At 38.8% G+C, this 121,896-nt stretch overlaps 6 protein-coding genes across 11 annotated transcripts; 3 read left to right on the top strand and 3 right to left on the bottom strand.

Annotated features, from left to right (window-relative positions):
• The first annotated feature begins 200 nt into the window (after window positions 1-200).
• ppl (periplakin) lies at window positions 201-19,891 on the top strand. Its single transcript, XM_088936490.1, has 22 exons — window positions 201-427; window positions 7,100-7,199; window positions 7,474-7,628; window positions 7,767-7,887; window positions 8,832-8,957; window positions 9,219-9,260; window positions 9,547-9,708; window positions 10,137-10,244; window positions 10,375-10,470; window positions 11,135-11,257; window positions 11,407-11,553; window positions 12,353-12,504; window positions 12,610-12,713; window positions 13,088-13,245; window positions 13,498-13,676; window positions 13,775-13,913; window positions 14,196-14,389; window positions 14,636-14,786; window positions 15,361-15,444; window positions 15,640-15,756; window positions 16,024-16,116; window positions 16,459-19,891. Exons 1-22 carry the CDS (start codon window positions 378-380, stop codon window positions 19,126-19,128), a joined length of 5,271 nt encoding a protein of 1,756 aa, XP_088792616.1. The 5' UTR covers window positions 201-377; the 3' UTR covers window positions 19,129-19,891.
• A 3,163-nt stretch (window positions 19,892-23,054) lies between these two features.
• Window positions 23,055-37,229, bottom strand: LOC148818755 (ubinuclein-1-like). Of its 3 annotated transcripts, none has more exons than XM_088936457.1 (17): window positions 36,316-37,229; window positions 35,625-35,726; window positions 35,450-35,545; window positions 34,763-34,906; window positions 34,404-34,489; window positions 33,683-34,097; window positions 32,658-32,728; window positions 30,971-31,100; window positions 30,526-30,644; window positions 29,304-29,426; window positions 28,343-28,486; window positions 27,838-27,888; window positions 27,035-27,077; window positions 25,638-26,891; window positions 25,183-25,432; window positions 24,739-24,828; window positions 23,055-23,953 (listed from the first exon to the last, which is right to left on the bottom strand). In XM_088936457.1, exons 1-17 carry the CDS (start codon window positions 36,532-36,534, stop codon window positions 23,901-23,903), a joined length of 3,390 nt encoding a protein of 1,129 aa, XP_088792583.1. In that variant the 5' UTR covers window positions 36,535-37,229; the 3' UTR covers window positions 23,055-23,900. The 3 variants fall into 3 exon arrangements, with proteins under 3 accessions (XP_088792583.1, XP_088792584.1, XP_088792585.1); XM_088936458.1 differs by having other exon boundaries at window positions 30,971-31,019; XM_088936459.1 differs by lacking the exon at window positions 24,739-24,828.
• An 82-nt stretch (window positions 37,230-37,311) lies between these two features.
• On the top strand, window positions 37,312-52,175 carry glyr1 (glyoxylate reductase 1 homolog (Arabidopsis)). 2 transcript variants are annotated; one of them, XM_088936345.1, is made up of 17 exons: window positions 37,312-37,441; window positions 39,628-39,818; window positions 40,561-40,597; window positions 40,962-41,041; window positions 41,152-41,290; window positions 41,620-41,775; window positions 43,117-43,194; window positions 43,565-43,618; window positions 44,001-44,051; window positions 44,506-44,579; window positions 45,546-45,645; window positions 46,405-46,515; window positions 47,589-47,690; window positions 48,596-48,758; window positions 48,908-49,087; window positions 49,470-49,594; window positions 50,224-52,175. In XM_088936345.1, the coding sequence occupies exons 2-17, from the start codon at window positions 39,781-39,783 to the stop codon at window positions 50,296-50,298; spliced, it is 1,563 nt and encodes a 520-aa protein (XP_088792471.1). In that variant the 5' UTR covers window positions 37,312-37,441; window positions 39,628-39,780; the 3' UTR covers window positions 50,299-52,175. The 2 variants fall into 2 exon arrangements, with proteins under 2 accessions (XP_088792471.1, XP_088792472.1); XM_088936346.1 differs by lacking the exons at window positions 37,312-37,441; window positions 47,589-47,690 and having other exon boundaries at window positions 39,722-39,818.
• A 736-nt stretch (window positions 52,176-52,911) lies between these two features.
• On the top strand, window positions 52,912-61,733 carry rogdi (rogdi atypical leucine zipper). The gene is made up of 11 exons (XM_088936456.1): window positions 52,912-53,101; window positions 56,135-56,206; window positions 56,573-56,652; window positions 57,064-57,118; window positions 57,283-57,363; window positions 58,274-58,369; window positions 59,249-59,347; window positions 59,435-59,548; window positions 59,834-59,883; window positions 60,108-60,234; window positions 60,636-61,733. The coding sequence occupies exons 1-11, from the start codon at window positions 53,018-53,020 to the stop codon at window positions 60,675-60,677; spliced, it is 900 nt and encodes a 299-aa protein (XP_088792582.1). The 5' UTR covers window positions 52,912-53,017; the 3' UTR covers window positions 60,678-61,733.
• Window positions 61,734-63,757: 2,024 nt separating this feature from the next.
• On the bottom strand, window positions 63,758-68,666 carry smim22 (small integral membrane protein 22). 3 transcript variants are annotated; one of them, XM_088936648.1, is made up of 4 exons: window positions 68,575-68,666; window positions 66,298-66,467; window positions 65,310-65,380; window positions 63,758-64,939 (listed from the first exon to the last, which is right to left on the bottom strand). In XM_088936648.1, the coding sequence occupies exons 2-4, from the start codon at window positions 66,431-66,433 to the stop codon at window positions 64,892-64,894; spliced, it is 255 nt and encodes an 84-aa protein (XP_088792774.1). In that variant the 5' UTR covers window positions 66,434-66,467; window positions 68,575-68,666; the 3' UTR covers window positions 63,758-64,891. The 3 variants fall into 3 exon arrangements, with proteins under 3 accessions (XP_088792774.1, XP_088792773.1, XP_088792775.1); XM_088936647.1 differs by having other exon boundaries at window positions 66,298-66,513; window positions 68,575-68,607; XM_088936649.1 differs by having other exon boundaries at window positions 68,571-68,591.
• Window positions 68,667-107,774: 39,108 nt separating this feature from the next.
• On the bottom strand, window positions 107,775-115,296 carry galr2b (galanin receptor 2b). The gene is made up of 2 exons (XM_088936574.1): window positions 114,923-115,296; window positions 107,775-109,191 (listed from the first exon to the last, which is right to left on the bottom strand). The coding sequence occupies exons 1-2, from the start codon at window positions 115,294-115,296 to the stop codon at window positions 108,426-108,428; spliced, it is 1,140 nt and encodes a 379-aa protein (XP_088792700.1). The 3' UTR covers window positions 107,775-108,425.
• Window positions 115,297-121,896: the final 6,600 nt, after the last annotated feature.

The following is a 121,896-nucleotide window of genomic DNA, read 5'->3' as shown; positions in this document are numbered from 1 at the left end:
GTAGTTTGCAAAGTTTTTTTGTGTTATTGTTATTAACATATTAATACGTGGAACTGAAATTTGCACTCCCCGTGCTCACAGGCTGCAGGTACGCACGACATTCCTGGGAGACGGATCCAGTCCGGGTTTTAGCAGGATCCGGGGTATGAAGTACAGTATTGTATTCTGACTTGTGTGACAACTGCTGAATGAGTTGCATTAGGAGGAGCAGGCTGAAGCTTAAAAGGGTTTGACACTGTTTTCCGAGCGTCTATAGAGCTGCCTGCTTGGGACAGAGCGCAATACCTAGCTGAACGGCCAAAACCGGGTGCCCCGCGACTGGACTGGGTTGATCTTATTTCTGAGTTTTAAACTGGGAAAGCAGTGGATCCAGCGAGATGTTCAAGAAAAAGTCCTCGAAGAACAGCGTTACGATTACGCAAAAAAAGTGAGTATCAATACTATGCAATTTTATGCCTTCTTGCTGTAGGAATTGTAGGCAAAAAATAAGATTTATATACAGTATTAATATATAATCCTCTGTTTGAGAAGAACAAACATAGCTAATGTTCTGTAATGTGAAGTGCTCACTCTCCAATCGATTCTGTGCACTTGTCTATCTCGACAGCAAGCAGTAATGACAGAAGGAAATTAAATACATTTTGAGCTGTTTCCATATCTTTGAATAGGAAAGATCTTGACACCACAGGTGCTCTGCTCAGTGTGGAGAAGGGTGTGGCAGAGCAGGTAACATGCTATAACAGGTTATTGTACTGCTTTTACGTTGATTAAAGCAACAACCCCCTGCCCCTTTATATATATACAGTATATACTTGGCAGCTTGGTATTTGAGTTTCGGGATGGAACTGAAGTAGATATAAAACTTTTATTGCGTGTATTTAAAAAGCCGGAGAAAAGCCTGCCCCTTCTGTGGGCTTGAAATAATTACTAACATTACTTCTACTACTGTTTTTATTATCACTGCTAAAGCAACTGTTCATGTAACAGTTGCAGTAGCAAAAAAAAAGAAGAAATACCAGACCACCTGTTGAAAGAATAATTTTAGAAATATATTAATTTAAATACTACAGAATATGGGGGAAGCCAGCATAAGGGAAAGCACACCAGTATCTATTTCTTTTTCTAAATTATTTAATAACATTTTTGTTCTGTTTTTATTTTGGAATGCAAATCATGATAAACATGATTTATATAAACATGATCTATAATGTCTCGGGTATAGATTGATGGCCACCCTTCTTAAACAGCTTTTATCCACCTTTTTCCAGATCAGGGAAACCTCACCCTTTATTTGAATAGTGTAAAAACACACCTTCCAGGTCCGGTGGCCCAATGTTTAGTTTTGCCTTTTACTGAAGACCTTCTAATTATCATTAAACACAACGAATACTAAAAATAGGCCAAGTTTGAAAAAAAAAAGTAACTGGTCACTTTCTAATAAATTTCTAGAAGACGTTGCTAAAACAGTGTGTAAATGTCAACTATTACTGTATCTATGAAAGTTATACTGAGCTTTTACAGTATATTGTCTTCTAGGCCTGAGGTCTGAATTGAAATATTACTTTTAGTTGAATAAATGTGCCTTTTATTCAATCAAAACAACAACAACATTTTTTTCTGGAATATAATTCCTTTGATGGAGAAGGTTATAAGATTTGTATATATTTTTACCTAGAGAATACATGATCATTGTCCATAACCCATGTAAAAGTTTGCAAAGAGATTCAGGACACACCTTTGATTCAAGAACACAGTGTCATTTACCTACTGTACGCATACTTTTATAATCGTGTTGCATCACTATAAAGATCAAGATTACTGTATAATGGCTGTTTCATCTGATTAGTTTACATTCACTATCATATAATTGCTACGTTTGGTATTTATAGCTCTGTAGAGATCAGACTATGGGGAACATTTCGTGGAATTTTAACAATGTGAATGTGCTCCACCCTGATGATTGTATTGTACCTTTGGTTTTCATGTACAGTATGTGTGGTTGAATGTGGATAATTGTGAAAAATATATCCAACTAATTACCAATTATCTTCCACTGCAGTTGTTTTTGCTGAAATACGAAATGGTTTTTAAGTGTAGTTCTTTCTTTGTATTGGTGCAGTGCTTCCAAGTAAGTTTTTTATGAAAAACTGTGTTACATTAGCTGTAAAATAGAATTCCCAGTCTCCATTAACATACATGCGTGTCTAAACTATTCCATTTACTGACTGGGGCGGGTCTGTAATTCAGGATTAGCAGCACTCACCCAGTTGCCATTGGTTAGATGTCAAGATAAAAACTGCTTTTGACTTGGGTCTCCACAGATTAAACCTACTAAATAAAACCTGCTGAGCATAAATATGCTCAGTGACATGTTCATGGCAATTCCTTTATGTGGTACCCTATTGAAAAAGTGCCCATTTCCAGTGCCTTAAAAAAGTTTTCTGACTCATTCATAGTTTTCACATTTTTTTACTCACAACTCACAACTTCAACTTTCAAAGCATCAATTAATATATGTTATGTACACAATCTATGCCACACATTCAATGCAAAAAAAGAAAAATGGAAAAGTCATGACTGTGCATGTATTCAGACCCTTTAGTGTGTGCAACCTAAATTAATTTAACTAAATTAACTGGACACCCGATTACTTGAGTGACCTCTATGTGCAATAATGCTGGCAGAGCTTGACTGAACTGGCTTCAGAATGTCCTTGAGTAAGTCAAAGGCCTGACTGAATCCTACTGAGAATCTGTGCAGACTTGAAACTCTTGCTGGGTGACCAGGGGACCGAAGAGGTTGGTCTTTTACATGAGGTTTGGATTTCTGGGTGAGTCCAGAGGAGGGTGGAAGAAGAGACAAATGGATGATCTGTTTCACCTCTGTTGCCACTCGTCGCCTTTCCTAGCTTTCCGAATGCAGGTTGGTTTGGTCTGGTTTGACAGTAAAGCTGACGGTGAGGGATATTCACTCCCTGAATCAACAAGGGTTTGAGCATTGAGTAAAAGTAGCTCCCTGAAGGAGCTGAGCTTTGACTGGAGACACCTGAAGGAACAGAATACCTTCTTGGAGGAGTAGAGACCAGCCGTTAGGACTAAATAACAGTTGAGAAAAAAATCCAGGCAGATGCTGGTTTGTGAAGAGAGTTGGGTTGTTGCAACAGTAGCGCCATACAAGGGTTGTCTCCTTCCTTCGAGAGAAAACCTAAGGGCCATTCTCAAAGTCCTTCCTCAGAGTTAAATGAACTCCCCAGCCCCTGATACTGCTTTGTCTCTTCATTGGTCTCAGGAGAGCAGTTGTCAGCAGGGAGGTGCCCTTCAAGGAAGAGAATACATTTGTTGAGGTCATGTACTAGGTGCTCCAGGAATGTACGAGCAGTTTTATTTTTATGGTTCCAGTCACTTTTCAGCTCACAGGATGGAGCCCTATCCTTCTGCTATTCCCTCTCCTGCTGGGATATGTGCAGGCCTTCTTTTGGGAAAGAATGGCAGGATCACGGCTGTAGCAGACTTCTTGTGCTTCTCTCGCCAGAAAAGGAGTTGGGCTGGGGTCCCAGGAGAGTTGTCCAGATGTGCCCTCAGAGCCACTTAGGCAAACCTCAACATCAGGATGGAAAGTGCATTTTGAAGTTCAGGGGAAGGTTTCACTTCCAACTGGAGACTTCACATAGTGACTTGCTCAGTAAGCAGTGGCAGAGGGCTTGTGTGGCTTGGGGTTATGAAGTCTATTTGCATCGGCTCTCCTTCCCATGGTTCCAGTGTTCCTGCAGCAGAGCTGGTTTCTCTTTCTCTCTTGCTTTCATGCAGATCTGCTGTAGGATATGGTGACTTTTGCTGCTGTGAGTCTGTTCTTTTAAGTGCTGTTTTTATGAGAGACACCTCAGAGCTGGAGTGGAGTCTCCACGTGTGGAATTTTGCAAATGCATTTCCCCTTGAAGCTTGTAGGGAGTTTGACTGACTTGTTGCCTGGTGACGGACAGAGGCATTTTTTGCATTGTCCTGTCACAGTGCATATAAAAGTTAAAAGAGCACATGTAAGACCTCAGCTCTGTTTTTACTTGTTCTTCTTGTTTCTTTCATGATTAGACTGAATGTAAACCAGACTAAATGTCATGAAGCTCTTGAAAGTCACAGTATAATACACTGTACATTACCAAGCAGAATACAATGCAGAATGAAATTTTAATTCCACTGAGAAGTCTCTTCTGAAATTGTGGTTCCCTAAGGCATGGTCACTCTCTGCATCTTAGGAATTAAAACTTCTTCTTGTAAGTATGGAATAACATAAAAAGTCTCACCTCAGTGATCTGTATTCTGAGGTGCTGTACAATAGCTTTCAGCTGCCCAGATGAATAAACCTTGTTTCCATAAAATTAAAACCGATAAAAATGAAACAAAGCAATGATACCATGAAGGAATGTAAAAGAAAATTGAAATAAACAGTGGAGAAAACTAAAAAAGCTCTGTAAGGTCTGGAACTTATTAAAAACTTTAAAAAATAGCATCTACCACAGTATCATTAAAACAAGCTACAACTACAAGTTTTTTCATTGTTGCATAAGATTTCCAGCTGAGCATCAGAAATCTACCGGTTTAGATTTATTGTTATTTAGGAACGAATGTCAATTTTAGTCATATAAATTCCATGTGACTCTAACACAGTTTTGAAAAATATGTGAGATTTAATATGTAAGAATATTGTAATGTTTAAAAATGCTACTTCACAACTCTTGGAATGCCAGTTTTGCATAATAGTGGGTGTTCCTTGTTTGCCAGAAACAAACCCTTGGAATTTGCACCAGTACACATGAGCAGGAAAGTGATCATGTAACTTGAATTTTTTATTGCAAAGTTGAATTATCATTTTTTATTATAAAGATGAGATTTTAGGAAAAGGAGGAGAGTTTGTGTGAGGTACTTAACAATTTAGCTACAGTATATGCTAACTGAAAGAACAGCATTTATTTATTTTCAGGTTTGGGAATAATTTAGTACTGTAGGTGGTGTTGACGTATTTACTTACAGTAGTTCAGTTCAGATAGTTTTAGTGTGTATCAATTTCACATATCAGCTTTAGCAATTTTATGCTGAAATGTGATTTTGGTACTTTGTAATTTGTAGTGTTGTCTCTTGTCTGAGTGTTGCTCTACTAAGATTACAATGACAGCATTTTGGCCAGTCCACATACCTACATACCTTTTCAGTTTGTACCAAGTTTGGCTGCTTGTAGTTAATATGTACCAGGATTCATTGAAAGAAACAGTTTATTTAAGACCAGCTTATTGAAAATGCCTCTTAAAGAAACACCAGCTTTATTCTGCAAATGACAATTGATAAAAAAAATGAGGAAAGGTAACTGAAACTAGATAAACCAGTTCATGTTCAGAATCACACCCTCTAATTAAATCATAGAAGTCACCCCCCTTGAAAAAAAAAAACAGCTTTCCTGAGTTAAAAGCTGTTGCACCAGCCCCTCAGGAACTATTTGATCTGAAGCAAACCCTTCACAGCAGTATCTTTGTATATTCATGTGTTACACTTGAAAATGGTGAAATGTGTGAATGTTTCAGTGAGGAGGAATATTTATTCTATATGAATACATATTAAAACAATAGTGAAACACAGACCATTGCCTTTGTATGAGTTTTAGGTTTCTGGTATTTTCATTAAGGCAGTAAAAATAAAACTTTACTTTTCTTAAAAAACGTTTTACCTGAGAAATCACTGATGTGCAGCTGTTTTTTTAAAGGAATGCATCTTGTATTTTTTTCTATTCATTATGTTTAATTTATTGTATTTTGCACTGCTAAACATCTCGTGTTTCATCTGTCATAATATAGTGAAAGCAGGTCTGCAGTCATTTTAAAATTTTAAGAAATTATAGTGTTGGTCACATCATATGAAATGAAAGCAATTAGAAGTCAAACTAATGAGTCATCCTAAACAAACGGTTCTGTCTTTGTCATTCAGCTCATGCCGAGTCTTGTGTGTAATTCAAAAACAGTAAAAGTAACCTCGGCAAAAATCAACTCTGATATACAGTATGAGTTACATGTCATAGAGACCTGTTTCACAGTATCATGCTTTAAGCACACATTTAATCCTTGCATCCTTACACTGCAGTTTTTACAAATATACATCATTTGAAAGGTTTTTTTTGTGCAGTGTAAACTTTAGAACGTAAATGCAATTGTGGGCTCATTCATGTAATGTGTACTTATAATTCAAAATACTCAGAGCAAACAGAGTCTATGTGAAGAGTTAATATTTGTAATATAACCATTGAAACTGCACTCATTGAAATGTGAGTTTTTTTGTGTGTGTTGTGCACAGCTAAAAATGTAAGTATACTAATTTATAATAAGAATAAAATTCACTGAAGGCATTTTTACGATGCAGTCTGTTACCTGAAATATGGAAAAGTGGTCCGACTGAGTTACAGAAATATGCAGCTGATTGGCTTTTCTCCAGACACGCACACAATGATCAGATATATTTCAGGTAGAGAAGCTGTGTGCCGGTGGATGACAGATGGTTTTTGACTTTTTTAGCTTTGCTGGTAATCTGTCAATCCTGTGTTTTTAAAATGAGCAGCGCCTGCTGCACAATCCCCTTTCTGTTCCCTGGCCACTTATTTTTCACTTTATTGCAAAAAACTATTTCAAATTAAAAAAAATCCGACACTGTCTTATGCACTTGTTTACTCCACAAAAAACCAAAACCTTCTTTTGTGAAAATGGGTGAAAGCAATAACTATCATTAATAAATATCACTAATGTTTTTCTAGATACCTGTAAATATTTTTCGGACTGTCAATTCAGATTACCACCTGCAAGCTGCATGCTTAGTGCACATGACCATCTTCCCTCTCAAGTAGGAGTTGATATTTGTATCTGAACCAATGAGTCACCACTCCAGGCTTGTTCACATTCTGGTGTTTTGAAAATACTTATGTTTGATGTATTTCCAAAGGCACTCTGTTGCTGGTTGTGTAAGACGGGAATTATACCTCACAGACCTGCTTTGTTGCTGTTAGTAAAGACATTATCCTGAACATTGAATCATCACTGAAACGTGGTTTAATCTTTTTTTGTAAACAGAGTACAAAACACAGAGCTGACAGCACTGATTGAGAAGCTACAGAAAAATGCTGACAAGGTGGAGAGAAACATCATTGATACGGAGCAAAATCTGATGAAAGTACGTACAGTATTTTATGTCAATAGCTGCTGAAACTATCAGAGGAACTATTTATAACGACAACATATTAAGGGGTGTAATATTATAAACTATACTTTACATATTATATCAAAGTTCTTCAATGTTCAATGAGGCAGTAGGGGTGCTTTTACATATACAGGCTATAGTATGCATGTATATACAGTACAGTATAAAGATTAACATTTATCTAGGGCTTCATTCATAATCAGTAACAATGCACATTACTAATCTTTGAAATTGGCCTCATGTGCAGGATGTAAATAAAATCAATGAAGGAAAGCCTCCTCTGTACCAAGATGACACCAACAAGAAGATCCTCAATTCGCTGGAGCTGCTCGACAGCCTTGATCAGGACTCTGCAAGCGCCGTTCGTCTCAAACATCCACAGGCGGAAATGATCGAGCAAGAGTGAGGACGCTTTCCTGATTGTGGCCCTAAAATGAAAACATTCTGGTTTTTAAAATGTTAATTTTTTTTATGATTCTAGTTCAAGTGTGGCTGTAAGAAGTCCTAGGTTTTCATCTAGTAGCTTCTGCTTTATTTCAGCATCAAGCAGCTCAGAGAAAGGGTGAAAAAACTGCGCTTCGACCACAACCGGATTTACAGCCTGAAACGTCCCGAAAGCCTGCCGAACATGGACTGGGGAAACATGATCGACGAGAAGCAGGTAGGAGGGACTTCTGCCTTCTTACCTTGTGTTCTAACGATCAGAAATTTGAACCTCAACCAAATCGTTTATTCAAGATCAAAGCTAGATTTGATTATTTTAACCAAACCTTATTTTGTCATCCCTGTGTTCCAGAATGTTTAGCTGTTAAAAAACAACGTTCAAAGGAACAATTTGCCAACCATCTGTGATGTTTCAACACAATCTTCATTTAGACTGAACATCAAAATAAGCTTACCTCTCTGTGCATTTCTGTTATAAAAATAAAATGTACGGATTATGAATCTTGACTGAATGCTTTTGGCATTATGTTGAATTGCTCATTAATACCTGGATTGACTTGACTCTTCCCTGTGTACTAAATTACCTTTAATGAAAGAGCTGAATAGCACTGGTGCTGAGAATTTAACCAGCTGAATATTGAGCCTCATGGAGTCGATAAATCATGACTCAGAAAGGGACCAAGCTTCGTGTACAAAGACAGCCACACCGTTGTGCCAGTGGTATGCTGGGGTCTCGAGTCTGTGCTCTGTCATTCACCATCAGGGGTGCCAAATCTGACATTTCTAACTTGATAGGGTGCAAAACCTGTTAGCTTATCCCAGTATTTTCCTGATACCTTTTTTGTAATTTGTCGTCATTACATGTGATTAGCTTCTGGAGCTCAGTATACTAAGTTGCTCTGGATAAATGAATCTATTAAGCAAATAAAAGCCCTGTATAGATGCAAACAATTATTATTGCTGTTGTCATTTAGTAAAATGATTATTTTTGAAGAAAATGGTCTTTGATAAGTCAAACTTAACAGATTATAGATTCCCCTATAATACATCTATTGGCACGATCTTCTGAGAATACAGAGCAGTTTATTAAATGTGTAAGCATTAAAATTCACACATTTAAAGCTAGTGTTTAAATCATTTCTCTGTGTTTTATTTTCTTAGGCAAGTCTCAATAGCAAGAGCTTTGGTAATGACCTGCCCACAGTTGACAATCAAGTGGAAGAACACAACATTTTCCACAGTGAAATCGAGGCCATAGGCCCTCATATAACTGACAATGAAGACAAGGTGAGCACAAGCCTTCTCTTGGCCTAAAGCATGCACTACAGTACTGGAATAAAAATGCCTGTCCTATTTAACCATAGGAAGAACATAAAATAGCCTGTCTAAAGTTTAATTTATTTAAGGACTTTAATGTTGCTTAACAAGCATAAAAACATTATCACATACAGTACACTGCTAGAGTAAATAACTGGAATTGTGGTTTGTAACGGCATACACATTTTTCATGATGGCAATGTTCTCTTTGTATTCTCATGTTTGTTGCAGACGTACGTCAGCAGCCTTCAGGTGAAATACAACAAACTCCTGGTAAGTAATGTGTGTCTTGGCAGGACCTCCACACTGTTTTAATATCTACAGCTCAAACTGGGTTGTGTGTAACCTATATCCATCCTCTAGGTGAGACAGATCAGGAAAGTTGTGATGAAAAATAGGACCAATCGGACTTTGTGGGTGAAAAACTACGCTCATGCAAAACGTTTACAAATTTATACAAACTCACACAGTTCCTTAGACAAGCAGGAGACCAGTATCTGCTCTCCTACACCGAAAGCCGTAGGAGAGGAGAACAACTCCTTGTCGCATCTGTGCCCAGAGTGCGTCTGCGGAGCGCCAGCGGGACCTGCACACCCTGAGGGATTACATGCAGCGCTGCACCAACGAGCTGTACTGGATGGACCAGCAGGCGGAGGAGCGCTTCAACTACGACTGGAGCGACGCCAACCTGGATTACCCCTCCCGGCAGAAACAATACGAGGCAAGATCCAAGGCATTTCTGACATACTTGCTCTGCTTTTTAAAATAATGATCCCTTTCATTCAAACAAAACGATTGCATCACTTTAGTGTTCTATACCTTGAAAGGTATAGTCTTCAAAGATCTCGGCTACCGGCTGTGGTGTGCTGTTAAGGTTCTGTACATGCTGTTTGGCTTTCAGTGCCACTGAAGAGCGACTTTCTGCTGAGCTGGAGATGCATCCTCCCACTACCTGCTATAAAAATCAAGGCACAGCCGCAATTTCACTTTTCTATCTTTGCTTTCTCACGCGTATTTGCCAACTGGGGCCGTTGATGGTTCCTCGTGCGCCAAAAGCGATGCACGCACACAGTGACGAGAACATTATAATCAATCAAGATGAGCTCGAAAATGTGTATTTAATGTTCACCTACATTTTTTTTCTTATAGAACTTTATCAGCAAAAGTCTGGAGGCCAAAGAGGCCACTGTTGCCATGCTGCATGAAGATGGTGAAAAACTTTTGGCTTCAGGTCATCCCGGAAGTAATGCGATAGAGGTGAGTTACACTTAATGCATAGCCACGGCAGGCTGAACGAAGCCTTTGAATAGGATTCTGGGTGACAGGGGTCTCTGGGTAGGCTCCACTATCAGTCCTATGTGGTATTGACTGCATTCCCACCTTTCAGGCACACATGGAAGCAGTGCATGCAGACTGGAAGGAGTACCTCAACTTGCTTATCTGTGAGGAAAACCATCTCAAACACATGGAAGAGTATCACAAAGTGAGTGATTATGAAACTGTCCTGGCCATGAAAATATTTTTGTTTTATTATCACCCTTTATGTGAACCTCTGCTGTATTTCAATTTATAGAACGGAATGTCTGACTTTCAGCTCTAAAATATGGAAATTGTGTGTTAAATTCAAAACACGGTAACAGACCTGTGCATTTTCACAGACTGAACTCTTTCAAATGGCTTCTTAATTCAGGTTTTCTTCCTGCAGCAGATTTGAAGAGAAACTGACAATTGTAATTTCAACAAGTCTTGTCATGTGCATTTTGCCTAAAGGAGAATAAGCCTTTCTCATCCCAGGTTCACAATAAATATGGGTGGTTAGCCAAGTTCAAAATGCTGTGTATTAAAATTCATTGCACACAATTTCAACAGCCATAATTTCATTTTTACACTTCCACATGTGCATTTATCTATTCTCTCACTTTAGATGTTAATTAGGAGTTTCTTTGTCCCTATACTTTCTCTTTTTAGGATGTGCACCTTAAAACGTTTACTACTACTTTCAGACAATCAAAAACTGCAATGAAAAGGCTTTGCTATCCTCCTGGATTTTTTCTGAAGACGTGCTTTTGCTTTTCCAAATATAGTAAAAGGTTTGGAAGGAGACCTGACACACTGTATTCAGATGGCGGCATTGTTTCTCTTCTCAGTATCATAAAGAGGCGAGAGACACCCAGGACTTGATGAAGAGACTAGACACTGAACTGAACCAAAAATACAGCCCCGAGTTTAAAGATGTGTACCAGACCGAGGCCCTGATTTGTGATCTCGATGTAAGTGAAACTCTTTTAAGCGTCAAGCCAATAGAAATAAAGAAATAGAGCTGCTGCTGCTCTGAGTCTCTCAGAATAGTGAGCAGGAAGTTTTGACCTGCGAGCCGGCGTTGAGCGTGCCGGATAATTGCTGCCTTTGGCCCCGGCAGGACCAGCTGAAGGCACTGGACCGTTTCGATGAGAAGGTGAGAGCCCTGCAGAAGCGCAGCCAGCAGGTGCTTCCCCTGAAATACCGCAGAGAGACTCCAGCCAAAGCCCTCCCTGTGGAAGCCCTCTGCGAGTACGAGGCCAACGAGGTAACAACATCCATCCCTCCGGATACCGCCTGTCCAGGGCAATTTCTTTCTACATTGACTTTCCATCATTAGCTTTATTTTTCATTTCATCTTTCAGAACATGAAGGAATTTTCAGGAGCTTGCCAGTGTACATGTTATGTTTTTACTGCCAAAATATCATTAAACATTTGGGTGATTTAAATATAAAAATAAATATAAATTATACCTTCAGGCACAACATTGTCAGGGAACCGATGGGTAGAAGGGGAGGATCCTTATGCGTAGCCATGAATCCTGCGGAATGCGGAGTAGCACAGGGACAATCCCAAACACATAATCCAGGGGCTCGGTCGATTGGAGAAGCAATGAGTCCAGTAACCAGAGAAATCCCAGAAAGACAATCCAAAAAAATAAAATTCAAAGAGCGTGGTCAAAAAGGCAGGAGCAAAGATTAGGAAGCAGGAGATCAGTCAAAAGGGTTGAACCACACACAAGAGAATACTACAGGAGGCTTCTCAATAGCAAGCCTGGGTTGGTGTGTGAGGGAACTTTAAATACTGCGGGGAAAGGGACGTGGTTGGATAATTGGTCCAGGAGTGAGAATCTGTGGAATCTGGTGCATGTGGGAATGTGACAGGCTCAGTTAGGAATGAGACTGTGAAACAGTGGGTTTGGGAATGTAATGGCGTTTATGAGGGAGAGTGTGGGGCGTTGACAAACATGGGTTCACCTCATATGCAATTAATGTTTGTCATCCCTTTGGTTGATTTGTAACCAGAGATTAAGATACACGAAGTTTTTATATTTCTTCTGCAACAGGGACAGATCACCCGTGGGGAGAAATACACCCTCCTGAAGAACAGTGGGACCCAATGGGAGGTCAAAGACTCCACTGGGCACAAAATAACTGCCCCTGCTGTATGCTTCATGATTCCCCCTACTGACCCTGAGGCCACTGGTATTGCTGAAAAGTAAGAATCTTACCACGAACCGACCTGAAAATGGGCAAAAAAAAGTCTGAAAAACTGAAAGTTTCCGAGTCTTGAAAACTAATTGGCACCTCTTTTTGTGTTTAGCCTCGCTAACCAGCAAAAAGCCCTCAAGCAAAAGGTTTCCAGCAGCAAAGGTATACTTATGAAACGCTTCGAGGAGCTCAAGAAGGAAAACGTGGGTGCAAGTGGTATGTATATACAGTACAATTCTGTGCTAATAATGATTACATCTGTCTGCCTTGTCTTACGTTTCTTTTCTGACATAACACACTTGTACATCTTTTCTTGAAATTTTAGCGTAGGATGTTTTTTGTTGTAGGCATTTCTCCACTAGTTATTTTTCTGGATTTGATAAGATGACTGAATTGTTATTTGTGTTCCACCCTGAACTGTCCTCGGTACACATCTTTATGTATCCCACTCCTCGAGCAACAGACTAAGACATCTCCCAGGATGACAGCATTCTCAGAAACAACGTAGTGTCTGTGCAGTCGCATGCGTGCAGCATGAAGAGGTACTGTACTCGTTCTAACCCCCTGCCCCAATATGCCCTGAATTCCAGACAAGCAGGAGCAGCAGTGTCGCCAGCTAATGGCCGGGTTGGACAAAGTGATCAGTGACCTTGACAAACAGGAGAAGAGTATCTACTCTCGTCTCCGTCCGCCCCTGGAGCAGAACCGCCCTGTTCAGGACAGTGCAGAACGGCAGCAAGCCCTGAAGGTAGGTTAGAAAGCAGAATATCGAACTGCTGGGATTCCTGGTGACACTCAGTTTCACGCTGAGACATTTACCTTGGTGCCTGTGCCACAGAAGTCCAGAAAGGATTCAATATTCTCATTTCAACATATTCAAATATGTGCATATGGAAGTATGCTATTACGCTGAGATTAAAACTAATGATGTTATTGTAAACTTAACAATAGTCAGCTGTGAATGCTCCATCTTACCAAGTGCTGATTTCTTTTTTTGTAGGACATAGGAGTCGCTGTTCAACGTATTGAGCCGGAGAAGTCCTCGAAGGTACTAGAAGCAGAGAAATTCCTTGCCTCCAAACCGAAGTGTGCCAGCACCTCACAGCTGTACGGCAAGATGGACGAGGCCAACAACAAATACGATAAAGTCAGCCTTCTGCTCAAGTGTGCAGAGGACAAGTACGTGGCCGCTTTTCTGTTTCAGCGTTTAGCAAAGTCATCATGGCTCATCCAGTGAAAGAAAGGGAATCGAATAAGTTCCATTCTGTGTTTTGTAGATTTCAAAACTCAAACCGGCTCGAGAATTCTCTTCAGACTGGGAAGAGTTTGCTGTCCACCTATGAGAATAAACTGGCCAGAGAGGACGTTGCTCCCGCAGACTTGAGCTCCCTTGAAAGAAGTCAACAAGACTTGCAAGTAAGTTATGTTTTATTATCCATGCAATGAGAGGCATGTTTATGTACAGTGGACCCAAAACCACCCTCACCATGGGATTCCCTCATGCGTTGAAATTTGTTGCATGAAACGTGGCCTTTTAGTTATCGTTTGTGTTGTGTTTAAAGGCAGTATTAATGGTGCTATTTATATTTGTGTCATGTGGAATGTCTTAAATAATAATAATAAATAAATATTTGAATAAGAATATAATAAATAGTCTGCGCAAACATAACTTTGCTAACGTGGGTTTCCTGTTCGAAGGTGATGTCCTCTGAGCTGAGATCGAAGAGATCTGCGATTACCGAAGCAGAGGTGAATCTGAAAGCTGCCAAGAGCAGCTGTGAGAACTTGTCCAACAAGCTGCAGGAGCACTGCCCCGACATCGAGCGACAGGAGTCCGAGGTCCGCAAGCTCAGCAAGCGCTTCGACAACCTTAACAGGCAAATTGATACCAGGTACGGCTCTCCTCTTCATCCATGGGCTTCCTCAGCGTGAAACATTAGACTGCGTTTCAGATTGAAATTTAATTTACACAGCATATTTTCCATATCATTTTTACATCAAAAAGAATCGGATTACTCACAGGACTACAGTATAGTGAACCAATGCATACATTTAATTTTTATGTTTATTTTTTGGTTTGGATTTTATATTATTCTAATTCTCATGGTAACATTCTTATCCACCGGCTTCTTTTATAGGTCACAGAATCTACAAAAAGCCAAGGCATCATACAACAGCTATCGGACTGATTACGAAAGCCTCAACAGCTGGCTGGCCAGGGTACCAAACTATGAACCCAGGGAACATGATGACATTAGACAAATTGATGCTAAACTGAAGAACCAAAGAGTAAGTATCTAGGATTTGATAAGGAATTTGACTACTGAATAACTGTTTTATGTTATATACCACACTGTAGAAATAATTCAGGGGTGCTGTCTGTGTGGAGTCTGTATGTTCTCCCTGTGTTTGTGTGGGTTTCCTCCTGAAGTCCAGAGACATACTGGTAGGTTAATTGGCTACTGGAAAACCTGGCCCTGGTGTGAGTGTGTCTGGACTGGCTATACATCCAGAGTGTATCCTGCTTTGTGCCTCTTACTGGCTGGGGTAGTCCCCCACAGCCCTGTACTGGATAAAGCAGCTGGTAACCTTTTGAAACTTACTAATATGATGATTGTACTGTATATACTGTAGGTGGCTAGATAGTGTATCAATAGCTTGATAGAGAATCATGCAATAGAGTAAAGTCCAGGGCTCTCTTCCCCAGCCTGGCAAATGGTTGGCCATTTATTTTCTGTACCATACATCAGATTTATATTTTCAACCTAATTACATTTTTAAATGGAAAAATGTGGTTCTAAGTCTTGTGTGGGTATACGTGGAATTCCAGACAGTACTAAAAGATTGTTTTTTTGTTCTCCAGAATCTACTTTCTGAGATTGCAAGAAAGGAGTCAGAACTGAACAGCATGTCCAAAAATGCTCAACAGTATCAACAAGCAGTTAAGGTGAGATAAGTGTTTACAAGTATCATCACCAAAGGAGGAATTTGCACAATTAAGCAGTCAGCAGCTGTGTCCCTGTTTACATACTATTTTCCAGATGTATGCTATTTATTAAATGTATAATGATACTGAATGGGTGTTAAGAAAGTGTTCTAGATGACTATTTCAATGCCCTGTTTTTATCTTCTTCATTTGCAGGACTATGAAACTGAAGCTGAGAAATTTAAGTCTATTCTTGACCTTGAAGATGGCCTCGTCCCGCAGGCTTACAAACGAACAAGGCTTGAGTCCCCAGCCCTTAAAGTCAAAAATGAGGTGATAAGACTTTTCTCAATAGAGGATGAGCAATAAAAGACACATAGATCAGTTTTTAGAAAATACATGTATATATTCAAATGAAAATTTCATTATTTCATTATATGGATTTTTTTATATATATGTTTTTTTATAGTGTAAAATGTAATGAGCTGTGTGCATGATTCTGAGTGGGGCTTTTAAATGCACTTATTTAAATACAATTATTTAAGTGCAGTTAAAACAAGACTGTCCTGCCATGGAAAATTAAGATTTTTGTTTCAACAGGAATCTGCCATGGAAAGTAAATTCACTGAAGTCAGTGCTGTGAATAAGCAAAGACTGCAAAATCTGGAGTATGCCCAAAGTCTTCTGAATCAGGTAAATGAAAAAGCAGCAGGCCATCACGAACTGATTAAGAAGGCTTATCTACAGTTTGAAACAGTATATAATGTAAACATGCCTTAGTTATTCTTATTCATTTTCTTGACGGAAGAGATTTTTTTCCCATACAGAGGGTACAAAGATGATAAAAGGAATTGTATACATTTCAAATAGCATGAAGGGTATACATTATAGTTTCATAAATTAGTGGTCAGATTATTCATGTTTGTGTATAGTGATATACTAGATCGTAGCCTGCAAACCTTGAAATGGTAAAGATAGACAACATTTGGTCGATGTTCTACCAAAAAAATAAACTCTCATGAAACTTTGTTCTAGCAACCAGAGGTACCTGTCCTGCAGCAGCATGTCCAGTCTCAGAAATCAGCGGTATCTGGAGAGGAACCTTGGAGGATAAAGAAACAGCTTGAGGATGAGATTCAGAGGAGAGAACAGCTGGAAAAAGAGATCCAATCCATCCAGAGTGATATTTATGTGCTGGAGGCCCAAAAACCACAAGACACAATTGTAAAGAAGGAGCTGATCAAGAAAGTTCCCGATCCACAGCTGGACGAGGAGCTCCACAAAGTGCAACAAAAACTCTCGGAGGAACAGAGAATCAGCCAGGTCCTGGAGAATGAACTGGAGTTACTCCGTATCAAGCTGCGCGGGTTCGAAACAGAGAAGCGCGAAGGTGCACAGGAATACATGGTGAAGGAGGTTCTCCGCATCGAAAAGGACAGAGACCAAGAAGAGGAGGTGAGAAAACTGAAGGAAGAGCTGGAAGAACTCCGAAGACAGAAGACAATCAAGGAGACCGAAATCACACAGCTGCGGAAACAATTCGTCTTCCTGACCGAGGAGAAGTCCAAAGAGCAAGAGAAAATTACGGAAGAGGAAGTAATTAAAATTCAGAATGACCCCCAGCTTGAGAGTGAGTACAGGATATTACTAGAAAGTAAACAAAAAGAAATAGATTCAAGAAAGCAGCTTGAAGATGAGCTTCAATTTCTGCAGGCTAAACTCAGGAAACTGGAGAAAGAAAAGGCCATGGCTGAGGAAAAGATCTCGATCAAAGAAGTTTTGAAGGTAGAAAAAGACATTGCTTTTGAAAGAGAGGTGGAAAACCTCCGGCGTCAATATGAAGACGAGAAAGCCAAAAACAGGTCTTCTCAAAGGGAGCAAGCAGATCTCCTGAGGAAGATCGCCAGTCTTGAGGAAGACAAATCAAAAGTTATCATTCAGGAAAAAATGCGAGAGATCGTGAGACCCGATCCAAAGGCTGAGAATGAAGTGTCTAACCTTCGCCTTGAACTGGTTGAACACCAGAGGAGATACAGAGATGCAGAGCAACAGCTGAAAGCTCTCCAGGATGAACTGCAAATGCTCAGGAACAGGGGCCCGCAGATCGAATACAAGGAAATCATCAAAGAAGTCATCAAGTACAAGATGGATCCAGACACTGAGAGGGAGCTAGAAAAACTGAGGAATGAAATTGTTGACAAAACACACCAAAATGAAAAGTCCAAAGTGGAAATTCAACAGCTGAAGGAGGAAATCCAGAGGTGGAAGGATACTAAACCCCAGGTGCAGATAAAAGAGGTTTTCAATGAGGTTCTTCAGTACCGCGAAGATCCCAAAACCAAAGAGGAGATAGAAGCCCTTAGGAGAAAACTTGCAGATGAACAAAAGAAGCGTATGGACCTGGAGAGAGAGAAGGCTGCCAATGAAGAAAAGATCCGGTTGAGAAAGATTGACCTTTCTCAAGTGAGGGAGAAGGTGGTGCAGCAAGAGGTAGTGAAAATGGAGGAAGACCGGCAACTTACATCTGAGTGCGAGACGTTTTCCAGGAATATCAGCAGTGAGCAAAAGCAGAAGGAGGCCCTGAGAGACGAGCTGTACAAGCTTCAGTGCCAGAAAGCGGATCTGGAGCTTCAGCTGGAAGAGCTTGATCGGGAGCGCAGAGCCCGGCGGGAGGCCGAGCTGGAAATCCAGAGACTCAGACTCCGACTCAACGAACTGGAAATGAGGGACAAAGAAACCAGGGAAAAGGTCACGGTGAAGCAAAAGGTAGTTCTTCAACAGGATCCCCAGCAAGAAAAGGAGTATTCTCTTCTCAAGCTGCAAGTGGAGGAGGAAAGGCACAAGCGAGTTCTGCTCGAAAAGGAGTTCAACGTCTTGGTACAACAGCAGCAAACCCTGGAGAGAACAGAAGTGCGGGAGAAAGTGGTGCACTCTGAAAAAGTGCAGGTTGAGAAAGATCCCGAAACACAATTTGAGATCGAGAGGCTCAAGAAAACCTTGGAGGAGGAGTCACAGCGCCGCCGGGAGCTGGAACAGGAGCTAAGTAACCTCAGCTCCAGGTTATCTGAAATGGAATTCTCCAACACAAAGTCATCCAAAGAGCTTGACTACATAAGAGATGAAAACAGCAACTTGCAGCAGGAGAATCAGCGACTGCAAAACGAAATTAGGAAGCTGCAGGCAGAAATTGAAATCACCGTCAAAGAAACTAAACACATCACAGAGTCCTCTCCATCGGACAATGGCAGGAATCTTGAACTGAGACTGGCTTCCCTGCAGAAAGAACTTTCCGAGCTGAAGAGCATCACCAATCAAAAAGATCAGGAGATAGAAAAACTGCAAAAGAACTTGTCTACGATGAGAATCAAAAAAGAGCAAAGGGAGAGTCATCTTCGACGTTCTATCGTAGTCATTGACCCAGACACGGGCAAAGAGATGAGACCAGAAGAGGCCTACAAAATGGGTCTCATCGACTGGAAAATGTTCGTCAACCTTCAGAGCCAGGAGTGTGACTGGGAGGAGATCTCTGTCAAAGGCCCAAAAGGAGAGTCGTCGGTTCTCCATGACAGAAAATCGGGAAAGAAGTTCTCCATCGATGACGCGTTAAGGAATGGCCTCATAACAAATCGCCAGCTCCAGCAGTACCATAACAAGGAAATAAGTATTCAAGAGTTCGGGATCATGGTGTCTGGCAGAAGCAAATAATTTTTTAACATTCTTTTTGGACTTGTTGGAAGATTTACAGAATATTATTTTACCTCCAGTGATCTTTAGTCTTCACCTAAAAAAAAACCCTAACATCTTCTAATAATAGAGAAGATGAAAACCAAACTCATGTAAAGAAGATATTATAACACCGAATAATGTGTTCAAACAGGCTGTGGTATCATGAAAGGTTTTTATATAGTTCTGACATGGAAAAACAAATGGTTTTAATCTTGTTAAAGCACTGCAAAATGACAACAAAATACACCTGTGTTCTACCTGTATTATGTATTTTGATTAATAAGTGTGATATGGTCTCATATACTCGAATATTTAATGAAATCAGACTTTTATGCTGCATTTACGAAAAGTGTTTTAAAAGATTTAAAAGAAAAAATCACAATAGCAGCAGAATCACTGAGTGAAATGTAACTGTTTTCCTTTACATTTTTTGAAAGGTACCGAAAGCACTGAGCTGTGATACATAAAACGCTATTTAAAAAAAACACTCAAGTGGGTTTTATTTGCCAAGTTTTTAGAACTTTCTTTCATACATTGTAAAGCTGGGGTTCTGGTTAACACGCTGCAAGTACTTTGGGTTACTTTGGGCAATAAAGAAAAATATTTATGCATGCATTGCTGTTAATGCAACATTACACTGATGCTTATATAACGTACCTTTATTAATACTCTTAATAGCATGTGTGTGTTGAAGGGGGGTTTAAATTGTGTTCAAACATAAATAAACAGTAATAAAACCGTTCTAAGGAGTCCTGCATTCTTCATTTACTGTACTGGGCTTCTGCCGAGTCCTGGTTTACATTTCCCTGGATTCCCTGGACAAGCTCCTCCTCCAATTACAAAATACTGCTTTCAAGTTTCAAAAGAAAAGGGAATTCCATTCTAATGATTTGAAATTACAATAAGCAGTCAATTTTTTTTGCATTTAGACTGCTGAAACCAGTATCTCAAGAGGTTTTATGTAACTTATACTTTAATTTAATCATAACACTTGTAATGAAGTCCACTGTTAAATACACACACACACACACTCTACAACTCACAAACTGAGTTTATTTTATCCAGCGTGAGCGCAAGAGGCTGTTCCTCTGTGTATACTGGAAATTCAATATATAAAACAAACAACCAAGATCGCTGTAGCCTGCAGAGCAGCGATTCTCATTTCTTCACTTCTGGTCCTGGAGACAAACCTCTGGTTGGACTTGGTCTTCCTAAAGACATACCTGAATCAATTATTCAATCAACTGACCTTAAACACCAAGAAAGTCTTACGTCAGTGTGCCGTTCGAGTCGGAGCCTTTGCCAGCAAGCACCGGGCACGAGGCAGGACAAAGCCCGGATGGGACGCCAGCCCATCGGAGGACACGCACACACATTCACACCAGGGCCAATTTGCCCTGGATCCCATAAACCCACAGTACATCTTTGGACTGTGGGAGGAAACCGGAGCACCCATAGGAGACGCACGCAAATGAAGAGAACAGGGAGACTCCATGCAGACCGCACCCCATTTCCGGAGTTGAACCGAGAACCCCAGTGCTGCGCACTGCACTGTGCTGCCCCTAATCAATACCTGAAATCTCCGTTATTTTCTACAGTCGCTGTTTATGCATAAGCTAGTTTTGATGCCCAGTATAAAATATATGCAGAGAAATTAAAAACAGGCCACTTCCACCTGCACAGAAGTATAAATGCCTAAGAAAGCTAATTCAACATCTTGGAAAGTCTGACTTTTGAAAAACAAACTTTATTAAAGTCCAGTTCGTGCAGCTTATCAATTAAATACATTTCTGAAATACAAAACATGAAACACTTTATACAGGTTTAACAAACATTACAGGTACAATGAAGCATTTTAAAAGTTGAATGCTATTTTACATTGACAATCTACAGCGCATCACATCAGAATATACAAATCTCAAATAAATGGCTCAAAATGGTCAACAATTAGTCCTGAGCTTATACAACAGCATAAACACTTCATTATACAGTGTTGCAGTACAATTTTCATCTATTGAATAAATGATGATTTCAACCTTAAACAGGGCTAGGAGGAATAAAAAAAAAATGCAGTTGGGCCTCCATCTTAAAGACTAGAATAAATCTCTTGAAACAAACTTTGTATTCAGAAATATGCCCGTTACAAAAATAACCCAATTCTCTGCTGTGCACATGCTCTACTTGAGAAATCTATATAAATTAGACCCCAACAAGGAAGAAGGTGGGGAGAAATTAAGACAAATCATGATGTCACAGGAGGTATGAAAGTCTTTTCCAGTTACATTTTTAGAAAAAATATAGAAAACACAATATAAAGAAAGGAACGTCTCTGTAGGTCAACAGTGGCACAGGAAGGGCATAATTTTAAATGCAAATCACATAAGGCCTCAAAAAACCTAATTTTTTTTACAACTCAAGTTAATCTTTCAAAAGCAGTAAAAATAAATAGCACTCTCTATATGAGAGAAAAAAAGTTAAAAAGCTTTTTGAAAGTTTCAGGAACTATATAGCAATTTTTTTTCATATTCCAATGTTTCTCTGTGCACTTTATATTACAAGAAAAAATATTTTTGCATATTTGAGCTTACATTTGAGAAAATACCACGTTCAGCTCCTATAGTCCTGGATGTGTTTAAACACCACTGTTACCTACGGTCTATGTTAAGTGCTTTCTGTTTTTTTTCCCCCCAAGGGTTAGGTCTTTGAATGTGGTCCTACCACATTCAATGTTGGGATGACTAATCACCTTTTTTTTTTTTTACAAGCCCTTTAAAATCACTTTAGTTTTATGTGGAAGGTTGGCAGAACTCTTAGGTTTACAGATCAGAGAATCTTTTCATTCTAAGGGTTTTAGATTTTCTTCCCTAATTTTAGCACACAGGTTCTACCTTATATTTAAATAAACCTTTAATACCTTATCTGAAATACACTTTTTGTACACAGCCATCCCGATCACAGGAAAGGTTACCCATACTTAATGCTTTGGTGTATCAGGCAAAAAACTGCAGATGCCCAGCAGAGAAGCTGCCCTTAAGAGCAGAATTCAATGCAAGGTTTTGACTGCAATAGTACAACTCACTGTGCATCATTCTGTTACACGTTTACAAACATACGACTTTTAGAGGTCTTATAACCACTTTTCCTCAAAAGGGCTGGAAATATTTCTGAAGTACACACTTTCACAGGTTAAAACCATTCCAGTTTTTACTCTGCAAATGTGTACATTTCAATCCCGGCGGCCAGCCTGAGCGAGCGGTCCCAGTTCACCAGAAGACCGACGCCAGTCTCTGCCAGGAATTAACCCCCTAAATTAACACAGAGCCTCTCCAGACACTGTTTATGACATCACCCATCACTATCAGAAGGCCGCTTGCTGCCGTCAACGATCGCGGCGGTTTCCGAAGCACAGAGAGCAAGGTGGGACGGCTCCCTGACTGGTTGTATGAGTTCATCGCAGGGCACATGTACAAGCAAAACAGGGCAATTTACAGAAATCAGTTTAACACGGTCAGCACGTCTTTGAGAGGTGGGAGGAACATCAAAGGCCAAAATCAAACTCCACACAGAATCGCCCCAGTCCAGAATCAAGATCTGACCAGAAGGCCGAAGCAGCAGTACAGGCCACCGCTGTGCCACTCCTGTCATTATATTTCATCTCGTTGAAAACTACCTGAGCTTGCACAAACTCAAGGTCTTCAAATGAGCTTACTTACAGGGATAGGAGCAAATTACTATATGGGTTTGAGGCAAAGGATAAAAAAAACGGGGCTTGAGGTAAGGATCTGGGGATAAGGATTTCTTGCACTTGGCTTCACTACTGCTGAACTGAACAATGCGTCATATCTGCATAGTCCACATAAGTGTAGATTTCATAGATGAGTAAATTTAATCAAAAACAAAACAAGTTTTCTGGATTTATTCTTCAAGGACATGGGGTTTAGTACTAACAACTAACAATACAGTGGAGCTCTAACAGAGAGCAGTTACAGACTGTAAAACAGAAGTTCTTGGGCTGATAATATCTAAAACAGACTTAGAACAGGGAAGAGTACGGAGTTATGTAGAACCTTATTTTAGATTTCATGGCCACAAGAAGCTTCAGAGTAGCTGTACTCAACAACATTCAGACTTACTGTTGCAGTTCCTGTTCAACGATGTGAACATGATTAGAGATTGTCAAGTCGTAGATCATGGTGGATGTGTGTGGCACACTTGATATTGTAGCCGAGTGAACTTTTCCTCCTCTGATAAGCTTTTCCGACGATCAGTTTTCTAACAACGTTGTCATTTAGTTTTTAGCACAATGCATATTTGAGAGGGTACTTCCATAAAATATTCCAAAGTTCTATGTGGATAGCTCCATGATTACATAAATCTCTTTGGGAAACCAACCTTTGCAAAAAAAGATCCAGGATCTCCAAGTTCATACTAAACATTATGCAAATTAAGCAAGAAGCAAACAAAAGATCCATTCTTTATCCATGTAGGACACATCATGATAGAGGAATCACTTGCATTACCAATCTCATATTTCACATTGTAATTAAAAGGATACAACGAATCATGCCAGGTAATTTAAACTGAAATTCTGTGATCTCTCCATTCCAAAACACTGGCCTTTACTGAAAGAGACATTTTTTTTGTTAACCAGATCATTTTCAATTTAAACAAGTGCTTTGTTGACCAATGTTGATCCTTGTTAATCTGCAGCACGTGAAGGAAAACAGTCATGTTTCATCTTAAGAGCCGTATCAGGGCAGCTTTCTCTGCACATTTGAGTTTTCTCCATGGATTTGGCTGCCATCTGAAACATTTAAAAATGATCAGTATTAGCTCAACACATGTGATGGTGCAATCTGTAGACTTCTTTCTCTACAGCAGAAGAACATTATACAGGGAAGAACATATTAATTTTGTGCATTTATACAGCACTTGACACTTTTCTAATAGGGCTTCCACCCACCACTGCACCTGGGTTGACACAGCAACCATTTTGCACGAGCAGACCTACTACACAGAAGATCAGATGAAGAAATTAAGAGTTTGAATAAAGGGGAACTTTCCACACTGCTAATTTAATTGTTGTTTTGGAGCCCCATATAGAACTGGACATTTAACCGAGTCTGAGTGAAGTACCCCTGAGGAAGACGCAACATAACTTGAGCTTCAATCTCACAGCCTTCCGGTTAGGAAGTCAAGATCTCGAATCACTGCTTAACACTGCTGCTGCTGCTAGGCGAGATCATGCCAGGCCAGGCTGGAGCTGAGCCAGGACACTGTCTACTATTACAAGCAAGGTCATGTTATCTCTGTAAATCGAAGGACTGCAACTGCTGCATCTTCAAACTAACATCCCGAGTTTACATGGAGAAGCTCAGGAGGGGTTAAAATGCAGCTTCTATTTAATAGATTGAAAACGGTTTTGAAAAGTTAAAAAAAATCCACTGGAATGCTTTATATCAAACCTTTCCTGCTCAAGAGTGCTTTCCCAAAGACAAAACGCAGAACAATGGACAACAAGTCTGTTGGCACAGTTAAACAGCTCTGGCCAAGGGATGGCAAGACAGAAGACACGTTCATGCAGATTACCTTGCAGACTTGGCTGTAAATGGGAGGACAGAGTGCATTGTGGGAGCTGTGGTGGGTGGAGGGGGCTAGAATGCAAACCAGCAAAAATACCTAGAGGAAGAGGAGAGAAAACAAGTGCTGACAAGTGAAAAGCAGACAGCCTGTGTACGCATGCACTAAGCTGAAGTGGCTGTGCTTGCTTGGTGACCAAAGTGCAGCCCCACATCTACCTCCACGAGTTTTTAAACATTAAGGTCAGGTGAAGGAGTGGAAAACAAGCGTGCACAACATGAAACCAAACACAGAAGAGTCCACAAGACAGAACAATGACGAAACACGCCTATAAGACACTTAAGTGTAACAGGAACATGCGAGACTTAACATCCAGAAGTAATGCGAGTTTATGGGAATTAAGGCGTGGAGAATGAACATCCATTCCATCTAGACCAGATCAAAACCACTTACTGTGCGTGAGCCCGTGGTGGAATGTCCCTGGTGCCGGGCCGGTCACAATAGCGTCTTTGGATCCGCTGGACTTCGAGTCGGAGCCAAACGTGATGACGGGGAAGCTAAACGTGTGCATAGGGACAATTCCCGGCAATATCCCCAGCGTTCCCGGTGCTAGCTTCTGGCCGGATGTGGCAAACGACGGCGAGAGAAGGTTTATAGACGGAGAACTTGACTGCACAGATGTGCCCGTGGTGCTCTTCGTGGGCTTTTAATAAAAAAAAAGAAGAGAGAAGATTCTCCATAAAATCACTGTGGGTTTTGAAAACATTTTCATTTCGATGTAGAATAATAGTTTTACACCTTAATGAGCACATCCCAAACACTTATGTAACCCAAGAGTCTACAAACTGGGTCACATGTGCACGCAGTGAAAAGGCGATGTAACCGAGCACGAGGTTAGCTCCACTTACCGACGCTGCCGGAGCTGCTGCAGCTGCTGGCGTTGCTGCCGCTGGCTTTAGGGAGGAAGTCAGAAGCCTTGCAACGCCCTGCATTCCCATGGTGGAGTCTCCATTAGACCCACCAGGGGGCGCCACTAGGGTCAGCTTCTGAGAAGACAAGGCCTTCTTTGCCGCCGAGTTAGGGGACTGTGGGACGGGGGCCTGACTCGTAGAGGGCGACTTGTGGGGCGAGGCCATAGCGCCGGTGCCGGAGCTCAGCGGAGTCGCGCCGCTCTGCGCGGAGCCGCCCGGGGGAATGCTGGACTTGGCCACCGCGGGCAGCGGAAACGAGGGCTTGAACGGATGGCTTGCAGCGCTGGAGGTGGGGTTGTGCTTGGGTACGTAACCGACAGCGGCCCCTGGCGGGGGGAGGATCTTGGACATGCTGGCGGAGGAACCTTGACCGCTGCTTGGCAGAGCAGAGGGGAGGGGATGGAAAGCTGGGGACTTTGTAGCTCCTTTCGATGGCAGCAGCCCTGCGCCCTGCTGAAAGTACTTGGATGCTTTAGTCTGGGAGGGACTCTGCAACTTGTTTGGGTTAAACTGCACTGGTGAAGGAAAGTTTTTTGGAAGCTGATGGGACTGGTGAAAAGGCTTCATAGTCCGGGAGAGCAAAGAGCTTGGAGCTGGGGACTGATGGGAGCGTGTGGCTCCAAAGTTCTTCTGCTTGGCGTGCATGTTTTCCGGAAGAGTTTTGTTATTTGGAGAAGTCTGGGAAAGAAGGCCTTTGTAGCCGGGTAAAGGCAAAGTCTGAGAGTTTTCCGTTTTCTTGTCTTGGGAAAGCTGCCCCAGTGCCAGTGCCTGCTCTGCTAAAAGGTTGAGTGGCGACTGCGATGAGGACACAGATGGTTTTGGCAAAGTTTTCATCTCTTCAGACGATATTAATACTGCGATGTTGTCAGTCGCTGGTTTAATGACGGTATGAAAACTGAAATCAGGGCTGCCTCTTGTAGCATTATTCAGTGCTGCCAACTCCTCAGAAACGGCTTCTAGCGAGGGAGGGTTATGGATTAAGTCTTCATCAAGCGAGTCATCCATATTATAGGACTGAGGCGTGGCTGTGCTATTGGAGCTGTGCGTACCTGCACAAGATGGAATAAAGGAATTTACAGGTGTCGATGGGCTGCTAACCGAGCAAGGTACCAGGACACTTGAATTTCCAGAACGTGTAGGTGTGACGCTTAATGAAGTTATTATTTTTCTTTCAAGCTTCACAAATGGTTCCTGAAGTGGGGGGAAAAACAAACACTAAAATTCAGATTGAAACATAGCACATCATAAGGATTTTAATTCTAGCCACACAATATAAACATGGCTTCAAAATGATCAGTGATAGTTTAAGTTACTTAATATTATGATTAACATACCTTCATTTTTATTTTGGGAGCCGCAATAACTTTCTTTTTGGTCCTGAGGAGAAGAAAAAAAAACAGTTTAAAAAGTTGCCTTTTCTTGAACACCAAGTATATAGCACAACATTCAGAAGGTACAGGACCGTTTTCTCTGCAAATGAGAGGAGGTTCTTTGTGCGATCTAGCTCATTTCATTTTTGGCAGAAAACCAAGCTGAGGATTGCATCCAGCTGTTTCTTGAGAGATGGGATTGACCTCAGCGATATCCCTGCGTAACTTTGCTCCAGACAGCTTATGTTTCCAGTTTGAAATGTACTTCCCCTAAGCTTCCCTTTGTCTCCTCCGGTTTGTATTTCACCATTTTCTCTTGAGAATTTCTTTGTCGTTACTTGCTTGCTTTTCTGTTTGCCTCACACATTGTTTAGAAGATGAAATGATATACCAACAGAAACACCTACTGTAAGGCTTGTTCGTGGGTGGCCTCTTCAGACAAGCCCATATAATCTCCCGCTTGCCCAGCCTTAAACTGTTACATTTTCCTTTGCTGCTTCTACAGCTGTTAACTTGACTAGAAACTACACCGGCAACAACATCCTAATGTCGCATGCTTTAAAATAAACCTCAGCAGATGCTCGGAGAAACTGAGTAAGGATGCACAATATTAGACCTCCTTATATTTTAAAATGTATATAAACCTACAAAAAAAGTATCCCGATAAGATGAAGACAAAGGAATTTCCCAATAACTAGAGTGATTTCTTTTCTCAAACGCTCACTCTACATGGTACATGTGTTAACATCAGTGGTAACAGTACTTACGGTATAGAAGTGACATGGCTATGCACTCTCTTGCTTTCCTTAAAAAGCATCCTGTTGAAAGAAATGAAGAACTTAATATCTGAAACAGACCCCAGTTTAAGGAAATGTCACAGGGAGGGCAGGACGGGTGCCAAGTGAGTTCTTTCAAAATAGAATAACGGCTCAGCCGCAACAGCACTCAGGTGCGAAGGTGGTGGTTTATTTGGACAGTGCGCCCCACAAACCAACAAAGCAATTATATATGATATAGTGCAAAACACAACAAAACAGAACAAAACTAGACCCAAAAATGTCCTCCGAGAATTAGCCGACAGGTGTTGGGACTCCAGCCCTCCCTGTGACAACAGATTAAAATGAAAAAAAAATCAATACAGACATCAGAATTAAAGGGACCAAAACAATCGAGGTGAGCGGTTTCAGAGACACACTGCACTTTAACAGTACAGGCGTTTCCGGAACCTCGTTGGTTAGTGCAGGTTCACATGCTCGTGTAGAAGCGATTCACCTTGACTGCATCCATCCCTTCGGCCACAGCGGTTTAACTTCAGCTTCCAGAAATGCCTTCAGATACTCTTCTGCAGTCTGAGACTTGTTCCTTTCCAGTTCATAGCTGCCTATCTTTATATGGACAACATTACAGAGGAGATTCCTGTTTGAAGAGAGAAATTTAGCTTATTATAAGAGTTTTCTCACACAATTTAAACAGTACTTCTAAGGCTGGACAGAATGCCAAGCCTTGGTACATACAGAACATGACATATTGATATATACATTTGAACATTAAAATTATGAAAAACAATTAAACACAACAAATGTCTGAAAACGGCAAATCATGTCTAGACAAGATTACATGTTCCTTTTTCACGCTAGCAGGTTTTGCATTTAACCATAATGAGAGGTCATAAAAATTTTGTGGGGGGGGGAACGAACTGAAGAAAAAAAACCATGGTTACTTACATAGGTAAGTGGCTAAGTAGGCCAGTAAGAGGCTTGGGCACCTAAATCTTGAAAAATGTTAGCAAGGAAATGAAAATATTTGGTAATGCCTTGATGTATTACAGATAACTATTATCATGCAGCCCCACCTAATCATGAACTCATGATCACAGGCTGAACCCGTTTGTGCTGCCAAACCCTTAAACAACTTACAATGGCTGTGTATTCTCTGAGCTACACACTACTAGTGATGACTTGTGTGTATGGGGAGACCGCAGAGGGCTTGTTTCTTTTAGGCTTATTTTCCATCTTTGAAATTGAGGACACTGAAATCACACTTTTGACCACTCCCAAACTCCTGCTCCACCTGTTGTTTTAATGACGGGCATCATTGCATAGGATTCGATTGTTAGTTTGAACAGTTTTAACAACTACCTGCAAAGCATTCTTTACAAAAAGATCTGCAAATTGTTGATCGACACATTATAAATCGATATGTCAAACATAAGCAGGGCTTATCCTTAGCGCACCTGATTTCATCGTTCCACTGGAATTTTTTTCTGGGTCCCATAACCCGTTTTCCACTTCTCTCTTCATCATCATCCTCATCTGAGCAGGCTTTCTCCTTTTGTTCTTTCCCTTCTTCCAACATCCTGTCAAACAAAATACACAGTTAACTGGGCTCTGCTCGTGTGGGCTTACGATGCTACAAAAAAACCACAAGACAATCCAGAAGTTCAAATCCGAGCAGGACAGTGATCCACAGCTACACTGGAGTGGCTTGAGAATAAGAAACGAGTGCCCTTTGTGTCACTCAAAGCCCTAACTTGAATCCCTCTGAGGATCAATGGAAAGATTCAGAGTGCTGTCCCAAGGCCCCCCAGCAATGACAGAAAGCAAGAGAAGCCTTAAAGGAAAGGGGCAGAAACTGCACTACATGCACAGCGTACAAACTCAGCACAAACTCATGTAAAAAATACTGCTGCCAAAAGGTGCTTGCACCAGAAATTGCACTTATGGGTGTGAATACTTATGCCATCAACATACTGTATAGTCAAAGTTTCACAATCAAGCATCCATGGTGAATAAGGGACATCAGATACCCAAATATCACATAATGCTAAAGCTTACAGAATAAGGAAAATTAAACAGTACCCAACATTATGTTGCTACTACAGCGGGCATTACAGTGATGTACAGTACTGCCTTTACGACTTAAAGCACTTACAGTACACCTCATAATCGTCAATACTGTTTCACGACACCTAACTAACAGCTCAATTTCATGGTTTTGCACCACTGCTTTACCAGTTGTGTCACTTGCACATATTTTAAAGAAGCAGTTATTGCTGGCATTTTCCTGGTTTCCTTCGTCAGAAATTTGAAGAAAATACAAGAGGTCTGCTTTTCATATTGCTATTTATCATGCTTACTATAACAGCAAAAAAATCTTAAAAACATTTTGCATGAAAATACAAATTGCTGTCAGTAAACCTATATTTTTGATCGTCATCACTGTTCCCAAATCAGGAAACAAGGGTAAATTTACCACCTTAGAGTAGATCGACCTCACATCCATCTTCGGGACAATCTTTAATTTTAATCAGTACCGTATATAACCTGGGCAGAAACCACCACTGACTTTCACCTACAATCCACTGGGGATGACATAAGTAATGCTTCCTTAAATAAAGTGAATTCTGCATTTTCTCAACAGCACTCTACTGATTTAGAAACTCAAACAAAACCTACTTAGCAAACTTTGCCTGGGTGTGAGCTTGACATTCATCCTGGTACTTGGTTATCTGGCCAGGCATTGATCTGCCAATCGCTTCCTTTAATCTCTGAAGTGGTTCTTTCAGACGGCCATCCTAAACACAAAGACATGTCATGTGTGATTTAAAAAAATTCAATCCAACGTGTAATTAGTCAAATTAGTCATCTTAGTCCTAAAAAAACTGAATTTATATAGGACAATACTTTTGTGGAATTATAGGATTTTTCAATAGACATAGCCGATAGCTATAACAACTCCATTTGGTAAGGGAAAATATGACCCTTGTTCAAATCCCCTGATTGAAATTTAATGTCAAACCAGAGTTGACTTATAAAAAGGCCATGCAGATTAAAAAAAAGTGTGCAAGTTTTCACACGGAAAAGGTAAAAGGCTGTCTATACAGAAATTAATACCGCTTACCTGTTCATGCAAGTGCAGCTTTTTTGCCCTTTTTACTAAAGTGTCTTTGCTGCAGGGAAGGAAAGAGGCCAGGTGAGCGTAGACACCAGAGCGTGCCTGGCCGTTGAGCTCTCGGGACTGAAGCTCAATGCTAAAGGCACAAAATGAGACGACACCGAATCACACGTCGAGAGAGGAACAGACACGTGACGGTAAACCACAAACGTATAAAAATAGTCTCTTATTTGTTCAAGCCTTTTAAATCTGGATCAAGATCCGCAACGATTGATGTCTTTCTCCCAGCATCATCAGTCCAAACTGGCACCTCTTTCAGCACCACTGTACGAGCAAGCTGGCAGGCTGTCCTGCGGAGGACTGCTTACTGTACATCCTCACACAGAGCTTTATTTTTTCCACATAATGGACTCTCTTAATGCTCTGAAACCTGAATTAAAGTGTGTGTTGTGGATCATCAGCATTTGTTTGAATGCTTGGCCACTCCATGTGTAAATGCCCAAGGAGCAACTTCAATTCTGGGATTAGTTTTGAGTACTTTCAATGTCTTGAGTTTATTTCGCCACCGCTGCATTTTAAAAGGGGGAAACAAAACAGTGTGTCCATGCTCAAACATTTTTATTAGATTTTTCCAGGATACTGTGTTCCGGGATTCTGTTCCCTGGCCAAACACCAGCCAGTTCCCTTGTATTTCTGCCCTAAATATCACACATTGACCAACATCCCACAAATACTCAAAGGGACACATGTTTGATAAGTAGGGCACCCACAGCACAACATTTTCATCACGCGAGAAAATCTTTGTTTGGTGAACAGCATGAGAGTCTGTATTGCCCTGGAGGAGCTGTGAGCAGAGACTGTTAATGGGATGATTTAAAGAGGCTGCTAATTAGCAACAGCTCTGTTACATGCACTTAACGTGTGGGTGAATGCCGGCACCAGTCTCTTTAAATAAACCTTACAGCCTAGGGCGTAATGATTTCAATCCTTCCCCAGGCACCGAGATAATAAAACCCTTAAGAGCAGTTGTTTTGCTACACTGAAGTCACTCTAATTTTTGCTTAAGTGCATCACGTCTAAAAACAATTAATCCAAAAAAAAAACTGCCCAAAAGTTTTAAGCAATATCCAAAAACAAGTCTAAAAACAGTCACGTGTTGTCCAACATGCTCTCTGTTGATGTCCAGAATTGATCATAAACACACCTTGCATTAACTATTCCTTTTACTTGAGGTTCAACAAAACAAATGAATCAAATGGGAAGCTGGAAGTACAATATACATACTGCTGCAGGTAAAGAAAACATGGGGACTTAAACCATGCATTAACAGAGCAGACACAAATCAATAGTGAAAGCAGCCCGATGGCGGATTTGCCATTTTCACGGGCTATGCAATATGCTTATTGCACGTACTCAATAGTGGGGAGTTAAGAACAAGGGAGCTGTGTCAGCCTGCAAAAGAACTCAACTGGAATTCCGCTCCAGAAAGCAGAATGAAAAACATCTGAGCTGTTAAAGCCTTCTTCCAGCGCGAGCACCTGGAGAGGGATTAACACACCAAGGAACTTTTCTACTTATCAGTGCGGAATTTACCTTTAATTGTTACTTTGCAGCAAGTGTTTGTAAACTTCAGGTATGACCAACTGCACTCTTGCTGGATTAGAAGAGGATTCATACCACGAGTGATACTTACTCAAGCAACATGCTGTTAACATCTTGGGTAAAGAACTTCTGCTTTCCCTCACCTTCTGAAGCTTTAGCAGCCTAGTATGTAAAAAAAAAAAAGTACTTTAATAATATTTATGGCTCTATATGGCCTGTGCTATGTAAAAAATACTAACCATATTTTACATTATGATGTTACAAACCTAAACGCATTAAGACTGAAAGAAAAAGACAAACTTCTTTACAACATTACACTGCAGACTGGCCACAGCAGAAAAGATCTCAATGGCTAGAGTGCGAGATCAGGAATTTAAACGTATACAGACATGTTCCCGAATTTCGCCTGCACAAAAGGAAGGAATCACATTAAAAAATGTTCCTAAGCCCCCAAAGTACTCTAAGGAGCTGGTTCTAATATAAAATATTGGAAAAGTGTACCAACAACTACTCTTTAAAGCATCATTAACATTGATTAAAGAGCTGGATCACTTCTACAGAAAAAAACATGTCGCCAAATTTCTGCAGCTGTAAAGCCTGCTCTCCCTCTGCACTTTTAATTCTGTATGAAAGGAATTTGCCTCACACTGAATTCCACTTTGCTTCTGTCCCAGTGAGCTGGATTTCTACAATATTCTCCACTATGTGGCTCCCTCCCCATTTATTCCTATTAACATTGACCCTTACTCAAGCAAGACAGCGTATTATTGATGGGGTACAGAGTACAGGAGTAACAAGAACCTGTTCCATTAAGATAACTAACAGCACCTGCTGAAACAAAATCCCAATACACAAGGCAGCAGAACATGACTTCCTACGTGCTGTCCTGCCAATGTGCCTTTTCTTTTCCAGAACTGAGGATATGAATTCATGTTACATTCCCCCCCTAATGACAACCACTCAAACATTTCTCTTCTAAACTTCAAAATAAAACAAAAACCTGCAACCGTTCCCTGTGGGTGTTTTCGTAATTCCTTTTAACTGCACCTCCGTGTGGACAAGGCCGCCAACTGACCAGAGCTTCCTATCCGATAGCTCACAAACAGCATGCCTCACCTGCGTCAGCTCATTTATGCGCTTCTCTAAAGCCGTCGGCAGTCCTTCAGGCAGTGTGGGGGGCTGTTTCTGAGCTTGTCCCCCCGACAGGGGGTCGCTGTTTTCATCCAAGGCTAGCGGGCTAGTGACGGGCGAGTCATAGAGGAGCTTGTCCAGATCGATATCCCCTAGGTCTATAGAGCTAGCAGCCTGAAACAAATCACTCTCGTTCGCAGAGCCAATGAGAGAAAGCAGAGGGTCAGATGCATTTAAGGTGCAATCATTCTCTCGAATCGAGGGGGCCGCAGCCTGAGGGCCGTGGCTCTGCTCAGGCTCTTCTTTTTCAAGGGATTCCTTCAGCATGTCATCCACACTCAAGGCTCCAGTCTGTTTTTTCTTTTTCTTCTTCTCCCCGTTGGCATTAAGTGGCATGATGCTGGTGCACGAAAACAAAAAATATCTTGATGCGAATATCACGTATAGTTTACAACAATAAGTGGCTCTTTGTTTTGCTGTTGTGCTTGTGCTTAATTTTTAACATTAGTTCAGATAAATGGACAACAATTTACACATATGAAAAGTTCAAATGAAAGACCATAGAAATATGCAATTTCAATATATACTTATAAATCAGGAAAACAAGTATAATGCACTTAAAACAGAAATGTAAAAGATAAGACTTAAACCTAATGTTTTACTAACAAAAACCTAAGACATTAAGGGATGTCTTGGAGTTTCTCACCCAGCGTTGGAACTCTTGGGTTTTTTATGTTGACCCTCTTCTTTCTTCTTCTTTTTTATTTTATCACTTCCATCCTTTAATTTTTTCTGTATACAAGTGGCAGTGAACAAAAAGGCAAAAAAAATACTTCGCGTTACTTTAGTTCAAACACATCCCTCTCTGTTTAGCACTTATATGAATATATAGCTCTTGAATAGTTTTGTCCTTCATACATTTCACAAAATATCACTAGTACACTCATGTCCCGACTATTTTTACTAAGTTGTTTAATGTGCTGTATATTATAAGACCCTTACAGTTCACCATGGGACTAATAAAGACATTATAGGACTAAATCTTAAAACAGCAAGTCCTCTTACCTTCGGAGACTTCAGTCTCTTCTTCTCTTGAGTAAAATCATCTTCAGGTTCAGATTCTGATGCCTGCCTGAACTGCAGAGTCCCAGAATTGATGTAAAATCCTCCGTATTTTGTTGTTAGTGAAGCCGGCACCAATTCATCATACTGCATCAATAAAGACAAATCCTTAAGTTTCCAGTGCATTTTTTACACAAAAGGCATCTTTAAGACAAAAACTATTTTTTGCTGTGGGAGTCTGTGGAAATGACTCAGAGCCCAGACATTTATTTATTTTCTTTTCAGCATCGAATGAACCCTCTACATGTTCCTAAGCAGCTTGCAAGCTCCACTCTCACACCTTAATGACAACAGGAATACTCCTAACGCACACCGTGCATCACTACTGTGTGGGGGCCTCGAAAGCACCACTCAGTCTCATAAATCACTCCTACGAGGGTTTATAGGAGGTAAATACCGTTCAGAAAGTCAGAGGTTTCAATTAACATGCACACAGGACGTGAACACCGGGCATCTCTAGAGAAGGTTTTGGAGAGCACTGCGGACAGCAGACCAGCGGGTAGAAGAGCTGACCTCTATCAGCTCTCCCTGGTCTTCCCCGTGGTTGTCATTTTCACATAAAGTCTGTCTGAAGAAAACAAAAGTGCTGGTAGATGAAAAACTTAAAAACTTGCAAGGTAGACAACTTACAGCCTCGGAGTTGTCGATAAACGGGTCCGTTTCGTCGTACCCGTAACCCATATCAATCAAGTCCTGCACGCGATCCTTCTTGCGCTTCTTTGGACCCTGACATTGAAAATAAACAAGACATTCACCAAGACGCCCTTTATAATCTTTCCTGGGGTTCATAAAGGACAATACTAACGTATTTTTCTTCAAACTTCTTAGCAAGAGCTTCGGCCTCTTGTCTCTGTGCCGCACTCTCTTCCTCCTCAAATGTTTCTGCTGTTCCCTTGAAGGTATTATTCTGGGGGGAAAAAGCGAAGCGTTTAAACTGGGGCTGTTGGATAAGGCAAGTTAATATCAAAACATCCCCATGCAACAATGTTTTCAGTACAGTGTTCCACTTCAATTGTAATTTTAAAAGTTTGTTTTAAAGTTAGTCGAATGTACAGCGAGTACAAATAATTTTAAATATTGGGCTCTACAACAAAGTTTTTCGCCCAAGTTCTTCTTCTTGATGCTGATAGACTTCTTAGTTAGACGTTCTTGCACATGTTCAGGTTAATGGTCGTATCCATGGACGACTTGCCGCCCTTCACAGCTTACTTAAGAACGGTGAGATGTTAAAATGTTTAAGACCCCAAATCTTTTTTTTTTTGGTAGAGCAGGTCAGAGATGCTTCACATGCAAACAAAAAGGCAATAGATCTATCCATTCAGGAATTCATACCGACTTGATTAAAACATACAATCAAAAACAAACGCTAAGCGTTAACAGCAGGTTCACAATGCGCTTCCCCCCCCCATCACACGCTTTAACAACTTCAGGCTTGTCAGACATTCATTTCTGCGTGAATGACTGGAAAAGCAGCCAAATACAGAACAGGTCTTTACCTTTTTCTTCACGAGTTCAGGGTAATAAAACTCTGGACAGCGCCGCTGATCGGGCTCAAAGAGGGCGAGCACCAGGCGTGCAGTTGCCGGAGACGTCTCCTTCTCCAAGGGGCTGCACACAGCGGATATGTCCTCCTTTGGGGGAATCTTTAGCAAACTTGAAGGAAGGGGGACATTGCTGCAAAGAGTGGTCAGCTGTACCCTGCGTGGCTCAGCCATGAGTAACTACGCGTTTCCAACCCCCAGCACAGCGTAATCAAACTCCTGGAAGCACTTGTTTGAGTCTGTGCGTTTATATCTTTACCAGGCTTACATTTCTGATGTGTACTGTTGCCAACAGTTATCGTTTAGACTCTACAAAGCCACATGACGTGCAGGTAAATAACCCTTTTGATCCCGAAGGGTGTCCTTTATCTCGTATTAGGTCGAACTTTTGAGTGACAAATCTATTAATTGCACACAACATTTTTGACCTAATTCATGTCTCTTAGTCCTGCCATCATTTATGATGGCGAAATTGTAAATACAAAGCATGCAAAAGCAGCAGACCACTAACAAGGCGAATGTGGCACAGCACAAAATTGTATATCTCCCAATCTCGGCTAACAAAAAACACGGGAAAAACATAAATGTTTTGCCCTGCGAGACGACAGGAAAAAAAAAAGATGGGGAACAGTTATCCACGTTCTGAGTAGTTTTCACGTCATAAACATTTCAGCACCCAACAGAAACCAGCCACACTACTTCGGCGTTAAGGTATGCAAATATATTTTAGAAAACATTACGTAATTTAGTCACGCAAATTAAGCAATTCATACTAATTTTAAATTCATTTAACCCCCAGGATCTCCCTCTGCTTTCGCTCTGGACTTTATATAGGACCTTAGATAGAACCGGCGGCGTCGTCATCACCCTGCGCCGCAGCGTCGCACGATTAATACCTCATAATATTTACATTCTGGTAAAAAAACGCCGAGAATTTAGTTCTCGTGTCTCGGGAGGAATGTGAAGCGGGGGGCCATGTTGGTGGAGTTAATCCAGCTACCAAAGCCACAGTAAACCACAAACGGGACGTCGTGGGCAGAATGCATTGAAAGTATGCATGACATAAGGGAGGTGTAGAGAGGTATTGCAAAAAGATGTGGAGCTAAATAAAATGTTTACGTGTGCTTGCGTTTTACTTGGTTGAAAGCAGGTTGTAGCACCGAGCGAGAGCAATAATGCGATTATTAGTATAATAATAGGCAATCGGTAAATTGCATTGTTAATGTTCTGAGAATCTCCGTGATGAGCGCAAGACGGTTTTAAAATGAAAGAGAACACAATTTATCTTGCAATTATTTGTTAAAGTGCTCTTCCAACGTTAATGGTTTAAAACTGTTTCGTTACAGTTAACGGGTGCAGGAAACCTGTTGTGATGGAAGTTGCACTACAGTGTACAAATTTATGTTGTACACATCAGTTCATTTCTAACTAACTGAAATATTTTTTTTTCTCCGAATGTCTTAAAGCAAGTTTTTTTTAAATCATTTAAACTTTGTAAACATTGAAACGTTTGTTTTCATAGTGCCACAGACAGTAAATTAAAAACAGTCATATCAGGAACATTTATATAATGCATCAATAGAATAGTGGTGTGAGAAGAATGGATACTGTAACACAATTAAGATTAAGTAGCATATACAGTATAAATATATAAAAATTGGAAGAGAAAAAGAAAAAGCAGATACTGAAGAGTGTGTACTTGTCAGTTAAATTAAAAAAAGCAGAAAGCGTTCAATGCCTTTATATTTTGCTGCTCGATATAATAGTCATCTGGTTTACCAATCTAATGAAACAAATCTAGTCCCGTTTCCATAATGCAATTCTAATTTATTAGACACACCTGTTTTCTATTTCCGTTGCAGGTCTTACAAGAACTCCCTGTCACCAGTGTGGTTCAGATTTTTGTTTACGCTTTTATTCGATTGTGCCAATTTATTGTTTTGCATCAATTATTTCATAACGAGTTGTTAATTGTATACTTAATCTCAGTTATGCTGATGACTTAATGATTTCCGAGATGAGCGGCAACAGGGACGCCTAAAGGACGACGGTTGAACACCGGGTTCTGACGCCCCCCAGGAGGTTGAGTGGCTAAGAGCTTCTACCCGGAAATTTTCCTGTATCCCGACATCACCTTGATGTGCACATTTTTTAAAGCTCACAAAAATGTTTCTGTAATGCAGTTTTATACGATATAATCACGTATAGGCACCAAAACGAAAGAGGTACTTTGTATTAAATCAAAATGTTTAAAGAAAATCAAACTGAAAAGCTTTAAACAATACTTGTTTTCAGTAGAAAGCTAAAAACATGACAGTGCCCCAATAGAAGAGATCTATACTACACTTAAAGAGAGAAAATGGCGTCTGTTGATTTATTCCAAGTGCATATGTCGTTTGTAGTTCTGCACAAGTTTTGGTCGCGCATTCTCCCAATATATATACTGCTATTCTGGGCATTTGTACCGAATTGTCTCCTTTGCTAAACAGCAATGTGCACGTTTTTTTTTTTCACTTTTCCGCTTCGCATATCCGGTTTTAAAGACAAATGTGTTCAGTGGTGAATATCGAAACACCTAAACAACATGAGGCTGATTGGAGGGCGTTTTAAATTTTTTTTTTAATACGTAGACGAACTGCCTCCACTCCCTCTTTAGCAAAATGGCTATCCAACTCGCATGTGAAAATGGCGGGGTCGCTCTTTATAAACGTCTGTGGTTATCGAGTTCTGGACTGACATCCCGTAGCCAAGGGCAGCAGTTTAATTGTTTCCTACGACATTTGTACTTCACCCGTTGCTCCTAAACTCCACAGAAAGCAAAGTGCCCCTGGCGCGTCACCCGCACTGCATTGAGGTGCAGAGGAAACCATAGCGAGACATCAGCAGCCTCGCCTACGGTGCATTTTACTAGCTGGTTGCTGCAGTAAAGCACAGAACGAGATCACTCGCAGCGCTTCACGGCCACTTTGAAAATAGCACAGTTTCGATTCAAATCGGAGATCTAAGCCATGCAATGTGTAGGTGATGGTGTTAAGGATACAGGTCCCCTTTGCTATATTTTTTGTATCAAAGTAAAATTTATTGCACATATATCTCACAAGGAGTTCAGTCTGACATAAATTCTTTACAAACGGTTCTTAAAAAGAGTATCCTTTTTCAATCCGTGCAAGTGGTTTCTGGGGCTGGATTTGCAAAGAACAAACAGGTCCCTCCAAGCCCTGCGCCTTTGCTATGTTACTTTCTTTACTTTTTGGTTCCTTTCCTTAGTTATCTAAAGCCCCCGAACCCCTCCTGCACAGACGCCCTCTCCGGTAGGAGCAGCTGTGCAGAGGCGCCGCGAGGCCGCCCGGGACCACGTGACGCGGGTGGGTGTGTTCTTCTTCCCTGGATGCACTGCGGCGTTTTAACCAACTTTCTAAGATGGCGGCCGTGCATCTAAGGATCGGCGATTTGGTTTGGTGAGATTTTTGTGCTTATTCGTCTAGTTTGAGCTGCATGACGTCTGCTGAGGGTGATTTAAACGGAGTCGCTTGCGCGGTGCCCTTGCTTGGTTGAGCAAATGGCAGGTATTTCTTTGCAGAAATGAGCCTGAAAATAGTGATTTCACCCAGCAAAGAAACAGCGTTTTCGTAAAAAAAAACAGCAATCCGTATATTATTTTAATAGCCGCAGTCTAGAACGAACAGTTCCGTTTTCTACATGTAGCACAACATTTCATATATGCATCTTTATTCATCTTGTGGAAACGTTATTTCCAGATGTTATCGCTTCCTCATTGCTGAAAACATTTTATCCTGCTCCCTTACTGAACCCGAGCGGGAGGAACTTACTTTCCAGTCGTATTTCCTAAACTTTAACATAAACGGAGACTAGATATTATTCGACGATGTGACTTCACATCTTTAACAATCGTGTACCCCTCTCTTCATTTCCACACTGTCGAATATAGGCGATTTCCTATGAATTGCACTTTGTTTACACATCACCAGTTAATTAATTTTACAGTACATTGCAGCACACAGGCAGTCGTTGTTACTACATTAGTACAGTTCTCTCTGTTACCTAATGCTTCGGCCATAGTATGAACTAGTAAGCCTCAGACCGTCTGTGGTACTACATTTCAAACCATTGCATAATTTAAATATCGAGAAGGAAACCGTCGGCTGTGTTGCGTTCATTAAAATGTTTCTTCTTTTTCAGGGGGAAGCTGGGACGGTATCCACCTTGGCCAGGAAAAGTAAATTCATTTCAAATCCGTTTTCTCTCCAAAGTTACCGATCTTTCATTTTTTTTATTACATTTTAAGTAGTGCACCAGTTCATGATGGGTCAGGGGTTGTTTTAAAGATGTTACAGTTGGTAACATTCCTAAATTGTGAACTATTTTTAGTGAAATAATAGGGAGGGTTTTTTTTACATCCGTCATAACATCTGTTTAAAAGATGGGGGGGGATTCTAGTCTGGTTTTGTAAATATTGCAGTTTTCCTGAAAGTGTAATGGATGATTGTGCTTATCTTTTCCCTGCCAGTGAGCCTTCTCTGTCAGGGTCTTCCTGTAAGTTTAATTCCCATTTTTAACACAGTTCTGTTTTTTCTTTTTAGATAGTAAGTCCACCGAAAGACTTGAAGAAACCGAGAGGAAAGAAATGTTTCTTTGTGAAATTCTTTGGCACTGAAGACCAGTAAGGACTTTTCCCCCCCCCACACCGTGTTTTAAAAAGTTGCAAACAGTTGGCGATGGTTGTCTCGCTGCAGCTTTCTCAGAACGGCGATGCCTGTGTTTCTCTTCCAGTGCTTGGATAAAGGTCGAGCAGCTGAAGCCTTACCACCCCCACAAGGAAGAGATGATCAAGATCAACAAAGGCAAGCGTTTCCAACAAGCTGTGGATGCAGTGGAGGAGTTCCTCAAGAAAGCAAAAGGAAAGGAACAGGTAACAGCTTTGGGTCAACTGAACCTGATGCACACACTGCGGTGCCATTTCTTAATTAATTTTTTCCAATTTGCAAAAAATCCTAATCTTATTCCCGTGCCGTTGTAGTGTAACAAAATCAGTTCAATACTTGAGATATAATGAGTGAACATTTTGAAATGTGCCTTTATTGCGTTCTTTAGAATAACTTGAATGTTTCCGTTAATTCTCAAGATTTCATTTAATTACTGTTATTGAATGGTTGTGGTGTTGGGGAATAAGGCTGGTGAGTTTCTGTGCCACTTTCGCTTGTGGTAACCTCAATTTGCCGTCCCCCCCCCCCCATTTAGGCATCCCACAATTCCAGTACTTCAGAAGAAAGACACAAATCAAACGCTGCAGACGTAAAAGGCAGAAAAAATGCTGCAAAAATGGTGAAATTGCCACTTGATGATGATGAGGACCTTGGTTTGCGCCGACGAGGCCGCCCTCCAAAAGAAGACAAGGTTAGAGACGGCAAAGGGCACCTTGTTGAACGGAGCAGATTAATTCATGATACTCAAAATGCAAATACTTATTTAAGCGTTCCAGTTCTGTTCCTACTGATCACAAGAAGAGTCCCTGGAAAGTATGTGGAATTGTGCTGTCCATCACTGTGCTAAAGCCTGCTTTGTTTGTTTGGTTTTAAGCTTGCGAACAAAGTATTAAAAAGATGATGGCTACAGAGTCACTGAACCGGTTCTGTGAGCATTTCTCTAAAGGGGACTCGAGATCTTCATCTCTAAAGGGTGGTTGATGGCTGGATATAAACATATTTGTATCATAAAGTGCAGCCAAAAGATCCCAAATGTGAGCTAATTGTTAAAATTGTAACAATTAAACATCAGTGAAATTACTAGTAATCGTTTGTTTATTCTCTTGGACAAGATATCAGCATTTGTTGTAGTTTGCATTATAATAAAATGGCTGAAATTGTTGTTTGTAAGTCAGAACAATGTAAAATGCTGTTAAGAAATTGTGAATATTTTGTAAAGCAGCTTGTATAAATTACATTTTAAAATACACTTTAGATTATTTTAAATAGTTGGCTTTTAAGTAGTTTTTTAACGAATACTTATGTTATTTAATCAGAGTGGCTAAGTAGAACTTTGTAGAATGCAGTTTGCTCACAACTGCTGCAGAGTTCAGTTAGACTTGTTTAAAATTCAGTCTGTCTTTGTGGCACCTCACGGTGATTTGGTATATAGGTAGTTAACAACATGGTTTTGGATATTTGCGAATATTCATACACCATAACCTAAATGAGACCTTAATTATTAGATTTGGGAATGCATCCATAGAAGATAAGAATGAGATGCCCTACACTTAGAGCACTCAAATTTTGAGTGTTAATATTAACACAGCTGCGTGACATAGGTCAAGTGTGAGTCCAATGTTCACTGCACAATCGCTGCACTTGGAAACGTGATGTGCTTTGGAATTTTACGTCCAGTATTTTGTATGTTTTTTAAGGTCATGGCATATTTAACACATTTACACTTTAGTTTTAATGTTATACTGAAACATATTTATGACTTATGTAAATCGGTGGCTACTGGTAGTTGGTAGTCCTATTACATTTATACCTCTCCTGAAGTCGGTATGATGTTTACAGTTAAGGCCAATTAAATGAAGATAACATTTCTACATTCAACAGTGTATGACATTACACATTGTCACCTCAAAAAATCCCTTGATTTGGAGTTACCTGTTTTTATTCCTTTTTTTTGTCTTCCAGGTCTTTGTTTATCAGCACCTGATCAAGTTGGAATGTGATTGCAATCTAATAATGTACATGTTTTTTTTAGGATTTAACAGATCCTGAACCTTCCTCTGTACAGCGATTGGTGGCTGGAACAGTTTCTGCATTTAAGTGGGAGAGTAATGTAGGTTTCTCAGACTTAAATTTATTTATTAGGTGTTATCCAACTTGTGGTGTCTTATGCATGTCTGTTGATAAAAGATATTTGCTTGAAATGCATTGTCACCCAACAATGTGTGTACAGCAGACAAAACTTATTTTGCTTTGCAAACAAGCAGTTCGTTTTTGTGATCATGTAATATACATAAATTACTCATCATTAACATTTGTTTTACTTTTGGGTAATGGTTATGCTATTTTTATAGTTGTGGTTCTTTATTTTGTTCAAAATGACCTGTGTGCAAATCTCTTTAGTAGCTTTGCTGTTTTACCACTTATCAGTCCAGCAAGTCTGTCTAGAATAAAACTTCTGATAAAACTTTCTTCTTTTGTAGCAAGTAAAGGATGACCCTCACTTCCATCACTTCCTGCTCAGCCAGTCAGAGAAGGTAAGCAGGGGGCAGGCTGGGCAGTGGGTGCTGTCTGGGCGTGGAGTTTAAGAGCACAGGAAATTGTGGAGAACGTCTATGGTTTCCTGTCTGGAATGAACCCGTCTTTATTGGTTGATCTGTTTAATTTAGTGTGATTTGTTTAAATTAGTAGGATTGAAAATATGGTTTTGAATAAAGTTTCTTTTCTGTGTTATCTGTATCAAAAGCAAAACATACTGGATTTGTTCTGTTGCATATTAAGACCGTTTTGGTTTTATTAGAATGGAAATGGCTAGCATTGCGTAGCATTGCCCATTAATCTGATGGGCTTGTTCTTTGTGGGAGTGGGTGTGCAGTGGGAGTGCTTGGTGGTCTCACATTGTGATTTCTTCATGTGCAGCCAGCTTCTTCATTAGAACCCATCAGCAAAAGACTGAAGGTTATTGAGGAGGTAAGACAGTCTACTTTTTGCACATTGCTTGCAAACTGAGATTCATTTGCATTATTAATGCATCTCTTTTATGTATTTTACAATGAAATCCGTAGAGTTTTATTTTTTATACATATTAAATGTTCTACATTTTGTTAGGCTTGTTGGGTCACAGTTTGGTGTTGATTTTTAAGAAAAAATCCACTAGTATAAATTTATACTTATTACTTTACCCTACAAAATTGTGTTTCTGTAATCCCAGCTAGTATTTAACAATGTCTGGTTTGTTTTCATAGGTCTGATAACCCTACCTTGTGCTGTAAAGTCTTGGAATCTGGAAATTTGACAGCAAAGTCTATTCTGAGTTGTATTTCTTTTCCAGCATTGTGCTTTATTCTTTTTTTTTTAATGTGGTATGCATAGGGTTTTCTTAGATTACGTTCTCTGTGAAGTACATGCCTTTATTTTTAAATAGGACACTGGATCTACATCTATTCAAGCAGCTGATAGTACAGCAGTCAATGGCATTATCACCCCTACAGACAAAAGGTATACCTTCTTTCGCTCTGCTGAATCTGGGTTAAATTAAAAACTTTTTAAATCTCTTAAATATGTGTTGCCCTGATATTGCATCTCTTAATCATCGGATGCATCCCATTCTTGTTGTGATTAAAATGTATATTTGCAAAATGTCCCTTCATATTGTAATGGATTGGGGTTCTCGGGCTTGTGCCCTCACTGCTCCCGCCCCAGTTCGCCCCTCACCGCCTGGACTCGAACCCGGGTCTCCGGCGTCGCTCAACAGGGGTCTTGCCGGCTGAGCTAAAGAACACCAAGGCCAAGATCCCCGTTGTGCGCAGGGGCGTTTTCATTACAATATTTTTTCTTAAACACTTCTAGAGTTGCTACTGCTTGTAGCTCTGGGTCCACACAGCATTCCTTGATTTGAACTCATCATTTTGAAGCATCCAAAGATCTTTGGTGACTTGTTTGGACAGTAGCAGATCAACGTGTATACATCCAGGTCGTTTTCACCCATTGTTTCCTGAAGTGCTGCCAGTTTGATGCTGTATTTTCCAGTCCTACAACATACACTTAGTCTTGAATAGGATCCCCTTCTTTAATAGTAGTGATTGCTCATGTCACTTAAAGGCAGCACACATAACTCATCATTTTATTTAATCAGGAGATTAAACCAGTTTATTTTCTTTTGATTAGTGTCTGTCATTAATGTATTGTTTTTCATGCTAGAGTTCATACATATAATATGTTATGAGTAGTCTTTGTGCTTCACACATTAATTCACAAGCCTTTACCTTTAATTACCTTGGATTACTATTGCTGTCAATTCTGGAAATGTAAGAAGATCACACACAATTACTGTCCATTGCTTACTTACAGTAAAAAAAAAAGACAAATGTACATGAACTTTTTTAAACGTATTCCATAGTAGGATAGGTGCCCGATTAATAAGGACATGCATTAACATTTTTTCTTATTTTAATTTATTAATAGGATAGGATTTCTTGGCCTCGGATTGATGGGGAGTGGAATAGTTTCAAACCTCTTAAAGTTGGGACACATTGTCACAGTCTGGAACCGCACAGCAGAAAAGGTAAAATAGTTTTGTTGTAGCTACATTTGTAGACTTCTCCATCAGTTCACATTAGTGAATGTCAGTGGGAAAATTGCTGTTAAATTTAAATGGAAAATTGCTTGCGTGGGTTGTAAGAGTATCCGAAAATTGTGTAAGATGTCACTATTGCATTTTCTAAGAATATGCTATGCGATAGTAACTTCTTTAAGCCATATATTTGATTTTTGTTATACCTTTTAGCAATTGTGCTGCACTCTTAAAACACTTCACAAATAGGTCATAAAAGGTGCCTACTAAAAGCTTTGTAGGTGTTGTGCATAAATTCCTGGTATGACGTTTATGCAAAAGGTGTAAAGACTAGTTTCATAAGTAACCTTCCTTTTTTGATTAATAGTATGCAAAAGTAGCGCAAATCACATACATCCTCACTGAGGGTATACTAGTTTAATGTTTAAACAAGTATCCCTTTTTGTTGTGACTTAGTACAAAACACAGCCTGTATTTTCTTGTTTTTCAGACAATTTATAGATCATCATTTAAGCCAAAAAGGTTTTACAGTTTACAGGTGCCTTCCAAGAGCCAAGACTGTAAAGCTTACTACAGTAATGTCGTTTCTTGAATCACTTGAAGAAATTAAATGATCTTTGCTTGGTCTCAAGATTATTGGTGGGTTTTGTTGAGGATATGTATTTGTGAGTTTATCAAATTGAGCCATTAATAGTTAACTCAAATGTTTTCTTCAAAGTACTTTGAATAAGTAACCTCGCTTCCTTTCAGTGTGACTTGTTTATCCAAGAAGGAGCCAGACTAGGGCGAACTCCAGCAGAGGTTGTGTCTATGTGTGATGTCACTTTTTCCTGCGTTTCAGACCCAAAGGCTGCCAAGGACGTGAGTGGTTTATCTTACGTTCACTAGTAAAGTAGAGAATTGTTGTCGTGGTTAACAGTAAGCAGTAGTTATCAATGGTTAACAATAAGCAATCTTTTATATACTGAGCATGAAAAGAATCCTACCACTTCTGAATTAAATCTTATGAGGAAATGGACTGTTTTGGACGCATGTGAACAGACACTTTGTTGAACAGATGTTTCTTATGATGATTAAGTGTTTATTAGTACCAAGTCTACTTATTTGTACTGTGCACGGTAACACAAGAAGAAGGTTCTACAGCTGAAACATTGTTTATTCTCTTTTCAGCATGGAATAAACCTTCACTTGTTCCTTTAAACCCTTTGTAATAGTACGCAATTGCAGTTTTTGAGGGAAAATCTCATGCATTAGGGTTTTAAGTGCTTGAGTGCTGAGAGCTTAGTAAGACAGAAACAAATGCAGGGTTTCCTTGCAGCTGAATCATTGTGTAACATATAAATACTGTCACTTTGTTGTGTGCTGCTGAAAATCCTCCATGAAAAAGACTGCCTCAATACCAAAGGACATGATGCCTTGGTTTATATGGAAAACAGCAAATAGCAATGTGTTTAAGCACAGAGCTCTTCCTCGGGCATCGTGGATAGCCTACAACTTCTCAATCCTGCGTAATCAAATTACGTCGTATAACGTCTTGTTTGGTATAATAGTTAAGTTACAATAAGATGGCTAGTTAGCTGGTCTGTTTGTAAAGTAATCCAGCTGTAAGATGGCACGAGGGCCGACTGGGGAGGGTGAAGGTTACTGCCTGGCTGAAGCTCTGTCCTGTGGGGAAACCCTGAGGCAGTGTATCTGTGATACATGTCTTGCACCAGGTTGGGAATGCTGTCTTCAGATATGCCTCTTTTCTAAAAGTTTAAAAAAAATGTAGTTTTTTATGTTCAGGATATCTAAAAATGCTATTCTTGTTTATGGTAGAATTCAGTAAATTTGGGTTCTTTGCCCCCCTCTTGTCAGAAGGATTCTAAAAGAGGAATTTGTTCAGCAGGGTGTGAATATCATTACTTACATCACTTACCTGCTTGTCTCTTCAGCTAGTGCTTGGCCCCAGTGGTGTACTGCAGGGAATTAGACCAGGGAAGTGTTACGTTGAAATGTCCACTGTAGATCCAGAGACAGTCGCAGAATTATCACAGGTAAGCACTTTTCAAAGTTTTATAAGAACATTTGAACACTCCATTATTTCAGATTTGTAAATGAAGAGAAAAGACATGGCTTATTACTTGGTATTGTTTCATTGCAGTGGAAAGCTAGGCGTATTCAGTTGTGATCCTGAAACTTGTCCTGAAGGTTGTGCTTATACGTTTGTTTGAAGCAGCAAGGGTTATTTCTCACTGCAGTTTATGTGCACGTATTTTGTAATACACGACTGACTGTCATGATAGCATGTTAAGATTTTCATTCTTTTTCCAAATAAAAGTAATAAAGATGTTCTCTGTGCCCTGAATAGGTGCCTCACTGCTCGGGGGGTTTCAGTCCAGCCTGCTATGCTCTTTTGTGGATTCTGTATTGTATTTTTAGTGCATGGGTGTGTTTAACAAGATACTCTTTAACTAATGCAGGGGTTCCCAGTCCTGTTGACCTTTTACACCTGCTATTTTTTTCCTTACAGTTGTGGTCTTGCTTAAACCCCTTACGCCTCATAAGGGTTAAATTAATTGGGTGCTCAGGCAAAACGACCTGCAGGCGTTTGGGTGCACAAGGACCTATTGCAAGGTTTGCCAGCCCCGGTCCTGGAGAGTCCCTGCTCCAGCAAGGCTGTATAGAAAGCCATTAAATCATTGGTTTCTAAATCCCTGGAACTACTTGTCCACAATCGGTTAAACCAGAGTTATGTTCTATTTAATAATTTAGTGTTCATGTGGAACAAAACTTAACATATCCTTCAGCCTTTCATTGAAACATTACGTGCTTAAACAAGTGTTCCTACTCTTCACATAATGTGATTGATGGTGGCCTGTCAGAAGACCTTTTGCAGTTGTTGAATTTGAAACCTCTGACAGTTTTATTCAGTCGTTCTAACCTGCTATTTTTCTTTAAGGTTATCACTTCCAGAGGGGGCCGCTTCTTGGAGGCTCCGGTGTCTGGGAGCCAGCAGCTGTCCAACGATGGGATGCTCGTGATTTTAGCTGCTGGAGACAGAACGCTCTATGAAGACTGTAGCAGCTGTTTCCAAGCTATGGGAAAGACTTCTTTTTTCTTAGGTATCTAAAGAAAGCAAATGTACTTTAAAGCAGCTGTTGGCATCCTTAGTAAAATAGTCATTATGGGAAGATAATGGTTCTGGCAGTTCAGATCGGTCGAGTTCATTTGTAGTCATTAAAAATCTCCCGTTGTTTGTTCCACTCTGTAGGTGAGGTGGGTAATGCTGCAAAAATGATGCTGATCCTTAATATGGTGCAGGGGAGCTTCATGGCGACGATTGCCGAGGGGCTGACGTTGGCACAAGTCACCGGCCAATCACAGCAGACCTTCTTAGATATTTTGTGTCAAGGGCAGATGGCAAGTTCTTTCCTGGACCAGAAATGCCAAAGTGAGCATTTTATTGATAACTTAATCAAGTTTTAATATACGTTTTTATGCGCGTTTGTGAACTCCAGTACAAACTGGCTTACCCGATTGCAGAATCATTAATGTTGGTGTTCTGGTGTAGGATTCACGCATCGTCTTGACTCATCTTTAAAAATCGCAATTCTGTTGAATTCTTTTTACTGCAGCATTGTCATCTTAAATATCCATACGATGTTACATACAAAGGTAACAGTCTGTTTTCTGTATTATGTGTCCTAAAGTTGGTAAAATATTGGACTGTTAAATTTTGAGGCCTTTTGTGCCTACCCTTTGCCTTAATGTTGTATGAATGTGCCAATTGTTCCCAGTTTGGTTGTTATAAGTTTCCCTCGTATCATTTTCAGATGTGTTGCAGGGTAACTTCAAGCCTGATTATTATCTGAAACATATTCAGAAGGACCTCAGGTTAGCGATCGCAATGGGCGATTCTGTCAATCATCCAACTCCAATGGCAGCAGCAGCCAATGAGGTGAGATGAAGCCTGAGCTCTAAGCTGGGGTTTCACAAGGCTGAAGGATATTACACAAAATAGTGTAGGGTGTGTGATCTTTAGTCTCTTTTGTGCCCCAAACATAAACATTATACATTTTATTAACCAAAATTTCATTTTTCTTGTTAGAGTAGTTCACATTTGTAAATAGCCAGTATTGTTTTTTGAGTTTTCATGAATTGTTATACAGCGCTTTTTGAGGTAATTATTCTTACTATTGTCAGTCAGGTTGGGGGAGTGGGATTCTGATTAACTTTGTTTTTGTTCCATATATTAAATGCTGTCACTGTCACTTTCCTTCCTTTTGCCAAAATGTGAAGCTCTGTGAAATCAGAATATGAAGGAGGGGAATTAAAAACATTTAATTTGAAGTCTTAATCCCAGCATTGCTAGTAGATTTCGTCAGATAGAAGATGCACAAGAGGTTTTAAATTAACAATTTAAGTGAAACCTTAGGGCATCTGCATGCCTTGCCAAAATTGTTGTAAACTGTGGATATGGATCACTATCTTAAATGCAGTTCTGTGTTTTAACTACTTTGTATGTGTATATATATCAAATCTTTCCCTTTCTCTTTCATCTGTGAAAGGTGTTTTTTGTCTTTTCAGGTCTATAAAAGAGCAAAAGCACTGGACCAGTCAGACAATGACATGTCTGCAGTCTACAGAGCCTACATTCACTAAATCCTACAGAAGTAATTCAAACTCTGGACCACACTCTTTGATTTTTCCATTTCCTTTTTTTAAGTAATGTTCTTCTGCCAACCTGGAAAAAGTGATTTTCCCCTGGTGTGAGAGTGGAGCGTTGGTTAAGTAGCCAAACCTGAGTATTGCACTGACTGTGATAGAGCAGCACGTCTGGAGCTCAGAATGCAGTTGGTCAGCTCTGTGCTGATCGCTGAGTTTGACCTCGGTCACGTTTATGAATGGGAAAGTAATGCCGTGTGTAATGTATCAGTTAAACTATACCCTTTGAAGAAAATTTGTTTTCAGGGGATCTAACCTTTTTAGGTTTCATTGGTGATACATTTACCTTATTTCTTTTAAAGTATTTGCAGTTTTATTTAATTTTCAGTGTAACAATTACCTATCAGTGTCTGGAATGGGAAGATATATATTTATGTAATTCTGTTAATATTATGATAAGGCTGGAGAAGCACCAAGAAAATGCCACTGCAATGCCTTAATGTTGTAACCCCAATATAATAGATGTATTTATTTATTTAAGACTCTTAAAACTGAAAATGCAAAAGCAAAGTGACAGGTCTCACGTTTAGGATATTTAAATGCCTTAAAATGCATTGTTACCTACTTCTGTTAGAATGAGACCTTTACTGGGATCAGCCATTAAATTGACTGTTAATATTTAGCATAACCCAAATAGGTCTATGGGATATCTTAAGAAAATGTGAATTGTAACTGTAAGAAAATTTATCTCTGTAAACATTCGTTTCTTATAAACTTTACCTTGTCATGTCCACTTTAGTGTTAAATTCACCACAACGGGCAAAACAACGTGCGTTAAGATAGCTCGCCCTTTTCATTACAACACTTCGCAAGTAGTTATACATATAATAAATTGTCATTTTTAATTATGGATTGCTGTAGATTTTTTGAGGGCCAATATTCATGTGCATATGCAAGCCTTCCTTTTGCCTTAATGCTTAATGAATCTGAGTGACTAAAGTATTGACCACTTAAGGGTCTTTTGAAAATTCAGTTAACTTTAGGCAACACTAAGGCAGTGGGTGACTTAGAATAATAAAACTGCATTACTTTGAGGTACAAAATAAAAACCACAGTTTTTATTAAAAAAATATTTGGATATATTTTAAATGCCTCATGTCCTGGCCAAAAAGTATCAATTACTTTGTTGGTTTATAGCTTCTTTCACTTTAGTAAATATTTACAATAAAAGGCTGTACATTAAATAAACTCTTTCAAACCATGAGCAACCTATGCATACTGCCACAAGTTATTTGTTTTTTTAATTGCTTTTGTTTTGGCACATCTGAAACACAAAATAATCCTAGTTTTGCCTATTTTAAAGAACATGTTCTGTCACCAAATACAGAGTTGAAGTTATTTGCTTATTTACCAAAATAGGATTTAATTGTTAGTCTGAGTGGTGGTGCTTATCTAAGTTTATGGCCATCCCTTTTATGTTCATAATTTAATCCTTTTAACAAGTGTAAATAGTCTGTCTTGAGTTTCAAGGATACATAGAATTACATTGGGGGGTATAAAAAGAATTTAATTACAAGAAATGGCTCTGAACTCCTAAATCATGTGTTGTCTTAATTACTGTAGATGGTTCCGTTGAGTGTTGACCATTTAAATGTTTCTTTCCTCTTATGTTATAATTGATTTCTTAATATGTGACAATGAACAGCTTGTTGAAGAAATATCCAATAATGGATAACTGATTTACTAATAAATCTTTTTTGTAAAGAAGGTTTTGCTGTTTTAAGAGATGTTCATTTGGTATGTAAGTGAAATGTGAATTTTTTGTGCAGTTAACAAGCTTCTCACAAATAAAGAAACATAAGTCTTGGGTGTAATGTGGTTTTATTCTTTTTCCTAATATTTTCTAACGTTAAATGTATTATTGATCCCTTGAAGGAAGCTTCAACAGTTCATAGAGGTTTTTTTTACTTTTTTCAATTTTTTTTACAATAGTTGTTCAGTCACAGCAAGATAAAGCAATGTTAGATTATAAAGGAACAAGTAAAGGTTTGTTCCATGCTGAAAAGAGAAGAAAGGAACGTTTGGGCTGTGGAGCCTTCTTCGTGTGTGAGGGTTAGAGAATATTGGATCATGTGTAGTATTTAGTAGTTGTTTTAATCATAGGAAAGAAAAGCAGCCTATGCTCAGTAATTAGCCTTTTATTCGAAAAGTGGATAAATGTCTTGACGTTTGTGAAGCTCTTGTTTTAAACTTTTATAACTTCTGTATGCCGATTCTTAACTTTTTTTTTAATTTTCAAAGAGCCTTTGAATTTGAAATTTGACGTCTGAGTGATGGGTTATATGAAAACCAAATACTGCAACAAAAATCTCCAAGGTGCTTAAGCAAGTATAAAGCGACAAACGAAACGTCGAAGGCTTATTCACTGCCTTCCTTTTAACCCATGAAAGCTAAATTTTCCCTGGCAAAATATGAGATTTGGTTGGGAATAATAGAACTTTAATTTGAAACGGAGAGAATCGAATGGAAATCTTTCTTCAGCGGAACCAGTATTTAGTTCCGCAGTGCTCTTGTTGTGGTGGGACGTATTAGTGTGTAGTGCAAAGCGGAAGTTTTGGTAGAGCTCGTAGAGGAGGCGGAGTGTAGTAATTAATACAGCAGCAGAAGGGTTTGTGGGAGCTGCACCAAGGACGAAGACGGTAGCGGCGGTCTGTTCATGGCATTGATTGAATCACATCGCTTAGTGATATCTGACGCAGCGAAGATGTCAGCGGCCAGCCAAGCAGAGAGAGCGGTTTTGGTAAGAAGAGCAAATTGAGATCTGGAGGAAGTGTTTTTGTTTACTCTGACGTTAGCGACGGACTTTAGAGTATGTAATTAAATTAAAACACAGCACGGTTCTCCAAATGCTTTTAGCTGAGGTTTAATGAGATTTTGGGGAATTATTTTCATCTTTCTCTTCGGCTGTTTAAGGGTGACATAAAGAGCCTGGGTAGCAGTCTATTCCGCTTAGAAATATCAATGCAATATTAATTTACGGTATGTTAATAACATATCAGTTGGTAAATTTGTATGAGTCTAAATTGTCCTAAGCTGGTGAATGTCATTTAGAGATCGCGCTCATTTATACCGTATTTATGCACTGGTAGCCTAGTGCCTCCGGCTTCATATTTTGGAAGTCCTTATTTGCAAGTCCGTGCTAGTTGGCTGCAGTGCAGGTAGCAGTATCCCTTTTCAAACCGTATTCTCAATCTGCAGTGGGAAGAAAACTTGCTCTTTTGTGCCTAGTCTATGGAGGTTTATAAGGTGTCCCAAATATGTTATTTGCAAATAATGAATTAAAAGTAAAGATAGCTGTAGTTGTTATTGTATCGTTCTCTCAGAAATGTCTAGAGGGCTCAGTGTTAAGCATTGTATTATAATTTATCGTAGCCACAGCTGCGCTTACTTGGAATATGGTTCTGAAAGTTGCAAAAAAAAAGTAGAATTTAGCTGTAGTTACTAAAATTAGAGTAATACCCAATGCACTTTGATCAGAATCGATGTCTCAGGTATTGTTTAATGAAACAGATGTTGGCAGGACCGTTCCTGCACGCCCTTGGAGCTTACTCTGTGTTTATTTAAAATAAAATAGTATATTTATAAATATTTATAACTAATGCTTTTATTTATTGAGTTACTAACACTAAGAATCAGAGTTGAAAGAATATTCGAATATGTTACTTGAGTATTGTACCTTGGGGAAACAATTGTAACTGAATGTCAAATGATCCTTTTAGAAACCTACTTGAGCTAGTGCAGATAGGCTCCTGAAACCATTCAAGTATTAGAGATAGAACTATCTATCCTCCACTACTGTGGTTCTAAGTTAAACACCAGTTGTCTTAGTGGGCGTTTTCATTATCATTATCACATTTCGCACATGTTCAATGTTCCGTTTACAAATGAACACGTTAGATTGATAGGAAATGCAGATCAGGGTTGCATTTTACCCAGGGCCACTCACATTTTGTAAATGATCAAGTCAAATGGAAAATAAAAATTACTGCAGAAGCTTTCAATTATTTCACACTTCTACAAGATTATTGCATTGCAACACTATTAAATTTGTACAGCTTCAGCATTCAGTTAGCAAAATAATTTATTTCAGCTTCATGGGCAATTTTATAATCCTGTTCTGTTCCGAGGTGTTGGGATAAGGGGACCGGGTGAGCACCATACTATTGTTAGCAAACTGCATTAGCAAACTCTATCCAGACTTAGCTAGTTACTGAAATTAAACCAATTACTGTAGCTATAGAAACGCACCAATGTACATACCTACATGTTTAAATTTGACAGTGAATTGTTTATGTTGACAATTCCACTGCCCTTGGTAAGCACAGACGGTATTTAAGGGTTAGGCTTTGCTATGGTTTTGCTGTTGGTTAGTTTGGCTTTTTGGATTTGTTTCAGTGTCACACACTTGCACATTCAGTAAGTCATTTTGTTTTTACTTTATCGAGTCAGAATCCTAGCCAGCACAAATGTCGGTATGAAGAACAAATGAATAACGAGACTAAAAATAAAATATTTTCCAAAAAGAAAGTTCTTAGGTAAAGTACACATTATGAAAAAGTTTTATTCATTTCTTTCTGGTGAGCTTTCTGTAGAACTTTATTACATCTCAGCAGGCATATTAACGCCGAAGATGATACCTTAGAGAACAGTGTCTGAGGTGACATCACAAAGAGTGCAGTGCCTTCAGAAGTATTCAGTGTCCTGCAAATTATCCTCATTTTGTTATGATCTCCACTCTCAATCATGTCACTTTTAAATAGTACTTTAGATTGAGAAACTACACAACACTGTCCAAACTATTTTAGTTATAAAATGTAAAATGTAAAAATCAAGATTCTCAATCACATTCAACCCCTTTTTTTTGTAGAAGCCCTATATCAGTTTGGGTGCAACGGAATTGTTTAAGGTTTACAGTGTAAGTTTGAGTGTTAAAGTGTTAAAGTGCTTTGACTTCAAAGTGAATAGTCTGTCTCTGTATGCTACCCTTAGTTAAATATTAAAATGCGAGCTACAGCTCATGTCCTGATATGGCTAACTTTGGAGCTTTCGAAAACAAGTGAAGATGAAGTAAAGGTTACAAGAAAATGTAACCAATTTACAAGACAAGTTGCTGATGAGCATTAAGAATGCGTCATGCCTCGGAGGCATTGCACAGATCAGGCTTGCCTTTCAAAGAGAGCAGCCGAGCAAGCAGGATAGGGTTAGGGGTGCTCACCTTAACCCTGGGATTCCCTGCCCCTGGCCCTGTCCTCGGCACCTGACTGTGTGGTTTCTGTCAGTTGCTCAAATTAACATTTAATTAAAATAATAACATGGCTGATTAGGCATTTCTGAATGCTTGTGAAAAGTTGCTGTTTCAATGTTACGTAAAATATTTACAGGTAAATTGACAATTTCTCACAGTTACAGAACTGGAAACACAGTTAAAAATACAATATTTATCATTAAAAATCCTAAATCTGTGGATTAATTAAATAATCTGGATTTCACCAATGACAAAAAACAATTAGGCAGTGGAGTCACAAGGGCCTGGATTTTAAAGTCTCATCTTCGGTCCTTTAGATGAGATGAGTTTTGTTCACTCAAATAAAAATCCATTTAAAAAATACTGGGTTTCCACAAGGCTTAACCAGTATTGCACTGACCACGTCCTTGTGCTGCCCAGGTACAAGAGACATACTGATCAGCTGAGTCATATGGTGTTTCTAAATTGGAAGACTAAAAAGAATAAAGTAATTTAAAACTATACATGTCTTCTTGTCTTTTGTTTCAGGAGGAAGAATTTAAATGGCTTCTGAGAGAGGAGGTACATGCTGTCCTGAAGCAGCTGCAGGATATTCTGAAGGTAAAGTCTTAAAGAGCAGCATCATTTTTAATACAACATTAATAGCTTCATGGTATTAGCTTAATAAATCATAATGAGTCTCAATTTCTGAGTAAACACATTACAATTTTTGTGTTCGGGTGGTAAGTTTCTGAAATGACTCCAATCTCAGTTAATGACTCCAGTCTATATTTATAAGAGTGCAGGCCTTTTTTAAGTCGGATAATCATGTAATAAAACACAACTGGGCTCGCTTTTACTACTCCTTTTAAAATGAAACCTAATTTCTCTTACTAGTGATCACTTTTGAGCTGTGAGTTCTGGGTCTCCTTGGGAGGTACTGTTACTTTCTGTTTTCAGCTGTTTATATTTTCTCTTTTCACACAGGAAGCCTCCCGGCGCTTTGCGATGCCAACGGGTCTCGAAAGCCAGCTTAAACAGGAAAATTTCATACTGGGAAACTCAACGTGAGATGAGTTTTACTTACTGTAATCTCTAGTGACTGATTGTACTTGGAAAAATACAAGACAACTTTCATTATTCAATTATTCAATTAGCTGTATTATTATTATTATTATTATTATTCACCGCTCCTGAACTCACTTTTACTTCTGTCTTTACGATTTGGGGATATAACTTTCACTTTTTTTAAAGTGAATAGCACTGCAAATATTATGACAAAAATTGACCAGGATACATGTGGAGACATCTTTTGCATGATGGGCTGTGGGATTCTGATAAATAGCTGGTCAAAATAGTCAGATCAGTTAAATGCTAACAAATACACCCAGTTGGACCAGCGGCCTCGTTTATAACAGGTTTAATGTTAGAGTAGAAACAAATAATGTGATTTTCTTTCATTTTCAATTGATTTTTAGCATGGACCAGGTGAAAGGAGTGCTAACGTTACAAGGTGAAGCGCTGACACAGGCTGTAAGTGTTCACAACAGTTCTGCTTCTCATGTATTTCTGTAAAAGCAATATTTCATCCAAACCATGGAGATGACTCGGATAATGTTCAGTATTTCATTTTACTTCTAAACTCCTCATTATTTTCATGCATCACTTGACTCGTTTTACTCTGTTCATTTCTGTAGGATATTAATCTGAAAATGGCGAAAAGTAACCAAGTCTTACACTTCACATTCAGAGAGGATAAACAGTGGAAAATGCAGCAGGTACTGCAATGAGCATGCCTTTTTATTTTACTTTTCATTATTCTGTCTCTACATGGGCTTTAAATAAGGGGTTTCAGCTGCCAGAGTTACGAAGAACACCATTTCTAGTATGAAATGTATGAGGTGTGTTGTGGTGTTTTTGCATGTATCTTATCTTCATAAGCTATAAGCCTTAGGATCACTGGTCTCCTAGCAACTGCAAGAGACAAGGCAGGGAGCGCACAGAGAGCTCCATGAACCAGACTAGAATCCTGAAGTTTAAATAGTGATGGTAGTAGCCATCTTTGAATACAAGTATCACATTTTGTCATACTAAAGAAGATTGATTTAAAAAATCAGATTAACCAATAATTATACTACATATAATTTAGTAGTTCAGGTGGGTAGCTGCGTCAGCATGCGTAGGCTGCAAAGGAACAAGTAATAGGTTTATTCCATGCTGAAAAGAGAGGAAAGAAAACACACATTTCGGACGTGGAACCTTCTTATGCAATCATTTTTAATCCTTTATATATTAGAGATCTAATTATTTTTATTTAGGTATCTCAAACTATTTATATTTATATATGTAGAAGAATATACATTTTATAGTGTAAAAAATCAACAAATATAAAAGAATTTGGATTGTCTAACATGGCACTCATATCAGGACTGTCCCTAAACATGAACAAGCAAATGACCAAGGTTAAATTTAAGATTTCAGATTCATTTAAACCTTATGTTATTATGGTTTGGAGTGATGATATCTCTTGGTTATGATTCTGAATCCTAGGAGACCATTTTAATGTGATAGAATTGTTCACAATTGTGCATAAACAGTTTTTCGCCAGCTATTGCTTCACATTTGCTCGCATTAACAAATGTTTTAACACGTTTAAAGTTGTTGCTGGGATTACGACTTGTTCCCCAGATTCAGGATGCAAGAAACCATGTGAACCAGGCTCTTCAGCTGCTGAGCAGCCGGGATGAAAGTTATAACTTCCGAACAGGAGCTGAAGTTAATAAGGTTTGTTGCAGTGTAACTGCAATCATTATTGTATGAGAGACAGGGAATGTGATTGGTTAGTTCTTGTCCAGGTTTGCTCAATCATTTATGAGTTGCAGGGTTATTGTACTGTCTAGATTTTATAAAGGGCTCATTCATGGCAATCTTCTCTGACTCATTCTCAGCAATGTATTTCATATGACCAGCATACAGCTTGTAAATGAAATGACCTGTGCAAGCAGTATGTGGCAGAAGATTTAGACCTTGAAGCTGAATCTCAAGACTATTGAAAGGAGTTAAGAGTGTAAACAATTGAATACATGTTATACATGTAAAATAAGAAGATGTATCAGATCAACCAGCTTGCTTATGAAATTATACAATTATACACCTCCTATAGTCAGGAAATACTAAGCGTCACAGGTAGCGTGTATTATTTGTTTAGTAGAACACAGGAACAAACCAAAAACCAAACAATAAACGTAGAAAAAAAACAAACACATTAATTTACAAATATACAGTGCCTAACATTTCGTAGTATTATATACAGGCATTTACAAATCTGTGAGTTTCAGAGTTCTGCCCTCGGACAAGGCAACATTCTCTCTGCTTGGCAAGGAGGCGTGTGACGGTTGGCAGCTCCTCAGGCAGTCAACACCAATGGTTTAGGTTATCCCTCTGAATACTGTTAAACAATAATGGTGTGTTATGTTTGTGTAGTATACTAGACAGTGCAAGATATTGGTAAACATCTTATAAAGTTGTTTCTGCTAAATGTCTGTCAGTTCCTTTGAGATGATATGAGGAAAGTGTCATACACTTACCCATGTGTATATGTGTACTGAAGGGTTTGGCCTAGGAGTAAATAAATAATAAATGTGTCTTGTTTCCCATCCATAGCTAATGGATGCAGTGATGCTTCAGCTAACCAGAGCACGGAATCGTCTCACTACTCCTGCAACGTTGACACTACCAGAACTGGCCTCAAGCAGCCTGATGGTAAGCTGACCACAGCTGGGAACGCCTGTGAATAAACTGCATGGTTATTGTGCTCAAAAACAAATGATTTCCTTCTCTTTATTCTAGAAAATGTTCACACCACCCCTCCCAGGAGATGTGATGGTGAATTTTTACATTAACCTCAGCAAACTCTGTCTGATCGTGTATCAGCTCCATGTCCTCCAGCCCAACACCAACAAGGTAACAATATAGGGCACATCTACTACAAAACAGCACCTGCTGGGAATAAAATAGGTCTGAAAGGTTTAGTCACTGTAGGTGACTAGGTGTGTCTTTAACTGAGGTCTCCAAATTATTATGTTTTGTTTTTGTCCCTGTAGTAAATTAAATTATTCTTAAACTTCTCTGTGCTGCTTCTCCTTCGTCTCTAGACAAAGATTTGTGGTCTTTCAAAAGTGTAAGTACTGCAATAGTTAAATTATTTTTATGCCATTCTTTTTTTGGTTATATTTTCTGTTTCCACAGAACTTCAAACCTTCTGGAAGCTCAGTGTTGCATAACCCTGGCGCAATGTTGTAAGTTGTTGTTAGACATCTTATTGCAACATATAAATAGGAGAATAGAAACTCCTATGTTTACAAAAATGCAATATACGTCTAGAATATTTTTCTGTTGTTGCTGAAAATGGCTCCTGCGGTCTGATATGTGTATGTCCTGCTGTCCATGTGGACTAGTGACTGCTTCATGGAGTCCTGTTTCCGTGAGATTAATCCTGTACGCGTGCTCTTGTCTTTGCCAGTGAACTTGGTAACATGAGGTTTGAAGTAAGTCATGTCCACAAAGTGGAGTGTGTGGTCCCCTGGCTGAATGACACCCTTGTCTTCTTCACTATCTCACTCCAGCTGTGTCAGCAGTTGAAAGATAAGGTAGGTCAGGAGCTGGGACTGCCTAAAGCTTGACATGGCATGTGATTAAAGAGGCGTTCTTGAGTTTCAGTAGTCTCATTGACTAGAGGTCTATTATTTAATACCTACAGGTCACCTGGAATTTAACTATTTTTTAACTTTTTTATTAAACATTTTTAAGAATGTTTCTGCAAATTATGGCATTTTACTTTATTTTACTGTTTTAAAAATTACATTTTGATGTTAGTTCTGAAAGACATTTTCCAAGTAAAACGTTTTGTAGCTGAGCAATACTTGTAAATCGATTTTTATCAATGTTCTAATTCTAATGTTTAAACATTAGATGCAGATAAAACTAATTTGTTTCTTACAGCTTACATGTCATGTTACAGTAACTTATAATACACCATCTTTTTTTGCAGATTTCTGTCTTCTCCAGTTATTGGAACTACAAGCCTTATTAACCTCTAGAACTCTGGAAAATGTTTCTGAGTCAAAGGACATGGATCCATGTACATAATTATTTCTGCTAATATATCTTTTGAGAAACATTTTTCTCTAAGTCAAAACTATACACAATGGAATATGTTTTAAAAATTAATCACATTACCCTGCTGGTGCTGTTCTGAGGCTTGTGTTCTTAACGGACCAACAGGATGACCATACTAATGTTGCACATGTATGCACAGGAAACAGAATTGCGGAGACTCTGTACATACAGCTATATATGCCATGTATGCTATAGATTTTTTAAGTAACAGCAGACTTTATATTTATTTTAGGTAGTATCTGCAATGGAAAGTGTTTTTTCTGTGTTTCAACCCATGTTGTCATGTTAAACTTCTGTATACATTATGGGCAGTTACAATTTTCCTGTCCACCACAGAAGCTGGAGTTGTGATAGTTACACTAACTATTCAGTATTCGTATTGAAAGGAATGATGAGAAACTCTCAAGCTAGCTGTTTGACTCTGGTACGCAATGGTACTCTTACACTAAGATGAGTGGCCATATGTCACTTGTTGATAAGGACGTCAGAAGTTAGCCATGACTGTGAATATATTTTTCTGTTCTCAATTTACCACCATTCCAAGAACAAAAACAAATGTATATTTTATGTGTGAGCCATTTTTCAACTGGGACCATTCTTTTCATGCAGAGAAAACTGAATTTGTTTCACCTTGGTGATGTCTTGAAAGCTATAAATTTGCTTGATTTATATGAACAAATATAATTCAGTGTTGAGATTATTTATCTTATTGTGTTCCCATTTATTTATTGAGTTCAAGTAATTTGACTTTCATTTTTGAATTTGTAAAGCAAATGCACTTTTTTGTCTTTGTTAATTATGAAGTAATGATTCCCTCTAAACCCATGATGCCCATTCCTTCACGCTAATGCTACAAATAGCGTTCCTGATATGTTAGGTTTTTGAGATTAAGCGATTGTGAATGCATTATAAAAAGTATATATGGACCAAACAATCCACTGTGTGTGCAATAAATGTATTTATAAATGTATTTAGAATGTATCTTTTGTTGTTCTTTTCAATACTTCTTTGATAAAAGTAGCATGGGGGTTTACTGTGCTTGTTGTTTGTATTTACAAAGCTGAATACTGAATGTGTTGCACGGATGAATTACTGACCTGTAGAAACAAATTGAGGAAGAGCTTTCCTATAATGTTAAAAAGAATAGGATTTGCAAGCCAGAACTCATTTGGTGTTGTGGCCACTCTTTTGAAAAGCAATACTGGTGTCCTTGAGAGATTAAATAGAAATGCAACAATAGCAAATCAAACCACATTCCCTTCCTTGTCACTCTTGTATTCTCCACTGGATCAGAGTAGCGATCAAGCATGTCCTGCAGAGGAGACAGTGACTTCAGGATTTCACTATAACCCACCCACCGTAAAAAAAATTGATCTAATTTCTTAATTTTACCACAAGCTAGTAAGCTAATTATAGGATTGTATGACCCCTAGGGCTTGGTAGATCACTCGTTTGTCTGATCTGAGCCCAGACAATGCTCTCTCTTCCAAGCAGAGTAACCTCAACCTATTGAAAACATTCCATGCCAGGATTCACTGCTCTGTAGGTCATAAGCCTGGTCTGTTACAAACCTCTTGAGAATAACTTCAGATCAGGGTTGTCTCTATCAAATTAGAGGGCGACAGTATCCATGTATCTCCTGTAAGAACAGAAAAACCTGGTTATCATCAGAACTGTAAAGCTAGCATTAAACTCTTGGTTAGCAGGCACTGATTCAGCTGTTGATGGCAGTATTGTGCTATTCTTGTAAATACAATGTCTGAAAGGGAGGTTTTGTTCATTTGTTTTCAACTCTAAATGTAATGCAAACTAAGAAAATCTAAATCTGAATAGTGGTGGCTGTGGTGAATGTTTCAGTTTTATTATACTATAATTATAGTAAGAAGGGCACAATTTGTAAGTAGGTCCTCTGTACACAGTGACCTACATTGTGTCAAGTAAAAAACCCTTTCTTTCTTCTGTATATTGTAAATCTAGGTGCAATGCTATTGTTTCTAAAGGCCATTAAGCACAATGTGTGTGATGGGTTAATGTGGTAATGGGGAAGATGTGTGCTGTTTGTTTTATTTCTTCAGTGTAGCATTGTGCAAAAAGAGTAATTCTTCAAATATAGCCAAAGAAGCTACACTGGCTAAAGTATCTCCAGTCATACGTGATCTTACATTCTAAAAAAGAGGTAGGTACAGTTTTTTTGCTCATTTGGACAGATATTTGAAAGTACAAAACATACTATTTATTTCAACTAAAAGCCATAATCAGGGGACAGTGAATGTTATCTGCCAACCCCTCCTGACATTTACAGATCTGACAGTCTCCTAATGAAACTTGATAAAGACTGGGGAAAAAATCCTTGTAATCGTAGCCTAGTCATGTTTTTCTGTTTCTTTATCCTGTCTTTTAAAAGGGATTTAGGAGTGACGGGAAGAACATGTTCTAGGATGAGTAAATTACAGGATGTAGAGTAAACTGGGGAAGTACTTCTGTCCCAGCAGAAGATCAGGTCTAAAATGTGAGCAAGACACTCCCAGTCCTCATGGGAGATCACCCCTGCTCTCAGTTTCCTTCCATTCTCTAACCTCCTCTTCCAATTCAGGGTCACGGGGCAGCTGGAGCCTATCCCAGCAAGCAACAGGCCCAAGGCAGGGCACACCTTGGACAGGATGCCAGTCCATTGCAGGACAACAAGGTCAGTTTCCCCAGGAGTCAATTAACCTACCAGTGTATCTTTGGATTGTGGGAGGAAATCCATGCAAACTGAGGGAGAACACACTCCTAACAGACAGCACCCCAGGCCCCAGACTGAACCCAGGTGGTCACTGTGCCTCCACACTGAGACACACATGCTTCGGATTAAGGCTGTGTTCCTGCAAGAACAGTCCTTTAGCCAAGGGAAGGTGACCAAGGACCTGAAGCACATTTCAGACGTATGACTTGGACTCGACATAAGTAAAGCTTGGCTTGGATGGTGGATAGAATTACTATTAACAACAAAAATTAAAAAGTTAATATTTTATTGCTTGATTAAATATACATGTAGTGAGACAATCACAAAATAAAAAAAAAGTGAAGCTGAAAATTTAAAAACGGTTCATTACATTTTTGTGCATTGCAGTTTTCATACAGGACAAGTGAAAATGACCTATTCTTCATATGAAGGTATTATATATATAACAGGGTTATACAGCATTGCTTTGCTGTACAAGAACACTTGTCAAATTATCTCAATATGCAGTGCCTACAGTAATGCTTGTATATTTTCTTATACTCAAGGTGACTTATGTTTACATGTCTGTACCCTGTAGCTTTATTGTGGTGATATACTGACCATGGTGTTAGTGTTTGTTTTCTGCAACACAGATACTATAACAGCCACATCTATTGCAGATCAAGTTTGTCTTCACTGTGTAATGTGATCTGTAGAAATACATAGCCTTAGAAAGGTTTTAAACCTGGTTCAATTTGGTTGTATTAATTAAGGATTTTAAATGCATTTATTTGGGCACCTGAAAAAGCTAATCAACTTTGTAAACAACCTTTGGAAAATGTCAAAGAACAGCTTCACGTCAAACATTTTTTAATGAGAATTCTGCAGTGCTGTTCCACAATGAGATATTTTCACATGGCACATTGTTAAGTCTTGTCTGGTACACACTCTCCAGACACCTCATTTTTAAGATGTTTGTGACTACTGAGATGATAAGAGTATTCAATGTATAAATGCAAAAAATAACCCAGCAAAGGCATTTTTAGAGGTTGTCTGGGAAAACACAACAGCTAAGCTTCATCTTTGTCAAGAAACAAAAATGTAATCATATTTTAATCAATTTTCAAAAAAATAAACTATCTATATGAATCATGTAATTAAACATTTTTACATAATAAGTGGAAAATATAGTTCATACAGTATAATTCATACAGTATAATTCTTTACTGGGAAAGATTTCTGATGTTGCCCAAAAGCATTTTTAAACAGTTGTTAAATCATTTGTCCTAGAAGCCTTTACACAGTTTGGGTTTTATTTTCCATCCATGGTGGATGTTGTAAGAAGGAATATTGGAATTTGCCCATTCTCCTGCATAATTCCTCGACAGGTTTCAGCAGGTGAGTACAAGTGACAGTCCCTGTTTCTACGGCTCCAGCGCATAATTGTCCACTCCCACTTTGGTCCTGGGGGGCTGTGAACAGGAGAAAATGTTAAACAAAGTTACATCTGTCATTACAACATCTATTCCTCATTTACAATACATAATTCCTATGTTCTATCACAGTAATGCAATGTAATTCTGTTATTGTAATTCTCATGCATTCCGTTATTGAAAGTGTAGATATTTATTTTGATAATATATGTCTCTGAAGCATATTTTCACAAAATACCAAGAGAATGTAAGCCTTTCTTTTCAGCATAAATTTTCCATTCAGAGCCCATTCCCAGCCTTAACACAGCTCTAACGAATCCATGCGGAGACTTTCTCAGTTACCTGTTACCTAATTATAGTGCCAAAATACCTAAATACTTCACTGTTGGAACTGAACAGCGGGTCTTACCTTCTCCGAGTCACAGCAACAGCAGCAGAAACAGCGAATAAGGACCAAGGTCAAAAGCAACAGGACTGTGCCTTGAACATAAAACAGTACAGACATATATTTTATATAAATGAAACTCAATAACTTTTTGTGCTTACACTACATTAACCGTACTGGTTTTCTGTATTTTGCTGGCATGACATGATATTTCACAGTAAAAAAAACCCCAATAAAATCGACAAATCTCATCATGTTTGGGAAACCTAAACAATAAGACTCATAGATCATGAATGAGCTCAATGCAGTTACAACAGTTGTCCCTAACTTTGAAAGCCAGCCTCACTTACTTCAATCCCATGTACTCACAGGCGGAGCAGCAGGCTGTAGTTACCAGTGATCCCAAGTGCACAAGCTCACAAGTAACTTTTTTAATATTGGGATGGTCTTCTGATAGTGACCGATATTGTCTTCACTGGGTGAACCTCAACAGTGCTGTTCTTTACTGTATGATTACAACTAAATCCTGTTTCTGCCTAGTACTGGAAAACACCTATAAACCTAACTAGGAAATTCAGTGGTGTGCATCAAGATGATCTTTGTGAGTGGGATTCAGTCAAACGAAAGCCTCAGTTAGTTACTGTAGGTGTCACATCTCTTAAGCATCTTTTTTTCTGTTTTCAAAAATTTGGCATGTCTCTTGTTTGTCAGTGTAGGCTACTACACCAGCACCTATACCAATTACTGTACTTAAAGTCCAAATATTACTGTACATCTTGGTGACAATTCACAAATGGAGCCTAACTTTGTTCACTTTAAATTAGTGGGTGTAACAAGTCAGCGTCTATAGTTTGCTGGGCTTTGCGAAGTGCAACAACATGGCTAGATCAGAAATGTTCTTTTGCCAAATCCTGTGCTTCATTTCCGATATGACAGGTTTATCCCCTAGAATGTCAAAGACACTACAGATACAGTACGTTGCACTTTTTAAATACCAAACACTTTCACTTACCTATAAAGATGAAAAAAATAGCAAAGGAAGCAATGTCCCAGTCTGACTGAAACATCTGTTTTGACTGCAGTCTGCTGACAGCATCATTAAACTGGTTTTGTAGCTCAGTTTGGATGCTATTCTGCTGCATTGTCATACCCAGGCTCGTGAAACAGACAGGAGGAGGGTTGCTTGAAGAAAAGGACCAAAACATACGTTTCTGTTAGATGGCCCATTCTGTGAAATTAAAAAATCATGCATACACATTTTTTAAACTCAGTTTTTAAAAATATAAATGAACTTAATATTTTATTATGTATCAATGTTTATCACAAGACATTCTTAAGGTACTGCTTTTGTACAACACTGATTACTTGGTAGGAAAAAAATAAAAAATCAACTCTGAGGAAGAAATTTTGGCTCAGGTACCGTATGTATTTGGTGTCCATGTGTACGTATGCTTTAAACGTTTTACAGTTTGGAGAAAACACTTTAGTCTACCATGGGGGTGATCACTGGGTTTCTAGAAGATTTTAAGTTAAATCACACACATAAGTAATCAAACCTTGAAACTAAGAATAATATTGTAAAGAGTTAAGATGTTAAGAGTTTAAAATGAACTTAACAGCTGCTCAGTGTCAATTTTACATAGCAGGCAGTACATAATCTAAATTATCACAATCAATTCCAGTTTTTCTTTTCTCTAAATATACAGTATTCCGACTATATTATTTGCTACCCAAATACATTTTTCTCTTGTCAAGGCCTGTGTGCGAGAGGTTTCGCTCATAAAATAAAAGGAACAAATAACTGTATTGTGCTAAAAGGATCAAGCAGGAAAAGGATTAACATAATTATGATACATTAGAGCCGACAGTGAGTAACTGAAGAGCGTATGTATCTGTAATATGTTCCTGACCAGGACTACTAATGCAGTAAATATTCCATCTAATAGTACTATCAGTAGGCACTTCGCCCAATCTTCTCACCTACACAGAAGAGGGAAACAATTCATGAATACAGTGGCTTATCATATTATTATCTGATTTGGTCACTGTTCTGTATATGTGGTACCTTCTGTTTTTCCTCCACAGAATGTATAGATGTATGTGGTGTATTATTAAATGTTATTATTTATGACAAGAGCAGCTTACTTATTTCAAGAGTAGTGGAGTAGTGCTGTGGTGGTTAGTCTTGCTGCCTAACAGTACTACTTGCTGTAATTCCACAATGAGATGCCTTTTGCTGGGAGTCTGCGTGTTTCCCCGTGCGGACATGGGTTGTCACTGCGTGAAGCAGATTCCTCCACCTTCTACAGACATGTGAGCCAGGTTACCTGGCGCCTGTAATTCTCCCCCGTGTGTGTGTGTGAGTGCTCCCTGCAGTGGACAGGCCTCCTGTTTAAGGTGTAGTGGTCGTGTGCCCTGTGTGTTTGCCAGTTACTCCAGCCTGCTCTGACCCTGTGGACTACATTAACATAAATGTAGATCTGCGCTAAAATAGTTTACATAATGAATGGAAATGTACAGTTTTCAGACAGCTTTACACGAAGAGAAATGCTCCATTTTGATATTAAGTTGAATTATATTTGCCTGCTAGTGTCATAAGTGTAGATAAAAGCTTGAAATCTAAAGTTCTACATACTTTATATAGTTATAATGGAAAAGAAGAAGGTTGATCTAAATTAAAGCGTTACATTGAAATCCAAGTATTAGCTTAGTTACATATATTAGCTTCGTTAGCTTTGAGACATATATTTCATATAAAATCTGTCTGAAAAGAATGCATGTGGTCTCCTCTAAGGCATGTTTTTTAAGATGTGTATTGTGTTATTCGTGTAGTTCTTGCTACTGTAAATTTAGGGAAGTAACAAAAATCAGTGTTTTTGACAATGCTCAAACATTTAAGCAACACAATTAAAAAGCTGGCGAAAAAGTCCTTCAACTTTATAGTAACTCAATTCGTTTACGTCGATGAGTTATCCGAGTATACTACATAATTTGTTTTATAGTTGTCAAAGTTTGATATTTAACCTCCCTGCTACCTAAATCCAAATTTCTCTCCAAACATACAAACCGCAAATCTATCGTAAAATTGCAAAAGCACCGATGTCTAAAATGGACGGAGAGAAATTTTGTTTCTCCGATGATAACACCTGACGGCAATACATACAGCCTACCGTAGGCCAGGATTTCTCATTTCCTTCGCCAAAGAAGTAAGTATGTTAACAGTATGTACAGTAATATTATCGTTCATTCCCTGTGTTTTGGGTTTATACAAATAAATCTATTCACCTACCCCTGGAGTACCCCTCAGTATTGCCGAAAAATATCTTCCTTTTTTATTAGTTTGTTTTCCGGGTTAGCACCTGATATACCTCAGCAATAATTTGCATATTGAAAGAGGTGAAAACGGGAGCTATTGTTGGAGTCCACTTCCTGACAGACAGCAAATGGGTGTGGACTGTGGGTGCGCAGGTGTGCATTACTGCTCGTAGACTGCAGACGTAGGCAGTGTACAGCAGGTATAAATGCCAATGCATGATGTATTGGCACTCAAGATATCAAATACGAAATTTGGCATATAAACATTGTATATTTACAATGTGGTCTTACGTTTAATGTATACATTTTTGACTGCGTTTATGATCTGTCTGTTTCTTTTGGGATTTCAGTTTAAACCCGGTCGTGGTGAATGTAACCCTACCTAAGGGGCCATTTGAAATAATTAATCTGAATTTAGAGCAACCGGGAAACGGCAACCCAGACAGCCTGCAATTTAAAAGCATAGCCTTTTGAATTCAATCATGTTTGTGGTGTGTATTCTTCCCCAGACACTATAGTGTTGAATTATTATTAGCAGTTAAAGAAAGACTGTTTAAATCTGCATGGTTTCTCTGTCTCTGAAAATGTGTTGGTCGCCAGTCTTTGTGACAGAGATACTGGCATGAATTAGAAAACTGGAGCTAATGAGAAAGAATACCATTCAAACGGAACAGAAGGCTCCTGGCGGTCTCCTTTGAGACAAATGTCAACAAAGAAAATTCGTGGAATCTGTATCTTTTCAAAATGTTGTCTAACAAAGCACCACTTGTACAAAAACAAATAGTAGCTGGTGGGGATTACATGTTACTTTTCATTACAAAACAAAATCAAACAGATTTGTTATTAAACATCTATGTAGGTACTGAACAGTCCCTACGCAAGGCCAATAAGAACAACAACAATAATTAAAAAAATAATAATAATACAGTAAATCAGTTGATAACATCTTTTTTACTTTGCACTGATAACCCGCCTTCTTATGTGTTACACAGAAGACAAGAAAGAAAAGGATAATCAGTACACAGTAAAAGGTTGAGGCAGTACAAGTGCCAGGCAGAAAATATTTCATCCATCCACCCATTTTCTAACCCTTTTATCCAGTACAGGGTCATGGGGGAGTTTGCACCTATGAAATATTTAATCATACAACTGAAAACAATTTCAGATATGAAGCTGGATCAAGGTCACAGTGATGAGTGGAATGAATTTAAGAGAAGACAGGAACTCAAATCAATTTAATAATTCTGTGTCAGGATAAAAACGATAAGCAAACAAGCTGGGAAAAAAGCTCTGTGTTCCTAGAAAAACTCAGATTGTGTTCAGACGGCTACTGATTTGTATTTGAAATGCTGCAGGGATTGTAGTTATTCATATATATTCAGAAAGCTGTTTTTTAGATATTGAGCAATGTGTTTTAATGATCTCGTAGATCTTATACAAATCATTTGGCTGTGCTTTGAATTTCCAATCAATGAAAATTTAATACAGCAGTAAGGAAATACTGATCGTCGCTTTCAAGAATTCTCTTCACGTTTACAGGATAACTCAAAAAAGGTACAGCGTGTTCCTAATTTATTTTACAGCTTGAATTCTCAATTGTTTTTTTTTTTAATAACCTTGCATGCTTGGAGGAACAATATGATCAGACACTGAGTAGCATTTGTTTACGTGTGTGTTTTTCTCTTCCCAGCATCACTAGTGAAATGTCAGTGCGCACCCAGGAGACCAGATGATGTATTGGTGGGATGAAAGCTGTCAGGTGCATTGACATGGAAGACAACACATCACAGGGAGTGGAAAGAGGAATTAAAACCTGCTGAAAGTCCTTATATGGAGCTGGCCAGTCTTGTCCTAATACGTCTGAGCTGCATTACAGAAATTACTTTATACCATTCATTTCAGCTTCTTTCAGTACATGCAATGAAGGAAATTGAAAATAGAGTCCAAACTTCAAAGGAAAGTTACATTTCCTTGTGATGAGGCACCAGAGTGTAGGGAAATTAGAGGATAATATTTGCAATTCACTCCATAAGTAAGAATTATTAATGCAAGTCCTCAGTCATGTATGGTTTCCAGGTTATCACTGTGTAAACAATGAGTGAAACCCTGTTTCCAGTCTCTATGTGTCCCAATGTGGGGAGAGTACAGGTGCACTATGGCTGCTGTCGCATCATCCAGGTGGGGCAGCACACTGGTCGAGGGGAGTATAGAAGTGTAAGGATTATTATTACCCAATGAAAGCTCTTAGAAAGCTAAGAAAAAATATTAACTTGGTTAATTTATGACATTATTTTTAGCAAGGTTAGCCTGTTGTTTTCACAGGAAAGCTTGCAATCACATTTCTCACACTTCAAGTGTAAAGTCAGATATCGTATGTCCGTGGGAAGGGTTTGGCAAGCTTTTTGGACTTGATGCAATCAATGTGTTTTTGTAAGATTAAAGCCCAAACTACCTTAATCTGCACAAATAAAAATGTTGAATTTTCTCAGATCTCAGTATTTCCAAGGTTTTGGCCTGGTGTTTCCTTTTCTGATTAAATCAGACAGCTTTGATACTAGCGACATGGATTTGTCAGTGTTTCAGTGGGTGGGTGTTGAGGATTTTAAAATACAAAGTTTGATTTTCATTGTTTGGAACTTCAATAGCATCTTAAAGTAACTACCAAAAGATGTCAAACGTCCTGCATTTTGTTGAGGGAAATTTGCAATTTTTTTTTCAAAACTGTCACTTTACCATTCGAAGGCCTGCTCATTGTTGAGGCACATAACTCTGTGAGGAAAATACACAGAGATTCCAAATCACTGATGTTTAAAAGATCATGATTTGTGACTTTGTGACAGTTCTTTGCTCCTCCAGTAGCTGAACACTCAGGGGCTTTTGTGCTGCTTGAAATGTGAGCAAGGGAAAGCAAGGGCAAAGGTCACACAAAACTGTAAGACTTGGGTATTAATTTATTAATTTTAGATATTATTATATTTTAATATTAAATTTCTCAATTTTCTCAAATTTCTCAGCTTAAATCAAAATGTAAGTATTAGAAATGTCCATAATAACAGGGGCATGAGCTCACTCTTGGCACAGCCCTTCTGAAAGGCTGTAGACTCTTTGCTTGTGCCTGAGGCTGACAAAGGTTTTGTGATTTTTTGATTCACCACCTTTTATGTTTGCCATGTCAGCGCCATCTGGATCACTGTTTTCAAAACAGTGAAATATTAATAGTGAATGTTTAAAAGTCTGGGAAGAAATGTTTGATAGGCAACCTGGCAGCCACTATAACTCTGTGACAGATACAGTGGCCCCAGATTGCAGCAATCTTCTTGCTTTGTATCCGACTATGCCACCTAGTTCAAGTATAGCACCTAGACCAGAGCACCATGTTCAAGTATAGCACCTAGACCAGAGCACCTAGTTCAAGTATAGCACCTAGACCAGAGCACCATGTTCAAGTATAGCACCTAGACCAGAGCACCTAGTTCAAGTATAGCACCTAGACCAGAGCACCATGTTCAAGTATAGCACCTAGACCACAGCACCTAGTTCAAGTATAGCACCTAGACCAGAGCACCATGTTCAAGTATAGCACCTAGACCAGAGCACCATGTTCAAGTATAGCACCTAGACCAGAGCACCTAGAAATTGTAAAGTGGCCTTTTTCCACTGCACCAGGTTCTTTATATCTCCCAGAATAACAAATGCACCCAAAGACCAAAAAAGTGTACACAATTGGAGTATTTACTCCACATACAACTACACTCCAAATTAAAATGTGTAATTATTAAAAGAGCACACAGTAAGAAGTATCCACCAGGGGCACACACACTCACAGAAACACAGTGAACCCCAGCAGCCCAGCACTGTCCAACATAATGGTTTTAGGAAAAGGCCAGAATCAAACCATTCAACCATTTAAAGATGTTTCTTCTGTTTCAGTTCCAACAAGACCTTATAATCCGAACCCTCTGAAGCCATACAACCTTGCAAGCATGTAGCAGCATTTACACAATGCTGGTGCTATTTTTGTCAAGTTTTCAAATCTGGAAGCTTTGGAGGGGATTGTCACCTTAGATTGTCATCTTAGATTCATGATACACCCTTGTCAGTTAAAGAAAAAAATCTCCTATCAGGTTGTGTCTCATGCTTTCTACACTGATTTTCCTCCAGGCAGAGTGCATATTCCAAGAAGAATTGTTACAAAATAAAAAGGCAAAATAGATTAAGGCAGAGGGTGATTACGTGTTTGATTGTTTTTGAAACAAGACTCTGGAATGTGTCGATTTCATTTTGTGATTAATGTCCTACTAAAGCATAGTGGAGAAGGGGGCTTATGAAATAGTCTTATTTATAGAACACCACTGAACTGTTCCTTGGAAAAAAAAACCCATTAGATTCTCTCTAATGAATGAAGTGGAGAGTGAACTAAGAGCCACATTTTAAAGTGCGTGTCCATGTCACCAGTATCATGGCTGTTTGCTTCTGGCTTCACCTTGAGTTTGTATTAATTGTGGGCAGACTTAATTTTTACATTTAATGCTTTTCATTTGTATAAACCTTATAGATTGTACTTTATTTTCAGAAAAAAACCCACCTAATTGGGAATCACCAACAGGCCATCAACTTGATGTCTTGGAATGGAACCAGTTTCAAGGAGGTGCCTTACCAAACGCACAGAGCACGGAGACATCATCACCAGCACCCTTTTGCCAGAAACACAAACAACAACAAACAAAAGCAGCAACAACAAAAATGATGATAATAATAAACATTATTGTATATAGCTCCTTTAAAAATTGTCTCTCAAAGTGCTTTACAGTCAGAAAAGAAAAACAAAGATAGGTGATAGAAGAGGACAATAAAAACAAGGGCTTTGAGTGCGACAGAAGATGCAAAGGGGGAGACGCAGACCCCAATCCAGGAAAAGTCTTTCAGAAGAGTCTGGATTTGAAAGGGCTGAGAGAAGGTGACTTTCTGATATCCTCAGAGCTTTGGAGTGCAGCAGGGGAAGGTCCTGTCACCCATGGTATAAACACAAGCCTGGAGAGACCAGAGTCAGACGAACGAAAGTCGCGAGGTGGGGAGTAGGAAGAGGATAAACCAGGAGGTCTTTCTGAATACAGAAGTCCTTCAAAACCTCTTGGCATACTTCTCCTGCTTGCAGTAATCCTCACTAACTGATCCATTGCAAAGACCTTTGACGTTTGGACTGGAGTTCAACATCGGTGTTTCGTTTCCCCATGACTGTTTTCACAATTTCTGAATGCCATACTGCAGTAGATAACAGTCAGCCTCCCTGCTGATTCACCAAATGGACATTTCTGATCTCTGTAGTTAATCTCCACTGGCTCCAGTCCAAAACGAAATCCACCCTGACTTCTGACCATCCTGCAGTATGTGCCTTGACACTAATGGCACTGCCTTAGCAGTAATGCATCTCCAGATAATTGTCAAAATATTCACTGAGGATTATAAGAATATGTGAGCAGACCAACACTCTCCGTCAACAAGCTCCTAATGCCCATGGCTTAGAAGTATCAACTCAGATTCACGATGAGCGTCTGAAGAAAGCAGAGTGGTTTCTACGCCTTGAGTTTATCTTCCACAGTAGGCTGGTATTAACAATGAACTCCTGCAGCGACTGAAATGCCCAGGTGCAGCCTTTGGCCACCTGAGAAAGAAGGTGTTTAAGGATCTCTGTATCAAAATGAAACCAAACGTATCTATTGTGCAGTCACATTTGTTACTTCAATGTAAAGGACAGAAACATGGAGAACATACGGGGCACATGGGAGTGGATTCAGCAAGAAACCCCCCGGAGTGTTTTGTGGTAGATTTTAGAATTCCACATAAGGATATTCCACAACTGCAGCAAGGAGAACCTCGGCCTGTGATAGACAGCTCACTGGTGAAGCTGGTCTCGGGGCGAGAAGTTACACAGGTCAGGCCAAACACCTTGTCTAACCGCACACAGGAAGAATATAAGATAAGATATACATTTATATTCCACCCAAAAGGGTGGACATTTGTCTTTGCCATCACAATACAAAACCACAAAAAACAGATAACACTCAACATAAATACACAAGTACCTGCTCACTGATGTTATCAGGCCCATGACTTTTCCTGAATTTTTTTTCTTGGAATTGTTTGAAATGCACTGTGTATTGAGTTCAACCTTGGTGGAGGTGGTGAGCTTCTTTTTAAGTTCCCTAATTTCTCCATTGTAGTCATTCTTGTCAAATGTAAGGCAAAAACTATTCATTAGCCAGCTCTTTTTTAGTGTTAAAATCATTTGCAGTATATTCAGCATCTACTGTATATGTTGTTGGAGAAATGACCTTTGTCCTGCTTCCACACCAGAGTTTTCATTTAACTCCATGCAGTTCTCCAGGTCTTAGAGCTGAGTTTGCCTTCGATTTTTGTTGTTCTAACTTCAGATCTGATTTCCTTCTTAAGAGACTCATTACTCTGTTGAGAAGCGACAGTATGTACTTGCAGCACAGGAGGACATCTTCAGCACATCTTCAGTGATTTCTTTGCCCAGGGCTTATTGTTTGAATAAACTTGAATGGCTTTCATAGGAATCACTGTTTCTACAAACCATATCTGCGAGGTTGTCTAAACTGTCACAAGATTCAGAGAAGACTTGAAATCCGGGCAGCGCTGCAGACGCAGGGTGCTGTCTTGTTACCAGACCAGACATGCTGCGCTTGCTCTTTGGCCACCTCAGGGCTGTCCTGAAGGCTGGAATAAAGCGCACGGGGCTCGATTCTGACGAGCTGGGCAGCTGACTGATTGGTAGAAATGTTTAAAGACTTACTGTACTTAAGCTGCAGTGGTTGAAATCACCTAGGAACAAATGAGGTGCGTTAGAGGCTGGAGATTGCAGAGAGTGAATGATCATACAAAAGCTGTTGACAGCATCTGTTTCTTGTGTTTTGGGGTTATGAATATATGATGGCAAAGTTGTTTTTTATTACTCAGATGGCCCTTTTCCCAAGATTGCACCCAGAGGAAACCCACACAAAGACGTGGAGAACATGCTAACTCCATGTTGATAGTAACCCAGCACTTGACCCAGGGAGGCAGCGATGCTGCCACTGTGCCACTGTGCCCATTACTTTCTGCAATGTTTGTGAATGCACTCCTGTTTCTTGTATCTCAAGCTCCATACACTGTGTCTGCAGGATAGTCTGTGAAATCTCTAAAATTCTAAATATGGAAACTTAAACTCCAAATGACCCGGCTTTTCACAAGGATTCCTGTTAGTTTCAACTCATTTAGTTTCCCTACTGCTGAGAAAAGACTAGGACCAAATTTGACAGACCTTTGACAGAGATGGCAGGCATCTAATGCAGGCAAACTAGAAGAGTTTTCTTGACTGAAATTATTAAGATCTTTGACAATCTATCAAACACGAACAAGTACAATATTCAATAAATAACAATATATCTGACAGATGGTATTCTTTGAGTGTCCTTTTGTCTTTTCCAGGAATCTTTATTGTCTACATCAACTGGTATTAGTATTGATTTCTAATTTTAGACAAAATATCCTGTGGCCCTCATGTATTGTATTCTGACTAATCCATTTACAATTTACAACCTCAATTAATCCTTTACCCTTTTAGAATGAATTTGTGGATATACTAAGCATTGAATACCAAAAAAGCAAAACAAGTTCAAAGAGCACAGCAAACAAGCAAAAGCAAAACCACAGCATGTAAAAACCAGAAGAGTTTGCATTAGGTCTGCTTAGTGAATTTATATTAGAAATGACTATAATAGAATTACATTTAGAAACCAATTATCAATGACAAAGAAGAGGCACCTTTATAAAGTACTGTTTTCAATGAAGTGTAATTGCAGCGATGCAGCTTAGCAACACTGCAGTCAATGTTCTTTGAATTCATCTTTCTTACTGTATGGCACCTCTTAACCACAGCCGTAAGAATACTCTGCTCTATATTAATTTAGAGTTCACCAAGAACAAAGATCTAGATTAGTGCAGAGAAAATAATATTTGTGAATAAACAAGAATTACATGGGGAATCAATACCAACTGTGTTAAATCCAAAGGAAGGAATCCACAGTAAGTGCTTTTAAAAAATGCCATCCACTACACTCTCCTGACTTGAACCATAAGCACCACATGAAGGAAAGACCCACCGCCAGTTTGCTTACAGATGGAACCGAATCCCAAATGACTTTTCTTGCATTGTTGATCTGTACCTCGGAATTGTGCGGTGCAGATTGTAAAAAATACTTTTACCTATTTCACATGAAAATTATTTAGAGAATTGCATCTAACTAGATCAGCAAGAAAAGTGTGATTGCTGCTTTATACAGGAGAACCCCTGCTAATTATTTCACTTACAAAGCTCCATCAGTGTATACAGAACACACAATGGGTGTATAGTCTGGTTTCTTAGCCTAAAATGTATCTTTATTGTCTTAAGATCAAAGAGACAGGATTCTTGTCTACACTTCACTCTAACCAGTGCTCTGACACTCCAGTAAACCGTTGCTTCATTCTACAACAAGGGAACAGGCTCCTTTCCACGGTTGTCCTGCTTGCCTGTACACCATCAATTAGCACGCAGTGAGCGAGCAGGCTAGGACCAGCGCTGGACCAGAGGAAGGACAGCTCCTGGCGATTGAGGTCATCATAGGAGCACCTGGATGAATTGACCATGTACCATTCAGTTAGCTCAGCTCAGCCAGTGGGGTTACTGGCCTTGTGTGCTCTCTTCTTCACACTGGGAGGCAAGTAGAATGGAGCGGATTGTTTGAGACTGAAGATCCTTTGGGGGTGATTCTGTGCAGTGTGAAGAGTTGTAGCACTTTTCCCTCCTAAGATTGTTAAGTGCCATATTCAGCTGCAGTACCTGCAAACTGTCACTGCTGTTATTTTAACACCAGATATGCTCTTTTCCACCTGTGCACTGCCAGCCGTGTCTGATTCTGACCACCACAGTCTATCTTTGTCTTATATTCCAACCTTCAGCGATTCAGCAACGTGTTCAGAACAGTCAAGATTGTTTGGTTGCATGATGTGACAAAAATGTTTTAATTTTAATACTGTACTAGAAAAATGGAAGACATTTTCTTTGGTGTTAAATGAGATGAATATATTTTCCCAGTCATAATTCATAATGAATACATTAAGGAAGTTACATCCTATACATACTGTATCTGGGAATATACTGTGCATAGATGCTAATCTGTCTTGGAGGGCACATGTTGACTTTATCTGTAGTAAAGTACAAAAGTGAATTGACTTTGCAGGTTATGGGGTGCCAGTAGTCTGATTCTGTCCATGTTTTCATGTCTGTGGTAGTGTCTTGCAGTGTGGAGTACCCTTCTGGTTAACAGTGTTTCTGGGCATCAGAAAGCTAAGACCTGCAGACTCTTGAGTTGTGTTCTATGTTTTTACCGCTTGCGTTAAGAGTAGGTTGAGACTTATTGTTAGTATCTTCTCTCCCTCACAGGCTCTGCATGAAGAAAACACTGATGCCTTCAAACAGATGTTTTAGAGTCCCTCAGTGCAGACTTATCAAAACGAGGAATTCCTTTATCCCACAGTAAAAATATGCAAAAATGAAACGGCACTGTGCGATTACCGGGGCTCGGGGTGACTGTGGTTCTGGTGATCTGTGCGGGTTTCTGTGGAGGCGCTGTGCAATGACCTCGCACGCACAGGTGTGGCTAACAAGCGGCGCATTCGCACGGGGACTCAGCCTGCGTCTGATCCCGTGCACAACCGCCCGGCTCGCGTCTCGCAGCCGCCGCTAATTTATGACTGAGCGTCCACCCATCAGGCATTGAGCTCCCCATTTAAGATCGGGGAACTTTTTTTTTTCTTTCCATGCAAACCTGTTGGGCCGCACTTTCTCTGAGCCTCCCACCCCCAGCAAACCTCCCCCCTCTCTGAGCACCCACAGGTGGAGCTCGCTGTGCCGCTCATCACGGCCCCTAATGTAGCCGGCTTTTCAGCCTTTATTTCGGAGTGTGGGGATACTTTCTCTTTTTGGTGCATTGATTAAAGTTGCTCTGAATGTAGCATTGCTTCAGTTTGGTAGGTAAGTATTTTGCAACCAGTCGTTTGGATACGACCGTTTCAAGTCATTAAATGTGATTTTCATCTTTTCCCGCAGACGGGGGATGATTTTCATCAGCATTTTGGTTTTCCTTGCTGACCTTTTCCTAGTATTATAGCCATCAGGAAACTGCTTGCCGGATGTCTCGCCTAATCATTTACTGATGCATTCTTCTCCCGGGCACTGAAACCGTTCTGTTAGCGAGGCATCTGCACGTGTTTCCTCTCTCCGGTCACCTGGCCTGTTTGAAGGTCACTGCTTCTAGTATGGCACAGCCGAGTGGGTTTCGGCAGACTACTCTTGAGCTGTTGAGCAATCCATGAATTATTTCATAACATGAAGTCAGTGAATTTAGTCCTTCTCTGGGTCTAGAGGCGATATCTCTAAACGATTATGTAATGTATAAAGCTGTCTGGACCATGAGCAGACTGATCACCAGAGAACTCGAGCAGGATCCCACTCCTGACTTCTTTTATTCAAGGCCAGAATAAATCTTTATAAACATTTCAAATGATTACATCGCACTCGCTTGCAGCTCGGTTCAAATGAACCTATTAATTATTCAATAGTATTGTGAATAATTAATATAAGATATGTGCACATTTTGTGTAAAGTCTAAATTCAGGAAGCATGCTTTCTGTTTGATCAATGCCGCATATAGCCATCGGTACCTATCCCGATGTTTGAGTATAACTTATAAATATCTGTTATCTTTACATGCTTTTTAGTTTTTGCTTGGTTCGACTCACCTTTTGAAATATTTCTTTTGATCAAAAAGCTTCTAAAAAAGAATTTTTGCTGCAGGTTAAATGCATTTGAAAATGCATCTGAGCTGAAATTGATTAGAACATATATTGCAAAACATGAAACAAGTCAGAAGTTAAATTTAAAGTCAATCTTACGACATCTACAACCTACCTTTTACATACCTAGTGTGAGAGGTTGCCTTTGTACATCAAAAGGTGTGCTAATATTTTTATCTCAATTATTTAAAAAAATACTTTGCCTTTTCATAATAAAATGGAAAATTAACTTGCGTATTTGAAAATATGTATTGCCCACTGCATTTTTCCATGAAAATGGATACTTCTTGGATGTCAGCTTCCTTATCGGTGAGCTTGCCTTAAGTTGCAGCTCTTAGATGATGTGTATACCCATTCTGGCTCTCATCATATTCACTGCTTTCCATAATATTAGCTTTACACTAATGGAATGAGGGGCACCAAGTGACATGAAATAGTCATGCGACTGGCTTTCAATTCCCAATACAAAGAGTGGGAGGAATGCAGTTATAAATCGCATTTAAATCAACTTGTCATTTTGCCTCTCTTGTACACCGATAATACTGAATGTGATTTTTATTAGTACCATCTTCATGTGATGAAGATAAGTTCCATTTTTCCTTTTCAAGGCATTGCAAAAGTACAGCTTCTCTCAGATTTAGACCATTTGCTTAGCTCACTGCGAATCGTGGTTTAAAGCAAGTCTGTTACCTATGGCTTCTGATGCTAACTGCTGAAAGCCACACCACAGCTGGGGAAATGTGCCCACTGTAAGCAGTGACATCCTCAGAGTTTGCTGTGTCCAGTCGCTTGTGGTTTCACTGAAGCAGTCAGTACTGCAGCACTTCAAGAGTAATAAAAGCAGGAGCTGTTAAAAATCTGCTAGGGAATTAATAATATAAGGTGATAAAGATCTAGAAAGCAGTTTAAGTGTATTAAGTGCAGTTTAAGGATATTTTAAAAATCCTGGGGGGTAAATATGGGGTCAAACCATGGGACTATTTCAAATTCAGTAAAATATATAGACGGGTGTTACAATTTTAAATTAAAGGGTCATTTATTTACAACCGAGAACAGGAAACCATTCCTTTCGACACAGGCTGATGGACAAATTGCCTTTAACTAGCAAATATGTTTTGGATAATAACTTCAAAATTATTTCTGAAGACAATTAAATTGCTGCAATTTTTTTCTTTAATAAAATAACTTACCAGGAGTAAATTTTATTATAATTGAACTTGATACTGAAAAAAAAAATAATCCAAGCACTCTCGCCTTTCAGAGGAAGTGTGAAGGTGTTGATTTTTTTTTTCTTGTATAATTGAATAGTTGTTCAACCATTCAGCACTGGCTTGGAGAAGCATGAAGTGAAAATGGAACCTTGTGGTGTTATGCATTTGTTTTTAGTGGGAGATCTAAAAGTCATACTGCCCCGAACGCAGGGAGTCTGAATTTTTTTTTCTTATGATGACATGTTGCACAAAATAAGTGCTTCTTATGGAGAAAAAAAATGTTCTTTCTGATGAGAGCAGCATTGTCACTTGTACCCCGAATGCGTCAGATCTCAGAAGCTTGAAGACCAGTCTGAGGGCAATGAGTTCTTTCAGGAAAATCAGGTTACAGGTGCTAGAGGGTGGGAGATCTGCCAGCTGCCAGGTGACCTCAGATACTGTGCTGTTGGTGATGCTGTCCTTCAGACACGATATTAAACTGAGGTTCTGATTACATGTGGGGAATAAAGATCCTGTAGTGCTGTTTGTAGGTGTGCGGTATTAACCCCCAGCAGTCTGGCTATATGCAACTGGTTTGCGCAAGCTGGCCTTCCTGAATTTTGACTTTAATATGATCATTGAGGTAATGTCCAGTTTTCTGCCTGGTCTGTTGTGTGGGGGACTGCTGGCTGTTTTTCAGCTCAGGTTCCCTCCCACTTTGGGATGCTGTGGAGGAAACAAAATCTATACATTCACTCGCTATTACCAAAGAAAGGAAAAAAACTTTAATTCATTTTTGAGTTTACTGGCGTTTTAGAAAAAAAATAAAATACATTTGTGTTTATTATAACTTATTAACCTTTACTTTTGCTACCTAGGTATAATTTGGAGCTTTTTATGATAAGAAACCTTCAAAATGTCATTATTTAATGATTGTAAGAGTCAGGTTAATTATTCTTTCAAGAAAATAGCTTTATTTTTCTTCTTTAATACAGTAATTTCTACTTTAATATAGTAATAAATTACATCTGTTAATGACACAAGGAATACTTGCCAGGCAAAGTCCTTAAATAAAGTAATTTCATATATTTCAGCTTGTGTTCACGGGGGCTGGAGGATGCAGAACACGCAATCATGATTCATTTGGCCATTACTTGGGTAAGCAACCCCTTCTGCCTATTTTAGATCATCATTCTGAAATCATCTTCAAAATAATATAATATTACAATGCAGCTGAAACTGGTGTTGTAAATAATGGCCTTTCTGAGCTTCTTTAAAGTACATAGAATACAGGATTCATTAGGACTTCATTATTCCAGACGTGTTTTAGCTTCTTTAAAAGCTCCAAGGTAACAAAGGCATTAAAAGCAATTATTTGAGGTCCCAACACATAGTCAATTCACTGTGAACAATTTTGACAAACAATTTGTGTTACTTAATATATTAAGAACTAGTTTCTGTATGATATAGGTTTTCAAAAAAATGATTATGGTATTTTAATTTAAATATGTAAAGAAGTCCTTTAAATAATTGTCACTTCAAAACGTAAGACTGGGCTTCCACTTTGCTTCAGAATTTATTTAGAGAAACAAAGGGGAATCATGAGAGTTTTGGAGCAAACATCTCCGGGACCAGCATAAACCTTTAACATCGCAGGTGGAAGATGGAAAGAAGAGGGAACTGCTGGTGCTTCAAGGAGTAGCTTCTCATCTGAGTCTTGTCTTGTGAGGAGGGGATGTCTTGTCCTGGAACTAGCCCACTGCTCCTTACTGATGAGGTAGCTAATGATGGCAGCAGCCTCAGTTTTATGTTTACAGAAACAATTTGTCTGCTTGAACCAAGGAATTCACCAGGAGAAAAATGTGGAAAATATTAGACTGGAAATCAACCAATATCCAGGTTTATATCCGAATAGACATGCGCTTTGCATGCTGAGGAAAATCTAGGAGTTTGAACACCCCAAAAACTGGCAGGAACTTGGAGTGGTGGCTTGGCGAAGCATCTCAAATGATTACACAAAGACTTTGATGATGAGCCCAGTGATTCGCAGACTTAATGCTGCCTCATGGGGATGAACAAGAGGAATACTGAACTCTGGAATTTAAAGTGAATGTGTCCTGCTTGCAATTGAATAAAATGTAGGTGTTTGCTTTAATAAGCTCAATCGTATTCATGGGATTACCGAAAACAAACTTCTTTTTTTGATAGGAGTCATTCCTAATCGGATTATCGCCAATGTTGTTTATTTAACAGGAGTTTCAGAGGTCGGATTCTAATGTCACAATCCCTGGCTACACACAACACACTTTTTCCCACATGTTTTTCCCTGATGTTCAGAAATAGCTGATGTAGTTTGGCTTACCTTCCTTGTAATCCTGTGTCAGTAAAGGTCAGTATCGAAGCTGAGCAGGGCAGAACCCCTGAGAACTGTTTAACAACCTGTACAAGAAAAGACGCACCGGTCATCCTGGAACCCCTGTACTCATAACCCGGCACTACGTTCCATTCTCTATGGGAACGCAGTAGGGTCGTCACTGCTGCGTTTCATACAGCATGTAAAAAATGTGCTTTGCAATAGACATCAAATTCAAGGCTATGCCAAACCGCAGTGTATTGATATAGGGGTCAAGGTATGCTGTGTCTAAGGAGCCTCAATATATAATGCGGTTGAGTGATAGCACGGATGAGGTTACGACAGCTGCAGTTAATATATAAATCTGGGTAGTGATGGAGAAAAAAGGTTGCAAGGAGTGGGATCAAATGAGGCAGGAGGCGAGGAAGAACGTCAAAAAGGGCTCATGTAATCATGTCATCATTTGAGGCAGGAATGCAGCAGGCGCAAGAACCAATACATCTTTAAAAGCAACATGCAGACGGTGATTTTAAACATGGAGAGGCACAGGTATTAGTTGAAGAATTAAAAAATGGAAATTTAGATGTAGTAAGTCATAAAGCAGTTAGTCCTTTTTGTTAGAAGCCTTTAGTGAGGATGGCTTGTAGTTAATTTCTGAGTTACAACCCATCTATTGCATAGTTTGATGAATAGTTACATTTAAATTGTGACCTCTGTCTAGGACCAGATATTTTAATAATTATAATTACCTCTGCCCTTCTGCTTTGCTTTGACTTCAGTTCATTTCAGGTACCCTTAAGATTCCTGGTTGTTGGCCTTGTGTTGTTGACATATGGACCATTTTTTACTATAGTTTTTCTATGCCATTATACCTTGCCGTTCTTCAAAACATATTCCCTCTTTTGGGAAACTGGTAAGGAAATAAGACATCTAAAAATGTGTAAAGCACCTGGAGAGGAGAAGATCACAGCAGTAAGTCATGCAAGCATTCAATAGAAGCAATGTGTATACTTCGCTTCAACGAGCTATCGGAGTACCCATATTCAAGAACCATGGCAGAAAAGAATAGCGAGCATCAGGGAATAAGCTTACTGAGTGTCCCTAGTGAAGTATGAGTACTGTATATACAAGAGTCTGAAAGCATAGCTTAAAGACTAGTAGCAACAGCCAGAGCATAGAGTTTTCTAGGTAGGTGAACAACATGAGACCAGGAGGGATGGAAATCTTGTTTAGAGAGGAAAGTTTATCACTGCATTGTGTAAATTTAATAAAAAATTGTCTTGTCTATGTTTTGGTCCCGTTTATTACTCCTTCACAGAGCTGTTTCAAAGAATAAAAGGACACGTTTTCAGGTGTAATCATCTTGGTAATATCAAAGGGGTGAAATTATTCAACTTTATTATTTGCTTGCATGGTATACTGGTGTCAGATTTCTGATTTAAAAAAAAAAGATTAACACCCTGTATCTTGTAATTACACTTTTTTGTGTATATATAATTAAAACACTATATGCTAACGTATAACAGAAAAGTTTAAATGCATATTCAATTAAAAAAAAAACTCTGTACTTAGCAAGGGCACATCTGCACATTTTTATTTGTAGACTGATACTTGGAACTTTCTCTTTTGCCAGTTACCGTATTTCCCCACAGGATCACAACAGTGGAAAGCTGCTAATGAAGGCTGTGTATCATGTGCTGTTCTCTTGTCTTTTGGGCAGCTCATCCTGTTGACTGGCCATTTGATTTAGTTTCAAGGCGTAATAGTCTAACGATCCACCCTGGAGCCTACTGCCCAGGAGGGTTTCCAGCACAAAGGTCGCAGGGTAAGTCAGTTCTAAGAACAGCACTCTCAAGTAGCTCTGGAAATTGGTAAAAGTTATAAGCATTTATTAAAGTTACAAGAAGCTTTAACACCCTTTCTTAATTTAGAAAAGAAGAGTGTATCACTCTGTCAGACAAGTGGGTAGTCTGTTACCGTGATGTATGTGCGTTGTTTTTGATGGAACGTCGATGAAAGCTCTTTTACTTTTTGCACTGCATTGACAGATTAAACTATCGCATGACCACATCAACAATGCCATTATTAGACTCTCTCCAATTAACACAAAACAAAAAACCTGGCAAAGTACTTCATATAGGCACTAGTAGCACTTAAGAATTGATTTTTATGATTAGCCATGTTTACTTGCTTTATTTTTTAAATACAACATTTTATCATGTAGTGTAAATTATATATATATTTCCCCAGTTCTAGTTTCCCTTTTTATGATGTCCATCACAATTTATGCCCAATGTGCTTTTTAAAAATGATCAAACGGTAACCCTTCAATATTTCATCATTACATGATCATGACATAAAAACTGGTGTGAACTATAAATTCTTAAGTAATGGAGATCAGTGTGGCCTGTGATGACACATCTGTCTTGTATTCTATGAGGACAGAGGGGAAACAGAGGAAATGCGTGGTATGAAATATCTTTGTGATGGTTTGCATACAGATTGAGACCTTCCTAGGTATACATCAGTTTCACAAATAAAAGTAAATAAAGATGTCCTTGACTTAAAAATAATTATTAAAAAGCTCTATTTTAGAGGATCTGTTCCAGTGATGTACACCGGAATGATCTTGTATTTCTGTTCAAACAGTAGATTGAGTCCTCTTCAGTTTACGTATTTGTCTGGCAGATTGGATATGTACCATGAACCAGAACGTCAATGTAGGATCGCATTCCTCTGAAATAATTTAGTTAAATGAAAATAGAGCAGATTTCATTTTACTTAGCCCACACTGTCCTGTTTCCCAAATGAAGGACATACCTTTACAGAATGAGAATTGTCACTTGGGGCAGTCCTTTGGGTAAGAATATTGTGTTTTCACTTACCTCATTGCCTTTTGCAGTGCATGTTTTCTCAGGAACATGACCTTTTGGAACCAAACAAAAAGAAGAAGCTCAAGTTCCGTTTTTAAATAAACGTGACTTGCATCTCCTTAAATTAATTTCAATACCTGAAAATGAATCTCTGCAGCAGCAGGCACTCGCAGTGGTCTGTTAGGAATTGCAATACCTTTATTACCAGTCAGTCCAGTGTTTCCTGGTGTGATTTATAAAGACCTCTTTTGCTTTGCCTTTCCCATACAAAAACCTGCAGGGTACGCGCCCAGCAGGAAAGAGGTCTTTGGTGCATCACATTTTGAAGAACAATAACTTTAATAGAATTTGTTTTCTTATAGTTCCTGGTTGTGTTACAGTGATTAGTGACGCCTAAGAATTGGGTGACCTGGAGTTCGTTCTCCACCATCAACAGATTGCTTAAGTCAAACATCCTACAATATTGCCTGCTTCTTCCCAATACTATAATATTGCAATGACTTCTTGGAGTTTTTGAGTTCCAAGACTGACATCCGACATCACGTTTTCTCTACAACCCATGTTACAGCTACACCTCCTCTCTGCGTGCCCCATTTTGCTTTTTTCTATTATTTTCTCTCAACTTGATGCTTAGTAAACTTCTGTCGCATATGAAATCCACCACGTTTATTAGATCCCTGTTCCTGCTGTTATTATTTCAGTTCTGCTCTTCTGCCCTCTGCTCTGTTGTACTCGACATAATAAAGAAGTCCTTGAGCACTGGAGTGCTTTAAAATATCTGCAGTTACTCCTGACCCCCTGAAAAACAAACAGGCATTCATTCTAGTGGGCATTTTTACAAGCTGAGGAAGGAAGGAAGTTGAGCATGTTCATGATTTCTGTTTTTGCTGCTGGTGGAAGAGGTGCGGGTGGCTGTGCCCAGCCTGTTACCCCCTCCTCCCTCAGCAGGAGCGAGTGGTCAGAGGATGGACAGACGGACACAAAAGCTAAAGGCTACATTTTAGGCTTTGTTTGCATCTGTTCCCTTAAATAAAAGCATTCCTAATGGTATGCAGAATGCAGAAGTGATAAATAAAAGATAATAAAGAAATAAAAGCAAATAACACCACTGAGTACATGCTGCAGTACCTGTAAGTGTTTACCATACAACAGCGGTTTTAACACTAATCTCTCTTCAATGTATGGAACGAAGAGGTGGCAGAACTGGCACCACTGCCCACGTCGATCAATGTGGGAGTGTGACATTGAGGGCACTGTGGAGCTCTGCCCCGGTGATCTGTCAAGTCGGAAGTCAAGAGTGGTCCCAGGACTCCGAGGTAGCAGCGCGACAGACTGGAGAGGTGCACGCAGGCAGGCTGGAATGGCTGAGGGAGGATAAGAGGAGGCAGAGGAGTGACGCTGAAGAGCACCTGGGAGGCGACTGCCCGGCGGAGCCGGCGCCAGGGTCAGCTGGAGAGTAGCCCAAGGACGAAAGGCTCCTCTGGGTCGGAGCTTTGAGCTTAAAATGACATTGGCAGGCGCACGCAGAGCTAAGTCAGTCTGGCAGCGAAGGGAAACTCCATGTCAGAGCACTGGTCTGGCACAGAGCTGAACCTTAAATAGGTTGTTTAATCAGGGTGGTTGATTACTTATTGGTGGCCTTTTTGGGAAAATAGCCAGGCGAGAAGACGGGTGGTCCAATCTCGTTACCCTGGGGCTGGTTTGTGGGTAGGTGCTCATGGGAGTGTCACGGTCTCCTGTAGCAACGGCCGGCTGTGAACTCACTATGTAGAGTGGAACCAAGACTCAGAAAACACATTGCGTCTCACCATTTCACTTGCCTTTTGCTAACAAAATCAACACATGAATTAATTGTGAACTCTAAAATAAAATGGCTTTTGGAAAATTAAGCAAATCCAGTTTATAAGATGAACATGAAGCTTAATCTTGTGCATCTCTTTATTCCTGAGATGTTTCTAGGCACTAGTTGTCTTTCTGCCAAATCTATACTGCACCTCACTGTTTATCTACTCCTTAAAAAATGTAATCTAAAAATCAGGATGGTGTTTCATTCTGCAAAAGCATAGAACAAGGCAGCCACAGAGAGCTCAGCTACCTCATGCTTTCATCCAATGAAATAATAACACCCTGCTTGTTTTTCATGATTGGTTATCAGTTTCTCTGCCTGTTAGCACCCTGAAACCTTGTAACACCCTTCAGGAAATTACAACAGCGATATTTTTTTCTCCAAAACTCCTCTTTGTCGATTGGGAGCTAATTTGGCCTTTTTTTTCTTGCTGTGAGGTGCAACCCACACTGCATGGCTGCTGTGGAACTGTGGTGTTAACACATCACTAATTCAAAAATAAAATCCCCAAAAAGCACATGTAAAAACTTTGTACATAAAATGACTGATCCTCAGAGTCAAGTGACTCTGAAGCCCTAAACTAGAAATACTGTAAAAATAAGAGGGAGAATTCAGGCTTGTTAAGTAATAATGGCAGAGAAGTGGGAAAACATTGGTGTTTGAATAATCTGGGATGAGCACAGTAACTTAAAATGGATATGGACATTAGCTTGGAAAAAAAGCATCTCAAGAGTTTTCACACTGACCTCTTTTGTCCTCAGAATGTAAACTGATACTCAAAACTCAAGTCTAAGATTGACATCAATATTTCATTGGGGGCACACTCAATGCTTTTGTGAGTGGATAGGATTGCTGATTGTGGGCTGTAATAAAATATTGAACCCAAGCTATGCAATTTAATGAAAATGTTCATTGGTCAAAGTTTAGTATCTGAGTTGTATTGAAATTGCTCAAAAGAGTTTACTTATACTCTGTAAAAATAGTCATTTTAATGCCCAGCCTGAACAGCTAAGATTGTTTGACTACTATAGTATGATCATCACCTCCTGTCTGTGAGAGAGGATGTCTGAAGAGTAACATGTTCTGCTTCAACAATTCATGGATGAGTCTAAAGCAGCCAGGAAATGTTCTGGAAGGCAGAGGCTTGGCACACTAAGACTACAAAAATGAAAAAAGAATCTAACAACACAAGAAAGTCATGTTGAAGGCTATGTGGCCTATCTTGCTTGTTTGGTTGCAAGTATGTAATTGATCTAATTACAGTTGTTTATTAAAATACACCTGCTTCAACAATGTGATTGAGAAGCTTTTTTTAAAAAAAAGTTTTGTGACTTCAAAATGAGGTGTGTGCCATTCATCCTTTATGGCTTCCCAGAGGGTTAGCGAGCGCAACGACGGGAAAATAGCGAAACACGGAAGAAGTGTGAGGTTAGGTGTCATGGCAACGTACAGAAGAGAGAAATGAAGTGCTGTACATGAAAAGCAGTTCCCTAAATATCAGGATCAAATGAAGGATTAATTCAGTACCTCAGTAAAGGTGAATAATCACATAAATAGAGGAAAGGTTACAAGAAACATCTAGGATATTGGTTTTAGGGTTCAAATCCTGTGCATCTTCCCATTCTTTAAGAAAATATTGTTATTAAATTCAGAAAGGGACGTCTCCTTGTAAAACTTTCAAAAACACAAAAAGGTAACATAGAATGAACTAACAGACTCTGCTCTTTTTAATGTTTATGCAGGTTATTTATTCATGGAGTACTGCTGACTCCAAACATGTTGCCATGGCTTCAGTCTCACTGAAATGAAGTAGCTTCAATTATTTACCGGAAAAAGAAAGCCTTTTTATTTTGCAATATTGTTGCCATACCCAGAAATGTTGCATTATCCACCAGCATCAATATCTGTGTACTTACACACTTGCACTTGCATTACAAATATGTATTGCATTGGGGGCTAGTACTATTCCAGATCAAACATTAGATATTGACATTTCCCTTGTTGTTTCAAAACAGTTTGCAACATTTTTCCAGTATAATTGCACACATCTAAATAATGCTAATTAATATTCATATCATAAAACACTTGTGTAAGAGGCTTTGTCAGCTTTGTACAACATTGTCCTGGTCTTTAATATTGTACATGACTATATAACTGTGCATGGAAGGGACGCTTTGCACCTCCATGGCAACTAAAGTCCTTAGATTATACTTAAAGAGCTTCAGTCAATCCTATTTCACTAAGGCGTAGACTAAAATTGTAAACACATTGAAGACTATGACTTGAATATTAAAACACACAGGCTGTGGAAAATGAATAAAGAAACAGCTGTGTAAACAGTGCTGAAATCAGCCCTTCAACATCAGCAGAATGATGAACCCAATTTACTTTTACTTAATTGTTTTGAAACAATTCCATAACCAGATGACTCTTGAAAAAGAAATCGATTGGAGAGCGTTTTGGCCCAATACCATGTTAAACCATCTACTTTTTTTCCATTTTGTGTTTTTTAACACTTTTTTTTCTTGATGAAATTTTGCCTTGTTGTTTCTAACTATTATGGAAGTTAAATCTGTATGTCAAAATTGCTGACCTGTAGATGTTGTTAGTCTGTAAACAGCAGTCAAGATAATCTGAGCTGAAGAAATGCAGTGAATATCAATCTTATACACAGAATGTTCATTTAGTTGCAAGACCAATAATCCTGCTTATGATAATGGATTGAAACTGCCACAAGGTCAGTACTTTTTGAGAAGCTGATTGAATAAGGAAAGAGTAATCTAAGAACCCATTTTCCCACAATCATTTGTCTCTTAAATGTATCTCAGAAAGATTTGTCTCACATGAATTCAAGAGGCAAAAACTTTCCCCTCAAGGAAACAATGGCTTTGCTCATTTTGTTTAATTTTAATGAAAAATCTGGTTATTTTTATAATACCACTCTTGAAGAGTCTGTGCACCAATGCAGTTGTGATCTTTTGCAGATTTTTCAGACTTTACTTTGAAGCAGAATGCAGAATCTCTTTTTACAGCAGTATTCTAAAATGATTAATGACAAATACAATCAACCTTGTGAACTTTGGATCCTATTTCTACCATCTTGCTCAGTTTCAGTTTTCCGGTTCTATGAAACATCATCACATTTATCACGAATGAATCATTAAACTCTAAAACTGGTCCTTTAATACTTAAATTTGCAGTTGTCATCCAGCTATTAAAAAAAATAGATAGATTCTTGGCTCCTTAGTCAGTGTTGGAAAATATCTGACCTTTTCTGGTAAAGGCTGTAGCTGTTCAGTTACAAGCTCATTTCTTCTGTGAAGAATCTGTATGAGATGTTTTCATCTGGTCTGTAGGTTCTGCAAACGTTGCTGATAATTTGCTGCTGATTTTTTTTAATCCATTCTTGTCCTGCTGGATCTCACTGTTGAGTTTGATCATGCGGATCATATAATCTTACCAAAGCGATCGTAGAGGGCAGTAGCACTGGAAATGCTTTATCGTGGACAAAAAGTATTTGACAGACAACATTTTGTTCCAATTCAGCCTTGTCACTAACAGAGGTGGTTATATCTTGTGTCCAGCAGTGCTCTGTTCATGGTCCCATTTTGTTGTTGCTCTGTGTTTACCTTTGATCTATTTTAATCTGTTTTCTCTGCACTGATGACGCCTGAATTTATGTTCACTTGAAACCTGATGTTAATCAAGCACCATCTGCAGGGTCACACATTTTAGACATGGGAATTGGATGAAAAAATCTTTTACGTATGACAACGCTGAATTTATATTGATTGGTTCTCACAAAGTGTGTTACTGTCAACTTCAGTTTGATTAGTAATGGTCTTGGAAGAGTGGCATCATAGGCTTCTGAATAACATCTCTCATTTCTTTGAGTACATTTTGTAAGATGCCGACAAGTCCTGAGGATTTATTAATCTTGAGTGCTTCTAATACACTTCTCCTTCTGTTCACATATGCTCCTTGTATGGATGACTTCTTCTTCAATGAAATAAGTGTGAAGTACATCAGCCTTTTCCCTTCTGTTGTCGGAATATTACAGGTTTTGTCTCAAATATATTTGACTTCATCCTTGACAGTTCATTTGCTGTTGTATTATTTTTTATTTCATTTTAGCCTCCTTTGCTACATTGCTTTCAACATCTGTCTTGGCTTTTTTAATATTCTTTGTACCTATACAATACATGCTCTTTTTGTTTAACTGGAAATTATAATATATTTTGTATGTATACAATTTTACAAAGCACTCTCTTTCCCATTATATATTTTTAATTGGTTTGTTTAACCCTTTTTGTTTAACCCTTATTCACTTATTTACATACTGTATCTTCCTAGTGACCGGCCTGTGGGATCAGCTTGATCAAGCCAGTCTCACTCTTTTTCTCTCTTATTTTCATCTGTTCATACCATTTCAGACGAAACTCTTCACCTTGGTGAGTGTCCACCTGCATACAGAGTTACAGCACTGACGTTTCAGTCTGCCATTTGGGGACTGCAGCAGTGCAGGTGATTTTGACTGTGAAACAGACCAGATTAAATTAAGGGGCAAATGGTTTATGTGGCTGTTTTGGAAGATTTACTTTCTTTTTAAGCACACAGCAAGCAGAACTTGTATATCTAGCTGCTTTATGTGATGTAGAGACAGTTGTCAAACGTGGGCGACAGTGTTAGAGAACAGGCTGTCCTTTGAAGAGTCTTTTTAATTGGGAATCCAGGTTTTCCTCCCTGCGTTTTTTAGTAGCAGTAGGTTTGCCTCTCTGAAAGACCAGGTGAGAGTAGCTTTGGGCTGTAGTAGGCCTGGGCAGAGGGACTCTAGTTTGTGGCATAGCTAGACGATGATGATAATGATAATAATAATGATAATCATAATAATAATAATTGCTTACACTTCTATAGCACTTTTCTGGGCACTCCACTCAAAGCGCTTTACAGGTAATGGGGACTCCCTTCCACCACCACTAGTGTGCAGCCCCACCTGGATGATGTGACAGCAGCCATAGTGCGCCAGTACACTCCCCACACACAGCTCTCAGTGGGGAGGAGAACAGAGAGATGAAGCCAGTTCGTAGATGGGGATTATTAGGAGGCCATGATTGGTGAAGGCCAGTGGGAATAGATCCAAGGTGCCATGTCAGGATCTTTAAATAGGTGGATCTTAGGAAAACAAACACAGTAATGTAGCAGTAAGCTGTAAGGTTCTGTGAAAGATCCCATTTTAGATAGTGTGGCAGGGGTCTTGCACATAAACCCAAGTGCCAAAATGTAAGTCTTATCGTAACAGTGGCAATATCCCACTCGGGCTCCTCAACTGTCTCTTGTTCCTGACCAAGTCTGCTGCTTAGATGAACAAGTTATACCCTCTTACTTGTTCTGCTGAATCAAGCTGGCCACTGAATGGTTTCCCCAAAACCTTGGACTTTCCTTAGGCTTTTGTGTTGGTTCTCACTGTTGCTAGTAACCGTGAGGGTCCTGTGTGAAAAGATTGTGACTGGTGCGGCCAGGTCAGTGGTTTCTTCGTGAGGACATGAAGAAAGCGTTTGTCTGGATGGGGGGCCCTGTCGTTCACTCATGCTCTGCAGCAGGTACAATAGCTCTGCTCATGGCTCCCCGTGAACCAGAGCTGGGCTTGAGTTAATGCTTTCTAGTATAAACTAGACACTTAAGTCTTTGACGTATATTTATGCATTTAAAATGAATACGGGTTATTTATTTCATGTCTTTGCTTTATGTTGTCCCTTGTTTTCCTGATCCCACCAGATTTGGTCTGTTTGGTAGTTTCCTAGTTTAAATGCTCCACAGCTCTTCTGTGCATATGCATCCCATGGAAACTAAACCCAGATCATCACTGAAGAAAAGGCAAATGAAACATAGTAACCATGTGCACTTGATTTATTGGACAATTCAGCACCAACCTATTTTACTCAATATTAAATTCATCTACTTTTAGAAAAGAGCCAAACAGTTCTGTGATGCTGTGCTTTTTCTGCTACTTCCCAAAGGAGTAAATGCCAGAATATGAGAAAAAAAGTGTGTTCTCATAGTGATACACCCACGCAATTCTATTAAGGCTCAACAACTGGCTTGTATGAAGATTTAAATCATGTGGTGCAGTGTGCTGCCTTACATTTTAAATTAAAAAGCCTTGAGCTTTTTCAATACTGAAAGGGCTAAAGAATTTGCTTATTTGGAGCAATAAACAAAGAGAAAAAAGATCTGTATGGGTGACTGAAGGTCTTGATGTAAAATATCTAGAAATATCAACATTTTACATGTATATGTTTCTGTATTAAGTGTAATGTAAAATAAAGAGAATTTTAAAATAACTCTACAGACGTGTAGAATAAAGCTATAGTTTAATATGCACTACAGGTGAATAATCACTCACAACAAGACTGATTTTTGTCTTCTGAAAAACCTATAGTGCCTATAGAAAATCTATGACTGCATCAGAGGCGCCGTCCTTCGGCTGAGATATAAAACCGAGGTCCTGACTCTCTGTGGTCATTAAAAATCCCAGGGTGTTTCTCGAAAAGAGTAGGGGTGTTTCCCCAGTGTCCTGGCCAAATTTCCCATTGGCCCTTACCAATCATGGCCTCCTAATATAATCCCCATCTATGAATTGGCTTCATCACTCTGTTCTCCTCTACACTGAGAGCTGGTGTGTGGTGAGTGTTCTGGCACACTATGGGTGCCGTCACATCATCCAGGTGGGGCTGCACACTGGTGATGGAGGGGATCCCCATTACCTGTAAAGCTCTTTGAGTGTAGTGTCCAGAAAAGCACTATATAAGTGTAAGCTATTATTCAATATAATTATTACTTGATGGAAGGACCTTTAGCAGTATTCATGGCTTTAAGTCTATTGGGATAGGTCTCTACCAAATTAGCTCATCTAGATTTGGTAATACAGTATGTAACCATTCTTCTTTACAGGGCTGTTGAAGGTCTGTCAAGTTCCTCAGGAATTGTTGATGAACAGCAATCTTCAAGTCATACCACAAATTCCTGATTGGATTCAGGTCAGAGCTCTGACTAAGGACACTTTCCTTGAATGCTGCTTAGCCATTCCAGTGTAACTCGGGCTGTGTGCTTTGGGTGTTGATGTGCTAAAAGATGAACCTCCATCCTAGTTTCAGCTTTCTTGCACAGGGCAGAAGGTTTTCCTCAAGGACTTTTCTTAACTTTGCTCCGTTCATTCTCCCTTCTATCCAGACATGGGCCCCATTCTCTGCCGATTAGAAACATCCCCTTAGAAATGAAAAGAAAAATATTTTAATGCTTTTCAGATGGTGAAAATATTGGATAGTCATTTAAAGCATCTCACGTTTTGTTTCTGGCATCTCATAATTTTTTATAGACAATGAAACTGGACGTAGGGATACTGATCTTAACTGTAAGATTTATTGTTCTTCTAAGATATTTGGAAGAGGTAAATAAGACTGAACTTTCCAGAAGTGATAGTGTCAGTGTATGTAACAGCTGATGTCCCTTCATGGTTATTTTCAGAATATACAGTTACATTTAAATCTTATCCATAGAGAAATCCACTCTTCAGCTGATACACAGAGGTGATACCAAAGACACACTGGTAGGTGAATTGGCTTCTTCCAGACTGTGGGGTGTTTGTGCCCCTGGATGGACTGGCACTGTCTTCTGGCTGGTGATGCCGGGTTCGTCTCAGCTGTGCTCTGGGTAAACTGAGCCAGGAAGGATGTTATCCGCTCGCCTCTGACTGACACAGCTACCTGTGAGTAACTCGCCCTCCCAGAGTCTCCCCAGATTTATAGTATTGAAAACTTTGAGTAGAAATGAATAATTTAGTATATGTATTGATCCTTTTCCACAACAGGCTGTTTTTGACAACCTTTTTATGACCCATCTATTTAATCAAATCAGTCCTACTAGAGACAGTGATTATTCTGGTACTGTACTGTGTTCAGTGAAGCAGAATCTGACTTTATAATTGAAGATGTGGCTTATTTGAGATACTTCCCCAGTGATGCTCAGCCCTGGGTGCTGTTTACATTTAAAACAGTAGTTGGATATTTGCTCCACGGTAGCTTCTATCTTTTGAATGAGTTGTGGAATCTCTGTTTCAGCATTTATGGTAAAGAATCACCAATTGGAAATTCAATTACAGAACCAAAATAAATCACACAGCAGGGGTATCCAACCCTGATGCTGGAGAAGCCTAATGCAATTAGTCTCAGAGATTGCCTGCTTCTAAAACATAGCAACACCTGTAAGTTATTGATCAATTAAGCAAGTAATTTGTTTACATTTGGAGCTCTCCAGGCCTTGAGGGCAGAAGGATATTCAGAGTTTAGTCCCAAGTGATCTTTAGCTTAATTAAACAAATTACTTGCTTAGTTGATCATAGTGAACTTATTCAAACACCTTACAAATTGATGGCCTACAAAAGCCTACTGGACTGTGGCTCTCCAGGACCAGGTAAGAACACCCATGTAATAGAGAGATTCATATCGTCCTAAAAAAGTTTTAAGAAGTACTGTATAATGTGTGCAGACTGACCAAAAGTCTGCTTCAGTTCAGAAAGAAATACAAATTACAATTGATAAACTTATTGTTTAAAAATATAGGTTTTGATATTGTGCTACTATTCTGTATGAATAACTGTATGGTACTTCAGTGAAATGTTAGCTAAACCAAACGCTTTAAACTGAAGCTAATTAATTGGTGTTGCATGGCTTAACACAGTACCACATGGGCATGTTTTCAAGCTAATTTATTCTGTGCATTGGACACAGCATCTCTGTAATAGTACTGGATGTTGTTAGATCTACACAGAAATCTGTTATTTCTTCAGAACACTCTGTGAAAGGTACAAAGGTCTTGTTGTGACTACAGTGCGTACATACAATTCATTAATTTGGAATGCTACACATTTATGCCAGCTTGCTAGTTTATCCTTATACAAAAATGTGTATATCCATCTCAGACAAGTGGTCAGTGTAAGAAATAAGGTGACATGATTCAGTCTGATTTGTCACATTGTAGGTCGAATATAGAACTTCTTAGATTTGAAATATTCTTTTATTTTTATTTGGTGTTTACTGTAAGTAACAGAATATTCTGATATACACACTTATAATATTGTAACAAAATAGTGAGTCAGGAAATGACCAATCAATATGCAGAAAGTTAATGTCTGGCACAACTCTGGTGATAGAGCAGTAAATCAGTTGTAAATGTACAGACAAATGCATAACAATACAATTAACAATAATATTGAACAGTTACACTAAATACAGCTATTTATAAACTATGCATTCGAGAGGATTCCAGGAAAATCCAGAATTCTATCACTGTAATCCAAATGCAGTAGGATCTTGGCATCTGTGAAGTTAAGACGAGCAGAGCGGAGTGAAACCGAGCTGAAGGTTGTTAAGCGCAACAGACAAGAATCGTGAGACGGATCTAGCTCATGAGCGATCCTCTCCCTGCCCAAGTACCCATTACCCAGCATCCACATCTCAGCGTGCTCTTGTTTCTCTATGGTAACGAATGCTCCAGGTTCTGTGTCAGCTGTGTGGGGGATGACAGGCTGACCTTACCGGCTGATGACCTTACAGGCTCACTGACAGTTGTCTTGCCTCTTTCATTACAGTGGGGTGTGTGAACAGGGAAATAGCTGGGAAGGCAGACAGAGAACGTGCAGGCATCCCCTGAGCACAGAGGAGGAATTCATGTTGCATTGCCTGCAGCTCATTACTATATGTTTGTGATTACTGTTGTTTATTTGAGGTGAGGTGATGTTAATTAAATGAAAGTCATTATATTAGTTCTTTAATTATCTTATACAGGAGGGTTCCTTATGTCTTTTAACCATATAGCCTGAATAATGTAGTACATTATGTGGTGGTATAGGGGTGAACTTGGTTACAAGCAAATTTGAGCTATTTGAGACAGTTATTTGCACAGTATGCTGATGAATGTCGACACCCTATTGCACACTATGAAACACCTTTACAGACTTAGGTGGGATAAGAAAAACCTGTGTCCAGACAAAAATATAGATCTTCCTACAACATGGATGCCCAAAAAGTGAATTGCAATAAATTCCCCTGTTTTAACCATGCACCCCTAAGAGGATTCATCATTTCCTCAAAAGAATCAGAGCCAGAATCTGGTTGTAACTAGAAACAGGGTCCTTTCTTGTGGATCAAGCGTGGAGGAAATGATAATGATGATGATGTTCCTTCTTCTCTTTCTTTACTTCGTGTTTTGTCTCCTCTTTTCTCTCCATTGCCTCTGCCTTCATGCTGTGTTTCATCACTATCGGATGTTTATTCTTCAAAATGGTGGTGCCATTGATTCTGTGGAATGTTAATTAACCTGAGTAAATAATCAGAAACACCCTGTAATTATCTGAGTTTCCAGTGTCCATATACAGCTAGGAAAACACGTAAGAACAATACACTTTTTTTTTAGCTCCCTGAATAGGAAGGATCATGCTGGGATATTAATGCAGCTAAACATCGCTAACCCACTCCTGTGGTCACAACAAAAAAAGTTATAAAACTCTACTAAAACTCCGCTTTTACGTAGATTAAACACACCCACTGGGGCAAAAACGTTCTTTTTTCAGAAATGAAAAAGTAAAAGGAAAAAAACAGATTCTCCCTGAAGGTGAAAAGAAATAAAAGGGAGAATAATCAATATTTCAATCTCTTCTCAGTCCCTTATCCATGAGCTCCTCAGGCAACATCTACAAAGCTGCTTCGGTTTGGCTCTTTTGAGTCTGTCTCTCTCTCAGCCCTCAGCTCTAAATAAAGCCTCTTGGCATGCTCACAAAGCCCTAGTGTAAGCTGAGTTCATATCTCCACTTCTACCCCCACACAGACTAAACCAGAGCACCAGTTTATACAGAGTAAACCATAGCTGCTGTCTACCATGGTAGTAATGAACAGATAAACATTTGCTGACAGCCTCTCACATCTACAATATAGGTCAATCTATAAAAGGATTAAATAAACAATATGATCCATTTAAATAAAAAGAACACAGACTTCTAAGTATAGGATAAATGGAATTTCAGAAAGGCCAAGAGAGATAAAGAAGAACATTGCAAATAAATAAATTCTTTCAGTGCTACAACAGCAAATTAATCATTAAGGATGAAATAAAATGTTAAAACGCAAGACAATGAAATTTGAATGACTGAACTAAATGCACTAAATGAGTATTTCAGTCAAGTATTCACTAAGGAAGAAAAAAAAAACATGGTTCCATTGTAAAACTGTCCTTGGAATTTTCTCATCAGAATATCTTAAGGGAGAAGCACATTTTCGAGCTGTTCTACTTCATAATAGTCTTTCATCTGTCACATTATTGGAAACCCACTTGTAACCAGATCACTCTAACTGCGGTTCTAACGTATGGACATCTTTGACTTGTAGATTTTGGAGTGTCAGCTTTGACTTTTTTTCTCCTTTGGCTCAGATTGGTAGACCCTAACTTGCCAGATGCCTTAAAGAAGACAAAATTAAGGTCCAGTGGTCCTCTTTCATCTAGCTCTTTTAAAGCTAATACAACACAGCATAAGTACTGTAGTTGAGTGCAGTTAGTGAGGGGCAGCATGCTTCTCACCTCACGATTGCAAAGTTGCGGGTGTTCTTGACCCCTTTCTCCTGTCCACCTAGTTTTGCAGATAGATACCAGCGTTTGCTGAGATGCACACAGTGAAGGACTGGCCAACTATCAAGCGGGTGAATCATGTAGTTTGTCTGCTTCGCGCACAAGAATCTTGGATTAACTCCAGTCTGATCAGCCTTCTCTTTTTTGTCCAAAGTGTGAATATGGACTCACATCTTGGAAAATGTCCAGTAGTGAGTCTTGGTCCAGCCGAATCGCACAGTACTGCCACTTCAAGGTTCTGTGCTGCTGGATTTTATTTCTGCTTTGGCTGCCTGTCTGTTGGAAGGTATGGATGTCTTCTTTCTGTTTATGGTACTTTTCCTTTATGGCACGTTGGTTCCCAATGACATGCATGATGAGGTGATTAGCAACTTTAACCTGCCCACTGAGGATTTGATCCCTGGGGTAGCTGGTGTCCCTTAACTCCCTACTCAGCCTTGTCAAGAATGGCTTTGAAGTTTCTCTGGAGATTGAGTGCAGGCTGCAGGTTGAACAGATGGAACACGTACTGAAATAGGTTAATTTACTGTCAGAAAAAGGAAACTGCAAAAATTCATGTTTGCATGAGAAGAATTCTCAATCAAGGCCATTTGCTTTTTGGATATAAATTGAATTCTCTTGACATTTCATATTGATCTTTAATTGATGACACAGTCCAGCACTATAATGAAACAGATGTTTCTCCTGGCACAGGGTTTCTGCAATTAAGAGGTATGAAATTGTGTAAAGAAGAAATGAGCAGGGGTTTACAGATACTGAATTTGCCCATGTTAGTCCTCACAATTGAATTGTATTACTGCAGTATGACATGCTGTGTTCACAGTGTGAACTGATAACAAATCAGACAGGTACAACATTAATTACTTATTGTACTTGTAAATATACAAAAAGGATTTATTCTTTCTTTAGAACGTTAAAAAGTAAAAAATGTGGTGCTCCTTGCATCATAAAGCCAGCGTTGTCTTATCAAGGGCAGACCTAAAATATCTTTTAGAAATGAATATAAACTACATGCAACAAAAAGAAAAAACAAATGAAAGAAAAAAAGCTGGGACTTAGAAAAAACAGCTTGTCTACCTTCAATCCATTTTCTAACTGCTTTATCCAGTATAGGGTCACAGGGAAGCCAGACCTGATCCCAGCAAGCAACGGGGGGTGAGGTGAGGTGGGATACATCCTGGAAAAGATACCAGTCCTTCACACACTCATGCCAGGACCGGTATTCCCAGAAGCTAACTAAGCCACTAGTAAGTCTTTGGACTGTGGGAGGAAACAGGACCCCCAAGGAAACCCACATGAACATGAAGAGAACATACAGACTCCACACAGATAGTACCCAGGGCAGCAATACTACCTACTGCATCACCATACCACCCTTTGACAGTTATTTATTTAATTTCCTGATCTTAACTCCCTAGTGGACTCCCCTTAACTCCCTCCTAAGTGGACTGTTGATTATTTATTCTTTGAGTACAGACTGCCAGATTTTTTAACTGTTTGATCTGAAAAACCAAAGTAACTGTTTTAAAAAGTTGCAATTCTAAACAGCATCATAGCGATGAAGAGGTTCTTCAGAAAATAAAACACAAGTCAGAGTCAGCTGTGTTGGCTAGTAGTTGTATGTTGTGAGTGAAATTATACCTCGGTCTGGCAGGACATTTAACGAATTAGACTTTGCTGAACAATGCATGATGAAAGCTGCAGAGATTGCCGTTTCCAATAGCAAAGAGTTTTTTCGACATCATCAATCCCACATCTCTAAAAACACTTAAGGATCATATACGTACCCTCTCGGAGATTATATTGATGTGCAGTTTGCAGATTTCATAAAGCATAAAGAGAGCTTTTAAATGTTTGACAATCCCTTTGTAACTATTTGGATTCAACACCAATCGGATTACAAACTGAGTGATTTGTAATGCACCACATCCTCGAATTTCAAATTATCTGAGAACATCACAGAATTTTTCAGAAGCTTCCATCACCTTTCCCAAATCTATGCAAGACCTTCAGAAGACGCTTATATGCTTATAACACAAGTCCAAAAATGAATAACGACGCCTTTTATATTATGCTGGCCAATAATTCATCATTAAGGGAAGTAATACAATTCAAAAGAGAAAGTAATAACATAGGCCGATGTAGTATTCCCAAAGGTTATTGCACTATTCTGAACAGCTGTCAGCTGAAATAAAGTGCTCTGCTAAAAGAATACCAATGCATGTCGGCACAGTATAACACTGATGTTAACTAGGACCCCATCAGCAGGACCTGTTGGAAATACAGACACTTGTCTTCAACTTGTGAGTGCATGGTGAAGATCTTCAGTTTCAGATCAAAATCACCTTTCCCTGATAATTTAACCTTGTATGTACAGTATATACAGTCATTATTGACCATCAGTTAATAGGCGATGCATATACACCACTTTTGCCCCATGTGCTTCTGAAAGGGGAAGATAATTAATTTGTCACTGTTCTGTATGTAATGTAGCCTCATTGGTTACCAGTCAGTACTGATCATTTTAACACCATTGTTATTGGAATAAAAACAGATCAAAGCTAACTTGTGCCATTTACATTTGGAAAGGTGATTGTCAACTTGCATTCTTGACCCGAGCAGCAAAGCTTTAAAAGAATACTTGTAATTAAAAGCTACAGTGACCTTTCTTTGAAACAGCTACAAGTTCCAAGTGGAGAAAGGTTTCCCAGATTAGCCATTCAGTTTAGGACAGGTATGGGCAATGTTTTCTGGGCCTAATTAGAAAAGATGTGCCTTTCCTATGATGTGGTTTTGAACTCACTAATTTGTATGATACAGTGAGCAACAGGGTTGTCTTGTCTACCTCAGTAGGGAGATTCAGAAGGGGTATCAAGAGAAAAATAATTGATGTTACTAAATCAGCTTCTGGGCCCACTAATGGCTGAGCTACCTCATATAAGCTGTAGGAAGGTCAAGAGCAGCAGCTAGGTATTCTAATAGAAAACATGCCTTTGGAAATGTACATTGCAGGCAATGGGTTAGATTATTTAGATTTAAATAATACAACTGTCTCTTTGAGATGTAAAGTAATAGAGCAGAATGGTACAGACAGTGATGTGCGCGCTGAGTAAGGCTTTGCTTTTCAGTCTGGTTGATATTGGAATGGGGACTGTCTTATCAGTCAGAATAATAATTGGTACCCTTACAGTGCCATTACAGAGTCTGTTCTCATCTACAGTGAAGCCACTCAGAAAGGAGTTTTCTACAGACCTGTTTTACAAAACAATATGCTGGTCAGCTGTGGTCACTGTGCTTGATAGACCCGACTTAGGATTCAGTAAAAAGGGCACAACACCGACATCTTGCTATTGGGCTCTTTTACTTAGACTTGTTGCTTTAAGACAGCTCTAGCTGAACAGAGTGCATCTGAAAATGAAGTTAACACGCAACAGAGATTCTTCCTGTGTGATGAGCAGTTCTGAAGAATACAAACTACACATCCTTTCAGCATCTTTGTTTGTTTGTTTGAAACATTAGCTTGATCCCTGGAGTCAGACTGAGGCAGCTACAGTAGTGCCAAGGACTATATCGATCACAAGCAGGCGAAAGTCTTCAGCTCACCCACAGGCAGTCGTGTGTGTAACCAAGAAAAAGTGTTTCTGACTCAATCAGCAAAAACGTTAACGCTAATGTTTGTTGACAATGTGGCATTCATCAGGAAATTCACTCAAATCCCACGTGCTATATCAGCAACTAACAATATTCTCAAAGACACAGTAAGTAACATTGCTAGGGATAACTGAGATGTCTTAGGTGCCAACAATGTGTTTGGTATTTTTATGTAAAATTCTTCTGGTTTTTGAATCCTCACTCCAGTTTTTGGTCTTTTTTAAAAAGTATACCAGGCACCAGAAGTGTGATGTGAGATCGAAAGGGCATACGTCCATTGGTGTCCTTTGGCTCTTAACCTAATGTCTGAAGGCTTGAGCTCATTTGCATAATACAATGGGGTGGCTCCTAGTGTGTATTAGAATTGGATATATACTTTCCTAGTTTTTGGCTGATCTAAGTAAAGAAGGGGAGGTTATCAGGTGTTCAGTGTGGTGAAACTGGTCTCTTCTGGAAGATGCAAAAGCAAACATATATCAATAAAGAAGAGAAATCTCTGCCCCTGATTAAAACTGCAAAGAACAGGTTAACTGTACCACTTAGTGGTGGAGACAACAAGCTGAACTGGCTGCTTTTGTAAAACATTCAGAAATGAGCCTTTCAAGGTTTTATTTGTGCTTGGCAGTGCTCCTGGCCACAGTGTGTTCCCTGATGATTTTCATTCTGATATTGAGGTTCTGTTTCTGCCCCTGAACACAACGACTTTGCTTTACTTGCACTTGCACTGATTTATACTTAAGGCTATTGTTTTAATTTTTAATGACATAAACTGTAAATTGAATAATATACAGTACCAAACTATGTTGTCAAAATCCCTTAAACAGGACTTCTTCTATTTCTCTGAAATATTTTATGAAAAGTAATTTTCAAATTCCCAAAGTTTAACCTCCTAGGTAATTGGGAATGTAATCCATTAGGAAGTTGAGTAGTAACTGATTTTCACCCTAAACCATTGAATAGACACTTTAAAATTTGGTTCATACATATATATATATATGTACATGTGTGACTCATAAAAACTATTTTCTCCATTTTGCATGAAAGTCCTATAAATAGTGCAAGTCCAATAGATGGAGAGCTTGAGGGATAGTGAGATAACAATTTTAGTAATTATGCTGATGCAGTGCAGGTGTACAGTAGTTCTTATTAGCAAAGCTTTTTTTACCCAGTTCTATTCACGTCAATGAAGTAGTTAAAGGGTGCTTACTTAGAATTCAGGCAGTGCTGGAAAAAACTGTATTTCAATTTCTTGGTGCACATACACCCACTGAAGGAAGAGAGGAGTCATTTTCTCCAATATTAAAGGAACTTTTATTGGAGTGGGAGCCTGGGGAACTGTGATTAAAATTGTCATCTGAAATTGTACACTTCATCACCGTGCTGACAGAAATCATTTAGAACACCATCTTAAATGATAGAGAAGTTATATGAATTCTAAAATGTTCTCAATTAGTTGATGGTGGAATTTTAATAACAGCGGTAGACAGTAATTCTGGATGAAAAATAACTGTGGATATTTTGTTGGCTAGACTGGATTGTTTCTACACATTTCAGTATAATTTGCATCTATTTTGCTACAGCAAGCTGCTTTTATCACCCTCAATAATCTTTTATGAATTAATTTGGCCACTTCCACTATATTGTTCCCAATATTGAAAGCACACAATCGTCTCTGGTATTTATGTATTATTATTATTATTATTATTATTATTATTATTATTAATAATAATATTCTTATTAAGAGAACTTTGCACAAGACGTCCTGTCTTTTGTTTCGTGACAAGCTTCCAATTCTAATTCTACCTGAAAGAATACAGCTGGGCTTTTGGCGACACCACTGAATATCACTGATATTAGTGGTCGCTACTATTAGGACTTGGAGAGGACTAGGTGAAGGTCAAATACTGTGTGTGTCAATATGTGAAAACAACATCTTAAGGGGCTGTATTTACTTTTTCACCACACGGCACATCTAAGTTTTCAAAATTTCCATTGCATACTTAATGCGTTCTTTAATTAAAATGACTGAAAGGCCACAAGAATGGAAAAGAACTAGTATGTGATGCAGTCAGTGGAATATAAATGATGGTAAAGGGCACTGAAAGCCTGAATCAGCCATCCAAATTATTTTAACCTTTTTAAATAGGGTACATGTCAGTCCACAATACAGGGAAGTGGTACTTATACTAATTCATCCTTCAACTCAAGATATTCAAATGAGGAAGTAAGATGAAAATCTTTAGAAAAACATAATGGACCTTTATTCATCGTACTCTTAACTGTAGAGGGATGTGTAAATGTGGTTCCTTATCAGCATTCTGCAACAAAATATCAATTTATTATGTTTATCCACTTTGTTTCATCTTCAAAGTGGATATTGTGCTGCAGTGTGATTTTATTCTGTATGCAAACTGATTAAGCTACAATAGCTATTTCAAGCTTCTGTCCTAAATTAAATCTCTTTCATGTGTACCAAAAGCAGGCTTAATGGCGTACTCATTTGGGTAGTGTTTCCAATAGAAATAGTGAAATACAAACACTACTGCAACTTGGGGAAGTGGCAGTATATTCAAGTCTGAATATTCCTTTAAAAACCTTTAGCTTACCATTATTTCTACATCCATCTGTTATCAGAATGCTGCTTATTCTTAGAAAGGCTTGGGGCAAACTGGTGCCTATCCTCGATTAAGGGTGCGAAACAAAACCATCTCCAGGTGGCTATGGCCCACCTGCTTTAAAGAGCCTTGTCTCCTCTGCATAGTGTCACATCAGGTGGAGAATCTGGCAGCCAATCACAGTTTCAGCAACAGAACTCTAATAACTGACAAACCCGGCTCACAACTGGACAGGGCATAAGACCATGAGTGAATAACTGGAGATGAGAGAATGTGCTTTTGCCCATGTATCTTGTTTGGAGCCAGGGTATCAGTTGAAACAACATGAGTGGGTAACTTGTTTAACTCTGTTATACTACATACATCACAGTCTGCTGTGAAAGGCATAGTGCAAAACCAATTCACCTTATTTAATTTGTGCAGGAAGGTGCTTATGTGCAGAACCTCTCTCGATACAAAGCACACCCTTCAGCATTATGGCAGAGAATGTATGTGTTTGTATTTATCTGGAATTCAGGTTAAGAAAGTTGGGCCCATACACATTACATGCACATTGTGACACACCTCAATACTTTATGTTGACATTTGTAACCAATGAGCAATTTTGTCATTGGCCAAATATTTCTAAGAGATGTAGGCTCACAACACATTGGTTGGAAGACTTTTAAAATTGTAGTGGATTATTTTTTATATGTTATATTTTGTTTATATAATATAATGTTTGCATTATTTTTTTTTAGAAAATGCATTTAACATTTAATTCGTCATTTGCAATACCATGACAAGTGCTTGACTGATTTAGGAAGAACTTCCAGTTTTCATTTACTCTGGTCTCACAAATTTAATCAACGATAGGCACGAAGGTTTTTTAGCATACAGTATGGTGAAAAGAACAGTAGTGCAGAGCAGGTAAGGAAGCAAAGTACAGTACACAATATATCTTATTTACTAGGAACTGGATTCTACACATATTTAGTTATGAGTATTGGTGTTTTACAAAATGTTCAAGACACAGTTAATACTGCTAGAAGGTGTTAAAAGTTAATGACTTGTGCGAGAACAAATGAAGCAGTATTGCAAGAAGACAGAAAGCAGGATCACATGTTCTTTGGTATGAAAACATTATGGAAATAACCAAGGTCAGAGAAGCTGGAAAAATACTGAATATACGGTATGCCTCATGCCCTTATCTATCCTGAGAACCATAACTTTACTTGCGCACAGTACATGCTGCTGAAATCTTGCATTCTGTATCTATATTTGGGTGCAGAGGCTCCAGTGCACCAGTGCTGTGTAAAATGTTTAGGTTTGGGAACAATTGTGCTGAGCAGTAGACTCTCCAAGTGAAGCCTGGAGGGTGAAAGCCAGTTGAGATGTCTCGGAAACAGCTGCCAAAAACAAGCAGAACATTCTCTTTATTCCTGTGGTCCCAAGCCATTTTTACAACTACACTTATAAATCAAATACCAAAGAATAAAGCGGCTTCTGAAAGAGAGAAAACAAAGCATTTGCAAGAAAGGAAGTGAAGTACATTGCATAGCCCATACAGTAGAAAGTGCTTGTATGTCTTACAATTCAGAGTAAGGGAATGTGGTTTTCAGGGACTTCTATAGGGAAATCTACAGACTTTTTTTTTGCTGTTTCACTGCAGTATCTCAGGAAACCTTTGTTCATTTTGTGCTAGTGTCTTGTGTCATGGTAGGCGTTTTGTCCCCAAGCTCCAAACTGATTATTCTGTTTGATGTAGGAGCAATAAAATCTTCAGTGACAGTATTCCAGAAAAGAACCTTATGAGAGCAATACTCCTCTAAATGGAATGCAGGCAGAAAAATAATGCTCTGACCTGCCTTCTACATTAGTGGTAGACACACTGCAGGCCACAATAAAGGTGCTTACATTCATCTAGAATATTAACAGCTAATGTAGGTGTAAATTTAATATGTGTGCATGAGGAAATGTGATCATAGTATTTTTTTCACTGTGTAACTTGATCTCCTGAACTATTAGTGCTTGCAAAGTTGTTTAGAATCTGCATTTCTAGCAAGTTATTTTGTGATGTAGGTAAAAGTCCAGCTCGAATTAAGTTTGCTTTATTAATTGATTAATTTTTAAACCAAACTATACAGAGGAATGTTATATCACATAAAATCATCAATGAGATATTTATTAATATTTATCTTTAAATATGTATCTTCACTTTTAGTATGTATGAGGATGAAATAGTTACCAAATGTATTCTATATATCATTTTTTAAATAAGTAAACATATTTTTTATCAATTAAAATGTTACCACATTAATTGATTTGTAACATAGCTATTGGAATGCTGAAGATATTTTTACAACAGTTAAGTGGTTTATATTGACACTGTAGTCCCTTTTAGAAATAATAAAAATATTAAATTTAGTACCATAACAAGATCATAAGAGATACCAGTGAAATAAGTAAAAAATCCATTTAAATTCATCCTGAGCAATAATGTTCAGGATGAATAATTTAGTAGTCAACATTGCTAACAAAGTCTAATCACTTTTTACCTTCACAATTTACATTGATACAATCCATAAATAGGATTAAAGTCCAACAGAATTTTGTAAGAATGAAAGAAGAAGAAAAATGTAAAAGCTAAAAAGAAAAAGTAACATGCAGTTCACTATTGTTTTAAGTCAGTTGACTTTCCTTATAAAGGTCCCATATGTTTCTCTGTAAATACATGTCCAATTTTTCATTTCTGATGTTGCTGGTATGGTAAGCTGATTGTCACCGTGGCATTTTGTGGAATGGCAGAAGAATGGTTTCCCATTTCACAGTCATTCGGCCTCATGTTTTCCTCGTTCATATGGGAAACCTCTGTGGATCCCGCCTCAAATCCCGGGACTGTGTGAGCCACATGCACGACATGTACCTTGTTTCTCGCTTTCTTACTCAGGATGCAGCTGAACACCTTTTTGAAGCCTTTGCGGAAGTGCTTAGACACCAGAGCATAGACAATAGGGTTGAGGCAAGAATTAGCATAGGCCATGCAGTGAGAAAGCAACCGGAAGGCATAGGTAGTCTGGTTAAAGGGGAAGTCTCCATACAGGTAACACAGAATCACTACGTGGTAGGGCAGCCAGCAAAGACAGAACAGGACAGTGACGATAATAATCATCTTGGTCACTTTACGCTTGGCTTTCTTTGACTCGGACATACCATCTAGAGGGTCCACAGCTGTCCAGAGATATTTTATCGTTCTGGTGTAGGAGAGGCTTACGATCAGCACCGGGATCACATAGCCAAATACAAACGTACAGGTGTCCAGCACTTTGCGGTTCCATTCTTCCCACCCTGGAACGCACACGTTGCCGTTTGCAAAATCAATGAGATCATAGTAGCTCAGGTAAGGCCCAGCAAAGACCAGAGAGAGACCCCAGATCACAGCCATTGCTGCCACTGCATTGCACGGCGTTCTCAGTTCCCTTGACCGCAGGGGGTAGCGGATTGCCAGGTATCTGCAGAGAAAGGAAGGGGAATCATTGCTGTGCAAATTGGAACAGTAGGTCTCACTTGAGTTGCAAATTAATAGACTGTACAGTATATAGAAAAATCTGTTTTAAAGCAGCAGGTGTGGTATTTGATATTTTTAAGCCGGCCACCATATACTGTACAAACAAACACTTCTGGAACACATTTTGGTGTGTGTAAGCTTTATACCTGTCTCCTGTTATGCTTTATTTTTTAACCTAACACAGGCAGCATGACCACGAATATTAATTGAAGACCAGTGTCTTGAACAAACCACAGAAAATACTCCATAGAGAATAAATCACTTCATAGCACCATTTACTGTGAGCACATAAAACCCTTCCCCAACAACAACCTGTTTTTCCCTACTTTGAATGTATGACGTATCTGCAATGCATCTTCACTGGATAAAATTATTCAGATTAATTTTAAATGTTAATTACTGGTAAGCGAGGTATGGGATGCAAATTTATTTGAAATCTGGCTTGTGCTGTTTGAGTGTTCTCCAGCAGAACAGCCATCGTAGCTAATTCTGGAGAACTGAGATCTTCCAGTTTCTTTCTTGTTGAGTTACAAGTGGGAGAGGAGTCTTCTTTTCCCCACCAAAATGAACGGATCATTAACGTGTACGAATCTGACACTGCCCTGGGGTCAGTACTCCTGATGTGGCTTGAGGGAATTTTAAACTGACACCTGCTGTCGTACGTGACACCTCAGACATAGCTGAAAGGTGGGATAACATCATCAGGAGTAGCCACAGGACCGTAAGGGAAATGGGCACTCATAACCCACCCTATGGTGGTAAAATAGGGTGGCCATGGCGGAGCTCAAGCTATAAAACTCCGTGACACGAGGTGCTGTGGGCAATACACCTCGTGTGTGTCTCCTTCAGTGTTCTCCCATCATCTCAGACTTTCACTGGACTGCGCTGTGACTCCTTGCATCCCTACACACACGTAGTAGTAAGAGGATGATGGGAATAAGTCTACAGGCTGTCATCTGGACACAATAATCTGATACATGTTTGTGGTTGGCCAGATATTCACTGCAGCTGGGGATTTTCACATTTAATTTAATCAAATGTACTTTAATTGTTCACTGGAGTATTCATATACAGTGTAGATCAATCATTTTAAAAAGAGAAAAAGTTAGTTGTTCTTACTGGTTCCTTTCAGAACTGAGGTACTATCAGTAAACCTTGTCATTTAAAGCAGATAAAACAATATTATAAAACATGACTAGTCTTTCAAAACTCTGAAGATGATACATGATGGAATGATCTATAGCATGAGTCCAAGACAGTGCTGTCTCTTACACAATTAATTACCTGCCTTAACCAAAACCTATACAGTTTCAAGTCTAAATTGTTGTCTAACAGGTACTACTAAGAAGAAGAACCTTACTCTAAGTGCTACACTGGCTATAGCAACTCATACAATGAACAAGCTATTCCAGATAGATATTACATTACTACTAAAATAATGAAAGCCCTGGAGACATTTATGTGATCTATAGGAAGAATCAATACAGAAAGTGATTTCACTGTACCCTCTTTCTTATGATAAAATTAATGATACTGCACAGATATTCTCATGATTGCAATTAAAAAAACCAATTATTTCCAGGTTAATGAGAAACTGCTCATGTCAGGTTCACACATATACCTGCTCTGGGAGCAAGTTATGTATGACAGTTTTTTAATTAAGAACTTAAGATTAGTTGGAACAGCTTTTGAGAAGTAGAAACCAAAGCTGTGTCCTTGAGACAGCCCTTTAGATAGTCCTGGAATATTGTTTGTGCAGTACTTCTAAAATCCTAATTAAGAAAATAAAGCTGAAATGTAATTGACTAATTAAAGTGTTTATTAAAGTCCCCCCATCTGAATCACATTTTATTTTTATTTCTGATGTCATTTTCATAAAACACTTCATCATAGCCCATTACAATTATAGTTAAGGCTTGCGCTTTTTCTTGGCTTGATCGACAGGGCTCCTAACATGCAGTATAATCGTTATCCTCCAGGTGTCCCTGCAGAAACTCTGCCTTCAGCAATCACTCATTTCAAAACACAGGAACTGTGCTGGACCATGAAATTAAAAACATAAAGAAGTTATTGGTACACAGTTCTAAAACTCTGAAAGAAAATTTTAAGTCGATATAAAATGTATGACGTATTGTTAACTGCTGGAAGTAAAATTTGATCGTATTCATAGACCAACATTTGACTGAAATTGACACTGGGGAGCAGGAGTCATTAGTCATGAGATTTAAAGTGGGAAAAAATGAATAAGACAGGAATGCCAAAATACAGAAATATATGATTTAACGAGGCAGTTGTGCACAGCAATATTCACCTGGAACACATTGACTTTCCAAAGTTACATGACACTTGTAATTCAAGTCACTCTCTGCTGTGACTCCAGCTTGAATGCTTTAAAGATGGAAGTGATTTGCATTGAAATTTTAAATATTTCAAAAGAAAATACAGGTATATATCCTTAATGCAGATGAATTAATAAAGAAAAATTAATTTATCCCTCTGAGAACTTTCTCAGTGAAGTTAGAATATTAACCTACAATGTGTGCAGTTGGATGTGGATATCCACAACATTTAAGTGGAATTAGTGATTTAATGTGGAGTTCAATCATACTCCCATGAATGGTATTATAACTTTGCACCATTGAGTCCTTGGTCAAGAACATACTGTGAACCAAATGTCGGAGTCTTGTAAAGAGCTTGCAAAACAATTATTATTGCACATTAGTAACAGATCCTTACAATTACTGTAATGTATTCTGTTACTGCAAACTGTTCCATGACTTTTGTAGTCTATTACTGCAAATTGTAGTTTTTAAATGTCTAATTGAGATGATTAAAGTACTAAATTCTAAGTAGTATCTCCCTCTAGGTCCTGGAGGACTGTCATATAGGTTTAGAGATTTAGTCAAAAAATAAATTTCAGGCTCTATGTACAATAATACAACTCACCAGAACTATCACAGGCACTATTTTTAAGAGTTGTTCTCCTCAGATTTTCTTTTTTTCATAATAACAGAACCAGAGTGGTACTGTTAACATTTCTCAGAGAATTGCCAAGACTGGTAAAGGACACAGCTGTATTGAAGCTGTATTGAAGTGGTTAGAGTTACAGCTTACTGATTTCCTTTTTTACAGCTATACAGTGTGATTCATTCCATTTGGCATTTGTTTGTTTCAAAACTACTACTATTGAAGTGCAAAATTTACAATAGAAAACACTTTGATGTGACTTTAAGTACAGAAATAATGACCATTGAGCTGATAAAAGCAAATATAAATGTACCATCAGAGTGTGTCGGATGCAAGGCAGGAGCTCTACAACATGCTGTTGATACAGCCGCTGGTGCGATTGGACAGAACCCAAGAGCACAGGACTGGAGGGTGGCATTTTCCAGACACAAAGCCTATCCATGGTGTCTTTACTGCCACAAGGACTTTAACATTTATGGCCAGAATATCCAGGACAAGAGGAGAAGTCTTTTCATGATGTAAGGAAGGCGGTGACCTGACCAAGGAAAAGCAGTGTCAATACACAGTGGATAGAAGAGTATTTTGAAAAACTAGTCAATCACAAATCCACATCTGGGGCCCGAAGTTTCTTTTGAATACTTTTCAAGCCTGTATTACTGTTCTCCAGCACCTAGACCAGCACTGGAATAGTATGTTTTAAATCCAGTTATTAAAAAACAACTACACGACTACAACTTTATTGAGATCTGTCACAGACAATAATAGAAATCTGAATTTTAATGTTTTGAGGATACAACCTCATGGTGTATTTAACACCAACAAACTTGGTGAAATATCAGTCCCCTCAAATGTATTTGGAATTCTGCAGCAGGAAACAAGTCTCATGAGGCAGTTTATGCATGGATTATATCCTTTCTGTTCAATTTTATCTCTCAGATTTTTATTAACACTAGTTTTTCTACTTAAAACATTTTTTTAATGTTATGACAAACTTGTGTGCTTTTAGTAAATTTAATAGCCCCCTTAAATGTTATGTCCATCAATACACAAAGATAATGAGAACATAGAAAGTCAAGTACCCGGAATTCAACATTGTACTACCAAAGAACAATTCTAATTAACTCTGTGTACTGTACAGTATATAGTATATACAAAGTAATGCAGATGCACAGACAATATTCAAGTATAGGAGCTAGTACTACAAAAGTGCATTACGAAATAATGCAGATCCTTGCTCATTTTGTTGCTTTAAAGTTTACAGTCATGACTCTTTGGATTACCAATCCAGATTTGTTATACACAACCTCCTTCCAGGTATTATGGTGGTATTGTACTGTTGCTGTATTGTATCATTGTCATATACTGTACTGTATGAGTTCTTGATGTGCAAGACAAATCCCCTTAGGGGCAATATAGGTGAATTCAATTCAACCTGCCCCATGCAACTAAAGTAAAAGACTACTAGACAGAAGTAAGAAGTGCTGTGAGAAACCTGAATTAATTTTGTTGCACAAAACTACCTTGGTGAACCACACAATTAGTTGAGTGGTCAGAGTCTGTGTGCAGTAATAGTGGTTCTTATGTTTTCAGAATATACATACCTTTTTCTTTGAGGTTACATGGTACAGCACTGCATTTCAAACAAAGACTCAGCCATGATGAGTAAAGTGTTTTGAAACCAAGTTAGGGCTAAAGTCATTACACCCCTTCTAATACTGCAGTCTCTGAACACAGTCTATTCCATCATCAAGAAGTGAAAGCTTATCATGCTGTCTAGCCGATATCAGGCTGTCTCTTCAAACTGAGGGTCTGGGCTGCCACTGTGGGGTTCATGACAGCTTTAACGGCGACACAGAGCTTAATCACGAGAAAATGCCTCCAGGAGACTGGCAAAAACATCTCACATGCAGTTTGCTAGAAAGTGTTTTATGTGATTTCGCAGACATATGTGAAAAGGTTTTGTGGTCGGATGAGACAAATTTGTAGTGTAATTGCAAAGCAGTACATTTGGGCAAAACCAGCACAGTTCATCAAGCCATCAACGCCATCCTTAAAGTTCATTATGGTGATTGTAGGATCATGCAAAGTGTTTTCAGCAGAGACTGGACAGAATTAAAATTTGAGTGAAAATTAACCTTTCAGTAGCACCATGACCCAAAACAGAAGGCCAAAACTACACTGCAGTGACTTAAGAAAGTGACCAACTTTGTCCTGACTTGAGTCCTATTAAGTGTCTGTGGAAAGACTTGAAAACTGTTATCCATAAGGGATGCCAGAGCAAGGCTTGAACAAATCTGCAAAGACCAATGGGCAAACGTGCCACCAAGCCGCTGTACAAAGCTGATGGAGACTTAGTCAAAATTAATTGCAACTGCTGTTGCAGCCAAAGGTGCTTCTGTCAAATATTGAGCTCACAGGTCTGAATTATTATACACGCAAAGTATTTCATTTTTTTTTCTCTTCAGTGTTCTCTGACATTTACTGTAACTTACCATTATGAGTCTTCAGATCAAGCATTCGTGTTTTTTTTTAAATAAGAGGATTAAAAAGTGCATCATTTTGAAATTTCATAATTTCATAATATCATAAAATACTATAGTCAATGTACCATTAATACTTTTGCAAGGCACTGTATACTCTGATAATCACAGTACTCTATTGTGGACAAGACAAGCGAAACACATACAAATATACACAAAGTTGCCCACCTGTCAACTGATACAGCAGCTAGTGTGAAGCTGCTGGCATACATAGTGAGATTAATGAAGAAGTGGACGGCCTTGCACATGAAGGACCCAAACACCCACCCCTCCAGGGAGTAGATGGTCGCTTGGAACGGAACACAAAAGATGATGAAGAAGAAATCGGCGACACTGAGGTTCAGGATGAACAGGTTGGTGGTGTTGTGTCCCATCTGGCCATTGCGGAGGAGCACAGCCAGGACCAGGCTGTTCCCAATGGTCCCCAGCAGGAAGATGAGAGAGAAGACCACTGAAACGATGACGCTGGCAGGGTTGAACTGGTAGTTTTCTGAGGCGTTCCAGTGTCCGGCCATTTTGCCAAGGTCTTCGTGATCTGCCATTGTTGTGTGAAGATTTCCTACACAAAACAAAGCGTAGCATTAGAGATACGTGCCTGCCTGCCCTTTTGTGTGTAATAAGTGCCCCCTGGGATATTGACAGACACATCCTATAGCTTTGAGAAGCTGGTTATTGTACTGCTGTTTTGCCCTGTGTTTGGTTTACTGGTCTTCACCAAGTGAGGGAAATAAACAGTGCTGTGTTTTTGGTGGAAACATGAGTAAATTAGCATAACATGTAAAACGAATTAAACTGCAGCCTAATGTAGGGTGTTTTGTTTGAAGAGGACCCGAGAGTCAGACTGGGTTTTGGTGATGGCTTATTTTGGACTCTAGAAAGGATAAAGTAAGTAATACTGCAGTTCAGTAGTTCTCTTAAGGATTCTTTTTGCTTATATTATTCCTCCTAAAAGGAGGGAGTTTGGTCGTGCTTTGGATACTGTTTTTGTAAAAGACTTGAAGCCTCAGTACTTTATTGGCTTTTCTCTGGTAGTACAGCTTTGAGATCCCAGTCAGCTGTGACCCGGCAAGCCCTGAAAACATCGCAGTCTGGGACGTGAGCAGGGCTCTCTACAGTATAAGGGTGTGTCACATGAACTTAAGGAAGAGAAGAAAGGGAGATACAGCAGGAGGGATGAAGTTAACTGGACTCTACTCTACTGAATAAAGCACAAAACAGTTGGAATAAAGAAAGAGCCATGGTGTCTATATGGGTAACAATGTGCACTCTGAGCTGGTTCCACAGAACCACACAAATACTGTATATCAGCACATCGGGGCTTTTCTTTAAACACAAGGAAGGGTTCTGAGATGGCAGCTCCAAATATGACCATTTCTAATATGAAATTCCTGGTTCCCTGATACGCAAATCATCTGGATACCACAGTTCTTCTTGTTTTTTTCCCGTTTTTCTAGTATTTCCACCACACCCAGGCCTACTCAATACCTTACTTAAAGCACAATATAGCACAGTATTTCTAAACAGGTAGATAAATCCATGAATTATAATCTTAATTGTACTACACCTTAAAGTATGTCAGGATAATTTGTGTTCACACCGGTAATGTTGCCTGGATAATTCCCGAAGGAACATGTAAAATGAATTTCAGGGTTCTGTAGATGTTTACGTGTCAAACTGAAAGCTGTTTGTTTTTCTAGTGCAACCTAATTAAAACCTTTCAGAAATACCTGTGTTTTTCCCAGACCTTTGTCAGTTCTGCTGACAAGTGAATCCAAAAGGCAAAATGAAAAGATGAAAACCCACGCAGCTGAAACAAAGCTGCCTTTTTAGTGTCAAAGGGCACGCTGACTCTCTGTTGTTGTGAAAAAATGACTGTCAACGTTGAGTAAATAACTGGATTTCATGAAGTGTGGCTATTTTTAGGCATATATACTGTATAGCATTTCTAGACATAAGGTCTATACTGTTTGTTAATAGTGAAGCTCAAAATCCACACCAAGTAGAAACTGTTTGAAATTAAAAGAAAATTAATTCAAAGGAATGTTTGATTTACTAGTGAAATATTTAATTGTATATATGTAATATTTAATAGACTAAAATAGACAGGTAAATATGAAACTGCCAAAGTATTTAACATCTTTTTGTTATCATGCGAGTAGCCTACTTTATTCTAGCCAAGATCTTGTTGTTTTGGCCTCTTAAAAAGAACCTCAAAAATCGCGTATGTGTCACCCAATGGTGTGCTTGAAAAGTAACAGCTTGTAACATTAATAGGCTTTCATTGAAGTATCCCTCTGTATGCTCAACACAACACTCAGTCAGTCTGGAGAGGATGATAACTTTTAGTGTATGATTTTCTCAAAGACGTTATCAGAAATGTAACTGAAACAATTTTGGTTTTCTTGCTCATTGTTTCTCTCTGTATCTCTATTTCTCTCTTTTTTTAATACTAGACTAACAGTGATCATTACCAGTACCTTGTACAAGGTGGTCATAAATATCTGTTTTTCAATAATGTGTGTTTAGTACATAACAGTCCAAAGATGTTTATTAAGAGTTTTTGGTGAATATTTTAAGTCAAATTTATAAGAGCATCATTTCACATAATGAGTAACAAAGATTTTGTATTTTGCTATGCTGAAAAAATAAATGATTGATTTTACTTTGGTATTCAAGGAGTTCAAAATAATGTAATAATAGGCTGTTACAAGAGATTCTTAATGATATTTTGTTTTCAATTACAGAATGGATGGTGTTGGAAATGTATTTGTCTATTTCATATTTACCACATCTCATCAGATGTACACAGACCCAATACATGCAGTACAATAACCAGTTTAATTCATTCATCAGGTGATATTCTCATACTCATCAGATGACACTGTACAGCAAGCACAAGAAATAACAAAGCATTATGTATTTATCTGTAATTTATGTATTATGTATGAAATATGTATTTATCTGTAATTTCACTCAAGCATGCACACAGAGTCAAATATCATGCAGCTAACAGGGAGAAAGGGCTTGCATTAAGTGTACAAAAACATACACATGTAGTATGTGTACAAAGGGTGCAAAAATGCAGATTGATAAATCAGAGGATTCAAAAAAAAATGTTATATAAAGTGTTATAGATATGATAATGCTTTGATGCATAATGTGATAATTCCATTATGTCCATTAGACATCAGACAATCTAATCTAGCTTCAGTCTGAGTAGGATTCAGAAACTATGCATGTAGTACACAATCTATTAGCATTATGACTTGCAAGCTGATGGGTTATTTAGATGTGGTGCATTAAAAGCACAGTGAGCCTGAACCATAATCTATCTTGACACCAAATAGTCCTCCATTATTTCAATCAAGAAAACACTGAGAAGAATGACACAAATCTAACCAATAACTCAGCTGAAAATGGAAATGAGTATACAGCCCACAGTTCATGGGAACTGCGGAAGAGAACCAGGAAAAAGCAAAGGCGAACAGAACATAAAATGGAAAGCAATTTTGTGGTGAGAGTTCTTATTTCTCCACAGCTCAATGTGCTGAACTCTCAAGTAACTCTAAGATGTATTACTTTTAGTAATTTCATATTTGAGACTCATATACAGGACATGGTGTTTCATGGCTCTGATGTTTTGTTCAGTAAGCAGTACCTGCTTGGTATAAAAATGATTTAGCAATGACTAACATTACATAAAGGTGAAATGGGAAAATGTTGGCAGTCTGTATTCTAACCTTCTGTAAGAACCTGAAGTGTGAGTTTCTACTAAGCATAGCAGGATGTGAAACTGACCTTCAGAAATAAACAGAAATCTCACACTATTATTATAGAATACTCTAGGACTGCTTTTACAGTCCTGTTGTTAAAGGATACATTGAGTAACCTAAGTTACAGTATTACAGTGCAAGTATAAGTGTGAGTGAATTTTGAATGCCATGTCCGCTCTAGAGCAAGGGAGCAAGATATATTCTTTAACTGTCAAGATGCTGGAAAGAAAAAAAACAGGAAAGACTGCAAATATGTTGGATTCAGGCTACATGCCTAGAAAACAGAGATCATTATCCTGCACTGGAATAACAAATGTCCCGTTCTGTTCAGGTTACTCACCTGCAGTTGCTCCTCACACGAAATCAAATGTGATTGTCTTGCATTGGAAGCTTGATGAGACATAGGACTGACGTACAGTACATATCTGTCATAATGATAATTCATGCTAAGCATTACTGCATATCTACCTGTGTCTATGTACAGTAAGCTAAAAACAGCCTTTCTTGCATTTCTTGCATTCTTCTACAGTATATTGCAGTTTATTTATAAGTAGGTATATATGGAAAAGCTCTTTTTAATGGCATTTGACAAAACCATACTCTATCTGTAAGTGAATTAATATTTATTAAAAAAAACATTTTACATTTGAATTTTGTCAATAGCTAAGGGCCATTCTAAAGAGAATACATTACATGCAGGGGAAATTCTGTAAGTATACCGGGAATGCATTCCCAGTAGAATGTCTTAATTTACCCTCATTCCTCACCTGGTGCAGTATAAGACACACCTCAGCACTATATCATATTCAAAACTCCAATTAGAGGAGAATATCTATTATCAGCCCAAAACAAAACAGAAACATGAGTCACAAAGTCGTCTGTGTGAGATCAAACATATTACTACGAGAGAGTCACAGACTGCAATCCCACATCAGGTTGAAGGCTGTGTATTATAAATGTGTATTTTGTGTGGTATCTCTTTTGAGTGTGTCCTGTTTTCATATCTATATCTTCTTACCACAGATCACACCAGAGTTTGAAAGGGGGATGGGTAGAAAGGTGATTTTTTAACAATAAACGTCTTCATTGCATTGATACTTTCATCTAGGTTTTTAATTGTTCCTGGATCCATGGAAGGCAACCATATTAATTGAAAACAAAACCGTTTTCTGATTTTAGATTAATTGTTGCCAATGTCAAATGTTTCGTTGTATGTTTAAGGGAAAATACAAATGTACATTTTCAGAATGAAATGCTTTCTCAGTATTATCATACAACAACGTACAAACTTGAGAAATAAAATCTGATGTAAGTAGATTATTACAACAGTAATATCTGAAGATATACAAAGGTGTTAATGAACTAAGGCATAAAACTGTTCTAACTGAATAAATACCATTTGTACAGGTAATTGTGCTGCTTAAAAAATCTGTATTGTGTTCCTTTCAAAATAGCTATTGAATTTAGAGCTACCTTGCAAGTGATATATATATTTAAGGTACGACTTACCTTCATATGATGACAATATCTGTGTAATCCAATAGAGAAAACTCATAAACCTCTGAAAACACTTTTCATATTCTTCTAGAATGCCAGTAATCTGAAGTCAAATATTATGCTTCCTTATCAGCATTAGTAGTGATAAATGAATACTGAATGCTGAGAATGATCATGAAATCCTGCACTGAATAACTATTAAAATCTATTATCTCTGTGTTATTACTATTACAGCTTGATAGTGCTTTAGTAAACTAATGTCATTTAGCAAGGCTATCCTAAAATCTCACATTTCCAATAATGTGTCTGGAAGATGGTAAATTGCAGATAAGTACACCTTTGCAGATAATAGCAGTCATTATTATTATTATTATTATCATCATCATCATCATCATCACCTTCATCATCACTCACACACAGGCTAAAGGAATACAGATCCTGATAACTTCAAAGGTAGAAAAGGGCACGGAGCAGTATTAATTTTCATAAAACTATGGAAACATCAACTTAAGCATTTCTTACAGAATCATTTTCTGTGATCTGTATCTAGCAGCAGGCTGGGGTACTCACCAGTGTAACTGATCTGACAGATTGATAATCCTCTCGGGCTCAGCGCTGCCTTCTTGTGTTCTTTGACACTTCTCACGAAAACAGCTGGTATACAATCCTTCTCCTCCTCTTAAGCATCCTCCGTCTTTCTCTCCCTCCCTCTCTCCTCTTTTTGCTTCTCTCACTCTCTCTCCTCTGTTTTTTTCCTCTCTTCCTCTCTGTTTCTCATGTGCAAAAGCTCCACCTCCACTTTTAGCGGTTTAATTTTCATTGCCCACTGCAGACAAAGATTATATATCCCACTAAAGATGCAGAGAAGCCTGTAGAATGTGCAGTACATGCCAGAAACCTCTTTTTTCATCATTATTCAGAGAGTGAGAGGAAGGTAACCTCTGGCACTATTGATCCCACATATTGGCAAACTTAAAAGAGGAAAAGGTACTGAAATAGTAGCCTGTTTGTTTTTGTTATTTGACCCTAATTAGCACTCCTTCAATATTCATCATCATCAATACATCAGTATTCATCTATAAAGCAAAGGCTCTTTAAGAAAATTAATAATTGGTTTAGTCATGTGAGCCTATTCATATGTTATTTGATTAATAGTTTGTTGCAGATTTATTTTATTGAATTTCTCTGTTAACATTTGAGTATATTCCACATTTAAGAGTTGTAGATGTATCACCTTCAGGACTTGGGTATGTGTTAGTGTAGTGAAAAATTTATTACATTTTAAATTTAATTTTGTTAGGAAGCAACACACAGGTTTTAAGTAGCCTTTGTCTAAGAAACATTAAAATTGAACACACTAAATCAGATCTATTGTTTCTTTATAATAGTTGAGATTCTTGCCAAGTTCATCAGCATACCACATACAGTATGTAGATGAGCCTCTTACTGTATATGTCACTCTCTATTTAAAAACACATCATGTTTTTTACATTTCCTGCAATGAAATTGAATGGTAAATCTAGGACACACAAGCTGCAGAAATCAGAGCCATTGACAAATGAATTTTCAGCTCTAACACTAATTATTAGTTAATAGTTTTATAGTTAATTATTAGGTTTAGAAATTGAAACCTTTTGGAGGCAGATATTCAAACAGAAATATTCTTGGTAGAATAAAAGGCTTAACAATTCCATTGTTTGATCTTCATTATTGTTGTCTGCATTAGCAATGCCATGATGACAGATCATGCGGTGCATGAAACCAACATAAAACACACAAGCACAGCAGAACTTAAGGCTGAAAACGTGCTCAGTTAGAGGGCACTTCTAAAACAGATGGATTTAACAAGTCTTGTAGTAAGTTTAACAAGTA

Source organism: Atractosteus spatula, chromosome 18 (assembly GCF_055471065.1).
Source record: "Atractosteus spatula isolate fAtrSpa1 chromosome 18, fAtrSpa1.hap1, whole genome shotgun sequence".
Classification (NCBI taxonomy): Eukaryota; Metazoa; Chordata; class Actinopteri; order Semionotiformes; family Lepisosteidae; genus Atractosteus; species Atractosteus spatula.
The sequence above is the reverse complement of the archived record's forward strand: the minus strand, read 5'-3'. Positions and strand labels throughout refer to the sequence as shown.

What these genes read in the sequence shown, in the direction of transcription:
- ppl (XM_088936490.1), top strand. Translation starts at nt 378, where the DNA reads ATGTTCAAGAAAAAGTCCTCGAAGAACAGCGTTACGATTACGCAAAAA. An exon ending in GTTACGATTACGCAAAAAAA is followed by an intron (nt 428 to 7,099) that starts GTGAGTATCAAT and finishes TTTTGTAAACAG; the next exon opens with AGTACAAAACACAGAGCTGA. An exon ending in ACATGATCGACGAGAAGCAG is followed by an intron (nt 7,888 to 8,831) that starts GTAGGAGGGACT and finishes TTATTTTCTTAG; the next exon opens with GCAAGTCTCAATAGCAAGAG.
- LOC148818755 (XM_088936457.1), bottom strand. Translation starts at nt 36,534, where the DNA reads ATGGCTGAGCCACGCAGGGTACAGCTGACCACTCTTTGCAGCAATGTC. An exon ending in TTATCGACAACTCCGAGGCT is followed by an intron (nt 34,907 to 35,449) that starts GTAAGTTGTCTA and finishes TTATTGATGCAG; the next exon opens with TATGATGAATTGGTGCCGGC. An exon ending in CCACCACGGGCTCACGCACA is followed by an intron (nt 24,829 to 25,182) that starts GTAAGTGGTTTT and finishes CTCTTCCTCTAG; the next exon opens with GTATTTTTGCTGGTTTGCAT.
- glyr1 (XM_088936345.1), top strand. Translation starts at nt 39,781, where the DNA reads ATGGCGGCCGTGCATCTAAGGATCGGCGATTTGGTTTG. An exon ending in AGGATCGGCGATTTGGTTTG is followed by an intron (nt 39,819 to 40,560) that starts GTGAGATTTTTG and finishes CTTCTTTTTCAG; the next exon opens with GGGGAAGCTGGGACGGTATC. An exon ending in CATTTAAGTGGGAGAGTAAT is followed by an intron (nt 43,195 to 43,564) that starts GTAGGTTTCTCA and finishes CTTCTTTTGTAG; the next exon opens with CAAGTAAAGGATGACCCTCA.
- rogdi (XM_088936456.1), top strand. Translation starts at nt 53,018, where the DNA reads ATGGCATTGATTGAATCACATCGCTTAGTGATATCTGACGCAGCGAAG. An exon ending in AGCTGCAGGATATTCTGAAG is followed by an intron (nt 56,207 to 56,572) that starts GTAAAGTCTTAA and finishes CTTTTCACACAG; the next exon opens with GAAGCCTCCCGGCGCTTTGC. An exon ending in CATAACCCTGGCGCAATGTT is followed by an intron (nt 59,884 to 60,107) that starts GTAAGTTGTTGT and finishes TGTCTTTGCCAG; the next exon opens with TGAACTTGGTAACATGAGGT.
- smim22 (XM_088936647.1), bottom strand. Translation starts at nt 66,490, where the DNA reads ATGTTTTGGTCCTTTTCTTCAAGCAACCCTCCTCCTGTCTGTTTCACG. An exon ending in TATTTTTTTCATCTTTATAG is followed by an intron (nt 65,381 to 66,297) that starts GTAAGTGAAAGT and finishes TTTATGTTCAAG; the next exon opens with GCACAGTCCTGTTGCTTTTG. An exon ending in GTTGCTGTGACTCGGAGAAG is followed by an intron (nt 64,940 to 65,309) that starts GTAAGACCCGCT and finishes TCCTGTTCACAG; the next exon opens with CCCCCCAGGACCAAAGTGGG.
- galr2b (XM_088936574.1), bottom strand. Translation starts at nt 115,296, where the DNA reads ATGGCAGATCACGAAGACCTTGGCAAAATGGCCGGACACTGGAACGCC. An exon ending in GCTGCTGTATCAGTTGACAG is followed by an intron (nt 109,192 to 114,922) that starts GTGGGCAACTTT and finishes CTTTCTCTGCAG; the next exon opens with ATACCTGGCAATCCGCTACC.